The 114,182-nt window shown below is 33.5% G+C and overlaps 2 protein-coding genes across 2 annotated transcripts; one reads left to right on the top strand and one right to left on the bottom strand.

Annotated features, from left to right (window-relative positions):
- Positions 1 to 763: 763 nt before the first annotated feature.
- Prp8 (pre-mRNA processing factor 8) lies at positions 764 to 45,997 on the top strand. The gene is made up of 35 exons (XM_088236911.1): positions 764 to 904; positions 3,495 to 3,736; positions 4,146 to 5,034; positions 7,518 to 7,771; positions 8,239 to 8,401; positions 11,282 to 11,499; positions 13,977 to 14,203; positions 16,443 to 16,587; positions 17,196 to 17,377; positions 17,915 to 18,121; positions 19,284 to 19,574; positions 21,270 to 21,462; positions 23,293 to 23,480; positions 23,745 to 23,983; positions 25,246 to 25,392; positions 26,198 to 26,348; positions 28,385 to 28,592; positions 28,954 to 29,159; positions 29,811 to 30,001; positions 31,520 to 31,655; positions 32,887 to 33,056; positions 33,403 to 33,550; positions 34,461 to 34,589; positions 34,697 to 34,857; positions 34,935 to 35,126; positions 36,497 to 36,691; positions 37,116 to 37,287; positions 37,708 to 37,821; positions 37,932 to 38,105; positions 38,881 to 39,074; positions 41,119 to 41,334; positions 42,247 to 42,412; positions 42,918 to 43,121; positions 43,538 to 43,817; positions 45,057 to 45,997. The coding sequence occupies exons 2-35, from the start codon at positions 3,502 to 3,504 to the stop codon at positions 45,209 to 45,211; spliced, it is 7,140 nt and encodes a 2,379-aa protein (XP_088093037.1). The 5' UTR covers positions 764 to 904; positions 3,495 to 3,501; the 3' UTR covers positions 45,212 to 45,997.
- Positions 45,998 to 55,191: 9,194 nt separating this feature from the next.
- Positions 55,192 to 107,545, bottom strand: LOC148274591 (uncharacterized). Its single transcript, XM_088236913.1, has 14 exons — positions 107,497 to 107,545; positions 92,956 to 93,146; positions 88,816 to 88,913; positions 86,402 to 86,536; positions 69,897 to 70,022; positions 68,732 to 68,956; positions 67,647 to 67,775; positions 65,214 to 65,343; positions 63,578 to 63,700; positions 62,627 to 62,716; positions 61,313 to 61,436; positions 58,903 to 59,121; positions 58,147 to 58,238; positions 55,192 to 55,522 (listed from the first exon to the last, which is right to left on the bottom strand). The coding sequence occupies exons 2-14, from the start codon at positions 93,097 to 93,099 to the stop codon at positions 55,373 to 55,375; spliced, it is 1,785 nt and encodes a 594-aa protein (XP_088093039.1). The 5' UTR covers positions 93,100 to 93,146; positions 107,497 to 107,545; the 3' UTR covers positions 55,192 to 55,372.
- Between the last annotated feature and the right edge of the window lie 6,637 nt (positions 107,546 to 114,182).

Here is a 114,182-nt window from a genome sequence, read left to right as displayed (position 1 = left end):
GTCAAATTAATGTCACGCTTTATTTGACTCTAAACATCGCAGCGTTTATATTCTAGGTGCGGAGAAGAAGAATAAGTAAATTGAATTTGAATACAATTTTTTATTAGATTAAATTTATTAATAGTAATAGGAATTTATATGATGGAATTTTTTCTATATTGTAAAATCGAGACAGGAATACTTTTGTATACAGGAAAAAAGTCACTTTCATAACATCAAGAATAAAAGTAAATTGAAAGTTTTATTGGCGAAACAATCATTAACACAAAGAAGGCCCATATGTAAAGCAGAAAAAAATACAATAAGCTTCCCAAAAAAATAAGGAAATAAATTGTATTTAAAAAAAATTGCGTGGTTGTTAAAAGTCTGTCTAATAAATTAATGTTTCTGTACTATAAATGAATATTTGTAAAATACAATTGTGCAACAGACACTATAATCTAATGTAATGTTTTTGTTTTTTAAACTTTTAATTTATTTTTATTTTTATAACTGTATTTTTTATTTAGTTTTGGTAAGACTGTAATAAATTGCAAATGGCAATAAGTCCGCCATTTAACCATGCATACCTTTGTTTTATATTTGTTTTTATCACATTGTACATTATGGTTAGTAAAGATTTATTATTATTATACCTAATCAAGTACCAACATGTATCTTTCTGCCAACACCAACCATCTTCAAAACTTCAAACCATAAACAAAAAATGAAAATAAATTTGCAAATGGCTGCTCGTCAATATCTTTGATCTTTGTCTCGAAACTTTTATCTGTGTTCCGATTTAGCTGTGTTTTGTCTTGTGTTGTGCTGAAACTAAAAACCAGAAAACGTTTTGTGTGCGATGCTTCTTTTTAAACAACTATCGTGAATTAATAGTTAATTAAATAAGCGAAGGATCAAAGCGGTGAGTTAGCCACTTACTTATGAAACCGTACATCGAGTAGTGAGTTATTATTTTCTCTTTTAACCACTATTGGATGTTTTCGCTCGGTTCGCCGCATAATGAAGTCTTCTAAATTGTTTCCTTCGCCTAATATTCACATATTCATATTGTTGTACGGTTCATTGGGCGCGTTTATGCAAAAATGTGCATGATTCTAATTGCAATTTTATAGTTTACGCGTAATTGTACAATGCATTTGAGCCGGTCCGTAGACTGCTTGATTGGGTACCATATTACAAATCACATGTCAAAGTATTTGATCTGATTCTAGTTTATGTACCATTTCAAGAGTTAGTTATTATCCACTCTAAAATATTCATTCACCCTCTTTATTTCTTAATCCAGTAAATTAATAGTTTACTTTGAATGAAAACAAATACACATTTTATCAGAAATAGGTTAGGTATTTTTTCTCATTTCAATCCTAGGGTTGGTTTGCAGAAATCACCCTTCCAGAAATCGTCCTTCTCCATTCTATATGGCTCTATGATTGGCCATATGATGAACAGTTCGTATCTCTGATTAGCAAATTGCATCTGAGAGGGACAACATTTTTACATTTTACATTTTTTTAACATTTTTTTTTTGCACCACAACAGGCCAGGAGGCCTAATTACAGTGGTGAATTACATCACAGAGCACCCAGGCTTGAGAAAAATCATATTTTATTTTTTTGTGTTCTCACAGGGAGTCGAACCCGGAACCTTCCGTGCGTGAGTCAAGCGTCTTGACCACTACGCCACGGAGGCCGCCTTAAAGAAATGAAACGAAATAATGAAGTTTGGCATTTACGGGGTTTATGACATGTTATTGGCTGGTTTAAGGCTACTTTACACACTGTAACATTCCCGCTTATGTCTATGTTTGAACATCCATATTTCTTCTATAGGGAAATATCACATACTACGAATACCGATAAAAATATGTGAAATGGATTTTTTTTTTGTACATAATGTTATTTGTATTGGGGCGTGGACAATGGAATGGCGGTTTTTGCGGGAATTCAAAATTACAAATTAAAAAATATTTTTAATGCTATAATAATTGGCAATTTTTTTTTTGTTTTACTGGACAGTATTTCATAGACCTTTATTTCTTTCAAAATGTAGAAAAATGGTGATATTTTTCTATTCTTCCATCTGTTTTATTTTAGTTAAGTTAAAGAGCTGAAGCCTTAATTCGGTTATCGCTGACTGTTACAGTTATAATATTATAAAAGATAATGGAAATATATCTACAGAGTGTCATTGTCATATTTTGAATAAACTTTTGTACAAGTGTTGTTAAAAAATAATGTAGAATTGTCAGCCTCATGGTGTTGTGGTCAGCGCGTTTGCCTGCCACGCAAAAGGTCTCATGTTTGATTCCCGACATGGTTGACATGAAATATTTATTTAAAAAGGTATTTTTACACTAAAATGTTTCATAGTCTCCTGGACTGGCATCTGAAGCGCAAGGCTGATCATTTTGCCTTAATGTAACAAAAATGATCAAGATACGCCGCGATTGGTGCACCAATGCAGTGCCCCATGCACCATTAAGTGCGGAAAGGGAATGACGATGATGAGAATGTTGCTACATAAATTGCGAAGTCAATAGTAATTGTTCTTTAAGTTTATTTATGGACTATTGGTATCTTCCGTTGTCAACAGCTAAAGCAGAGATATTGTATCAACAGAGCCACATAAAAAACTCGGGGTTAAAAGCAAAAATGCCACTCTCCACGATCACTGTTTTTGGGAAAACCAATAGCAAAAAGACTATTTTTTAAAAGTTCGATGTGCACATTCAACTTAAAATGAATAGTCTTTTCACTACCTGTTATACTGTGCACAAGTTGTACATAGAACATTGTACAAAGAAATTATCCTTTCACTACTGGTTTTGTTGATCTTCCCAAAAACAGTGATCATGGACTGTCGCATTTTTGGTCTTAACCCCCTCATCATTTATATAAGATTAATTATTAAAGTAATTCTAAAGAAACCATCAACATTCAATATGGAAAGTTTATTTAAAATATTTAAGGTTCATACAGTAGACACTCTTTATAAAATAAATTATTTAATACAAATATATAAAAAAGAAAAATAAAAGATTTTTAGATGAATAAGTCACTCAGATACCAACATAATATTAAAATCCCTAAATTCATGGTCTAAATGCTTTGTCTTCAAAGGTGTAAAAAATTATAATAATCTTCCCAATGAACTAAAAACTATTAAAAATAATATATCAACAAATAAATTTAAAGTTAATCTAAAGAAATTTTTTGAACATGTGTAAAAACTACATTAAATTTTAATTAGTATGAATGTATTATTGTTTTTTCTTTATATATCCTGTTTTTATTTTTTTCTCATGTACTCGTATTAAAAATTATATAAACTCTTATAATAAACAATAAACAACTACAACAGTGTAAGTCACTCTCCAAGCACAAGAGTTTATTTATGAAGGTTTTTTGTAGCTTACCTATAAATATAACACCGTTTGCAACTGCTAGGCGGCCATGCGTCGATGTAAATAAAATAACGTGGACTTTTTCCAGATCCAGGATGTCGCTGCCCCCGTATCTGCTGGGCGGGAACGCGGCGTGGGCCGCTATGGTGGCGCAGCAGCAGCAGCAGCTGGCCGTGCAGCACCAGCTGCAGCAGCAGCAGCACCTGCAGCAGCTGCAGCACCACCTGCTGCACGCGCAGCACCAGCTGCAGCCGCCGCCGCCCGCAGCCCCGCCTCCACACCCGCACCCGCATCCGCACCTCGTCACCGAGGAGAAGCTGCAGGAGAAGGGTAACAACTTGCTTTTCTCTTACAGGCCGTTTGTCTAAAAAGCTTCTCTGCAATCATGAATTGTAAAATTAAACCTCCATTGCCGTCTTCAAAAAGAATGATTTTTTAAAATACATGATAAATCTTATATTCGTATCCTATTCAGGCTATAATCGTGTTGAAATTATTTTAACAAAATTTCGTGTTTTAAAGTAATTTTTTTTCCACTCCTTGGTTCTCGTGTACATATTACATTTAGATGACACCAATTCCTCATCACATTCAGTTTTTATTATTTCATCTTCTCCTACCAACAAGAGTAATGGCACTATGAAATCAATAACCATTATAAATTTTGATTCAATTAGCGAACAAATGTTTATCCTATTCGATGACTTTAGGAAATCCAAATGAATTTTGTTATTTTCAGCTCAAAAATGGCAGCAGTTGCAAACGAAACGCTTTTCAGAGAAAAGGAAGTTCGGGTTTGTGGATGCGCAGAAGGAAGACATGCCACCCGAACATATTAGGAAGATTATCAGAGACCACGGTGATATGACCAGCAGGAAGTATCGCCACGACAAAAGAGTTTATCTCGGAGCCCTCAAATACATGCCCCACGCTGTGATGAAACTTCTGGAAAACATGCCCATGCCGTGGGAACAAATCAGAGACGTTAAAGTTTTATACCACATTACCGGAGCCATCACCTTTGTGAACGAAATCCCGTGGGTAATAGAACCCGTGTACATAGCCCAATGGGGAACCATGTGGATTATGATGAGGAGAGAGAAAAGAGATCGTAGACATTTCAAAAGAATGAGGTTCCCTCCATTTGATGATGAAGAACCCCCTCTCGACTACGCCGACAACGTCTTGGATGTTGAACCTCTGGAGCCGATACAAATCGAACTAGACTCTGACGAAGACGCCAGCGTCGCATCTTGGTTTTACGACCACAAACCTTTGATCGGCACTAAATTTGTAAATGGATCCACTTATAGAAAATGGTACCTCTCTCTTCCGCAGATGGCAACTCTTTACCGATTGGCTAATCAACTCCTGACAGATTTGGTCGACGATAATTATTTCTATCTTTTCGATTCTAAGAGTTTCTTCACGGCGAAAGCGTTAAACATGGCGATACCGGGAGGTCCCAAGTTCGAGCCCCTCGTTAAAGACAACAGCGCTGGAGACGAAGACTGGAATGAGTTCAACGACATCAACAAGATTATTATAAGGCAGCCGATCAGGACGGAATACAGAATAGCCTTTCCATATTTGTACAACAACCTGCCGCATCACGTGCAACTGTCTTGGTGAGTAGAACCATCACCGAGCTTCTCTTTCCATGCCCACAATACACAATGTATCACATGCCAGCCTGAGTGTAGATACGTTATTTGAAATGTGGAATAGTAAAAACAACATGCTGTGAATTATTGATATTTCCCGCCTTTTATAGTAATGGAGGTGGGTGCTGCTATTTACATACATTAAATTTTACTATTTATTTTATATTACATGGTAGTATTTATTTATTTGTTCTTTTACAATTCATGTGTTACTTTTTAAAAATATAATAACAGTATCAAATTACTAAAGTGAACAACACACTTTTTCTTTAATTAATTCAAAATTTTTTTCACATATTTTTTTTGAATTACTACAACTAGGTAACTTTGAAATCAGCATTTGTGAGTTACCCAGTTAAAACACATTTTTTTTATCATTCAATGTTTAGACCTTTTATGAGCAGATTTCTATAGATATTTTAATTTTGTATTTGGCCTACTAGAGTATTCTGATGGTGTCTTTATCGGATATGCACGTGGATATTTAGTACTAACATTTTTTTGTATTTGTATTTTAGTTTTGAAGCTGTAGAGATGTACTTTTATCTAATTATTATTTTTAGACTCTTGTGTAATGAATAAGAAAGCTCTTAAATATTTAGATTTGCTGTGCGGTAATATTTCTTTTAAAGTTTTGGAAATATGCCGTTATTTTAGGCAACTTTAATTTTTAACTGGCGCGTCCTGGCGCCAGCCATTTGATTCATAACAAACTAATTGTTCTCCAATATAAAAGGGAAACACTTTGAAATTTTGGTTACATTAATCAGACAGTCAAACGGTCAGTTAGAGCAGTGGAGTGTTACTCGCAAAGGATAGAATGCCGTATCACTCTGTTTTTGCATACGGACCTCGCTTCTTCTACTTTCATACGTCTTATCTTCGCACTTCACTTGTAATGACATTATTCTAGACACCTCCGCCTTGTTTGTTACGTTCACCTGAAGAAATTACTATTGTACATCTGAATCTATCAAAAAAATAAAGTAAATTTTAGTCAAATGAGTTTTCTTTTTAAAACAAGTCAATTGTTTTTTCTGATTTTCAACTTACACTACTGCCAAGTTCCAGAGCCAAAAAGACGAAACATCCATGAATGCTATTAAAATACAAGTCACGCATTGAAATCATCCGATATAATTGAATGAATCACAACTTGCCTATTTGTAGTACTCACGAAGGAAGATACAAATATTTGTTTTTAGTGGGTAACTCAAAAATGCTGAATTTAGAGTTGCCTAGTTGTTGTAATTACCCACCAATATTAAACCACACAGATATAATACAGTCGAACTTGGTTATTACGAAGAAGATGGGACCGATTGTCAAATAAACGTTACTCGTTATACCAGTGAAATGTTTTTTTTATACAATCGCTATTGCACATTGTCACTGAGTAAACAAGTAAATATGGTACATTGATGGAAAATCCTGCGTTTCTTCGGGTACAAAACCATTGGAGCAATGCGTCATCGACATTAGTACGATCGCACTTTTTAAATTTTTTGTGACCGTGATATTATTTTCAAATGCAGACAAATAAATATCCTTATTTTTCCAAATGTTGACAATGTGGATGAAGATAGAAAAAACTTTGTACACAGTTCCACATTTTTCGCGCCACGTTCGATTTCACGAATTTGAGAGATACTTCCTCTTGTTAGTAGACATGTTTATAATTCACGGGTTAAGTTTTAAATAATCTGGTCTAGAACTCATTTGACATCACCCACTTGTAATGTTTTTTGTGTATTGAAATAAACATAGAACATTAAAAACCTGTAAAAACCTAAACAAGAAGAGGTCATTCATAAACTACAAAAAGCAGTTGTAAATTGTGCAATGATGCAATGTGCCGAACCGGCACTTACTAAGTTCACAAAGCTTGGATTTTTTAAAAACCATGTGTGTTCATTTTTCAATATTGTCGGCGAAAAATCCAATTAGGTACTTAGACACTTACATAGCTATCGTAAACATAATCCGATCCCAACGCCCGGCAGTATTTATCCTTTACGTTAGCCGACCGTTTGGATTTTATCACTTAGGTTTTTACTTCGAGAATGATGTTTTTCACAATTGAAGATTTTTCATGTAATTTTTGACTGTATTTATGTTTGGTATATCCGAGAAGTAGCCCGTTATAACAGTGAATAATTGTATGGAGAAAACCATAAACTAAAATGTCAACTAATGTTTCCTCGTTACATCCCAGATCTCGCTATTTCCGTGATCGTTATAACCGAGTTCGACTGTAAAAGTTATTGTCTTCTATTTAAATTTTCTCTTGTGAATGGAAGAATTGCAAATTGTCTGTACAGAAGTGATGCGCGTCACTGTCTCTTCAATAGTAAATCAATTAAGGACATTCACTTATGGAAGCAGCGAGGTATCATTCATTAATTTGTAAATCATTCTCAAGTTTAAATGTTCCGTTTCCATTTCAGGTACCATACTCCAAATGTCGTGTTCATCAAGACAGAAGATCCCGATCTTCCTGCATTTTACTTTGACCCGTTGATTAATCCCATATCACATCGCCATGCCGTGAAATCGCTAGAGCCTACCATCGATGATGACACGGATTTCGTTCTTCCCGAGGGAGTGGTACCTTTCCTTCAGGAGACAGCTCTTTACACAGATAACACAGCCAACGGTATTTCACTCCTTTGGGCACCGAGACCTTTCAATATGAGATCTGGTGAGTTAAATTAATTTCAAAAAAACATAAAATACTATGCTATAAATATTAATAATTCGCTCTTATTTTCTATTTGAAATGAAAAAAAAAACAACATCATTGTAAGAAAAACAGACAGTGGAAGCGGGTAGAAACTACATAGATGCAACTCTACTTAATCCACATTGAGATTTTTTGAATTTGTGAGTAGGTACATCTTGTTCATTTAACTTAACCTTTTTGATTCTAGCCTATTTGCTAAGACTGCACAAAAAATCCCAAGAATTTTTTAACAAAAAAATAGCTACTATTTCATTTATCTTAGATAGTACGTATTCAGTTTGGGGAAATGAGTTAGATTAGTAAAAGAATCACTGAAAATTTCATTGAAATTCTCATAATTATAAAATAATATTGATTATTGTTTAAAATTAATATGTCATTTTTTCACCTTATTTAGTTTTGAAAGAAAATAATATGATTTTTAGGTCGATGCCGCCGCGCCATCGATGTCCCCATAGTAAAGACATGGTACAAGGAGCATTGTCCACCAGGACAACCCGTTAAGGTGCGAGTGTCCTACCAGAAGCTTCTCAAATACTATGTCCTCAATTCTCTCAAACACCGGGCGCCCAAGCCACAGAAAAAAAGGTAACATTTTTTACTTAAATTGCATGTTTAAGTATTTGTAAAACCATTCACGAAAAATGTTAACAATGATATAATATTATCTTAGTCCTAAAACCAATCATCTTACCTTTATGTTACAAATAATTAAGATACATTGCAATTATTGATGTACCACTGCAGTGCCTTTTTTCACTATTTGCTTGTGGTCCAAGAGATTTTCCTGACTCAGCATTATTGATAAAATTAAGAAAGGCGTTGGTTTGGACTTGTGGAGCGAATGGATGGCGAAAGAACATCTAAAAAGATTTACGGTGCAAATGTTGATGGATGCAGAAAACAAGGAAGACCGAGAAAGACATGGCATGATCAAATCCAACAAATATTTAAATAGAGACATGTCAAACCCTGGATAATTGGCACGCTTGAGAAGGAGAAGTCTGTAAGCAAAGACTGAGTGATATTTATTTATTAGTTTATTTGGTCTAATAACAATGAAATATAATATATGATACAGGTAAACGTCATTTTGTGTCAGTTCGATTTACGCCGATTTACAATTACGCCAGTTGGAGCCGGTGTGGGATTCCCCGGTTCGGCCGACACCAGACGACAGTAGGCGCCGCAATTCTAATAGCAGACATACCTTTACACATTGTTTTATTTTCTTACCGTGTACGCGAGCAGCCTATTGTGTGTGTGAAATTGTTTCCGAGTTAGTTTTTAAGAAAAGTAAAAAGGTATTATATGTTTTATTTTATTATTATTAAAATTAAAGGAATGTTAAAATATTTGTAGTTTATGCTATGATTCCGCAAGAAAGGAAGCAAAATCAAAGCAAATGAAATTGGATGCTTTTTTAAAAAAGTGTGAGAATTAAATTTAGTATGTACCGACAAACTGGTGAGTTAGTATTTATTATAAAAAATCATTATTTATATCAAGAGATTATTATTTATTTTGTAAACGAATTAAAACTGTATTTATTAAATACATTATACTTTATTTTGAATATATATTACATAGGATTTGTTAGATTGTTCTTAGAATTTTGACAAGGAACCTAATCTTTTATCTTCCATTATATTTGTGTTCATTTTACGCCGATGTCTCTCGGATCGGAACCCCAGTGTCAAAAGACATTTACCTGTAATATTGAAATGAAAAAATGCTACTACTAAAAAACACTTCTTTATGACTTTCTATCCTCTACCTACTTCTACGAAGAAACAGCATGATGTTTTTTTCAACAATGTTTGATTATGTCCAAATGCTTGCAGACTGGCTGGATTTCCTCCCTAGGGAGTTGTTCATATTTAAATTTATTTCAACAGAGAGGGAAAAATTTCTGAGAAGGGAATATGGAAGTCTAGGCATTTACAGGGCTTATGACCTGTCATTGGCTGGTTTAAGTGGCCACTTTACACACTGTGTAACATTCACCATTCTGCCCAAGTTTGAACATCCACATTTCCTCAACTCTTCCATCTGTTGACTTTTGTGAAGTAAAAGAGCTGAAACCTTTATCACGTGGGTGAGATTCATCCGGCTGAATCAAACATTGTTGAATTACTACCTGGTAAAAGAAGAAGTATAAAAATTGAAAAATTGTTTTCAGGCGTTGCCTAGTAGGTGATTTGGTTCAGCCGGATGAATCTCACCCACGTGATAAAGGTTTCAGCTCTTTTACTTCACAAAAGTCAACAGATGGAAGAGTTGAGGAAATGTGGATGTTCAAACTTGGGCAGAATGGTGAATGTTACACAGTGTGTAAAGTGGCCACTTAAACCAGCCAATGACAGGTCATAAGCCCTGTAAATGCCTAGACTTCCATATTCCCTTCTCAAAATGATGTTTTTTTCTTTAATGTTTCTTTTGATATTTATTTATTAATTTTGACTTTTTATAAAATAAAAAAAAGTGTTGTACCCTCACTTGGGTAACTCGGGCCGAGGACACTGAACATTTTTTATTAATTCATACACATGAGAATACAGATAAAAAAACTTTACAGACAGAAAATGTATAAAAGGTCAAAACAATATTTTATTTATTTAACTTTTTGTACATAATGTTATTTGTACATTGGCGGGCTTATTGCCAAATGCCAATTTCTTCCAACCAACCAATATTACCCGCTGTTTTAAAATAAAATGTTAATTTAAAAGTGCACAGCGATATTTCAGTCACTGGACTGGTACCGGAACTGCAAGACTGATCATTTTACCTTCAGTATATTGCTACATAATGAGTAGATAAAAGAATGATGATAATGAGGTGTTCTGTGGTATAATTATGAATGACTAGACAGGTGCCACCGTTTTGTAGCAACTATTCACGGACAGTGTATACTTGTAATGCAGTATTAAATATACTTCATGAACTCTGCAATAGTTATTCCCACGTATCTGATATATTTAGTGTAGGGTATTGTTCCTATAGAACAAACCTTTTGAACTTTTTCAAAGATGTAGAATGGTAATTATATTTATTTATTCATGCATCTCATATACAATTTTTTGTTCACTTTGCCTAGCTGTGTGAAACAGTACTTATGATTTTCTTGTTGTTTTACTGTAGAATGTTTTATGATTTAAACTTTCTACTGAATATGCTTTATAATTTTTAGGTTATTTTTTTAAATAGAAATCTTGTATAATTTTTGGTGTGAGTTTTTTTTATTTTTATAAATCTTGTTTTTAATATTCATGCTTTTGAAAAAAAAAATATATATTAAGCCAAATATGTTAATATTATAAATATTTGTAAAAGGCAGATTTGCCGTTTATGTTAATAAAATAAAATAAATAAATAAATTCACTACTAACTACTATGACAAGGCCCTCTCGCCTGTTGTGGTGCATATAAAAAAGGCAAATATTCAAACATGTTTTTGAATTCCAGGTATCTATTCCGATCCTTCAAGTCCACCAAGTTCTTCCAGACTACAACCCTGGACTGGGTGGAAGCCGGTCTGCAGGTGTGTCGCCAGGGCTACAATATGCTGAACCTGCTCATCCACCGCAAGAACCTCAATTACCTCCACCTTGACTACAACTTCAACCTCAAGCCCGTCAAGACACTCACCACCAAGGAAAGGAAGAAGTCTCGATTCGGAAATGGTGAGAGATTTTATTATTTTTACTGTACTTAATTCTCCCCTCCCGGTGATGTGTAGCTAGTACACATTGCATCTTATAACTTAATATCTCCATAAATATAATAAATTATGGGTTGAGATTTTCGGTATTCCTCTTATTGCGTATCAGTTAAAATATTTTTAAAAATAAATAATGAATGCTTATTGAGAACAGAAAAATAATTTCATCAAAAATTGGAGATAAATTACCAATACAATAGAAAGTTTCCCAATGTGTCAGATGTTGCGTAAAAATAGTAATCCTAGAAGTATATTCGGGAGCGAGAGAGACAATTTTATGTGTCACACGCGCGAATAGCAACGTTTCTAGTACTTCTCCCAGACGCCTGTTAGTAGCAGTATATGTAATCTGTGGTTAGTAGCTACCCGACTTTCGTTAGGGGTTGTTCTTTTACACGTGCTGATAGCATGAGCTAATGTTTTTAGCAGTTAGATTTAAAATATTATTACATTTGACTTCAAATATAAATAATTGAAGCAATTGCCTATGAATATTACATTTTTTCAATTTAAAATCTCATTTTTGCACGTGTAATGTCTACACAGAAACCGTAACGAGCGGATGTTTTTAGGACAGTAATGGAAAGGTTAATAAATGATTTTTTTACTGTGTATGGGCAGATGAAAACAGTTGTTGTGTGTGAAATGTTTCCAGGACCCTGGAAGATGGTCTTATGAACCAAAAAACACATGTTTTGATGGCTCTATTCCTGTTTTACCCAAATCTTTTGTAATTTCATAAGGCAAGGCATATTATCTGTAACGTGAAACAGTTACAACGCGAAATAAAAAATTGTAATTGTGAACTCATAGAATTTGTGGAGGAGTATAAGTATTTGGGTATTTTTATTGATCATAATTTTAAATGGGATCGTCATATATTTAAACTTTGTGATCGATTGCGGACTCTTGTGAGTACTTTTTATAAGTTATCTTTTATTTTGCCTAAAATCACTCTTAAAATTATTTATTTTTCTTTAGTAGAATCAATAATAAGATATAGTATAAAGTCGTGGGGACATTCGACTAAAACTAATATTAAAATGATCCAGGGTCTACAGTATTCTATAGTTAAGCGAATTGTACCTGCAGAGATTTACGAACAAAGAAGTAATAATGATCTCCTGTACAAAACAATCAAAACTCTACCTGTTCGAGGACTACTGTGGCTTTGCATCATTTTGGAACAATTTCATAGTAATTCATTCAAGTTTCCTCTCAAACATAACCATAATACACGCTTCACGTCTAATGATGGCTTGGTAGTACCAAAAGTATGTAATAAATATGGAAATAGAACTCTCAAATATTTAGTACCTAGAATTTTTAATTTATTACCAAAATAACTTAAATTTAACTCACATTGTAACAAGAGCAAAATAAGAGAGTAGCTACTCGATCAAGAGTTTATATATGAATAGTAGCTTAGGTGTAAATATTTTATTTTTTCATATATTTTCTTGTATTTAAAAAATAAATTTATATATTATTATTTGTATAAACATGTTTATTCTGATCTTTCCGGCTGTTAATTTTTATATGTTATTCATTGTTTTTATAAATGTAAATAATATTATTAAGTCAGTATAAATATAATCTTCACCAACAAGCTACAAAAAGTGGCTTGGTGGGATTTTAGTTTTAGTAAAAATATAACAAGTGAAATTTTTTTCAATTGTAAAAATGTATAATTATGCTATTAAATCAAATAATAAAAAAAAATTAACCATAACATGTTTTTTAAAATGTAAACAAATTAATATTTCTTGTCATGTATTTTATTAAATAACTTTAATAAAATACAATGTTTTTGTTTTTATGCAGTAAAACCGACTGGTCGAAGAACTTAAAGAATTGGAAAATTATTTTCAGGCGTTGCCTAGTATGTGAAATAATTCGATTCGATGAATCTCTTCCCAACAATAAAGATTTCAGCTCTTTAACTTCACTAAAGCCAACAGATGGAAGAATTGAAGAAGCATGGATTTTGTAACATAGGCAAAATGTGAATGTTACACAGTGTGTAAAGTGGCCACTTAAACCAGCCTATGACAGGTCATAAGCTCTGTAAATGCCTAGACTTTCATATCACCTACTCTTAAATGTTCTCCATCCCCGTTGTAATTTGTTTATGTTTTTGTGTTATTAATGTTTATTATATTTAAATATCACAAATATGGTTTCGGAAGAGCACTCCTTCCAAATTTAATATTAAAAATCAGGATACTATTCACGATGTAACAGTAGTCTAAACAAATAAAGCAGTAATGGAAACTAAGTTTGAATAATACGCCGGTGGGATAGTATTCTGTATTTATAATATCAGTTTTGTATCAGACCTCTTGATGGGCGGAGTGCTCTCCTGAAATTATAGTTAATTATTTTGTACAAAGTTACGAATTGAATGTCGATTCGATCAGTAAAATACAATGTTTTCAGCGTTTCATCTTTGCCGCGAGATACTTCGCCTCACCAAGCTGATCATCGACTCTCACGTCCAGTACCGCCTCAACAATGTGGACTCGTTCCAACTGTCTGACGGGCTGCAGTACGTATTTTCTCACGTAGGACAGCTAACGGGAATGTACAGATACAAGTACAAGCTCATGAGACAGATTCGCATGTGCAAGGATCTCAAACATCTCATTTACTACAGATTCAACACGGTGAGTTAATCATTATTCAGTTACGGCATCTCAAAATAATTTCAGTTTCATTTATATACCTGGTAATATTATTTATTTTTCAATGTGTCATCATTTCTTCCTAAGTGTCAGAAAGTCAAATGATCAAAATAATCTGTAACTAAATCTGTAAGTAAATTTTCTAATCTTTACTGCTAGATGGTGTCACTGCTGCCTTCATTGTCAAATTTAATCTTCGCTCAATGTGAAATTGAAATTGACTTTTTTTTTCATATTTCAAATTGACTTCTGTACAAAAAGTTGCCGCATCTAAATAATTTAAAATTAGAATAAATCACAAATAAAGCAACAAGTGCTCGCTGGAAGATGTTTTTTTTGTCTCTTCCAATGCATATATATGTGTACTGGGGGGTACGGGTGTCCTCGATAGGTATCGATGTACCCCAAAACTCGAAGATACGCTCGGGAGAATTTATCTTCGACTATACCATTACGCATCTTCCAATTGTAATCGCCCCCTTGAACTAAGACGAAGTACCTATATTATATATTATTAAGTAAAAAAATATTTCCAAACGTTGCCTAGTAACAAAGATTTTAGATCTTTAACTTTACAAAAATTAACCAATGGAAGAATTGAAGAAACATGTGTAAACAGTATGTAAAGTGGCTACTTAAACCAGCCAATGACAGGTCACTTAAGCCCTGTAAATGTTTAGACCATTCTCTCCTGTAAAATGTTCCCCATCTGTGTTGTTGTAAATATGTTCATTTCGTGAACTCCTTGGGGGATGAAAAAAGTATTTAAAAATGAAACAATCTATGGTGAAATGTACAATACCATAAGTAATACGATTTTTTTCATTTCTCCCCTGGCTAATTTGTCTTAAATTATAGATTGAAAAGCAAAAATCATTAGATACGAAATTTTTTATAAACCATGTACAACACTTTAAAATTTTTTTTTTTTTTTTAAATATCTGCAGTCGAACTTGGTTATTACGAGGAAGACGGGATCAACCGAATTTGCTTGTTATAAGTATTACTCGTTATACCAGAGGAAGGTTTTTTAAATCCAATCGCCATCGGATATTGTCACTATTGAAAATTATAATAATTGCTTACAAACATATCTAAAAAAGCAATTTGTTAATTTCTCTAAAATTTTAATGTGCATGCGGAAATATTGATTGACACAACAGAGTAGATAAGTAAAGGGTCATTTAATAAGAGTAATTGAATCAATGAACTTTAAACTTAAAATATAAAACAAATTTTATTTTACATAAAATGGATATTTTTATATCATGTTAAATATTTGATATTTTAAAGATAATGTCGGTCAAATGTCCACGATAGAGTTGTTTAATCCGAGATCCAATTTTCATTAGTTCTCTCATCAGATCAGCAAAGTAGGGTAAAAAAAAATTACTACCCTGGCAACACTAACGAAATTTCCATTTTGTTTCTTCAACAATCTGACAAAAATAATTCAATTTTTAAGTAATGCATTTGTTACATACACATTCATTTGCTAATTACACATGAAATGTGATTGCATCCTGTTTCTTTAAGATCCTAGAAGTATTTCTACACTTTAAAAGGACACAACACGGCATAGTTGAATTCAAATCAGGAGTTGCGTACTGAGCAACGTCTACAAAGAAACTAATTGGTCAAAACGTAAACCTACTCATTTATGAGTAGTTTAGTCGCCTTCTGTTTGATGTGCGTATGCGGTTTCTGGACTATTCTTAATTCTATGGTATTTCCTTTAAAAAATATATCTTCCTCGATGCTCATGCTGAATGTTATAATCACCAAAATAAATAAGTGCATACATGCTGTTTTTTATAAAAAAATGATATTTTATGATCAAATATTTTAACAGGTCGATTTAATGAAACATGACATAAAATTGCATTAATATTTCATTTTCAGATAATTAGTCTTTTACAGCAATTCAAATTGTTGTGTTTTCGTTTGACGAGGAAAAATTTTCAATGTTTTTGATTGCATATTAATAATGTAGTTAATAAAACCGTTAATTCAATTTTCAATGATGAATAGCGCAGGAGTCCTGAAACCAGCAGGTGGTGTGTGCTGGTGGGTATTGCAGATTCCTATTCTGTCCATGGGACACTTAGCTATCTCGTAAACACCCAGATAAATTGCTTTCTGAACATGGTAAATAAATGATTCACAGTTTAACCGGCTATGTTGTATTTTCTGACCGTGATTTTTGTTTGTTTGTGTACAGGGTCCAGTATCAAAGGGTCCCGGATGTGGTATCTGGGCGCCCGGTTGGAGAGTGTGGCTCTTCTTCATGAGAGGAATTACACCATTATTGGAGAGGTGGCTTGGAAATCTTCTGTCCAGGCAATTTGAAGGACGACATTCTAAAGGTACCATTAATTTCCGCAGTCAATAAACATTTTCTTATAAAAATATAGTTAGTTGAACTGAGTTTTAAAATGAAAACAGTTGATTTATAGTAACATCATTTATTGAAAACAGTAGATCGACATTATTAGTTTTGTCGTTTAAAAATAAGAATTTTCCTGATAGTCCTCTAACTATCGCTATGCAAAAAATACGACAATTCGTTTATCTATGGCTATGTAGCATCGTTATTCTGTTTTAATATAAATTCATTTTTCCATTAAGAATTTTCGCAAGGGAGTGAGATGTTTTTCAGAATAAAAAATAACATGTAATATTTGTCAGCTCTCAGGCCAGCCCTTTGCAAAAAAATCACATTGATAGGTTGTTCTGTTGCGACGTTAAAGAAACACTAACAGGCAATCTCACTTTCGCATTTATGATAGATTGATTGTTGTTTGAAAAAATACAAAATGGCAGTTTATTTACCTTTAATCCAGAATTTTTTTGAATGTATTAATGTTTTTTTTAAAATACATTTTTCACTTCCTCAAGCATTTTCCCCAGTGTTGCTCTTATTCTTGTATGTTGAAATATCCGTCAACTGAACATTTTTATATAAATCTTTCAGGAGTGGCAAAGACTGTGACGAAGCAGCGTGTGGAGTCCCACTTTGACTTGGAGTTGAGGGCGTCGGTTATGCATGATATAGTGGACATGATGCCTGAGGGAATCAAGCAGAACAAGGCCAGAACTATCCTGCAGCACTTGTCGGAAGCATGGCGTTGCTGGAAGGCCAATATTCCATGGAAGGTAAATAAGATATATATATTCACTATAGATCAAACACCCCATCTAATGGTGCATAGGGCACTCAGGTGTACAATGCGACACTATCGAGACATTGGTGCATGCAAGCCATAGTTTGTGCTGTGCTGATAAAGGAACAGCACATATTATCTATTATAGTAGTAGTCATAAAGTTTAAAACACAAGGAAGTATTCTGCTTCTATTTCACACTCTGAACAGTATTCTTTATCTGCCTTGTTGTGGACAGTGATAAATATGAATGGTTTTTTTTTTTAGAAAAATAAATATTTGCCTTTTATATGGTTTACCCAAATATTTAATTTTAAGGGTCATTTTCAACAAGTTGTAAATAACTCACTATTAGAAAATGGGAATCAAGTTGGGGTAGAGTGGGATTTGAACCACGGACCTTTGAGCCGTGAGTCCGAGACACTAGCCCGATTCTCGTTGTTTTTTGTTTTCTTTTTAATATCTCACAATCATGGGACTCTGTTATTTTTTAAATAATAATTCCACTAACCGAAGAACCTCTTCTCCAGGTACCGGGTTTGCCGACCCCCATAGAGAACATGATCCTACGCTACGTGAAGATGAAGGCCGACTGGTGGACCAACACAGCTCACTACAACAGGGAGAGGATCCGCAGAGGAGCGACAGTGGACAAGACAGTTTGCAAGAAGAACCTCGGACGCCTAACCAGACTCTACCTCAAGGCTGAGCAGGAGAGGCAACACAACTACCTCAAGGTTTGTTAGTTTCATTAAATCTTTCTGTTCTTTTCGCTACTTGTCTCTAGTTGAAGAACTTCTTTTCAAACTGGAATAATTCTGTGGCATATAGGTTAAGAAATACGAGTCACTATTAGCTGATTATGTACGGGAGCCATTTAAAATTTCTCACTGATTTATTTCTTTAACATGCAATCTTGGTTGCTGTTTCAGAATACACTTTAAATGCATAAACTTAAGAATGAAATACGTGAAGCGGTGTAAATCATATTGAGTTTCTTGTCATGTTTGATTTTTCTATGTTGTTGAATGCAATTTTCAAACAAGTTACATGTACTTTTTTACATAATAGTACTTTCGAATTATACGACATTAACCAATTTAATTATCGTAATATTGGAATGAATAATTTTTTCCTAACTTGTATCTCCTTACCCCCCCCAACCATCCATAGACCTTATAGAGTGGAACTGCATACTTAGCTCATTTTCTGTTTACCTAAATGCCACAGAATTGTCCATTCCACTTCGATTATGCAGACAGGGTATAGTCTAAGGTTGAACTAAAATGTCGGATTCTCCTGAATATGTCTGATCGTACCAAGTGTTAAGTAATGGGGAAGTTCAGTGCTACTGGAAATTAGATATAAAAAACGTTTTCTTACACATGGTAAAATTTAGAGCATTTATGTAATTGCACAGTGAAGTTTCTCAAAAATGTATGAAAAAATTAGTCAAAAAGCACAGGTTTATGTGACCACATGTTTGAAATAGCCGATAAATAGTTGTAATGTTGTAGCAACCATAGGCGATCATGATTGCAACCGGCAACGGATTTCCGGTTTCCAGGGTAATTATGTTTTTCGACGCTTTGTTTGAGGTACAAATTATAATTGTATGGGGTTCAACTTTTAAATGTCAGAAACAAAAATAAACTATCATGTCAAACTATGCTGTAGAATGCCTGCGGGCCAGCGGTTTGTACAATAAATGTCAGCTAAACCCATATTTTCTTCGCTTCTTGTCAGTTATATTTCACCGTTCAGATGTGTGTTTTGATCACTCATCGACCAGAACACTGTTAATCTAACACAGTTATATACGACGAAAAGGAAATGGCCTTAAAATTTAAATCTCACATTTTTTTTTTTTTAAATCTGCAACTAGCTGTTTCATTACAGGATGGTCCTTACATATCTCCCGAAGAAGCCGTCGCCATCTACACCACGAGTGTCCACTGGCTGGAGTCCCGCAGGTTCGCCCCCATCCCGTTCCCCCCCCTGTCCTACAAGCACGACACCAAGCTGCTGATCCTGGCGCTGGAGAGGCTCAAGGAGGCCTACAGCGTCAAGTCACGCCTCAACCAGAGCCAGAGAGAGGAGCTGGGCCTGATAGAACAGGCCTACGACAACCCTCACGAGGCACTCTCCAGGATCAAGAGACATTTGCTAACTCAGAGAGCATTCAAAGAGGTAGGAAATAAAATAATTATAATATTATTTTAGTTTTCGATGGTTATAACAAGGACATAATTGGTTATAACAGGTGATTGCTCCTATGGATTACTTCAATTGCGTTATTCATTATTCTTTAGTCTTTATTTGTTCATCAAATTATGGGTAAAATTTTCTCTTGTGTCCCTTATAATACAAAATGCGTGTGTATGACAAAAATACTTAAATCTAAAAATGTATTTGATTAATTAAAATAATAAGTTGTAGATAGTATTCATAGAAAAGTACAAATATAAATACAAGTTTTTAAAAAATGTGTCTGTATATCCTATATGTTTAAAATAAATAAAAAAAAAAATTATTTTTCACTTAGTGGCCAAATATTTCAATATTTTATATAAATTATAACTACCATCAGTAAGATATACAGTAAAACCCCAAAATTACGTCTGCGCAATTTGCTTTTTCCTGCAATTTACATATAGTTATTGAAGTCCCATTCTGTTTTGTATTTTTTTTAGCACATTTAAACCCAGTTTTACAGTTTTTTTCTCGCAGTTAACGTTGGTAATTTTTAAGACAGTTTATTGTATTTTACGGACATTTGTTGCCACCAATTTCTTGTTTTTGACAGCTCAAGAGTCTGAAGTCAATTTTTAATTTTTTTTTTTTTATAAAAGGAATAACCCGCTAAGCCTCTATTTTGAGGCTTGTCAGCAGGTGGGATAGAGAGGAAATGGAAGGAGTTAATAAAAAATACACCACAACACCCAGACCAATTGATAAAAAAAATCTTTCTTGGATTGTTTTCTTGCGACTGGCGGGAATCAAACCCGCGACGCCAGTTTCACAGTTGGCCGTCTAACCAACTGCCCCACGGTGCCTGTCAGTTGCTAGTCTTTATTATTATACAAATTTGATAAACCGAGAAATTGGCAATCCGCACTAAAACTTCATAGCGCAAGAGTCTGAAGTTAGTCTCTAGTCTCTATTATTATACCAACTTGATGGTAAGCTGAATCAATAGACAAAATCTAGAAATCATCAAATAGTTTATTGTATTTTGCGGACATTTATTGCCGCCATTTTCGTGCATTTTTGTTGGAATTTTAAAGACAGTTATTGTGTTTTACAGACATTTATTATTTATGGAAATAATATTAAAAAATGGTTCAATCATCGCTCCATAATTTTTTTAATAAAAAAATAATTCACTGAATTTTTTTATTCACTACCCTCCATTTACATATTTTTGTCGATCTCTTTAAAAACGTAATTTAGGGGTTTTACTCTAATATTATTTTCCGAATGTTTGAGTTTACTGTTTTCCATATTGATGTGCCACATATGTTTTCTTGAATTATTTTTTGTGTTTCTAATCCTAATCCTATGTGTCCTGTGTCAACTAATTGCTTGTCCCATCTCAACACAGGACTTTTATTCCCACAGAGTTGGGACTTATGTCTCAAGTAATGTGTAATAAACTGCATGTATATAAATAAATATACTTTTTGTGCCACAATAAGCCAGGAGGTTTAATTACGGTGGTGAATTATAGCACGCAACGCCTAGGCTTGAAAAAATTACATGTAATTTTTGTGATCTCACCGGAATCAAACCTGGAACCCTCCAAGGCAAACAATATAATACATGCATTTTTCATTTATTAAGATAAATATTTTTTTGTTATAATTTTTTTAAAATATTTTATAGACTGGTATAGAATTCATGGATCTGTATTCGCACTTGGTTCCCGTTTACGATGTTGAACCTCTTGAGAAGATAACCGACGCCTACCTCGACCAGTACTTGTGGTACGAGGCGGACAAGAGAAGACTGTTCCCTCCGTGGGTAAAGCCCGCTGACACTGAACCACCTCCGCTGCTCGTCTACAAATGGTGCCAAGGTAAACGATTTTCAAACTATGTTTCGAGTATCTTTTACATTTTTTTTTTATGGATATTGAATGAAGACGTCGTCTCCGTGTAGTAGAGCGTGGTTGGCTTAAACTAGTCATTTAAGTTCGATTAAAAATTTATTGGAATTTTAAAAATTATTATGTATACTAGCAGAATTAAGCTGATGCGTGTGAATATAATAACTGTGTTTTAAATATATCAAATATTAATATAGCAAGAAAACAATACATGTATAAAACATTTATAATACAATAGGAAACATTATAATTTTATTTGTTTATCAGTCGGTTTTTGAACGCACCAATCACTTTCCTGGGAAGGATATTCCATTGCTCCACAATGCAGTTTGTCAGGTAGTTCTTTCTGGTATTGGACGTGATGGAGGTAGTGTTCAATTTTAATAAATGACCTCTGAGATGGCGGTTATAATTCATATCGAACATTGATTTCAACTTTGGGAAAGTAGATTGCGTAAGATAGGTGTGTAGGGGTTTGTTGTTACCCTACTGAATAGAATAGTACTTATTAAAATCGCACAGTGTAGTTGTATAGATATATGTTGCACTTTATTGGACAGAGATTTAACGATTTGTGGATGTGGACAATAAGGACGCGGAGAGACGAGGCGAAGTACCTGAAACTGAAGACTGAACTACATGTTGTAACCGACTGACTTACATACATACTATTGTCCATATCTTATCTTAACTTCCTAGTGGGGAGTTGAGGTCATCTGCTATTTCCCTGGCTGTCAGCATTTTGTTATCCATGCTTGTCAGCGAATTCGATGTTTTCATATGGAAATGCACAGCTCACCTTTAGCACTGTCTTCCGGGATGGTTGTAGGTTAGACGACAGTGAGTATTGTTTCGAAGGGTGAACTTTAAGTCATCAGCTTAAGAGCTGCTAGTGTATAAAATAAAAACAATAATTATATTGCTTTGTCAAAATTTTAAATGTCTCAATCAAGTACCACTCCACCTCTACTCTTCCAATGTACTCGAACCAAGCTCCCCTTTGTGGTCGTCCTTAAAGAAACTACCATCTTAGTGGCCCTAATAGGGACTCACATATGAATGGACGAACACACATTTTATAAAGTTTAAGGAACAAATTATGGTGCTCAAGTTTTGTATACAAATTGTATGGAGCAGTGATGATCACCAAACACGGAATGGGTGGAATACGTTTCTGTCGTGTGCGTTGTGGCAATGGAGATGTGTCTATACTATCCCCTTGTTACAAACCTCACGCCAGCGGCATATTTATATCATCGGTATCATGATATTAGTGGTAAGTTTTATGTTTTCCATTCATTTTTTTTTTAACTTGACAATCTTTGATATTTGTCTGTTTAACAATATATTTATTTATGCTTTATTAAGTTAGTTCATAACATCTTAAGAACTAATATAAAGTTTTAATAACATCACATTTTATATCAAAGTTTATCAAGAACATATTTTTTCAAATTGATTTTTAATGTTTCAAGGCTTTCAATTTCTTTTATTTCTTTAGGTAACTCATTGTAGAATTTCAAACCCCTGTACTGTTTTTCTCCTCATTGGTAATATTATCTTTTTTTTATCTCTAGTTTCATATATTTGGCATTGTTAGTTAAGATTTTTTTATATTTTTTTATTTGATTTAACCCCTTAATTATTTTATTAATGAAAATTGCAACATTGTATCTTATTTGTAACTTTAATGTAAGATTGCCGATTTCCTTATGCATCCTTTCTACATATAAATGTATATTTATTTTGAATAGTGAATGTGTTGATGCATTAAATTGTGTTTTTTTTGTCTGGTTTCAGGTATTAACAATTTGCAAGATGTGTGGGAAGTTGGTGATGGAGAATGTAATGTCCTCCTGGAGTCTCGATTTGAAAAGTTATATGAGAAGATCGATCTTACCCTGCTAAACAGATTGCTCCGTCTTATTGTGGACCATAATATTGCTGATTACATGACGGCCAAGAACAATGTAGTCATTAACTACAAGGTGAGTGAACACTTACCATTGCTGACATTCACTGGGTATGCTTTCCATTTTTTCATCATTTTAATCTATTCAGTTTTATTTTTAAGAAATAATTTAATTTAGGATACAGTAAAAGTCAGTTAATCCGAACTCTAGTCATCGGATTGCCAAATATCCGGATCATCGCCAGAAAATAAAATTTTAAAAGCAGTAAAATGTGATCTCAGAGTTAGTTTTGCATTTTCATATTGATTAGTTGGCGAGTAACCAATCTGTATTCCTCAGGACATGAACCACACCAACAGCTATGGCATAATCCGCGGCCTCCAGTTCGCCTCCTTCGTGGTGCAGTACTACGGTCTGGTGTTGGATCTCTTGGTACTCGGGCTGCAGAGGGCCAGCGAGATGGCCGGCCCGCCGCAGCTGCCCAACGACTTCCTCACCTTCCAGGACGCCCCCACGGAGGTGGCCCACCCCATCCGCCTTTATTGCCGATACGTGGACAGGATACACATCTACTTCCGGTCAGTTGTTTGTTTATTTGCACCAAGCAAAGAGGCCCATTTTATGGTGGTCATTTTGTAATGAGGAAGTTCAGTGCTTTTAGAATGTTTTTTTTTTTGTTAATGGACTATCAAACTATATCAAAATATGTATTTTTATGTATCGTCATCAGCACTATGATTTTTAAAAATTTTGTGAGTTTTAAATTACTCCGCCCGTGATATCTTAAGTTCTCTACAGTGAGTTGTTCTGATTGGTGGGTTGGCTTCCTGCTAACCGAAAACGTCAATACACTCTGTCATTGGTTGATTTTAGAAAACTAGTGGTGTCATTCAAAGTAGTTTATTTTTATCAAAATCATTTTCATACATTTTTTGAAACTTCGCCCTACAATTAAATGCTCTTATTTTTACTGCACGTAAGAAATCATTTTTTATATTCAATTTCCCGTTGCACTGAACTTCCTCATTAGAGTATTTTTTCAAAAATGATTACAATACAAAACGCTAACAATTTAAGACTAGTTAGAAATGAAAAATTTTTAATGACTGCAGTGAACGATCATTACCAGTTCTTATCCCCAGAATCGCCAATGAGAACTTAAGCCCTATGGGGAATTTAATTCAAAAATGATTTTTTGCATGCTATAAAAATTAATACATTAAATTGTATGGCAAAGTTTCTTGAAAATGTATGAAAAAAAAAAAAAATATTTGAATAAAAACCGACTACTTCGAACGACGTCACTAATTCACATGAATCAACCAATGATAAGGGAGTTGTGAAAAAAAAAATATTTTTGCCTAGTTTAATAGTCATCAACAATTTTTTTTTTTCATTCTGTACCTAGGGAGCTTACTAGCATTGGTAAAATAGCTGTGTTAAAAAAGGCCAGTCAAATCAATTCAATCAAACACTGGTTTGAGTCTATTATTGTATTTATTTTTTGAAACAAAATAAATAGAATTATTAGATGACAGGTGGACACCTATAATGTTGAGACCATGGGCAAACAAAAGAGGTGTTGGAAGGTCACAAAAAAGATGGGCTGACGACATTGCCTCGATAGTCGGTAGAACATGGATGAAAAAAGCAGGGAATAGAAAAGAGTGGAAACATTTGGAAGTGGCCTTCCATCCGGCAGCGGAGAACAAGGCCAAATAAGAAGAAGTAGACTCGAATAAGTGTTTGATTTAAATTCTAATTATTTTTTTTGTATACCTTTTGACGAGTATGTAATTTGTGTTATAGCTCTTTTATTGACATTTGTATATTTTTGCAGGTTCACGGCTGAAGAGGCTCGCGACCTGATACAAAGATACCTCACGGAACATCCCGACCCTAACAATGAAAACATAGTTGGCTACAACAACAAGAAATGCTGGCCCCGTGACGCCAGAATGAGGTTGATGAAGCACGATGTCAACCTGTAAGTGATTTCTGTTGTATAACATGAATTATTACACTATAATTCCTCCTTAGTTTCTAATTCTTGTAGCGTCCATGCGACTCGACTCCGGAATCGTCTGTCAGAAATCAGTGCATAATAATTAAAAATTAATTGCCACCAGTTTTGTATTTTTGACAACTCAAGAGTCTAAAGTTTCTAATCATCACACCAATTGTTTGTTGCAAATGGCGTGCTGGTAGTATTAGTAGTATACGCTTGACTCACGCACAAAAGGTCCCGGGTTCGATTCCCGGTGAGAACATAAAAATTAAATGTGATTTTTCTCAAGCCTGGGTGTTTTGTGATGTAATTCACCACTGTACTTGGGCCTCCTGGCCTGTTGTGGTGCAAAAATAAATAAATAAATAAAAAATCTTGTAATTTTTTTAATGGTTTTATTTTATTGATTATTGCTTTTTTTGTACAAACATATTCAGACAACAGAATTTTTTTTTAAATTTTATTAGTTTACTGTTCATCTTAAGCTAGGGTTTCCTAGGACAGCGGTGCCCGTATTTTAACGGCCGTAGTGAACGGTGATGCGGTAGACAGCACTCGTAACGGTGACTAGAGAGTGGTTTCCTAGGAAAACGGTGTTAAATGGTGTTGATAACACTTTCTAGTCACCGTTACGACGGCTGTCCACCGCATCACCGTTCACTACGGCCATAAGATACAGGCACCGCTGTCCTAGGAAATCCTAGCTTAAGTAGCAGAGAAACTTTAACTGATATGATAACTTATTAATTATTTTTCTGATAAAGATGTGATGGATTATTTCCAGTGGCCGAGCCGTGTTTTGGGACATTAAGAACAGACTGCCGAGATCTACCACCACTGTCCAGTGGGAAGGAAGCTTTGTTTCCGTTTACTCTAAAGACAATCCCAACTTGCTCTTCAATATGGGAGGCTTCGAGTGCAGAATCTTACCAAAGGTAGACAGACTGAACAAATTATTTTTCACTGATTCAGAATGGAACCCGACTCTAATTTTATGAGGTGTTTTATAATTTTCACGTTTCATTATCGTTCTAATCTGTTTGACGAATATTCAATATTGATAAATTAATACCCGTATGCTGAGACAAAACTTAAGGTGAGGAAAGTACATTCTAATTTCAAATGCAGAGAATAACCTGAAGGTGAAGACAATAGAATGTACTCTCCTCACCTTAAGGTTTGTCTCTGCATACGGGTATAAGTGTTTTGGACCTTATGCAAGGTAGCCAAATGTAATGAACAATCACGAGGCAGGTGGGGATGATGTGAAAGGGTTTATAATTTATCTACATTCTCATGTTATTAATTTAAAAAAAAAAAAAAACACTTGTCTGAAGAGACAATTTTAATTCCAATATAAAATTATCATCACCTTTTCTCGTTTTATTTCATTAAAAATCTATTTTACTTTTTATGAATCTATAGTACTTTAAATAGTATGATAAAACTATGAATTAACTTTGTGTAAAATTTATTATATAAATAAAACACGAGTGATACTTTAATCCACAAATTTGGAATATCCAGTGACCGGTTTCATCGCTTTCGCGACATCTTCGAGACTGGTATCTTTATTAAAGAGTTTATTTTATTTATTTTATTTTATTAGGGAAATCAACAGTTCTACATACATATTTTTAGTAAACAAACAGATATAGTGTATAAACTCAGAACTAATAACAGATTTCCACATAGTATACAAAGTTAGTAAAGAAAATATATATTACATATCAAATAAATACATACAATTTATACATATAAAAATGTTATTTTCAAGTACTCAATAATCAAAGATTTTTTAAATATTAATTTTAAGAACATTAAGTTACTGTAAATTGGGCGGGATAAGGACAAAAATGCCTGAAGAGAGGATAAGGAGGGGGGGGGGGGGAGATGTACATATTTATTATTATAATGTCTACTAAGTTGCATAATACATTTTTAGTGTAAATTTTAAGTCTGACAGAGTGATGTTTGTATAATCTATATTTTTAAATGTATTTATACAGAACAGAGGTAAGGATAGATAATTCAAAGTTATATGTAAGTAAATTAAATAAAGTTATTTTTATCTTAAGGATCATTATCAACAAATTTTCTTTGGGTTAACTAATGAATTGATATAATGCTATTTTAATGAGTTTAAGTATTTTATTTTATTGTGTAAAATCACTAAATTTAATTTAATTTGCCTACCGGTTTCAGAGCATGCATGTACCTTTGCAAAGGCTTAAAAATAAACACACACTTTTTTAAGCCTTGACAGAGGAGCAGTCATGTTCTGAAACCGTTCGGCATATTATTTAGTATTAAAAATATTTTATATACATTTATTGAGCACAGAGACACAGCACATAGTGACACAGCCAGGAACGACTAAAAATTTGATTTGGTGATTTTACTAAGTAAATATTATGTAGTTATATTATTTACCATGGGATACATAATGTTAGTGCTTCATATATATATTTTTTCTTTTTATCTCTTTCACTAGGCATGCCTGCATAGACAAATTGACTTAATAAATAATTTATACAACATTTTTCTTAACACTCAGTTGGCGGAATTTGTAAACTTTAACAGTCTTGACAGAGGATTTCCCAGTCTCCCATCAAACCACCCAATATTTCAATTATGTCTGTATATTTTTCTCTAATATTATTCCAAGATGATGATGTGGTGTCTAGAAGATGTCTATGGTCACTTCTGAAGAATTGGGAATGTGAAGCTGAGAAATCCTCTCTCGAGACTGTTTAAGTTTTACAAATTCCACTAATTGAGTGTTAAGAAAAATGTATAAATTATTTATTGAGTAAATTTGTCTCATTCTACGCAAGCGTGCCCAGTGAAAGAGGCAAATAGAAAAAAGGGAAATGCAATTAGTTCAGATTGAATAATAAATACGTTGTGTAATAATGTTTTGTAACTTGCAATTTGATGAATACAAAAGTAATATTTGGATATATTGCAGTGCCGAACCAGCCATGAGGAGTTCACGCACCGCGACGGAGTGTGGAACCTCCAGAACGAGGTGACCAAGGAACGCACGGCGCAGTGCTTCCTCCGGGTGGACGATGAGAGCCTCAACAGGTTCCACAACCGAGTTAGGCAGATCCTCATGGCATCCGGTTCTACTACCTTCACCAAGATCGTCAACAAGTGGAACACTGCTCTGATTGGTAATAACCATAATAGTAAAAATATTACTAACAGCATTTTTAGATGAATTTCAAATGGCCACTAACTATTTGGCACAACTACCGATCCCAACCTCTGCCTTTTGTCAATGAAGAATCTTGAATCAGCTATTACCTACTTTGGCGTCTTTGTGCCTCTTAGTTTTAGTAAATATATATTATGTAGAGTAGAGGGCCAAGTATTGATCCTTGTGGGACGCCTTACTCGACAGTTCATTAGTTGTTTGGTGTGTTTTTTGACACTGTCTATTGCTCTCTGTCATTGAAATAGCTACATACATTTTTAGATCTGATTTTGTGACTGCTTCTAAAATGTGTGTTCCTCATCATGACCTTGTTGTAGGTTTGATGACATACTTCCGGGAGGCAGTGGTGAACACCCAGGAACTGCTGGACTTGCTGGTGAAGTGCGAGAACAAGATCCAGACCCGTATCAAGATCGGCCTCAACTCCAAGATGCCCTCCCGCTTCCCCCCTGTTGTGTTCTATACTCCAAAGGAGCTGGGCGGTCTGGGCATGCTGTCCATGGGGCATGTCCTCATTCCTCAGGTACAGAAGATGAGAGACCTAGCTCTTCTCCGAATTCATAGTATAATTCAATATCTTAATAAAACTGAAAATATTTTGCCACGATATGGACTCTACCTCCTATACAGAGCTGAAGAGGATCGCTGAAGACTAAGCGGAGTGAAGGAAGATATGCATAGATTTGTTACCAACCAACTCCCAGGATTGAAACTGAAGATGAAGAACTTTGTTAGAATATGGGAAACAAGTTATGATAGAGCGGGGTTCTAACCTCAGGTCCTCTGATTGGAAGTTCGTGAGATTATCACGGGGCCACAATCTGTCTCCTGCCAGTTGAAAAAATTGCCATTGTTTTATTTTTTATTTTCATTAGGTCTTAAAATAGTACAAACATTATAATATATAAATGTCCTAATATAATAATTTATTTATGCTGTTTCTTGTGTCTTGCAGTTTCTTAACCTCTTCCCTGTGTATTGCATTTATAAATACCATGCTATATGAAACAACAAATGTTTTACTGTTTTTGGGAAGATCAACAAAACCAGTAGCAAAAAGACTTGAACAATGTGCAATTTGCGCGTGGTATAACAAGTAGCTAAAAAACTATTCATTTCAAGTTCAATGTGTACATTGTTTGGGAAGATTTACAAATATTGAGTTTATTTTCAGTCTGATTTGCGGTGGTCCAAACAAACAGATGTCGGCATCACTCATTTCCGCTCCGGTATGTCTCATGATGAGGATCAACTCATTCCCAATCTGTATCGGTACGTGCAGCCTTGGGAGTCTGAGTTCATCGACTCTCAGAGAGTTTGGGCCGAGTACGCACTCAAGAGGCAGGAGGCCAATGCTCAAAACAGGTATGCACAATGCGCTGAAAAATTAATTATGTCTGGCAAATATAAATTCTGTGTCCAGGCAGATGGAAGAAAAACCATTCTGTATGTGAAATAAAACTAGAGCCCAAAGTATTTAAGTAGAATAGTAGGTGTATTGATTTGGCATTAAAAAATGCCTTAAATCATTGCAAAGTTTTAAAATAAACTACAGTAAAACCTCTGTTTTACGTTTCTCAAGGGAGCAGCAAAAAAACGCTAAATTGAGGAAATGAAAAACTGCAGAAAAATGGTAAAAACAGTCATAATTGGGGATAATTCAAATTTACCTATGATTTCATTTTAAAAAAAAATATTTTTTCAATCAATGTTTTTTTTGATTGAATGAAAAAATACATGCTTAAGTAATTTTATGTAGGTACTTAACCTTAAAAATAAGAAAATATAAATTTGAATTTGCATTAAATGCATACAATGATTTTTTCCCTAAATATTGGGAAATTTGATTTATATGGTATTATTTTTTTTAGTATTGCACTACAGAATTTCAACTGTCATTTACATCGCGGCAAAACTGATTCACACTTTTATGATAACTGTTTAAACAATCTTATTTCCAAATTATGTTTGTATCTTATAATTTTTAAGCTTTCTGCATCGTAATTTATTGATGTAAAGACTTTATTCTTCATGCGTCAATCGCATGTCACAATTTAGTAAAATTAGACACTAAACAAAATGATCAATTACACTGAACCTACTTTGAATTTATTTTGAGACAACAATTTACACATTTTGGGCAAACGCGGCGGCGCGGGGCTCGGTGTCTTTTGACAGGTTGACTGAGTTTTAAAAAATTTTCATCGTAAAACCGGGACTATGAAAAATGTAAAAAACGTTAATTGGGGGATATTTTAATGAGAATGTATGGAAAAAATGGGACCTAAACATTTCAGCTTAAAAAGCGGGGAAAGCATAAAATTGAGGAACGTAAAAACGAGGTTGTACCGTAATTATCAAATAATTTCTTTAAATAAAAAAATATGTTACAACAGAGTTGGAGAACATTTTTGCGAAGGGAATATGCAAGTCTAGGCGTTTACAGGGCATGTGAACTGTCATCGGGTGATAGACTCCTTGGAATAACACGGTTTGAACTAACAATTTGAGTTTATTGTAGTTTCCGAGTGAAGACACCTCCATTTGCAATAGTCTTTATTCCTTTGTACACTCTAACACCATCTTCTGGATATTGAAGGAAGTTTTAAAAGTTTAAACTGCATCCAGTTATTTAATACAATTTGTAAACCTTTTTTCACAATAAAGTATCAGTGTCAGATGGAAGCTTGTTATTCCAAGAGGTCGTGGTTCAAGTGCTTCTAAATTGATCATTAATTTCATTATATATTTTTTTAAAGATTTATTTTGACCACTCTCTTATCACTAAAAAGAAAAATATGCTTTACTGTAAATCAGGTTTCTCTAGGGTTTCAAGAGAGGTGATTGATTCAATAAAATAATACTTTCATTTTTCATTAACAGACGCTTGACGTTAGAAGATCTGGAGGACTCTTGGGACCGCGGTATCCCCAGGATTAATACTCTGTTCCAGAAGGATCGGCACACGCTCGCCTACGACAAGGGTTGGAGGATCAGGACTGAATTCAAGCAATATCAAGTATGGACGAGTTTGAATCTATTTTCCTATCCACTGTACCTAATACATCATTATATCATCGGGCCAATGCAAAATCTCAAATCTACTTTTCAGACACAAACTTGAAATCTCAAAATTATGTTTTTGGGGACTTGAGAATTTGATATTGATTAAATTATATTGTTTAATTATTGCCATTTTGATTTTGCCTACATACGCATCATTTGACTTTCAAATAAAAAAGAAATAGTACATACCATTTGGCAATACAGTAAACCCCCCTATAACATTGAGATGGGTACCACGTTATCGGGGGGGAACGTTATAGGGGGGATTTGACTCGCGTGGGATGACGCAATCTTCCCAAAACTTGCAGGCAGAGTAGTTCAATGTGACAGTTCAACATTTTTTTTTGTTGTAAATAAGTATTATCTGCATCGTGAGATAATACGTATGACATCTACCGCGCGAACGTTGAACCGGGTCTGGATGCCTCAGTGTAATGTTATATGTAAAGTAAAAAGTACGTATTTACCTTACGTACTTGAAAGTGAGTAAGGTTGACCACACCCCAAAACTGTCATAGTGCAGCCCTAGGATCATAATCAGGCAGTTGATTTTTCTTGGCAAAAATATGCATTATTTTATATCATAGTTTACAACCACTTCAAGAAGATGATACCTAGTTGTTGCCAAATACCACTAATAATAATAATAGCTCGCTCGTCAAACAAAGTGATGGAGAAAAAAAAAATGTCAAACAATGGCACACACTGTTAATAAATTATAGAAAACATTTTTACATGTTTAGTTTTAGTAAAAAAAAAAGTGTGCATCGCTTTACTTGATCATAATTTATTCCAAGTAGAACATATTTACTTACTGTATCATGTGAATATCCGTGGGACAGAGCAGCGATGTGCTGATGAGTCATCAATGTTAGTTCCGCTGAATGTGTTTATCAAGGTCAACCTACTACGTTATACGGGGGACCACCCTTATAGGAAAAAACTGCCGCAAACGTTATAGGAAAAAACCTTATACGAGTGTACGTTATACGAGTGTACGTTATACGGGGGGTTTACTGTAGTAAAATCATTATGAATTTTTGGTTATCAATTTTTTTCTTAATTTATTATTAAATTCTTGACAATAAAGTTAAACAACACAGCACATCAACCCTAAAAAACATTATTAGTATCCAAAAAAACATGAAATCCATGAACTTTAATGTGTTTTGGAATGTTAATAGGTTCTGAAGCAAAACCCCTTCTGGTGGACCCACCAACGCCACGACGGCAAGTTGTGGAACTTGAACAACTACAGAACTGACATGATCCAGGCTCTGGGAGGTGTGGAGGGTATTCTGGAGCACACCCTCTTCAAGGGAACTTACTTCCCTACCTGGGAAGGTCTCTTCTGGTCAGTCTCCGGCTCCAAATCTCACTATCATTACATTTTATAATTTACATAATAAAATATGAGGCCATCAAATAAGAAACATCTTAGAATTATAAATAGTTCAGTGAATTTAAAGTGTTCCAATTGCCAAAAATAAGTTTCATGTGATGATGAATAGCGCAGGAGTCCTGAAACCAGCAGGTGGTGTGTGCTGGTGGGTATTGCAGGTTCCTATTCTGTCCACGGGACACTTAGACATCCTGCAAACACCCAGATAAATTGCATTCTGAACAAACACATCAAAACTTCATTCACTGCATTCATTTTAATGGTATTTTTTGTAATGTGTTTTTTAAATGACTTTTAGGGAGAAGGCGTCCGGTTTCGAAGAGTCCATGAAATACAAGAAGCTAACCAACGCCCAGAGATCTGGTTTGAATCAGATTCCTAACAGAAGATTTACATTATGGTGGTCTCCGACTATTAACAGGGCTAATGTTTACGTTGGTTTCCAGGTACTAAAAATTCGTTCATCTCTTAGTGCGGAGATTTGCTTGCATGATTTATTAGACAAAATATACTTAAAAATGACTAAACAGATTTAATAAGATAGACATTTCACTGATGATAAATTACAATTATCAAAACTAAGTCATTGCACCGGAGAGGAGGTGATTTTATAGATGTAATCCGTAGAATCAATACAGCACAAACGAGATATTTAACCCTCCAAGTACGAGTGTGGCCATATGGTAAAAGTGGACACTATCATCCTCCTGTTTTTAAGTAAATATGATTGCGTTTACTATATTTTAACCCCGAACGATAGGTTCTTACTCTAGTATGTAGTGTGTCGCAATGAAACAAACAGTGTGTGCAATTAATGGCAATTTTTTTAGTGAAAAAAAAACATGGTGTTCTTTAAACCCTGTCACATCCACGATGATCAGTATGGGCAAGAAGACATATTGGCATATTAAAAAAAATATTGAGAACAAAGAATTTAAAAAAAATAAAATATTTAAAAAAAACAAATGGTTGCTTACTTCTGCAGGGGAGAAGTGAGGGGAGCGCAACACAGTATCAGACTCCCCCCTCCTCGTTTCTCCCCTGCAGAAGTAAGCAACCATTTGCATTTTTTGATATTTTATGTTTTAAAATTTTATTTGTTCTGAAAAACTATTTTAATGTGCCAATATGTCTTCTTGCTCATACTGGTCCTCGTGGTTTCGGATGTGACAGGGTTTAATGAACATCCTGTATAAGACACAACTCCTTACAAAGGTTGACAAATTTTCTTTCACTTTTATCTTAATCTTCAAAATAAAAAATATTTTATCAAAATTCATGTTTGAGTGACGTTCTGCTTAAGTTTCATAGACTTTCTAGCGTAATAAGTACATTTTTACACATTTTCTTTTCTAGGTACAACTCGATTTGACTGGAATATTCATGCACGGTAAAATCCCGACATTGAAGATCTCCCTCATCCAAATATTTAGGGCTCATTTGTGGCAGAAGGTTCACGAGTCAATTGTCATGGACTTGTGTCAGGTAATTCCTTCATTCGTATCGTTTCAATTACCACACGACATCAAAATATACCCTTAATTCTAGAACTATTTTTTTTATCATGTTTATAGCTTGTCTTTCTTTATTAGGTGTTTGATCAAGAGTTAGACGCCCTAGAAATTGAGACGGTACAAAAAGAGACGATCCATCCTAGGAAATCGTACAAAATGAATTCGTCTTGCGCTGATATTCTTCTTTTCTCCGCTTACAAATGGAATGTATCGCGTCCATCTTTGCTAGCGGACACCAAGTGAGTGTAACACAAATAAATGACAATAATAACATTACTTTTAACAATGGGTGTTTCATTAAGGTTTTTTTTCCCAGGGACACGATGGATAATACAACTACGCAGAAGTACTGGATGGACATACAACTGCGTTGGGGTGATTATGATTCTCATGACGTAGAAAGATACGCTCGTGCTAAGTTCTTGGATTACACCACTGATAATATGTCCATTTATCCTTCACCGACTGGACTGCTCATCGCTATAGACTTAGCATACAATCTTCACAGGTAATTTTGAAATCATGACTATCTTATGAGTTCTTATTGTATAATTAGGTAATAGCTTATATTTTCACAGGAGTTATAAATTACGGTATATTTCCATAAATTTATTTGACCAATTAGCGCTTTCACCGGCTGGAGTCTGAACAAGTAGAGGAATTTGTGTATCTGGGAAGTATGTTTACCAGGGAATGATATTGAAAGGAGGGTGAGTGCCGGGAACAGAGTAAATGGTGCACTTAAATCGACTTTGGCAAATAAATGTTTGTCGCAAGAGGCAAAATTAGCAGTTCGTAATTTTTATTTGTTTTGTTATATATAAAAGATAATTATAGCTGTTGGTTATCCAAATAAATAAAATAAAAAATAAAAAAATGGAGTCCTGGTCCCGACCCTGATGTATGGGAGTGAAGTATGGACTTGGAAAAATCAGGGATGAAAGCGGGCTGAATGCTCTCAAAATGCGATCTCTCAGGCGAATGTGTTGTAAAACTATGTACGATAGATGCGCAAATATTGAGATCCGTACATTATGTAGGGCTGAGATAAACATTATCGACAAAATCAAGAAAGGAGCTCTGCGCTGGTTTGGACATCCTGTAGAGGGAATGGACAGCGATAGAACGGCTAAAAATATTATACAATGCGAATGTTGATGGATGCAGTAATAGAGAAAGACATGGCATGACCAAATCCAACAATAAAAAAGATGGACATGTCAAATGTCAAAATAATCGGCGCGCTTGCATGAGAAGATATATGAATGTAGAGGAAGCAAGATCTGTATGCAAAGATAAAGTCATATGACAGTCTATCCTCTCTGCTTACCCTTACTATGTTTGTTTTGTTTGTTTGTGTGAGTCTGAAGATGTTCGTTAGAGCGCGAATGTGCCAATTGGTCAAATAAATTAGTGGAAGAGTGTATCAAGTATTTTTATTTAAAACTTATATGAAAATATAAGTTATTGCCCAATTACAATGGAATTCTATCAGGAATTGTTGATAAGTAATAAAAGAGGATGAGATGGGATGTAGTAAAAATGGAAACTTTTGCTACACCTAAAAGACATAAATAAACACAAAAAAGCCATGTATAATTGTGTAAATAATAAATTATCATTTTCATTTCCTATTATTTTTTCTAATTTGTTTTTAAGTTTAATCAACCTAATTCTAGCATAAAGTTTCACATTTCGATAATGGCTTCATATTCCAAAAAAAATCTTCAATCAAAATTTCAGTAAAACTTTGTAAAGCAGTAAAAACTCTGTAAAATCTGTAGAAATCTGTATCTGAATTGAAAATAAATTGGAGCAGAGACAAAAATTGCTTAACCACGATAAAGTTACGCTGTCAACTTGCTTAAATTATTTCAGTGCGTATGGAAACTGGTTCCCCGGCTGCAAACCCCTGATCCAACAAGCAATGGCCAAGATCCTCAAAGCCAATCCTGCCCTGTATGTGCTGAGGGAACGCATCCGCAAGGCTTTGCAATTATACAGCAGTGAACCTACTGAGCCGTACCTCTCCAGCCAGAACTACGGAGAGCTGTTCTCCAATCAGATCATTTGGTAATCATAATTTTACTATAGAGTAGATTTGAAAAAAAATCTTTTATGCATACTGTGTATTTACAGTTCTGTGTGTGAAATAGAACCAGAATCCTGGGCGAGTGTTTTCCACTCGATGGTTACTCTCAGGTAAAAAACGAGTGGAGAAAAGTCCGCCTCGTAGTGTAGTGGTTGGCGTGTTCACCTGCCATGCTTGGGTCCTGGGTTCAACTTGAAATATTTATTTATAATGTCGTTTTACACTGTTTAAACTGTTCCTAGATTGGCATCCGATACGTAAGACAGATCACCTCACCTTCCTGAAACAGATACTCTTCATATACTTTTCCAGTACTTTGCCCTATGGGCCATCATATGCGGGTTAGGGTCTGATGATTATGATTGACTTTATATAAATATAAATACTATTCGTTTTCCTCGATAGGTTTGTGGACGACACAAATGTGTACAGAGTCACCATCCACAAGACGTTCGAGGGTAACTTGACCACCAAACCCATCAACGGTGCCATCTTTATCTTCAACCCTCGCACGGGACAGCTGTTCCTCAAGATTATTCACACTTCAGTGTGGGCAGGACAGAAACGTCTCGGACAGGTAAGATGTTTGGCAAATAATTAACGACTTACACAAATCTCTTAATACCTAATATGAAAATATTTCGAATTCCTTATTTATTTCTCGAGTCAGTGGCTGCTTTAAAGTAATAATCCCTAAAAAGGTAATCCGGCATCATAGTGTAGTGGTTTTTGCGTTTGTCTACTATGCTTGAGATCCCAGGTTCTATTCTTGGCAAGGTCGACATGAAATATAAGTTTTAAGCAATATTTCATTGTCCCAGCATAAGACTGATCACCTCACTTTCATATGACAGATGATCGAGATATGCTGCATTTGATTTGATGTATCTATACAGTGGCCTATACGCCACCACCCTATATTTCTAGTAGTTATTTTTATGCTAATTTTTAAGAACACCTGTCATGATAAAATATTGAATTTTAATGTAAATTTCAGTTGGCTAAGTGGAAGACCGCAGAAGAAGTTGCTGCCCTGATCAGATCTTTACCAGTAGAAGAACAACCTAAACAAATTATCGTTACCAGAAAGGGAATGTTGGATCCACTCGAGGTAATCTTGAAATTGAATTTAAAATTGAATCCATGCATTTGTCATTAATACCAAACATAATGTTTTGTTTTGCAAAGGTAATGTTAATCAACCTAATTATTTGTTTGTAGGTGCATCTTTTGGACTTCCCTAATATTGTGATCAAGGGATCAGAGTTACAGTTGCCGTTCCAGGCTTGTCTGAAGGTGGAGAAGTTTGGTGATCTTATTCTAAAGGCAACGGAACCTCAGATGGTGCTCTTTAATCTCTACGATGACTGGCTTAAGACTATTTCGTCTTACACTGTGAGTAGAAAAATACTATTTACATAATTGATTGAATTAATTGGTAGATTTTTCAATGTATTTTTATTTAAAATATACCCCTTTTTACTGTTTATACGTTATTTATATGATTATATATTATGTTATGTGTTGCATTTTATTATAACATGAATATGAATCATATTACACTAAAACACATAACTTTCATTACTTTATAACATCCTTCACATGCTTTGAGCACCAAGATATCTTGCTGTGAACTTCATTTACCTTTCTGATCATGGTCTTCTTCAACATATCGAATCAGTCTTCAGCCATTCCTTTTCTGTTCAAGTGCCAGACTCTGGAAACCCTTCTTTTCTTCTTTGGGCAACTTTATGGAATGCCTGAAATATTATTAAATTTTTAATTATAAGTCCTAAGTCAAAATTTATGAATTTCAAAGTAAGAATTGTTACCACAATTAAAAGCTGCATAACCAGCAAGAAAATGTGTTAACTAAATCCGCTTAATGCTTTAAAGTTTTAATGGTTTCCTCAAAATGTCCTTAATTTTTTTTATTTGAATGTTGATGATGGCAAATTACCAAAGTGCATTTAAGTGATCTGATTGCATGACTCGAGTCTAAAATCACTTTGACATGTCAAATAAAAAAATCACTTGCTTTGATAAAAACTGTCAAAAACTGTTTTTCTCTAAATGATCATTTTTGTCTTAGGCCACTCTAAAACAATAATTCTTTAATTATAAAAAGCAATGCTAATACAATTATGTAATTGGTGAATTTGGTTATCAGGCCTTTTCCCGTCTGATCCTCATCCTCCGAGCTCTGCACGTGAACACGGAGAGAACCAAGGTGCTGCTGAAGCCCGACAAGACGACCATCACGGAGCCGCATCACATCTGGCCATCATTGTCCGACGAGGAGTGGATCAAGGTGGAAGTCCAGCTCAAGGATCTTATTCTTGCTGACTACGGAAAGAAAAATAAGTAAGTGAATGATCAACTTTACTTCAAATGCAATACCAGGACTCGCTTCAGGAAAATCTTCCCACTGTAATTACTTAGCGGGCATAGTAAAGTTTTTGGTTTCACCATGGTCAACCAATTTAAAAATCCACTCGGATGATACGACCAATATCTCAGCCGAGATTAAAGAATTATTGAGGTATGTGGAAATTAAGACATTTACTGGGCTTGTGACTTGTCATTGACTGGTTTAAGTGATCAATTTACAAACTAGGTAATATTCAGCATTCTGTTTAATGTTTGTGATTTACATCACCTCAATTTCCAGAAAAGCAGTAGTGCTTTCACATTATTTGATATTTCCTCATAGGCGACATCTGGTGACATTTTTATATTAATATCTGTGTCCTGGGGGATTAAGAATACAGTTCTGTTTGTGAAAAAGAACCAGAATCCTGGGCGAGTGCTTTCAATTCAATGACTACTCTCAGGTAACAATACTGTGAGGAAATCGAGTGGAGATAAGTCCACCTCGTAAGGTAGTGGTTGGCGCATCCGCCTACCATGCTTGAGGTCTTGATTTGAAATAATTGTTTGAAAATTGATTTTACACTGCTGTATATCATTGTCCCTGGACTGGCACCTGAGGTGTAAGACTGATGATCGATATACGCTGCATTTGGCATGCCAATGCAGCGCCCTGTGCTTCATGTGTCCTATCAGGCATCCCCTAAAGGCCTCTTTGTCTTGCACACTTCATTCCAGCCCGGTCTCTTATATTGCGCAGCTAAGACCTTTGCCTTCTGCCAGGTCCGTGTTGTCCCCCAATCTTGCCTATTAATATAAGTTGGAGGATTTCATACTCGTCTCCATGCAGGATGTGATCCAAATAGGAAATCTTTCTAATTTTTATACATTTTATCGATTCCCTTTTGCAATTCACCTCGAGACCTTTAAACTGCTGTCATACAAAGAAAGGTTGTAAATACATCGAAGGTAATTCTGAGGAAATTAGCATTTTTGTAAAAGTGAAGATTTAAGCTTGTCATAGTTTTTTTGGATAAAGATACTTATTTCGTAATACTTAGGATTTGATGTTTGAGGATGCATGGGAACTCCTACCCAGTTGGAGGTTAACAGAATACAATGATGTGTTTCGAAGGGTGTTTATTACATGTTGTATAAACGGATTAACAGATAGAGTAACTGCGTCAATGTTTTACATTAGTAACTAAGCACTTTGGCTACATGCTGAAACTAACTGTAACTAAGGGCATCACTATTTATAGATTGTCCAGTGTGCACTTTACTTCCCAGTGGGAACTTGCATTCGCGTACTAATCCCGCGGCTGTCATTGCTGTGATATCCGATCGTGTCAGCACTGTCATTAGCTATTTGAATGTTTTGATAATCAATTCTTTACACATAGGAAATGTATGATTTAATTTCTGCTTTTTCATATGACAGTAAGCATTAGTCTCCGGGTGATTCCTACATAAATAGATTTTACTGATCCAGGTTTTCCCTATCATAGTTGTAAAAAATATGGAATCAGTTAAATTGCAGAATATATTCAGTGAAATTGCGCCTTTTTATCTAAATATATTTTTATAAAATAAACGATTTGGACTGAGTTACACATTGTCAGTGATACTGCAATACCGTATAACCTGTTTTTTTTTTCAAATGAAAATGTTTACTGCAATAAATTAACTATGAGTGCCATTAGTTTTTAATATATTGCTATTTTTACTTTAAATAATGAAAGTTTTTCTGATACTCCAGTGGTATTTTTGGTTCATTAAAATCTAATAAGTAATATATTAATCAAATGGTTTTTAGGTTCTCTTGCCAAAAAAAAATAATAGTTCCACAGTTTTGCAGTATCACCAATGATATATACAAATGTTCAACTTTTCTTGCTGTTTATGGCCTTATGGCCTTTCTCCGTATAATAACAGCACATTGCTGAAATTCAGCAATCTTCTGTGAAGCTACATCTCCAATGCTTCCGACCTAGTATAGTGATGATAATAAATTAATTGAGCTTTTGTTTTATAACAGCGTGAATGTTGCGTCGCTGACCCAGTCCGAGATCCGCGACATAATTCTGGGTATGGAGATATCGGCACCGTCCGCCCAGCGCCAGCAAATAGCGGAGATAGAGAAGCAGAGCAAGGAGCAGAGTCAGCTCACGGCTACCACCACTAGGACAGTCAACAAGCATGGAGACGAGATCATCACCAGCACGACCAGCAACTACGAGAGCCAGACCTTCAGGTTGCTTATTTATTTATTCATTTACGTTAACACTGCTTCACAAACATATTTTGTATTTAACTCTTAGAACTCCTTTGGCGGGAGCCACTCGCCCGAAATAAAAATACGCTGCAATTCCTGTGGCAGGAGTCACCTGCCCATCATGTAAAAATAAAAAGGGAAGAAAAAATGATACAGCGTGGTTTTGCAAAAGATATTCACGAAAACCTGGTCTGTATCCAAGATTGTGTTTAAAAAAACCACACAAAAATCGTAGTCCTAAAATTACTAGGTAATTTTTCTTTTTGTCAATCAATCTTCTTTTTTTACCCTTTCACAAGAATTAAATTCAGAGCTAGCTTAAACAGTGAGTGTAAAATTAGTAGGGTTAAGCAAAATAAATTTCTCTAGGCAACTTCTTGAGAAATGTCCCCATATATTTATTTTAATATCTTTTATGGAACTCTATCAATTAACCACCAATACAATAATTATAATAATGATATTATCAACTATAAATCTGTTTCGAAGTTTGAGAAATTTGTCCATTGTTAATTGGTCCTTTTTCATTCCGTATGAAGTTGCTGAAATTTATCCTTAGATGATTGGTCTATTTGCATTTAAATTAATTTATTTGTTTCGAAACTATTATATTCTGTTTACTAGTTGGTGCAATTAGTTAATTATCTTCATTTGCAATTACAATTATTTTTTTCTGAATGAATTTCAGCATGTGGAATTTTATTCAAATTATTAGGATAATTTTATATATTGTACTCATGGAGTTTTAACTTTTTGTTATTCACGATGATAGACAATTTAGTAATCTATATTTGAATCTGCCAACTAGTGACAAATATGAAGTAAATTACAGTATAATATTCAAGACCAAGGGACTAACATGTTTGGTAATATTTTGTGTATGATTTGCAGTTCTAAGACTGAATGGAGAGTGAGAGCTATATCAGCCACCAACCTTCACCTGCGCACGAACCACATCTACGTCAGTTCTGACGACATCAAGGAAACGGGTTACACCTATATTCTACCTAAGAATTTGCTCAAGAAGTTCGTGACTATCTCTGATTTAAGAGCACAGGTATGGCAACTTTAATTTATTATTGTAAATGGTACTCAGTAATATATCGAGCGTGTTGAAGACAAAGGCTTCGAACCACAATTTCAGTCTTAAGATGTTTTTATTAGTTTTAATGTGTTTTTTACCAATTACTTTGATCTTATGGATATTCTGGCTAATCGATTGCACCAATGGGTTTCCATGATTTAAGTACTATTTGTTATGTGTATAATATGTAGAAGACCTTCGTAATTAGTTATAAACACATTTAAAATAACGAAACTGCTTTTCCCAAAATTGTGGTATGAAGCCTATGTCCTGAACACAGTCGATATGCAGATGGAGATAATATCTCTCCTAATCCACGAAAAAATATGGTCACTATTTTTAAAGTAAATAAAATAAAAAACTGTAACCAATAATGGTAATAAAATAAGAATAATACTAATATGGAAATGATATACATTTTTGTAAATTAGCTTCAGCCGTAAATAAACCCACAATAATTGTGTGTGTTTATTTCCAGATTGCTTGCTACTTGTACGGGCGCAGTCCAGCTGATAACCCTCAGGTCTGGGAGGTGCGCGCGGCCGTAGTGCCCCCACAGTGGGGGACCCACCAGGCTGTGCACCTCCCCCGCGCCGTACCGCAGCACCCCCACCTGGCCGACCTCGAGCCCCTTGGCTGGATGCACACACAGCCCAACGAGCTGCCCCAACTCACGCCGCAGGTAACCTACAGTTTTATAACATATGACTATATTTTGAGTAGGATCGTCCAGTTGAGTAGTCTGATATCTTAAAGTTATATGTTTAGAGATTGAGGAGGCGATTGTAGCTGCTATGGAAATGTCGGGTTTTACTCATTCATTTTTTCATCATTTAGTTTGTTTTCTAACGATTCCAATATATCTTGGCATAAAAGAAATAATAATTTCACAAACTTACTCGTAACGCGCGTCTACATGTGAACTATGGTCAAATTGTTGTATTGTCCTGTCCTGGGTAATCGAGGCGGTTTACAGAGCTGGGGCAGGACAATATTGTATTTTCGTCAAGTGCACCCAGGATTTTACGTATGAATAGTGGAAAACCCAAATTCGGGAACATCATTTGCGGGTTTCACTTATTCAATTCCTAATTTCAGGACATTACAACACATGCCAAAATAATGTCGGACAACCCGTCGTGGGACGGTGAGAAGACCATCATCATCACATGCTCCTTCACTCCGGGTTCGTGCTCCCTGACAGCGTACAAATTGACCCCGTCTGGATTCGAGTGGGGTTCCCGCAACACGGACAAGGGGAACAACCCTAAGGGCTACCTGCCGAGCCACTACGAGAAGGTGCAGATGCTGCTTTCGGATCGCTTCCTGGGCTACTTTATGGTGCCGTCACAGGGCAGCTGGAATTACAACTTTATGGGTGAGTGCAACTACAGATTATGAGTGAACTTACCGAGTCAATATTCATCGAGCGTGAATGGAGATGTTTTGATTTTGTTTATTAAATCACTTGCTGACTGATTTTAATCCAACTTAACTTATGATTTTTTATAATTTATTTAAAAAATATTTACTAATATTTTGTTGATAGAAAATAAGTTTTAAATGATGAATTTCGGACTTTTGTTGTAATGATTGAACAATGAATATTTCACTTTTGTGAACTAATATTTGGGATTTAATTATTTTTTATTGATTTTAAATGTTAGTTAACAAATTTTATTTCCTAATTACTTTCTATCCATCTATACCTTTTTATGAGTATTTTTGTTCAGTTTCATTTATTTTTTAATTTTCACATATTTTTTCAGTTTTTTATACTTTGACAGTTTTGATTTTTTTAGTTCCATAATTTTTGTAAGATTATAATATCTGTACATAATATTCAATTTTGTATTAATTATTTTTAGACATCTCTAATAAAAAATATGCTGTATTTTATAATTAAAAAAAAAGAAAATGCTGTCTACCTCAGAACAGGTATTGACTTATACCTAGTGAGAATAGACAGTGCCTAATATGTTTGCTCACACACGTAGAACTAGAACAAATGGGCCATATTATTGCCACCTTTCTCAAACCAACTTCTTCCTTGTCACTCATTTATACCGCTTATACACAGACTAGGGAATGAATATTCATATTAATAGTTTTAACTTTAGTTTATGTGAATTCAAATCATCTCCATATAAATATTTTACAATGTACTATACTAAAGATTTCCCTTTCCCTTCTTCCCTGGGGAGCCGTTAATATTAACATATTACAACAGAGATGAAGAACATTTTAAAGAAGGTAATATAAAATTCTCGGTATCTACAGGGCTTATGATCTGTCATTGGCTGTCACTTTACACACTGTGTAACATTCACCATTCTGCCCATATTTGAACATCTATATTCCTTCAATTCTTTCATCTGTTGATGTTTGTGAAGTTAAAGAGCTGAAACCTTTATTTATTATTGAATTAGTTCACCTACATACTAGGCAACGCCTGAAAATTTTATTTTTTCAATTTCTATACTTCTTCGTGGACCAGGTGGATTTATCAACAATGTTTTTTTTATGTTGATTTTTACTAACTGTTATATTGTTAAAGGCACTTGTGCCGTATAATAAATACATGGAATCAATAAATATCTTCTTTTATATATTTCAGGGGTTCGTCACGATCCAAACATGAAGTATTCTGTACAGCTGGGGAATCCCCGAGAGTTCTACCACGAAGTCCATCGTCCCGCTCACTTCATGAACTTTGCTTCTATGGAAGAGGGAGGCACTCAACTTGCAGACAGAGAAGACATGTTTGCATAAATTGCAATGCGTAACTTGCATTCGTATAGCTAGAGAATATATTGCATTTAAAGAGACTCGTGTGCCCATCAAAAGTGACGTTGCGTATTATCGGCCAAGTTTTTTATAAATGTCTTTTTTTTACATCGTAAAATGCTTTTACGCGTGCCCAATGTTAAGTAATTTGATTGATTCCACCTTTAAATTAAATTTATGGCCATAATTTTTTTAATATAAAAACAGATTTACTATTTTTACAAAATGGACATATTTTTAAATCAACAGGTATGTTTTTTTTTTCATTATTTTTAATGCGTTGCTTTCTATCAGTATTTCTAGAGTTTTTGAAGGAAAAACAGTTCCTGATCATTATTAAAGTTGAGTATCATTGATATTTTTACTTTTTACTTCGCCCTAGTTGATATGTAAAAACATCTTTCTTATTTTTATTTATTCACTTAAAATACCCTTTTCTGACATTAAATTAATATTTCCTGAAGTCAAATAATTTTTCAAATATTTTAAATGACATTGATGTGTCAATTTTTCTCTTAATAAAAATTTTTGGTGTATAATTTGCAACTACACGTTATCTTAAAAAGCTACCCTCGTAAGAACAAAGATTCTTTCAAGATTGAAATATTTTTGTGAATAGCAATACACTTACGATCCTTTTATAAATATTCTAGCTCTGAAACTTGAGAGTCTCGTTATTTAGAAATGAGAAAAATATTATTTTGTGATGTTATACTACTAAGAATACTTTTGTAAATATTTTCAGATTAAAATAAATAATTTTAAAACACACTTTTTGATTTTCAATTTTGTTTCATTCTCATTTTCATTTCAAATTTTAGTTTGTATCAAATTTGTATATAGCTATTAAATGAAACTGAAACAGAAGCCTTCACCGTATTTTTGGACAATTTATTTCTTAAACTTTTTGAATGTTGTTACTAATAAAATATCTCCCCCCGAAATAATAAGATAAAAGGGGTTGTAATTGTTTATTTCTTATTTGTAATAATTAAATATTAAACACGTTACAAACAACATTAATCTAGTTTACGTAGATAAACTTCCAAAACTAGATATAATATATAATGCGTACTTTGAATTTTTATATGAAAAGATCTCCAAAATCACAGTGGCTCGTGAAAACTTTATGAGCTTGTATTTTTCAGTTATTGGGGAGAAATGTGGCATGCTCCAGTCATTCAGCAATTTATTGCCTCAACCCTCCTACGAAGCACTAAATATAAATAAATTATCACAAGCTGTCATCTAAAAATGTGAGGTTTTCAACCTTAATCAGTAATAATCAGTTGAATATTACTCTCAAATAACGTAAATATTATGTAAATGGACATATTTTGCAAATAATTTTTCTTAAAAAACATGAAAATATAATATTTTGGTAAAAAGATAACTTGTTGAAATATGCATTTGATCTGAAAATACTCCACAGATTTGTGTTAAATTTCAATACTAAAAAATTATATTGAACTCTTGCACATTATTATTGCAGATATATCTCACGAAACACGAAACGTTCAGAATTTACAACTACAGGAAAAAATTAAATTTTTCAGAAAAGGCTAAATGACTGATGCACCATAAAGTGAATTACATATGCAGGAGTAAATTAAAGATCTTTTAAATAAAAAATATGCGTATTTTTTATTATTTTGAATAAATTTCAAAAAGATATAGGTAAGACAGGATGTGTTATGTAAAACTATTTGGGGTATCTAGAATAAATACCAAAAAGCCAATTTAAATGTAAACCCAAACGACAATTTTGTAAACTTAAGTCCAATTTTGTGTGATATGAATCCATTGATTTTATGAAAGTCATTCAAAAGGATTTTTTATGTTTAAGGCCAAAGTTTACGTCTGATATATGGGTGTCAGCTCATACAATGGACCTTAAAATTCTGAGAAAAGTGGTATATATATATATATTTATAAATATAGTAGTAACTTCATTTTGGGTATAGTGGTTCATCAATCACTTGGCCCTTTTACTGTTGATAAGTATAAAATTAGGTGGTAGAAAATTAAGAGAAGCCCTAAAAATATTACTTTATAAATGTTTTAAAGAGGAAAAAGTACCCGATGATTGGCAAAATGCAAAAATCAAATTATTATTTTAAAAAAGCCAATACCGGCAATCTCACACCTTTATCAATTGTTAACAAAATTTGAACAAACCGATTAACAAAAAAACTTGATTCCTTCCAACCTGTAGAACAAGCGGAGTTTCGCAAAGGCTTCGGGACTACATACCATGTCCAATCAATTTGACTACTCGTAGAAAAGTCAACTGAATACAACATAACACTTAAGCTTTTAAAGACTATAGAAAAATGTTTGACTCTGTTGAAAAATGGTCTGTTATTGAGAGTTGATTCTAGATACATAAGATTGATAAAATTCATTTATGACAACGCTACTATGGATGTGAGGGTTGATGAGGACACAAAAACTTATAAAATCAAAATAGAGAAAGGTGTCTAGGCATGTTGACACAATATTGCCAAAGCTTTTACCTTATTCTCTGAGGATGTATTTAAAACCCCGAATTGGGAAAATAAGGGTGTAAAGATCGATGGCATGTATTTGACTCACCTCAGATTCGCAGATGACACAGTGGTCATAAGTAAAGACATGGATGAATGAGGAGAAATTATTATTAGACTACACGAAGCTTCAAAAAGGATTGGTTTGGAAATGAATATTCATAAAACAAATATTCCGAGTCCAACAAGGAAGGACATTTTCATATACAATAAAATCGAGGTGGTTGTTGAATATATCTAGGACCCAAAGTCAAACTTGGTAAAGATAACTAGACAGCGGAGGTGCCAAGAAGAATAGGGCTAAGTTGGGCTGCTTCCGGTGAGGTAAAGAATATTTTTGAAAATAAACAAGTTCCAGTATGCTTAAAAAGACAAGCCTATGAATCGTGTATATTGGATTTATGAATCGTGTACACCGGGGACGACATGCGGACTAGAAACCATATCTGTGACATAGAAAAGTAGCCAGAAACTAAAATGCACACAATGATCCATGGAAAGACTGATACTCGGTGTATGTCTAAGAGACAGAATAAGAAATGAAGAAATAAGGAGCCGAATCGAAGTCTTAAATATCTTGGATCGTGTAGCAAAATTAAAATGGCCGTGGGCAGGACACTTGGCGAAGCAAAATGATGGCAGGTGGACACCCAGAATAATAAAGTGGATACCATGGGCAAACAAAAAAAGTGTTGGAAGGCCACAAAAAATGAGTCAATGCCATTGCTCTATAGCCGGTAAAACATGGATGATAAAAGCGGGTGATAGAGAGGAATGGAGACGTCAGGGAGAGGCCCTTATCCAGCTAGCAGCGGAGAGAATAATGCTGATGACGAAGAAGTGTAATATGTATTGTTTAAGAGGTAAAAATAACACAAATTGCAAGTTATAAATGAAATTTTTTGTTGAATTTTGGACGCCATTGGAATATTTATTAAATATGTTTTTATAAATCGTACTTTAAGGGGATATAAATTGTTTGTATGTATATTTATAGCTCGTTTTGGGTATTTATTCTGATTTCACATCCAAATCACACCACTAATTACATTAAACACATTTTAAATACATACATATATGTATTTGATGTATAAAAATATCATCATTCCTTTAGCTGCTATTAGATGATGTAATAAATGGAACCATAACTTGTACCATTTATTGTACAATTTTTTAAAATTTAAAATGAGGAAGTTCAATAGTTTTTTGAAGATTTTAATTTTACTATTAAACTACGCCAAAATTAAAAAAAAAAACTTTTATGTTTCTATCGTATTATCAGTGCTATGATTTTTTAAAGTTTTGTAATTATTTTGTGTGTGACGTCACAAGTTCTCTTCGGTGAGTTTAATTATTTATTTTATTTATTTATCAGTGTGTACACAGCACAAATGCCTTTTATAAACGTAAACATAAATACATTTAACATAAAAGTGTTCTATTACAAAATTATGAAATAATATAATAACAATATATCTATACATACTCATATTACAGTTGTTTTATACATTATTCTATATAATAACTTTGGGATTTTAATAATTCACATACTTAGGTAAAAAAATAATAAAAAAAAATTACAATGATAAAAATAAAGATAACGCAGTATATTCGAAATAGCAAAAATCATAAATCATTGATTTGTTGGGATTGCTGCAATGTATATTGAATGCCCTAGGGATAATACTAACTGTCTCCTGATAAGAGCTCGGGAGTTCTCAACTGCTTGTTGGTGAGTTGGCTTCACGTAAACTGGAAATCTATCACAACACTATCATTGGTTGATTCTGAAGAACTAGTGGCGTCGTTCAAAGTAGTTCGTTTTTATTAAAATCATTTATTATATTTTTTTATACATTTTCAAAAAACTTCGCAATACAATTTATTGCTCTAATTTTTACCATGTGTTAACGAAAAGGGGGACTGTAAATAAAAATCAAATTTCATTCAGTTTTGTGATTTGGAAATATTTGAGAAAGGATAGGAACATGGAATGAATACCTACCTTTAATATAATCTGAATGTTCTTTAATTTCTGGCACTGGATCACAAAATGAACTCTAAAATATAACAATGTTTTCCACGACGGGCGACGATTCCAACCACTTCTTTATCCGATTTTATGTGAAGTCAAAAATGTTGTTTGGTTTTGGTTCTAAATCCGAATCTTCTAATTTTGAATATCTTCTATCTTGATGTTAGGTAGGTACCATAAGGATGGGTCAAAGGAAGGATGGGAACGAAAGGTAATCGGCCAGGAATAGTATCGATAAATGCTGTTATTTACTTAACACCTCGTGTAAGAAAATATTTTTCGTATCCAATTTCCCGTAGCACTGAACTTCCTCATTATGTGTAGGCATGCACGTTACGTTGTGTACTTTATTTTCAATGTCATTTTGCTAATGTGTATATTCCCGTCCCTTTTCAGTAGGTGACAGGGTGCTAGATCCTGTTAGATCCGGCTCTGACAGTAGGGTGATTATTATTCCTCCCCTATTATGTATTTATTTATAATTTTTTAAATACTGTTTTCCAACTCCGCAAGACTTTGTCGTGTGATGAGTTGGGACATTTACAATTGAACGTAGTTATGCAGAAAGCAGCCAGTCCACAATTTCGGAAAAATGAGATATTGATGTTATCAGGTGCAGTAAGGTCGATTCTATGTTCTGCTAAAAACAGCCAGACCGCTTTCATATAAAAAAACTGTATTATCTATATATCCATACATATATTCTCTGGAAAAAGGTGTCGATCACAAAAACGGCATTTCTCAATTTGCAGAAAACACCCACAAAACTAGAAAAATCTTATGGTAGGTACTTTAAAAATCTTTTAAACTGGTTAAATACACAATAAGATTCTTGTTTGTAATACATGAAAAAACTTATGTATTCATTGTTTATCGTTTGTTAAAGTCAAAAACATTCAAACTATTGTGTATATTTTATAATTCAGTTTTTTCACAAAATGGCTATTATCTCAGTTTCACTTTTCTATAGCTGGCTGCTTTCTGTATAACTACTACTACTACTACTACTACTACCATCACGCCATTTCCCCGTAGGGGTAGGCAGAGAGAATGGACCGCCACACACGTCTATCCTGGCATACACTCCTAGCCTCTTCCACATTCATACATCTTGTCATACATGCCCTTCGGTTCTGTCTGCTTTTGACATGACCAGACTTAAGATTTTGGTTTATCTGATCATGCCACGTCTTCCTTGGTCGTCCTCGTCTAACGTTGCCGTTCATTTTTGCCATATATACTTGTTTTACCATTCTCTCGTCGTCCATTCGTTCTACGTGACCAAACCATCTCAGAGACCCTTTCTTAATCTTATCAATTATACTTGTCTCAGATTTACACTCTCGCCTGATTTCATCATTCGTAACCCTGTCATACATTGATTTCCCACACATTCGTCTAAGAGATCGCATTTCAACCGCGTTCACTCGGCTTTCATCCTTCCTCTGCCAGTTCCATGTTTCACTTCCATACATAAGTGTTGGGACTAAAACTCCGTTGTGCACTGCCAGTTTAGCTTCGATTGACATATTTTTATTAGAAATTACTGTACTTAGTGCTCCGTTCATTTTGTTGCCCGCATTCACTCTTCTTTCAACATCTTTTTCTACTCTTCCATCTCTTGAAAACATGCTTCCCAGGTACACAAATTCTTCTACTTGCTCGAGACATTCGTTGTTTACATTTATTATGCAGTCAGTAACCTCACTATCCCTTTCAAATACCATCACTTTTGACTTACTTTCGTTCATCGCCAATTCGCTCTCCAGGCATACATCATACATTCTAGAGACTATTTGCTGCAAATCAGCCTTGCTGCTTGCTAACAGAACTGCATCGTCAGCATACAACAAGCAGCTTACTGAAAAATTATCCATTTTTGCTCCAATACCCATACATTCTATCTCTTTCATACAGTTGTCCATGTATAGATTAAACAACCATGGTGACATTACACATCCCTGTTTCACGCCTTTTGAGATCGCAAACCAAGATGTAAATCCCCCATTAACTCTTATACACGCTGAACTCTCCTCATAGAGAGACGATACTGCACGTATAAGTTTATTGTTTACTCCATACTTTTCCAACACGCCCCACACACATGTTGACTGCAATATGAGACATTCACAATTCGTACTAAACAAATTTACGGTGAATTGAAAATTGCTATGTAATAACAAAAAACTCACCAAGTAAATTGTACAATTTTTTTCAATAAATAAAGTTATATTTGTCGCAGAAGCTAGCTAGCTAACTAGTAAAAAAGATCAAAATGAGTGAAGGCGATCAGTGGCTCAATCACAAATAACTATCGACGTGCTTAAAAACATGCTAAGCATTTGAGCGATCACAATGAACAATAATGAACGTGCTTAAGTTATCGCAGTCATAAGTCAACGCGTGTGTAATCTCTGAGTCAACGCTCGTGTCGGTTTGTTTTTTGTTTTCCTCGTAAATAAATACAGTTCATTGGCGAAAAATCAGCGTTTACTATAAAAAAAGAATACAATATATTGTATTTGCGATTGCTTTTCTTGACATTTGGCTTGTCAACCGCCGGCTAAATGCAATAAATAGCGTTGCGGAAGGTGTTGACATCGCTCTTTCATAAAATTGGTGGTAGGGAATCTGAAAGGTTGATGCGTGCCGCGGATTGGAGATTCTTACTGGATGTCGAAAATACAATATCAAAACAAAGAATAATTTTAAAAAATGAAAATACAAATGGCACTGGTTTCGCATTATAAATAAATTGTCTATGTTTTATGAACGCATGTATGTATATGCACATGGGAGGGTGTACATGTGCGTGTATGTATGTATATATGTGTGTATATACAGGGTGTTCTTTAAACCCTGTCACATCCGAAACCACGATGATCAGTATGACCAAGAAGACATATTGGCACACAAAAATACATTTTTAGAACAAATAAAACTTAAAATAAAAAATAAAAAAAAATGGTCGATTACTTCTGCAACGGAGAAGCAGGCGGCCTCCGTGGTGTAGTGGTCAAGACGCTTGACTCACAGACGGAAGGTTCCGGGTTCGATTCCCGGTGAGAACACAAAAATTAAGTGTGATTTTTCTCAAGCCTGGGTGTTCTGTGATGTAATTCACCGCTGTAATTGGGCCTCCTGGCCTGTTGTGGTGCTAAAAAAAAAAAAAAAAAAAATATATAAATATATAAAATAGATTCCCCCGAATTGGTTAATCGCATTCATCTTAAGGTACCACAGAGACAAACGCGTTATACACAACTTTTCCACATACCTAAATGCAGAACAAATTCGTCAAAAAACGGTACGATTAACCGTATTATGGATACGTATAACAGGAAATTTAACGAAATAGATATATTTACCAAAAATATTAAATTTATCAAAACTGCCATAGGTAATAAATTGTCTTTGTCCGCATCCTCCTCTCCGTTGCTCTCTATCCCTGAACATATATAAGTTTTATAGTGAGAAGATCTTTTAATATAATTATGTATCCCCGTACTGCGGGCCAACTGTTTGTGACACCTGATTTTTATAATCCGAATCATTTCTATTAAACTCATATGTTATTCTTATTTATATATTATGTAGGTGCATATAATATGCATTTGTGTGTTCGTTTTGAATCAACGTTCGCGTATTGTCAATCCTTATTTTATTGTTGTCATTATTTCGTATTTACTGCATTTTGTGATTACCTACTGTATTGTATAGGACTCGTCGCACATTATTCATTCGATGTGTATCAGTTAAATTTAAAAAAGACTACGGTTCTTCAGAATACGGTTTTGAAATTTAACATACTAAAAAAAAAAAAAAAACAATTTATATCATTTCGTCATTTGAATTTTAACAAAAAGGTTTCTAACTTTTTACTAAGCTCTTTATTGTACCATTTTTAATACAATTTACAAGTTTTAAGCAAATATATTATTTTCATACTTACGCACCCATACAAACGCACCCTCTCCCTCTTTCATTCCCACACGCACATGTATCCTCTCCCTCATTCATTCACGCATACACACATTCACATACACATGAATACAAACGTCACACAAATAAAATTACTAAACTTCTTTTCTTATATATTATGTGTCATTATATTTACAGTGGATTTTTTTAATTGGCTTTAGTATTGTTAAGATTTTTCTAATTATTTTGTTTATGTAATAGCTGTAAAAATCCCAAATAAAATGAAATAAAATAAAATAAAATAAAATTTTCATACAAATATACACACTTTCGTACGTAAATATCGATATTAGTTTATACCGTCTCAAAACATACCGATGAAGATAGCCGTTCATAATCGCGGCCCTGGAATGGTGTTTACTAGGGAGTAAGGAGCGCAACGCACTCCCAATAATTTCAGAAATAATGTAATCTAATAGTAGAATAAAAAAAAATTGCGCTTAGTTGTTTATCACCATGTAAGCAATAATAACAATGTCAAATAAACATTACTCCAAGATGTGAAGAATTCACATCTTCCCTACTCTTATAACCTGTAAATCATATTATATAGCAAAACGAGTTGAGTGACGTCTTGTGGTTTGCGAAGGAATATGTCACGTATAAACAATGCAATAAACCATAGAACTATATATAGCGTAGAACTATATTTGAATACATCGGTCTGCGTCCAAAACTTCCCCCACTTTGCCCCACTTTCACCGCGCGCATTCGTGAAGTCGCCACGTAATGTTGCTAGATGGGAAAAAATATAATCATAACACAAATATAAGGTAAAAAAAGCAATTTCTCTAAATTTGATTGTGCACGCGGAAAAATTGATTGACACAACATAGTAGATAAGTTAAGGGTCATTTAATAAGAGTAATTGAATGAATTAACTTAGAACTTAAAAATTTAATTTTATATAAAACGGGTATTTTTATATCAGGATAAATAATATTTGAGGTTTAAAAAAAATTTCGGTAAAATGTCCACCACGGCCTTGTTCAATCCGAGGTTCAATTTTCATTAGATGAGCAAAGTAAGGTAAAAAATTTACTACCACACTAACAAAATGTCCATTTTGATTTCTTCGATAATCTGAAAGATGGAAAAATAATTAAATTTTTAAGTAATGCATTTGCTACTTACACATTAATTTGCCAATTACACATGAAATGTGATCCCATCCTGTTTCTTTAAGATCCCAGCAGTATTTCTACACTTTAAAACGACACAACATGGCATAGTTGAATTCAAATCGGGAGTTGCGTCAGTCGCTCAGTAGCGACGTCTACAGTGAAACAAATGGGTCAAAATGTAAAACTACTATTTTAAGAGTAGTTTAGTCGCTTTCTGTTTGATGCGTGTATGCGGTTTCTGGACTATTCTTAATTCTATGTAATAAACATTCAGAATAATTTGTTCAATGTATTTTCTTTCAATGAGGTTCGGGTCAAGTCGTGACGTTTGTTTGATAGTTAATATTTGAACATTTTCTGTATTCTTTAAATATGTCGAAACGAAACACAAATATTATTGTCAAATTTACGTGGACCTTTGTGGGGTAATAAAGGTATTAGCAATTTAAGACATATGTAATTAAGATGGCTTATTGGATTTGGCCTTTCTGGAGTGTAGTCTCTTTAAGTAAATAGGTTCTTCATCTTTAGGGCTCCACTGTGACGAGGACCCCCGAGAGACTCCGCCCTCTCGCTGTGTCAGCCAGTACGTGGTCATGGGACCCTTGCCCTGGAAATAATATTTATTTTTATTTAATTATTCTTTTACAATTTATGTTTTTATGTTTAAACAAAAATAATGTTTCCGTACTGTGCCGAGGGAAATATTTTTCATTGTTCAAACCAAACATACTTTCATGAGGTTAAAGGAGTCTTAATGAAAAAAAAACGAATGAATTATTAAACTGTGTATTTTGAGACTCGTTGTTCTAGTAATCGATAAGTATGTCTAAACGTTTGTAGACAAGGCTAGATTTCACTGTCTAGGGAGTTATTAAGATTGAAATTCATTGCAACAGAGATGGAAAACACCTTTGAGAAGTGGATATGTAAGTCTAGACATTTACAGGGCTTATGACCTGTCATTGGTTGGTTTAAGTGGCCACTTTACACACTATAACATTCACCATTCTGATATGTTTAAACATCCAAATTTCCTCAACTCTTCCATCCGTTGACTTTTGTGACCATGGTTAGTTTTGGGATCACTATATTTTTTTCAACCAAATTTAAAAAAATATTTTATATCTTTTTCCAAGTCGGTCCTTAAATGCTGAGGATCGTGATCACCATGAACACTTCTAATTAGTCTGTTCCAGTCCAGTCTGTCCTCAGCCCGACGTACTGACTCATCAAATTTTAGCCCCGTAGCCACCTTTATTTGGTCAGTCCATCTATATGGGATTCTACCCCGGCTTCTCCTACCTTCAACTCGGCCAGACATTATTGCTTTTTCTAGATTGTCTGGCTCACGTCTAGCAATATGTCCAAAGAAAGACAGTATCCTTCTCAAACACACCACTGATAGACGAGTTGTAATTTGGAGCTCTTCCAGTATCGATGCATTCGTCCTTCTGTCTGTCCAAGGCACTCGCATCGGCCTTTTCCAACACCACATCTCGAATGCATCGATCCTCTTCCTCTCGTAGGCACGCATTGTCCACGTTTCAGCCCCGTTTTTCTATATTTTATTTAAAGTTTCGTATTATCATCGTTACAATTGTTTAATTATGTGATGTCACTAGTTCTCTTCAGTGAGTTGTCCTGATAAGTGGGTTGGCTTCTCGGAAACCAGCAACCTACCGCAACACTGTCATTGGTTGATTTAGAATAACTTGTGACATCATTTTAAGTAGTTCATTTTGATTAAAATAATTTTCATCAATGTTTTCATACATTTTCGAGAAACTTGGCCGTACAATTAATTGTATTTTATCTCTATTTTTTACTTTAAAAAAACATGTTTAATATCCAATTTCCTGTAGCATTGAACTTCCTCATTGTAATAAATACATAAAAGACTTTTACCTTAAAAGGCTAAACAAGCGAAAAATATGTAAATTTGTCCCCTTCGTAACTTATTTTTTCCCTTACCTCCAGAGACTTTATCAAAATAAAATAACATAAAATAATAATGATAACCGGGTTGTGGTCCCGAGGTAGTATTGTGGACTCACGGACCAAATGTCCCAGGTTCAAATCACACTCTACCACAACGCGGTTTTCATTTTTTCAGCACAAGTTATTTACGACTTTTAGGAAATGGTCATCAAATTTAAATATTTTAGTAAATAATAATAAATAAATACACAGTAATAAAATAAATATAGAACTCTTGGGCAAAAAAACAAAATGTGAAAAAACCCCGAAACGCATTAAAATGCAGAGCACAGATATTGTTAATAATTTAATGTTTACTAACAAAATTATCCTTTTGAAAACATTGAAAAAAATACGGTTCCATAAAAAAAAGTTTCAACTAAAACGTGTGATTTAAAATAGTGTTTGAATTTCTTTTCGAAAATAAAAAAATGGTATGGGGAACAGGAAATCAAAATGACATAAATGACTACAAAGACAGCAAAATAAAATAATAAAATCAGTGTATGATATCCCTTATCTCTCAGCAACTAAAAAGCCCTTTAAACAAAGTAAACAATTAAATATAATGCAACACTTTTTACTAGAATCCTTAAATTTTATTCACCATTAGCCAGTAATGTAATTGAGTACAAAAAACTAAATCTAAAAAAAAAATTGTAGTAAACGTGGACACAATACGAGAACATCAGAACAATATCATATATATGTACAACATTCTAAAACGAGACAAGGACATTCGAGATTAATGAACCAGGGACAGAAATTATACAATAAACTACCAGACAAAACAAAACAAAAGACTCAAACAACCTTTACAAAAGACGTCAAAAATATTATCATTAAGAATAGAATATGAATTTAAAAAATAAAAACTATTTTGTTACATGAACGTAATCCGTAAATGTAAATGTAGGGTTTATAAATAAATAAATTTTTCAATGTATTATATTTAAGTAATTAATACTTGGTCTTTATATGAGAATCGATGTACCTAAGTTCAGCCTAAATTTTAAAAGGCGTAATCGGCGGGTCGAAAAGTAAATATATTTTAGTTACATAGAACTATTAAGTATATTTTTTAACAGAAATATATTTAAAAATAATTGTTTTAATCTAATGCATGTTTGTTTATTTTTTTAATTGTGCGATTTTGATAAAACATCGTTTTAAAATGGCAAAATTATACGATTTCATATTTTCCGTGCGTTTTACTAGACGACAGCCTTAAGCATAACTCTTGATAATTCTCACCTTGACATGAACGAGCCCCCTTCGTTCCATGCGGAAACCGCCAGCCGCTTCTAGGGCTAACTTCATATCTTCGCTTATGTGAATCCGGAGTGCTGGAAAAAATATTTAAATAAATACTTCTAAGCTTTCTGATTTTTTGAAGGGCAAATGAATCGGTTCACCAATAAACTATTATTGAATACATATTTATCAACGATATTTTGAGTTTGTACAAATTTCTACCTTGTCCATGAAGAAGTATGGAAATTGAAAAAAAATAATTTTCAGGCAGTGCCTAGTATGTAGGTGAAATAATTCAATGAGATGAATCTTACCCGCATAAATAAAGTTTCAGCACTTTAACTTTACAAACGTCAACAGATGAAATAATTGAAGGAATATAGATGTTCAAATATGGGCAGAATGGTGAATGTTACAGTGAGTAAAGTGGCCACTTAAACCAGCCAATGACAGGTCATACGCCCTGTAGATACCGAGACTTCTATATTACCTTCTTTAAAGTGTTCTTCATCTCTGTTATAGTATGTTAAAATTAACAGCTCCCCAGGGAGTTAAATTCAGTCCTTGTTTACAAAAATTTGGACAAATTCAAAATATTGTTGTTCAATTATTGTTTAAATAATTTAGACATTCCATTTTTGTACAGTGTTACTTCGAAACTGTGCAAAAAGAGGTTCCAGCGTATAATTCCTTCTCTAAAAATTGTCTGTGGGATATCTAACATCGATAGATATTTGTACGTGTTCATCGGCTCACCTTCTCCCGTGGACTCCATGCGGCTGGCGGTGTTGACCGTGTCCCCGAAGAGGCAGTAGCGCGGCATCTTGGAGCCCACCACCCCCGCCACGCAGGGGCCCGTGTGCAGCCCGCAGCGCATGCGCAAGGGCTCCCCTGGACGGTGTGGGGCTCGGCAGCGGGCCCCTGCCTCCAGGAGCTCCAAGGCCATGCAAGCTATTTCTGTTGCGTGCTTATCACCTGAGAAAAAAATCTATCAATACACGCCCTGTCGTTGTCCACAATGACGATACGTATTCCAAAGTTATACATTATGGTAATAATAATAATGAATGTTTTTTTATATTTTTATTTATTTATTGGGGATATCAACAGTAATATATACAGAGAATAAAACCAATGACAGATATCCACAGAAATACATTAAATACACGTACAATACATACTAGTGTGTTTGTGTGAGAGTTAGTGTGTGAGAGGGTGGGTGAGTGGGTGTTATATTGGAGTGGGGATGGACATGTGTGTAAATATTATTGCCCAAGTGTTGAAAATATAAATATATACAAAATATTAAGAATTAGAGATAAAATAAAATAAAATAAAATAAGATAAAATAAAATAAGACTTTATTGAAACTAAGTATAAGACAAAAAAAATATGTTTTAAGACGCGCATTTTAAATGTTATTTTTTTACAATCAAATAGATAGTTTAAGATCGCCTATCATTCCCTGAGTTCAATTCCTGGCAGAATTGACGTAAAATATACATTTTAAAGGTAGTTTAAACTGCAATATTTCTTTGATGCTGGACTGGCACTTGAAGCGTATTGTTGATCACTACCTTCATGTAACAGTCGATCGAAATACGGTGCATTTGGTTTAAACATGCAGTGCCCTATGCATCACTAGGTCCGGAAAGTGGAGTGATGATGATGACACCACTTATAAGCAATGATGTTCTAATGGCGGTCTAAACATTTATTTAAAAAAATAATTTTTATTTAATTACACGCCTTGTAGGCTTTTACATGTTTTACATATATTTATATTTAAAGAACAGACATGTATTTTACACAAAAGTACCAAAAAATTTAAATGAAGTAATAATAATAAGAAAATAAAAATATATAAAAACTAATCTTACATATGGTAAATACATACATATATTCCAGTAGAGAGAACAGAAGTTCGTTTTTTCCTATCGGTTATATTAATAGAATCTTAAAATTAGAAGAATGTAGAAAAATAATAATTAAGAATACAGATATAAGTTAATAAAAGGTAAACAATATAAAACAACATAGTTTTATTTAAGTATTTAAATTTGGAGATAGTAAATTGATACACCGCCTTTTAAAATTCAAAAGTGTTGTATTAAATATATCTATCATTTGTATATTAATTTGCAAACACATGCATTCTCCTTATAGGCGAGTGTGCACTGTAGTTTGCTGTATATACATTTATACGTAAGAGTTTATCAAATCTAATAATCCGGACGGGCACTCGCAAGTAAATTAGTTTTAACAGTTCGGAACAGTCAAATTTTAAATCAAAATAACAAATCATTTAATTTTCTTCTAGTTTCTAATGTGTGTAAATTTAAATATTTAAGTATGTATAGTTAATATGTTCAACTGGAATACCTAATTTAAAATTAACGTAACGTAAAAAATTATGTTGAATTCTTTAGATATTATTTATATGCACTTTATAATATGATGACCATATAACCGAGTTGTATTCAAGTTGGCTACGTACTAAAGCAACATATAAAATTTTCATTACATAGACTGAGTCTCAAACTTTTCGCAACAGAAGTCTCAAACTATTCGCAACAGAATTCCGAGAGTTTTAATGCTTTTATTAGTTATGCTCTGTATATGTTTAATGAAGTTTAATTTTTCATAAAATATAATACCAATATCAGTCATTTCGGTAACTCGCTTTAAATTTATAAAGTAGTTGAAAGCAATTGGGTTCTTTTTTCGGCAAAAAGTCAAAACTTTGCATTTGTCAACATTAAGGAATATTTTTTTCTTTTCCCACCACACATTCAAACACTTTAAGTTAGATTGCAGATTTTAGCAATGACCTATGTTGTACGCAATGCGTGAACGGAGGTAAGTGGATCCACCCTGCGGTGGCGTAGGAAGGGTATTATTGATTGCCCTAGGCTCCAGGCTCTTTGGCGAAGTAGGGTAGCTTTATAATACAATAATTTTCTAAATTTTTTATTCTTTTCGTTCTATATCTTTTTCATTTTGGCAAATAATCTTGAAGAAGTATCTTCTTAAGAAGTTAACGTACAACAATGTAATTTTTTTTTTTTTACTTGCTTCGTGTTGAAATGGTATTATTTTACGCGATTGCCTGGAAACTGGACTAGTCAAATTCTAGACTACAGCCTTAAGAAGTATCATTGCTAACCGTTCTTTACTGGAAGTCCTGATGCTACCATATAAGAATCTCCAATGGTTTCCACTTTGTACACATCGTAGCACTCAATTTTGGCATCAAACAGACGGTAAATGGAGTTCAGAAACATGACAACCTAGAAATTAAAGTTAAAACATAATTCACAGTGCAATTAATAACCGACTAAAGGCAGATGCATAAAAAAAAGTTTAAATAGAACCAACTTTAAATAATAGTCACGTTTTCATTTCAAAAGTAATATTACATTTTCTTCAAAATGGTAGCTTAATTTTTGTTCATTCAATATTTCTTCTTAAAAATTGAATATTCATTTTCATTTCATTTTCTTAAAATTAAATTAATTTATAACATCAATCAATTAATTATTTAATAATGTTAACGTTTTATTCAAATTAAAAGTTTCATTTTCGCGTCATAAATTAATAATATTATATAATAGTTAATAGTTAATCAACAAAACGGAATAAAAATTTTCATTCAAAGAATAATTGCGACGTTTTCATTGAAGTATTTTTTTTGTAAAAAAAAACATTTCTGATCTTATGATTTACCCGAATATTTCAATTTCGGTGATTATTTTCGACGAGTTGTAAATAATTCACTAATTGAAAATGGGAATCAATTTGTGGCAGTGCGGGGTGCGAACCTCGGGCCTTTGACTGTGAGTTTACGACACTAGCCACAAGACTATTCAATTATATTTTCTTTCCATAAATAAAAGTTTTTCAACAATATTTTGTGTTTGTCCAAATGTTTGTAGACAAGAACTGGAATCAACTCCTTGCGGATCTGTTAATATTAACATATTACAACAGAGATGAAGAACATTTTAGTGATTTCAATATAAAAGTCTAGGCATCTACAGGGCTTATGACCTGTCATTGACTGGTTTAAGTGGCCACTTTACACACTGTATCACAAACATCAACTTCACAAACGTCAACAGATGAAATAATTGAAGGAATACAGATGTTCAAATATGGGCAGAATGGTGAATGTTACACAGTGTCTAAAGTGGCCACTTAAACCAGTCAATGACAGGTCATAAGCCCTTGTAGATGCCTAGACTTCTATATTACCTTCTCTAAAATGTTCTTCACCTCTGTTGTAATATGTTGATAGTTTTTGCTTGAAAGGGTAGTTATATTTTCTTTCCAATAATAATAGTTACGTAATTGTCAAAATAGTAGCTTTAGCTCACTTTTTTATGCCATTCATTTTGTCCGTTTTGACCAAAACGTATTATTTAAAATTTAGCTTTATAACGCCACTTTATTATATGAAAATAGGACTTAAAGGTCTAACCTGAAGAGGAGTAGTCCCGGCAGCTATTTCTGTGAAGCCCTCAATATCGCTGAAGTAGATACTTACGGCCGAGAAGAACTCTGCTGGCACCTGTTAACCGATAATATAATGAAACTACCCTATTAAAAAAATATTTTTCGCCAATTCATAATATCATCTGAATGCTGATAAAACCCTCTATTGAGAAAAATAAAACCATTTTTCAATCCTGTACTGAGAAAAATCCATTTTGCACATAAAACTAAAGTATTGTGAAATGTCTTTCTCTGTGAGGAAAACATTGTTTTTTTATTTATTTAAGTTTTTTACTAAAAAGAAAACACGTCAAAAAACTCTCGAAACAATTAAAAAAAAAATCATTTAAATTTTATAAATAAAGGTTTTCTCAGAAATCCCGTACACTTTTGTTTAAAATGACATGTTAACTTTGAAACGAAACCTCAGGGGATTTAAAGTGAAATAAAAAAATTACATAACTGCATTTTTAATAAGTTTCCTCCATTTTTGTCATTTAGGGGGTTTTATTATACCGAAGCTATGTAACATTAATTTTATTTATAAAACTTGAAGTACAAAAATATAATGCACTTTTGCGGGGTTATTGCTAAAAGCAGCCAACCAAAAAACGGCGCATGAATATTATTATAAAGTTATATGAATAGTGTCGTCATAAAATCATTTATGATGATTTTGCTTGAATATGTATGAGACCAACGTAAATGGTTTAAAATAATGAAACAGCTTTTTACATAACTGTAGTTTAAAGCCTTTGTGCTGAACACAGTTGATATAATATTATTTACCCTAAGCATTATAATTACGAAAAAGGAAACTTTCATTTATAATAAAAGAATACTATTTTCATTACTTAACAAGTTCTGTAATGGTATGCCATTTGTCATGACAAAACATGATTAGATATGAAAATAAATAATATAAAATAAAAAGAACCTGCTGTTCCCTTTTGAGCCTCATAGCAACACTCGGTGGTAGCATCTGGCAAAGAAGTGAATCCGACAGCTGTTTTTCTCTCTTCAGCTCTTGAGCCTTGTCCGACAAATGTGTAGCATACATCTGGAAGTTTAAAATACATATAAAGTGGCTGTTCAGTATGGCAAAAATCTGCCCACTCCAAACAGGTGGACAAAGCAGTCAATGAATTGGCACGAACAGTAGCAGGATCCTCGAGCCAACACCGATTGATGAAATATACCAAATCATCGGAATCTCCACCGCACATTCGAAGAAGGACAGCCGCAGAAACAGACAAATAGCCGTTCAAACAAACCCACGATCCCAGACATCCCCTACACCACCACCAACCAACGACCGTGCGTCTGAGATCTAGAAACACTTTATAAAAGCCACCTCTTCTATTGAATCCTCACAACAACGGAGAAAGGAACCATGGCAAAAGGATCTTGGAGCAAGACCGTGGATATATCCACGTGAGGGTATCCGAGAAGGTGAACAGCTACCCTTCTCCATATGGATCACCCTCAACAGACTACGGGTGGGTGTTACACCATGTAAAAAAAATCTCTAAAGGTGGGTATCTCTCTGGTGCTGATATATTGTGTGACCATGGACGACAGCCATCTACTGACATGCCCGCTCATGGGAGAAGGCTGAACTCCCGGAGACCGGATTGTGGGAAATGACAAGGTGATATCCGTCGCCGCATATTGGAGTGGCAGGATATGATCCAACCGGACACGTAAAGTAACTTATAAGTTATACAATTTAGTCAAAACTGATTTTGAATACAGTCAATGAATTTTGAATTTAGACCATTGGACTATTTTGTAGATTATTTACTATTTTTGGGACCTTCCCTTACATGCACATATCCGGTAGATGTAGAAAAGTCTGTAAGGTGTTATATACAAATATTTAATAACATTTAGTAAAATGTTTGACCACAAAGTAAATGCTTTAAATATGAATATTACATTTTTTTTATTAATTTGAAATCGAATGAATTTTGTATGAAAATATTAATGAAATTTGTTACATAATATTTAGAATATTTATGTTGGTATTTCGCGCATCTCCGTAGTTCATAGATTAAAAAAAATATATTTATACGTCCTCAGCGGGTTTCACATTTTTTATAATTAAGGGTATTATAAGCCAACTTAGAAATCTCCACAAAAACAGAAAATCAGCTAAATAAACTACACATAAAAACCAAACTACTTAAATAATAGCGTAATTCAAAACCATCTCTAAATCTTGTCACCGCAAACTTAGCATTGTCCATTGAGTTAGTGAAGCGTAATTCTCACAGTTTTTTTTAAAAAGTTTATCGCAAATATCTCAGTAACTTCTTCAATTGAGATTCCTAAGTTTGCTTCTGATACCTTCAATTATTGCATTAGTAGCTTTCATCATCATTATCAATGGTGCATAGGGCACTGCATTGGTACACCTACCGCGGTGTATCTTGATCATTGTTGTTACATGAAGATGAAGGTAAGATGATCAGTCTAGTAGCTTTACATATTTATAAACTTCGAAGTGATATTTACGAAATACACAGTTACTAATATGATGAAGAAGATAAGTTGAAAAGACAATTAATTACCTGTATTGTGTTTACAGCACTTCTTACAAGAGCAATAATGACTGGAGACAGAGCCAGGACCAGGACTAATATTGCAAATCCTAACATTTCGGATTGACGAGCCTCGCTTATGGTTTTTTCAACATTGTCTCTAAAAACCAAATATCATAGTAAAATTTAACATGTATTCAGTAAAATAGCATTTCAGTTGATTTTATCAGTTTTTACTGAGCTTTTGCTAAGCTTTTGCTAGCTTTTGCTAAGGGAAATAATAAGCTATAAGCTCTTAAATTGCATACGTTTTTTTTATATATATATTTTTTACAATATACATAAGAGGTAAAACAGAGTATTAAAAAAATAAAGGATAATTATATGGCAATGAAATACATATTAATAGTAAAAATAGTAAACGAAAATCCCACAAAGGCATGGCCTGTTCGTGGGTATACAGGAAATGTTTATGAATTTTAGCTCCAATAATAAATATAAAGGTATAAAATTTTTGTGTAATATAAGAAAGAAAAAATAAAATATTCTGTAAAAGATTATAAGGTACTTTGTTATTTTGTAGTTATTAAAAAAGGAAATAAAAAATACTAAAAAAACATAAAAATATTCCTTATTATTATTAAGGGCAACAAAATATATACAAAATATAAAAATAGTTAATATCTTTAGTTTGAGTCTATGTATTTAAAGGAAGGAAAATTTTGAAAGTTTGGGATTATATTATACACATATTATTTATATTTTTATGTATTTCATTGCTTTATATTTGTTTTTTATTAAATATTATGCTATATTATTTATTACTATTTGAATTCTTGGCACATATATGTACTTTATATTTTTATAATAACGATTTTTAATTTCTTACATTTAGTTAGCTAGGCATTTATAATTAAGAAGTTTGAGTTTTTTTATGTTATTGTTTTATTAGTATGACTACTTATGCTCTAAAAAAAAAAAAATCTCCATCTTAGAACAGGCCGAGCCATGTTAGATGGAGACTATCATAAACAGAGAACACCCCGTTTTCATTTTATATTAATTAATTTTATATAGATTCCCTGTTATTTAATATGTAGACTAATTTTATGCAATAAATATATAAAATAAAATAAAATAAAATAAAATAAAATAAAATAAAATAAAATAAAATAAAATAAAATAAAATAAAATAAAATAAAATAAAATAAAATAAAATAAAATAAAATAAAATAAAATAAAATAAAATAAAATAAAATAAAATAAAATAAAATAAAATAAAATAAAATAAAATAAAATAAAATAAAATAAAATAAAATAAAATAAAATAAAATAAAATAAAATAAAATAAAATAAAATAAAATAAAATAAAATAAAATAAAATAAAATAAAATAAAATAAAATAAAATAAAATAAAATAAAATAAAATAAAATAAAATAAAATAAACTAAAATAAAATATTATGAAAAAAATTTTGGCCTATAAAATATGCATGTCTCTGTGCTAGCCTCGTTTTACAATGTGGTATTTCTAACACACGATTCCTTCTTTGACTTGATCTATTTGAATTACTTGTAAATACATTTTAGTTCTTAAATATATATTGAGATGACAGTTTCGTACAAATCAGAGGAAAATAAGCTGGGATATGGCAGCATACCAGGGTACGTATTCTAATGGAAAGGTAAAATTTATCTTTAATTTCATTTACTAAGTAAAATTATGTTTTCTGTATTAAAAAATAAAATATATTTACTTTTTTTTTTCTAAGCATGTTCAATTACCAGTTACGGACGAAGATAATTTGAATTTTCATACAAAAATATAAACTTTCGCACATCAATATCGGTGTTAATTTATACCGTCTCGATATGTACCGATGAAGATAGCGTTCATAATCGCGGCCCCAGGCCCCGATTACAATGGGAAGTTAACAACGTTATCTTCAATTGTCGATCAAGTAAAATCAAAATTTCTTAACGAAAATGTGTATATTTGTATAAAATTTTTACGTACCTTTGTCGGTAACATGTCATTAAACATGTTTCAAAAACAATTTTATGTAAATATTTTACTGTTCCTTCAGAAAATTCGATTTTACTTTGTAGACAATTAAAGATAACTCTGTTATTAATTCCCATTGTAATACAGCCAGAGCAAATAGTATAATATGAAATAAACAGACTTATCTTCAACTGCTTATGTGTAAATTTATAAAAGTAAAGTTAGTGCTACAAAGAAAGAATGAATATAATTATGGATAAATACGAGTATGTATAAGTATATTGTTATTATATTATTTCATAATTTTGTAATAGAACACTGTTATGTTAAATGTATTTATGTTTTTGTTTATATTTATAAAAGGCATTTGTGCCGTGTACACTCTAATGAATAAATAAATAAATATGTTCCGTTAAATTAAATAAAAAAATAAAAAATATTTGTTAGACGTGTTCTTACTTAATATACCCGCGCAATTCTCTCTGCAGTTCTCGCAGCTGGTCAACATATGTGGCTGTCGCGTCATAGTAATCCTTAGCCTCCTCCACACTTCCAGTTCTTTCCTTATTCCTCACAATTAGCTCACTCCTGTAAGAAAGGGTGGGGTTAAATAAATTCCTCATTCATGATTCATTCCCACCTATCTTATCTATCATGTATATGGTGTTTTGCCAGCAATAATCAGATCTCGGAAATACAAGTTCTTCAGAACAGAGCTCTGAGAAACATTCTTGGACTGAAATGGGATTTCCATGTCAAGGATATCTACCGACAAACAAAGATACTTCCTTTCAAGGTAATGGCACTGCATGGCATAACCAATACTATTTTAAATATCATAAACTTTTCTGCTCACACAAATTTAAAATACACATTTGGTCATGATATTCACAATTACAATACGCGTTACTCAGGGAATATTCATGTGTCTAAGTTTCGGTAAATAAAGTTCGGCAGTAGGTCTTTGGAAAATATTGGCCATTGCGAATATAATAAACTGCCCGATGTGCTAAAACACGAAAAATTGAATAAAAAATCCAGAAGTGTTACAATAAAAAAATATTAATTAAATCTTTTTGATAGTGATAGTTATTAATGTATTATTTATAGATGGTGTAAAGTATTGTGTTTTATGTTTCTTATACAATAATGTTTTTTTACTATTTCGGATGTATTAACTATGTATGATATTATGTATTGTCTCAAAAATGTTTTTTTTTATGTATGGTCCTAAATGAGTTTCTTTAATTACTCCTGGGAGCATATGTACTTTTTGTATTATATATTTTATTAATAATAAAAAATAAGTTTAAAAAAAATCTCCAACAAGGCAATGCCTAACAACATTTTTCTATGGTTTATTTTGTTTAAGTATTTATTGTATTTTTATTATTAATATCGTTATTGTGTCTTATGTTATTAAAAATTTCAATTTTCAATTTTTTTCTTTTTTAATTATTTTGATTTTACACATAAACAGTCTAAAAAGCCACATAAAGCTTGTGATTATGTAAACTGTAAAATAATTTGAAATGAATTTTCACCTCTTTTTGACGACAGCGCCCTGAGTCAGGTTAGCCGTGGCTCTCAAGCCAGGGACGTAGTTCAGGACGGTATCCAACAAGTCCTGGCCGAGGATGTAGTTGGCTACGTAGTCCAGGTGCTTCTCCGGGCTCAGGCGGCCTCTTCCGTAGTAGCTGATGCCCAGCATGGACGTCACGCCCACACTCTCTATACTGCGGAGAAGGTTCTTGAAGCCCACCAAGTATCTGGAATATTCATGTCGTGAGTGCAAAATATGAAGATATCTGGATAGACGAAGGGATTATCAGCCAGACAGATGGATATGTACAAAGAGGGACGCGAGCGAAGGGATTAATATAGATGGATGCAGGGAATGATATATAGAAATCAGAATACCCAAATAAACTATAGGATTATTGGGTAAACAGACATATTTATATAGACGAAGTAATTATTAGATAGAAATGAGAATATCTAGATAGACAAAGTTTTTAATAAAAATTTTGCTTTTACTAAAACCAATACGCCACAATATTGCTTTTAATATATAATATGCCTTGCTGTATTTTGGAATAGTGGTAAATTTTGAAAGTTCACGTTGCTACAACTTACCATTAGTGAACTTCATTTTATGCCGAAGAAGCCCGAAAAAAAATACTTTAAAAATAACACCTTGATTGTGTTAATTATTGATCTAAAAATAGCACCCTAAATGTGTTGTTGTATCTAAGTTTTACATTTTGTGTCGCTACGACCGTAAGTTTGATTATTATTAATTTATTTTTGTTATTTATTTAATTTTACATACGCCCAAGGGGCATTTATACAAATTATATAATTAAGTTCAAACATAGAAAGTAACAATTTTAAAAATAAACAACGTGTTTTTTTGTATACATGTAGAAACAGAAAAAGCATGCTGCAATGCAAAATCTAAAGTGAAAAAAGCGAAAAATATGGATATAAGAAAAATGTTATAATTAAAAAGCAAATTGTAAATAAATAATAAAAAGTTTAAACAAAAAAGAAGGCCGAGAAAAATTAAAATTGCGTCTAGAATGGAGTACCCAAATTTTACGTTACCCAACTTCCGTTTTGGAAGAGTTCTTGTGACGGACAAACACACACGTGTGTTTTCATTTTTGCAATACGGATTTACTAACATTAGTTGATTATATATATTACCTCCAAATGGTGCTACTGTCAGCTTCCTTGATGTGATTGGTAAGGTGTTCCAGCAGTGCTGCATTCACAGCGGTATACCATTGCATAACTTCTGAGATGGAGCTTTCTTCAGAGCTGATCTTCTTCCTGGAATGACCAATATACTCTACTTGAGACCACCGCATAGGGAATAGAGTTCTTTTATATCTAATCTATATTTGAGACTTAAAGTTGAATGTGAACTGTGTTGTGTATAGTCTAGTCTAGTATATATACGGTATCTACTATTTTATTAAATAGGTGATCTCTTGTGGCCATTTTCAATGTAGCTTTGTTTTTTTATTATTATTTTGTTTTATATGTTTGGACCCCTGTATTGAGTAACCTAACGTGTCATGTACAAGGTACTCGGAAAAATTCGTTATAGTTTAGATAAACTATAACGAATTGATAACGATAAACTATATAGAAAGATTGGAAATGGAATTTTCGATCACTGATTTTGGTTTATTACCTTTATGAGTCCAATCACCATTGTTGTAAAGTCTAAAAACAATGGCGCGTGATAACTACTTTTAACGATCCTGCATTTTGCTTCAAGATTGTGGGCACTGAAATCAACTATAAAATGGGCACTGAAATATAAATGTTCGATACTCTGTGAAGAAATATCATCACATGGACAATAGTCATCATTCTTTAATTTAAACCTATATAAGTAACTTCTCATAGCTCCATGTCCGGTAAAGATTTGGGTAGTTTCGAAAGTACTTTGGTGATTTGCTGCATCAGCCAGAGTAGGGAAAACCATTTTAGTGATTTTTGAATAGCTGTTACCAATCAATGCTAATTAAATCCCTGGGTAGAGAATATAATAATTTGAAGACAGCAACTGGTAAAGATAATCTTTTCATCTTCTTTATTTGCTTTTCGCACCTAATGGTGCATAGGGCACTGAATTGGTACACCAATCGCAGCGTATCTTGATTATTTTTTGTGACATGAAGGAAAAATGATCAGTCATATTATCATAGTCATATTCATGAATGAATTATTTCTTAAATTATTTATTACTATGGTAGATGATCAGTCGGCCTCGTGGTGTAATGGTCAGGGCGTTTGTCCACCATGCAAGAGGTCTCGGGTTCGATTCCCGACATGGTTGATATGTAATATTTATTTAAAAGGGAGATTTTACAGTAAAATATTTAACTGTCCCTGGACTGGTACCTGAAGCGTGAGACTGATCATCTTACCTTCATTTAAAAAGATCAAGATACGCTGCAATTGGTGTACCAATGCAGTGTTCTATGCACCATTAGGTGCGGGAAAGTAATGATCATGATAAAACAAACATTTCAGTTTTACCCTTCAGGCGAGTCAGGGAACTGCGAACTATTGCAGTGAATAATATTTTAAAAAACCTATCAGAGTGTGGATATTATTTTTGGCTCTTCCCAACTTTTTACTGGGGATGCTAGGCTATCAGTCATGATGGAGGAGGAAGGACGTTCATTTGGGTGTTCACTTTTTCCAGGTGATCGGTGGTCGCATACATAACTCTAATAAATTCTGAAGATGTTGGTCTGTTCGTTACTGATAACTATCTTTGACAAAGACAGCATCGATTGTTTTACCTACCACTTTGCAGAACTAGCCTGCCAATGGTTATGCCGGTTGGTAGAGCAATCTTGCCACTTAATCGCATCACCTCGGATGTCGACATATTTCACGATAGGGGGCCTTTCCTTAGGAAAGCACTTTCGAACTTTTAATTTTTAATTTTCCCTATGCACCATTAGGTGCGGAAAGGGAATGATGTTGACGGTAATGTTTTTGGTTGGCTAGAAGACATTGCTTTTAGCAATAAGACCGCTAAAGTACATATATTTTCGAACTTGAAAATTGAATAAAAAAATAACATATGTCGCCTTTGAAGTCCGCACATTGGCCCGTACCGACAGATATTAAACGATTCGCTAACATGTGGGCAGTGTAGATATATACGCGCGCCAGCGTACTGGCCAACGCATTGGCCGAACATATTGAAACGTGGCATTCTGACCATGCGTACACGAGTGCAGTAATTATCAGAAATGCAATAATAGTCCTCAGCGTACACTTCAACGTGATCCCGGAAATAATATCTTTCTTTTAATCAACTAAGAAGAAGGGGTTAAAGAATGGGCTAGTCTAGACATTTATTTACCTATTTTACAGAAACAAACAGTCGACAATGATCTAATAACATAAAAAAGATACGGTTTAAAGACAGACCAGCGAAGTTTCTAAATAAAAATTATACATATTAAATTGTGGTAAAAGAAAAGGGCGTGTTTGTGTGTATTTGTATGAGAGTAAGAGTAGAGGTGTGTTTGTGTGTATTCGTGTGGAATTAAATGTTTAGATGTGTGTAAGTTTAATCATCATTAAATAGCAAGTGGGATCGTATCGCAGCCAGAAATAATGAGTCATAATTTATTTTTAAATAAATTAACATAAAAAAAACCGACAAAACTTATGTTGAAACCTGATACAATAAAACACAGATTTTTTTATTTTTATTTCCAGTAGCAATAAACTTTATCATTAGTTGTAGACGTATGTGTATTTAAATTTATTTCAACAGAGAGGGAAAACATTTTTGAGAAGGGAATATGGAGGTCTAGGCATTTGCAGGGCTAATGACCTGTCATTGGCTGGTTTAAGTGGCCACCTTACACACGGTGTAACATTTACCATTCTGCCCATGTTTTTTTTTTTTTTTTAAAGAAATATTTGCGTTCTTATGATTTACCCAAATATTTAATTTTAAGGGCCATTTTTAACGAGTTGTAAATAACTCACTATTAGAAAATGGAATCAAGTTGGGGTAGAGTGGGATTCGAACCACAAACCTTTGGTCCGTGAGTCCGAGACACTAGCCACAAGACCACAACCGGAAATGCCGTTTGATCATCCACATTTCCTCAACTCTTCCATCTGTTGACTTTTGTGAAGTAAAAGAGCTGAAACCTTTATCACGTGGGTGAGATTCATCCGGCTGAACCAAATCATCTACTAGGCAACGCTTGAAAATAATTTTCCAATTTTCATGCTTCTTCTTTTACCAGGTAGTTAATTTAACAATGTTTGAGTATGTCCAAATGCTTGCAGACTGGCTGGATTTCCTCCCTAGAGAGTTATTCATATTGAAATTTATTTCAACAGAGAGGGAAGATATTTTTGAGAATGTAGTATGGAATTCTAGGCATTTATAGGGTTTATGACCTGTCATTGGCTGGTTTAAGTCAGTAATCCAGCCAGTCTACAATCATTTGGACATACTAAAATATTGTTGTATTGACAGGCGCCGTGGCGCAGTTGGTTAGACGGCCAACTGTGAAACTGGCGTCGCGGGTTCGATTCCCGCCAGTTGCAAGAAAAAAATTCAAGTAATATTTTTTTCTCAATTGGTCTGGGTGTTGTGGTGTATTTTTAATTAATCATCCTCTCTATCCCACCTGCTGACAAGCCTCAAAATAGAGGCTTAGCGGGTTATTCCTTTAAAAAAAAAAGAAGTATTTTATTGTAAAAAGGAAAAAAATTCTATAAAAATAACGTTTGCACGGTTAGTTGGTGTGATAAGTAATTTAAACTTTAAATTAAAAATGACATCCACAGTGCAATAAAACTAAAGTACCTCTTTACACTGAAATGTTTTGAAAATGAAATACAGGGTTACGAAGCAATTTCGAAAGGTGATTATACATTTGTGGCCGGGCACAAAATAACCGAAATTAAATTCTAAGCGTACCCCAGTTGAAGAATCGCATTAAATATGTAAATCTTAATTTTATGGGGCGCCTTGAGACTTTAATGGGCTCCTGGGGAATTTGTGGACTGAAAATCGCGGAAAACTCAGTAAGATTACAACTGTGTACCTATTCTATTTAAGGTTTAGACGTCCGAGACTCGAGTTTAGTCTTCTTCATTTTAGAGAAAAATCAGTTTAAAATCAATGACGTGTAACAAATAGACACGTTATTTCTATAATAGCTACCAACGGAGTTTTAGTCCCAAAACTTATGTATGGAAGTGAAACATGAAACTTGCAGAGGAAGGATGAAAGCCGAGTGAACGCGGTTGAAATGCGATCTCTTAGACGAATGTGTGGGAAATCAATGTATGACAGGGTAATGAATTATGAAATCAGGCGAGAGTGTAAATATTTAGAACATTACAGAAAGAAGACCCAATTCATTCTAAATACAATAATAGATCACAAATTATAGTAGATAGTTATGTTATTAAAATATTAATCTGACTTTCGTAAACTATACATTAATCGTCAATGTTTCTAATCTTTACACACTTAAAAATGTGGTTAAGAAAAATATTAATAAAAAATAAAATTATAATAACCAGAAGATATTATGAAATCAGGCGAGAGTGTAAATCTATGTCAAGTATAATCGATAAGATTAAGAAAGGGTCTCTGAGATGGTTTGGTCACGTAGAACAAATGGACGACGAAAGAATGGTAAAACAAGTATATAAGGTGAAAATGAACGGTAACGTGAGACGAGGACGACCAAGGAAGACGTGGCATGATCAGATAAACCAAAATCTTAAATCTGGTCTTGTCAAAAGCAGACAGAACCGAGGGGCATGTATGACAAGATGTATGAATGTGGAAGAAGCAAGGAATGTATGCCAGGATAGACGTGTGTGGCGGTCCATTCTCTCTGCGTACCCCTACGGGGAAATGGCGTGATGGTAGTAGTAGTAGTAGTAGGAGCTACAAGTGACCGACCGAAGTTTCGGTCAGTAAAACGAGTTTCGGCCGCAGTATGGGTTTTGGCCAAAAATTGTCCGAAACCTGCGGCCAGGATGTGTCAGATTACGTTCGGTTATACTCGGATGAAAAACTAGCACTATAGGGAAATAGCACATACTACGAATACCGATAAAAATATATGGAATGGATTAAGAATAATTAATTGTATTTTTAAAATCAATATGGATATTGTGGAGAAATGTTAGAAATTTCATAAAAATATTTTGCTAGAAAAACGCGACGTGTTTTTGGCCTTGGTTGTCTTGTTGTAGGCCTGTTGTATGGGTGACGTCAATATTCGAAATAATGTTCTGAAAAAAAATTAATGGCCATGAACAAATAAACATGAATCGTGACGTATTAAAGCGGTGGTCAATGGAATTACCGTTTTTGCAGGAATTCAAAATTACAAATTTCAAAACATTTTTTATGCTACTAATAGTAACCAAACATAAATATTTTTACTACACAGTATTTAATTGACCTTTATTACTTTAAAAATGTAAATAGAAAAAGTGATATTTCCCTATTAGAGATTCTAAATTGTCAATTTAATAATTAATTATTGTATTGCCATTATCTAACATGAAAAATAAAAACTAGACTGATTTATGATATGTTAACTGTAGCAGTGGCGAGCCGTGATTTATTTAATAGGTAATCTAATAAAAACGTTCATTAATTTGTGCCTTCATTTAACATGTACATAATGTATGAGTAATATAATTAAAAATGACTATTTTTTCTGTGGTTCTGTAAAAATCAACTCAAAAAACAATTATTATTAACCACGCGATAAACGTAGCTTTATTCTACACTATTTCCATTAAAAACTTGTACAAAAGTTTATTAAAAAATATCATAATGAAATTCAGTAGATTAAATCCATTATAACTGAAATGTTAACACTGAGCACTGGCCAATCGGCATCCCTTTTAAAATTCATAGTGAAAGTTTGAGAAATAAATTTACGTACATTTTAATTTTTCTGTCTGTTGATTTTCGCGAAGTAGACTGGCATACGTGGGGCATACTGAATTGGGGATTTTGGTATAATTTAGGTTATTATAACAGGTTTTGGAGCTTAAAACGGGGAAATAAATGTCAGGTTAAATTTAACAAATTTAATTTATCAAACCATTCATTTCACTAGAACCAATCATCACCCAAGATTGACCCACTCTTTACCCCTGTTTACATAATCCATAAAGTGCGGATTGCGGTCTTTTTTTGAGCGTATTTCTCGGTAATTTGTAGGTAGTAGCAGCAGTCAGTAAAGGCATTTCATTAATTTTTATTGCTTCTACTGCTTTCGTCTTATAAATATTCCACCCCAAGGACATCGTTCAGAATATTTTGGCCAATTACGTACAATGGCTCCTAAAAATGAACTTGGTTTGGATGCTTACATAAATAAAAATATTGTCCGTTTTCCCCGGGAGGTAATATATTTTTGATTATGGTATGAAAGATGTTACTAGCTGGAGCCTTATGGTGGAAAGATCAGACATTTTGCCACCCAATCAACAATAGTCGATTAGGCATCTCGATTGCTGTCATAATGCTATTCTTGAAAACCCTCCGACAATTCAATTGCAAAGACGAATGAGAAAGTGGCAACACTAACAAATTCGTATTTATCTATGGCTCTCCTGTCACACGTAAACTTTTATTGTTTCTTGTCAGACATCTGCCGTTGAATATTTTGTGTATAGAATTAAGAATAGTTCTTAATTCTATAAAACTTCCTTTGCATTAATGAAAGGGATTTGAAAAACATATTGTATAATATATATTTCAAATACGTATTTTGACATTGACGAGCGATAAAATAATTTTACATCATGTTTCTAGTGAAACTTAATTTAATAATGGATTAAAAATAAGTACAGTTATATTTGTTGCACATTTGTTGATACGCCATCATGATAACATTGGTCAGTGTTGTAAATTTTAAGTTAAAGTATTTTTTCATTAGTTATCAATAAAAAAATAGAAAAAAAACTCCATCAAAAGGTAGGTACATTGTTAAACTGATCTCTTTCATTAAAAAAAAATAATTAACAGTTATTGCCGGCGCAATATTATGGGTAACTCATACAGTGTTATTTTTATAACGAAATCCCTCAAGGGCGCTTAACGAATACATGGATATTGATTTTAATTTGTATTATATTTAACTTATATAGAGCATCCGAGATCCTAATTAACCGAGGCCCGAAAAGCAAATCAACTGAGTCCCGTAGGGCCAATTGAATAAGACCAAAAAGACAAATGATTCATTAACACCTGTAACGCCGATTTCATAAAGTCTCAAGGACATGCATTTGAGGACAGAATTATTAAGACCCAAACGGGCTACAATAGCCAAAAGCTGACTGTTATTATTTAAAATGACAGAACTTGTACTAATCAATTTTAATATATTAATAATCCAACGTTTTGCCTATATATTTAATACGTTTGTTTAATTTGTGCAGTTTTGATAGCATTATTTAGAGTGACGAATTATTTTTTATTACCCACATGAAGATTTTTTATTTAAAAAAGAAATATTTGCGTTCTTATGATTTACCCAAATATTTAATTTTAAGGGCCATTTTCAACGAGTTGTAAATAACTCACTATTAGAAAATGGAAATCAAGTTGGGGTAGAGTAGGATTCGAACCACGGACCTTTGGTCCGTGAGTCCGAGACACTAGCCACAGGACCACAACCCGATCACTTCGAACAACAAAAAAATGATTGTGAGGCCTAGAGGGGTGACGTTGTGATGCCCGAGATCTTAAATAAACGAGGCCCGAAGCGCCGACAAATCGAGACCCGCAGGGCCGATGATAACATGAGGGCCACGTTTGCACGCAACAATTTTCTGCTTGTAAACTAATAATTGAATAAAATAAATCACGACTTTAATAAAAATACAGGAGTTAAATTCTTACATATAAATAATAAAAGGTTAAAGTAAATAATATGGAAATATTTCAATAAAAAAACAACCTTTCAATATAGTCCGTTTTACGATGTTGCACTGTAATGCTTACCCTTAACCTATTAAGCTCACCCCCTCTCTCCACCTTCTCTACGTTTTTCAACTATTTCTTAAACAACATGGAATATTTTCATAATTTAATCAGTGAATGTTTGTACTAATCAGTGCATGTGCTTATTAAAATGTATGTCATGTGGGTTTTATATTTTTGTGCAATAACTATGGTGAAGGTATAGTGGGTTTTGCATGTTGGTTTAATCGGTGAGAAGAGACGGGTACGTCTCGAAACCGGTAGACATAGAAAAGTCGGGAAGTGGTTATATACAAATATTTAATAACATTTAGTAATAATTTGTGCAATAGGTATTATAATATGTTGGTAAAAACCACAACGTCGGCGTTGATTGGTTACCTTCATTTGGTGACCATAGCAATGTGTATTTGTTTACAGAAAAATGCGGTGACCATGTTTGGAGCCAAATATTGGAAACGGAAAATTGCATTATTTGATGATCTCACCGAAAAATCGTTTTATTTTTTGACGTGTCTGATAGCGAAAGTAATGACACACCTGATGTGATGTGACATTTTATTTATTTTACTTTATTTTCCATAATAAAAAATGTTATATAAAATTATTTTGTTTTAATGTTCCTTTGCAATGAATCAAAATTGATGACCAACATAATATAAAGAGGTTCGAGGATATAACGCCGATTCACTGATAAAACCCCCTAAATAAGAAAATTTTATATTACAAGTTGAAAATTGAGTTTTATGTCATTTATTTATATTCATCAACTGTTAAAATTTCATAAATCCTCTGACACTTAGTTTCAATTTGAATAAAAAGTACTTTTTTAAAAGTGTTTTCTGATGAAACCCTATAATTTATATTACCAAGTTATTACAGTAAATTATTATTTAAAATTTTACTTGACACTTTATATACATAAGTATACAATATATACACATAAGGGCGGGCATATTGCCATGGCAATTTTTTCCTACCTACCCAAACCGTTCAGTTTGAGAAAATTATAAATACATGGACATATTGAATCTTACAATTTTATACAAAAATTGAAAACAAAGATTAACAAAATAAGAATATATAAAAAAAAACTACACTATACAATGAAGAGAGGAGGGGGGGATAAATTTGAAATTAATGACAATAAAATAGGAGTCAATTCTTAAATTATGTGTAATGAATACATAAAAATCTGCATATGTCTCTACAATTATTTCATTAATTCGTTTTTAGTACTGTAATCGGTTAAATCAATACTTTTTTATACTTAGTCGTCTGCGTAATTATATTAAACGCATTTCTTAAACGTGCCATTAAAAAAAATTAATTATGTCATTAAAAAAAAAAAAATTCACTGCTCGTCTAGTCCGCTTAGTAGTCAGCGTCGGTCAGCGCGTTTGTCTACCATACAATAGGTCTCGGATTCGATTCCCGACGTGGTTGCCATGATATATTCAATTTATAAAGATGTTTTGCACCAAAATATTTCAAAGTTCCAGGATTGGCACCTAAGCGTAAGACTGACCATTTTACCTTCACCTAACACAAATGATGGAGATACGCTGTAGTTCGCTTAAAAACGCAGTGCCGTACCTTTAGGTGCAAAAAGGAATAATGAAAAAATGAAAAAATATATGGAGTAGAGATTTCAAAATTTGTAAAATAATGTATTGTTCGTTTGAAAAATTTTACTCTTAAAGCCCGCTGCCTCAAAAAAACACGGGCGTGGCGGTGTTAGATCATATTAGACCCAGTTTTAAAAGTCATCTTTTTTGCCTTTTTGTAAGTTTTATAATATATAAAATCATGAAAATATGCTCTGAATCGTGGAACAGTAGACACCCTTTTTAAAATAAAAATAAAAATTGCAAATAAATCCTGTTTTCATAATATCGGCATATTTTAATTACAATATTTGAGTTTGTCCAAATTTTTGTAGACAAAAGACTGGATTGCACCCTCTCGGGAGTCATTAAGATAAACAAATTACAACAGGGATGGAGAATACCTTAAATAAGGGAATATCGAAGTCTAGGCATTTACAGGGCTTACGACCGGTCATTGGCTGGTTTTTATTCATCATTCATTTGTATTCATGGTCAGATAAATCTCTTCACAACAATAAAGGTTTCAGCTCTTAAACTTCACCAAAAAAAACGGAAGAATTGAAGAAATATGGATATTCAAACATAGGCAAAATGGTAAGTGTTACACAGTGTGTAAAGTGGCCACTTAAACCTGCTAATGATGGTCATAAGCCCTGTAAATGCCTAGACTTCCATATTCCCTTATTTAAGGTATTCTCCGTCCCCGTTGTAATTTATTAGGCATATGTTTTTTTTTCTTTTATTTTCTTTTCATGGTCATGTCATACCATATTTATATGCTATACACTTACTAATAATTAAAAAAAGAATGGCCCACGCTCAGACGCTGAAGTCTTTGTGGGCATTTTTTCCAATATATGTTATAGCTTAATTTTAAGATGTGTTCTTGTAATTAAAATTCTAAGTAAATATATGTATGGAAAAATAAACAAATAAAAGAAAATAAAAAAAAAGTTTTGTGCATAATTTTTGTGATTTAATTAAGAAAAAAAAAACGTACTTTTAAAAATCACTATTTACATAATCGATAGTTCACAACACTACTAGTCAAATCGGACCCATCTCTGGTATGCATTAGTTAATAACAATAAACAAATCTGAACCTTAAATAATTTGTACAAAGTTTTAACAAAAGACACATTGAATGTAATTTACTCATTGATTAAGGTCGTATATACTGATTTACCTTTATCGAGATTGAGAATGATGTGGTCTCGCCATTGTGCGCATATAGAGTCGCTTCTCTCATAAAGAGAAGCATTCCATACAAGACAAGGCAGGAATACAAACTGCCACTTGGTACTTCGGTTTCCTTATATTGAATTCCGACCAAGAACCCCCTTGCACACTGTAAACCTCCCTAAATCCCGTATTGTGCGGATCAGAAAACTGTTCAGATTTTTACTAAATAAATACCGTCCAAACCTTCGTGCTCATTTTACAGTTGAACATATTAAGTATGCCCAAAAAAGTTTTGATGATGCAGTAGTAACCTCGAAATCAATAGTTTATACAAAAAAAATTCCCTCAAATTCTGCGCACAAATACGAGTTCGAGGTATGTTCAGAAAATAAGTGTATTGTGACCATAACGGGCTGAGGTTTTCATATTTTTAAGGGTTAGCAACACTGCGTGGTAGAGGGAAATCTCCTGACAGATCGAGCATCGCAGGATCACGGTAGTACGTAAACTCATGTTGTAGTGTCCAGTTGCGTGAGTCGGTAAGAAATCCTGCCAAGTGCGAGCCACGTGGTGTGATCCGCTTCCTACGCGCGAATATCACCCACAGAACTTTTTTCGCGAACCAAAACCCTTTTCGGCGAAGGTGTTATGAACAGAACGAGTGTTAGTATGCACATGCAGCCGTATTCGAGGACTTAAATAGGTTTAACGAGCCAGAATCCGAGGACTAACATGAATCCGAGGACTTCTTTAAAATCCTCGTTTTATGGTTAAACATTTGTTAGTAACAGAGTACCGGAGTGTTAACTCCAGGCGGCGCCACTTGCACGAGTGTTTGTGTGAAATTTTGCGTACACCCTGAACCGAGGACCTGAGGAGAGTAAATATTATAAAAGAATGAGGGTGTTTTGTAGGGAGTTTAGTGGAGGCAGAGCAAATGAGGTGGTGCAAAAAATTGAGGAAACTGTTTGTGAAAACCGCCGATTAACAGTGGATGAGAGTTCTGCAATATTTCTACAACTCTCCAGAAATCTATTATACGAGATACTTACAGCAACGCTGGGATACCGGAAACTGTGCGCAAGATGGTACCTAAAACAACTGACAGAGAAACAAAATAAAAATCCGGTCAATAGTGCCAGCGAGTTTCCTGAGTGACTTGAATTGGAAGGTGAAGATTTTCTGAGGTCTATTGTGACTATAGATGAAACATGGGTAGCTCATTATACGCCTGAGTCAAAAAGACAGTCGTCACAGTGACGTTACACAAATTTTGTCAAAAAAGAATCATGGCCTTAGTGTTCTGGGATCAAAAAGGCATCACTTTGGTCAAATTTCTGGCTCAGAGGGAGACCATCAATATGCAACGATATTGTGAGAGAAAAGGTCTGTGTTGCCTAGCTCTTAAGTAGTTGCTCGGTACGTATAATTTTATACCCTCCGAAATGTTGGTAATATAAATTAACCCGAACAGATGTTTAAAAGCCACCATAAGCATGGCAATGCTCCTTCTGACCTGCAAACTCGCGATACCAAATATACCTAAAAGAAACAATGATGGGTACTGCAATGCGTAGTATCCATACTCTTTCATGTAAAGGCAACGAAGAAACTTCATCTGTTTTTTCTCTACCAATAGTAAGTGGCTTCTTCGGGCATCCACACCACCGCACCAGTCTCCAGAATGCTACGCACTTAGATTGTATAAAAAATTTGATGGTTTTTATTTCTGCGAAGAATTATGAATTACAAATCCCAACTTCTTAAAAGCAGAACGACTCACATTGACAATGTGACTATGAAACCTTAATGAGGTATCAAAGGTCACTCCGAAGGTCAGGTAATGCAGCAAGCGGGGAGACCATGGAGAAGATAGACTGATGGCATCGTCAAACTCGTGGAATATGGGTGGAACAGAGTGCCCACTACAGACAGACATGGAAACATTTAGAAGAAGCCTACAGAAGTATACAGCAAGTAAAAAAATGCCAATTATAACATTAGATTTTTGGTTTTCTGATCCGTGTTATACGACCATAGCTCTCGATGTATCCTAATGCTACAAAGTGAACAATGATTCTTTCTTCGGACTTGTGTGTTTAAAGCATTATTTTCTAAGTATAAAGGGGCATAGAATCAAAACTCTCAGACATAGAACAAAAAAAAGAGTTTAGAAAAAACTACCCGTTTTCAAGAGAGAAAAATTGATTCCACATTCCCCAAGTGACATGAAATGGTATAACTTCTCAGAGACAGGTGCAAAACTAATTACATAAATCATACCCGTATTCGCGCTCGATGGTGTATAGGGAACTTCATTGGAACACCAAATGCAACGTACCTCGATCATTTGTCAAATGAAGGTAAGGTGATCAGTTTTACGCTTTAGGTACCAGTCCAGGGACAGTGGAATACTTTAGTCTTATACTACGATTAAAACGAATATTCCACGTCGACCCTGCCAGGAATCGAACACGGGACCTCAAGCATGACGCCATTATTTAATGTCGAACTACCATGACGATGGATCAAACAAAATATAAAAACAAATTGTAATGAGGAAGTTCAGTGGTTTTTTCACGTTTTTTTATTTGTTTATAGTTAACTTAACTAAGCCAAAATTAAAAAGAAATTGTGTCGTTTTATCAACGCTATAATTTTTAAAAGCTTTGTATTTCTGAAATTACTCCGCGTGTGACGTCTCAAGTTCTCTTCCGCTTCTTCTCGGTCAGTTCTGCCGATTGACCCATTGACGGTAAGTAAACCGGACATCTTCCACAACTCTCTTATCATTGGTTGATTCATATGAACTACTGACGTCGTTCAAAGTAGTCAATTTTTATTTAAATATTTTAAAATATTTATTCGTTCATTTTCAAGAAATTTTTTTGTATAATTCAATGCTCTAATTTTTACCGCGCGTAAGAAAAAAAAATTCGTAACCAATTTCCGGCAGGGCTGAAATTTCGCGTTGGCCAGGAACAGCATCGAAAAACTTTGTTTTGTACATATTATTGAGTATAGGTTGTTTTTATGGACGTTAGTATTATAATGACTGTTGAGGAGTGGACGAGGTGTGAAAAATACCTTGTCCTGGAGGAAGAATTTAGTAAGTGGACTGTATTGTAAGGGAAGGAAGGTTGCGCAACTCCACTAACCTGCTGATGGATGAAGCGTGATGAGTGCTGGAACCCTGGTGAAGCTGGCGGTTGAAAAACGCTCTCACAGCTTGTCTGGATAGATTTGGCGGTCTAAAATGACGCAGGCACAGCTCGCTTGTAGAAATATTAGTAAAGCACTTCACTCGTGCATGTTAGATTTTGTCCTGATTTTTAACGTTGTAACCGGCACTCACACGTAGTATTATTGTTACATGGAGTGCGCTAGGAAATGGCAAGGACGGGTAGGTAGGTATAGATTTGGTCCGAACAATGATACTTGTCAAAAAATTTTAGAACGCAAGAAGCATAGAATTAAGACTAGTCCAGAAACCGCATACGCACATCAAACAGAAGGCGACTAAGCTACTAATAAATGAGTAGGTTTACGTTTTGACCTATTAGTTTCTTTGTAGACGTCGCTCAGTACGCAACTCCTGATTTGAATTCAACTATGCCATGTTGTGTCCTTTTAAATGTGTAGAAATACTGCTAGGATCTTAAAGAAACAGCATAGTATCACATTTCACGTGTAATTGGCAAACGAATGTTTAAGTAGCAAATGAATTACTTCAAAATTGAATTATTTTTCCATCTGTCAGATTGTCGAAGAAACAAAATGGAAATTTCGTTAGTGTTGTAAATATGCTGATGGGAAGATAAATGCCTCCAGAAATCTAGTTCTCTTTAACAAACGAATGTAGATAAATTAATGGTTAATTAATTAATTAATTAATTTTATTTGATTAACAAAAACGGCAAATCTGCCTTTTACAAAAAATTATAATACTAACATATTTGGCTTAGTATTGTATTTTTTTTAAAACATAAATTTCCTTATGCCCAAGATTAATAAAAAAAAAATTAAACCTAACAATTTTACAAGATTTATGTTTAAAAAAATAACCTAAAAATTATACAGCATATTCAGTAGAAAGTTTAAATAATTCAAGAATAAATATAAAACAAACTAAATTAAATAATAAAACATTCTAGAGTAATACAACAAGAAAATCATAAGTACTGTTTCATACAGCTGGACAAAGTGATATAAAACTGTATATATTATGAAATGCATGAATAAATAAATATAATTACCATTTTAATTAAATATATATTTATTAATTTAAAAACTCCTTAAAAAAAAGTTTCAATACAGAATATCACCTTATACATTCAAAGTTTGAATGAGGTATCATTCAATATTTGAACTGGCTGTTTTCTGCAAAATTCAAATTTAGGGTTGTGTGGTCAGCTAGACTTAAAAAATCACCAAAATTCCTTTAGCGCATAATTAAGCTATTATAACAAATTGATTAAGTGATTATTTAAAATTATGTACCCCAATTTAAACATAAAATAATACGTAAACGACATAATGACACAACATACATTAGTTTTACTGGGGAAGGCTGTTTTCTGCAAAATGCACATATTAGGCGGACATGTGATTAAAACTGGTCAAATATTTAATTAAAATATTTTTTGTAATATAAAAAAAATATGTATGCATTATTTATCATCTGTCGTTGTAAAAAACGCTCTAACTATTGGAAAGCAATCTATTGAATGTGGGATCGTCTCCTGTGCTTGAGGTCCCTAGTTCGATTCCTGTTTGAAATGAAATATTTATTAAAAATGTGGTTTTACAATGCAATGTTTCGTCGTTCCTGGACTTCTGAAGCGTCAGACTGACAACACCTGACCTTGCAAGTTATTTATTTATTTTTTAAACTTTTGTACGTAATGTTATTTGTACATTGGCGGGCTTATTGCCAAATGGCAATTTCTTCCAACCAACCAATAAAATAAAACTTTTATTTTTATAATTCAAACATATTCAATAAAAAACAAAGATAAAAAGAAAGCTAAAGATATATTAAAATGGAAATAAATGTATTTGTGTATAAATTACTTTAAATCAATGATTGTACTCAATGGGAAAAAGGAAAAAAGAGGAAAAAGGAAAGGAGGAGAGATTAAGGAAGAGAAAGGAGATGTTTCTTCAAACGTGATTTAAACAGAGATACTGTAGTAACATCTTTGATGGTGGATGGGAGATGATTCTACAGTCGAGCTGCATGGACACTATATGAGTTAGAGAAGAAAAAGGAATTGTGGATGAGTACTAAGAAAGTGCTTTGAGAATTAGAACGAAGAGGTAAACCATGAACTGATAAGCGTTGAAATTTTTCACGCAGGTATATAGGAGCGTTAGGACTATGAAGTACATCGAACAGAAGTAAAAGGGAGTGATATTCTCTCCGCTGTCTAATTTTGAGCCATTTCAGTTTCAAAATCAGAAATATGGTCATATTTCCTAAGACCAAAAATACTCGTATACCTTATGCATGTATTTTGAAGTCCTTTAAGTTTATCGAGTTGCTTACAGCTTAAATCAGTCATGGAAACATTAGCGTAATCTAGTAGTAATGCTTGTACGGAAGTGCATTTAGTATTATTGGGTAAGAATTTTTGCAACCTTCTAAGTGAGTAGACTATACAATATTTTGCGGCTATTAATAAATTATTATTAGTATGAGCTCGCCAGCATAGATGTTCATCCATTAGTACTCCTAGATTTTTTTTACGAATTTCCTGTATTTTGCAATGATCCAAATCACTATGTGTTTACATTGTGTGCCTATAAAATTTGTTTCGCAATGTTGTGTTGTTACTGCAGTGGAGTACTTAACTTCACGTTGGGAGTTAGTTTAAAGACAGTTTTCTTACCTCAGTAAAGATAGCCGTAAACGGAATGCCGGTTCCGGTAAAGGGGTGGACTCGGGCGGGAGGGTGATGGGCGGCCAGGCGGCCAACTGCTCGAGGGCTGCATCTGTCACGGCGAATCTTTGCGTGAGGTTTGTCCTGAAACGGTTTAAATTGACAAAGTAATTTCACAGGGCTTGCTTTGAAACGGTTTCAACTGTTATAATATTTGAAACATGTCAAGCCATAATCGGCAGAACACTTTTGGCGAATTGAGTTTTTTTAAGGAAAAGTGTTCCTTATTGCCCCTTGCACAAGTGTTAAAAAGATCATAGCTCTTTAAAATTCACGTGCCACATTAATGGATATGTATTTTATTTATTGAAAGAACACAACAGCCATAACTTAGAATCAGTCATGAATTTTTTAATTACGATTTTTTACTAAAAACATTATTTTTTTTAAAACTTAACGATATAAGGAAAAATGAACGTAGTTATGCAGAAAACAGCCAGTCCACAATTTTGAAAAAATGAGATATTGATGTTATCGGGTGCAAAAAAGTAAATTCTATGTTCTGCTAAAAACAGCCAGACCGTTTTCATACAAAAATTTGTTTTAATCACCTTTTGAAAATGGTATCAATCACAAAAACGGCATTTCTCAATTTGCAGAAAACACCCACAACACTATAAAATCTTAACGAATTCAAAAATCATTATAACTGGTCCAAAACATAATTAAATTCTTGTTTGTAATGTAAAAATAAAACTAATATATTCCTTGTTTATCATTTGTTAAAGTCAAAAACATTCCAAATGTTGTGGAGATTTGTTTATTCACTCTTTTCACAAAGGTGCTACTATCTCAGTTCCACTTTTCTATGGCTGGCTGCTTTCTGCATAACTACGTTAAATTATAGACCTTTTCAATTTATTCAAAATTGTAAATTCAATATGAGATTGCCTTGAACTATCATCTCTCATAAACTTCAGGGCACCTGGAAGAATGACTAGACAGGTGCCACCGTTTTGTAGCAACAATTCACGGACAGTGTATACTTGTAATACCATATTAAACAGACTTCATGAACTCGGCAATAGTTATTCCCACGTATCTGATATATTTTGTGTAAGGTATTGTTCCTATAGAACAAACCTTTTGAACCTTTTGAAGATGGTAAATGGTTTATATTGATTTATTCATGCATTTCATAATATATACAGTTTTTTGTTCATTTTGCCCAGCTGTATGAAACAGTACTTATTATTTTCTTGTTGTATTTCTGTAGAATGTTTTATTATTTAATTTTGTTTTTTACATTTATTCTTAAATTGTTTAATCTTTCTACTAAATATGCTGTATAATTTTTAGGTTAATTTTTTGGTATAAATCTTTTATAATTCTTAGGTTTATTTTTTTTTATCAATCTTGGGTATAAGGAAATTTATGTTTTTTAAAAAAAAAAAAATATTAAGCCAAATATGTTAGTGTTATAATTTTTTGTAAAAGGCAGATTTGTCGTTTATGTTGATAAAATCAAATAAAATAACAACAAAAAAAATAATATTTACATATAAATCAAAATTATAGGCCAATTATAATAGTTCTTTTTATATTACTCCGCACCATTCCTTTCTGAAATATTTTTTTTGAGCTAAGCAAAACAACGTAACCGACGACAGTGTAGGTGGTTACGCTAGCTCGCAACCAAAAAATAAACCTGTCAGAGTTACTGGCAAAACAGCGTTACCGCCACTATCTAAAAAGCGGAAGGTATTTAAACAATTTGGCTATCATTTCAGGATTGGCAGTAGCCAACCATTATAAATCCTATTATCGAATTATTAAAAAAAATATAAATGGAACAAAAATTTGAAAAAAGCTTCTCCTGCACAATTCACTATTTGTCGCTTACGCTGTTCTGCCGATTATGGCTCGATGTCCTGAAACGGTTTCAGCTGTCAAAAACTTTGCTCGAGACATATCCTGAAACGATTAAATTTTCAGATTCTTTATTTGAAGTTTGTCCTAAAATGGTTTTATTGTCAGAATCTTCGCGTGAGACTTTTTCTGAAATGGTTTTCAGAAAATGTTTTTATGGTTCCTTAATATTTACATAAGGATTGTCTTGAAACCGCTCAACTGTCAAAGAATGGGAATCGTAAAGTTTGTATTTAAATTTATAAGGTGAGGAAAGTACATTCTAATTTCAAATGCAGAAAATATCCCGAAGGTGAAGACAATAGAATGTACTTTTCTCACCTTAAGGTTTGTCTCTGCATACGGGTATTAGAGTTAAGTTTGTTTTTGGCCTGAAATAGTTTCAAAAGTCAAATATTTGTCTGCAACGGTTTCAATTATCAGACAATCTCTGTGCTGGGTTTGTTCTGAAACAATGATTTAGAAATTGCTATAATAAACTATTTTGTACAAACCTAAGGTTACTTCCGTTGGTGAATATGTAGAAAGCAACTTCAGACCTTTCCAATTGCAGTCTGGTCACCAGTTTACCGAGTTCAGTTGCTCTGCTGACCTAAGAATTGATTAAAATTAATAAATAAATAATTACATTATAACTTAAGTCAGAAGATCAAAAGACAATTATGTATACAATCAGAGGAATAATACCCCATTTATGTAAAATAAATGAAATGTTTTACCAGTTAAGGGTATTTTATGGAGCAAAATTATTATCCAACAGATGTTCAGCTCGATATATAAAAATAAATTAGAACACAGCTATCTAACAAGATTTACATCTGTTGATGGCCTAGTAGTACCAAAATTTAAAAATAAATATGGACAACGAACGTTGGATTATATTGTTCCAAAAGTATTTAATTTGTTGCCACTTGACATGAAAACATGTCATAGTAAAAATAAAATTAAGTTTCTATTACGTAAGTGGTTAGTAGATAAAACGTTCCTATATTGATTTATTATTTATGTAATAAATTTTTTAATTTATTTTTTATTTATTATTATTTTTTTATATATTTTTTTATCCCTCATTGAATACATTTTTGTTATTTTCTAGGGTTATCCTTTTCTTTTCTTTTATTACTTTCTTACTTTCTTATTTCATTTACATTTTTTAGATCATAATTTTAAGATGTACTTTTAATTTTCTTATTATTTTTTTTTCTGTAGATATGAATTGAAATTCTCGATTTACTTTACTTTGTTTAATTTATTTTTTATCTTGTTTTGATTACATTTATGAGCACACACTATTTATACATGTGTCTATTTTTTTTCTCTTATATTTAAAATATATTTAAGTAAATTACTATTCTTTAATTTTAATTGTATTATTTTACTCTATTTTCTTACTTAAAAAAAAAAAAAAACTTTAAACTATTTTTATGTTTATTATTTTATACGTATACAGTATTATGTCTGTACTCTTCTTATTTGATTATTAATTAAAACTAATGTCTGAGCACCCGATGACAAACTATTATTGAATAGTTTATCGGGACAAAATATAGCTTAATACTTTGTTTTCTTTATAATATATTAATATTGTAATAATATGTATATTTTATTGAATAAAGACTCTATAAAAAAATTAAAAAAACAAAAGTCGGTGGTTTAAACCGCACCCTACCCCAACTTGATTCCCGTTTCCTAAAAGTGAGTTACGTATACACATTTCAATCCAAATGGCCACAAAATCAATTAAAAAATTATCTAAAATTTTAAAACGATACAATTTATTTTTAAAAATGGCCGTCTCTTGGTACTGAAATCGTTATTTAAACAATCATCATTCTACCTCCTGTACTCTCTACATCCCCTCCTTCACAACTCCCTACCAATTCATCACTATGAGTTTTTTTTTCAAATTAAGCTAATTGCATGTTAGAACATAGTGGTGTTCGCATCTCTATAAATCTGCATGTGATTGATGTATTTTCGGAAATACTTTAAATATACTACAGTAATGGTGAAGGTGGGGGTGTATTTTTTAGTATTTGCATGTTGGTGTGGTAAATATCCTGATGAAGAGACGGGTACGTCTCGAAACCAGTAGACTAAAAAAGTCGGTATGTGGTTACATACTAATATTCACTTACATTAATCATCATTCCTTTTCTGCACCTAATGGTGCATAGGCCAATGCATCGCTAAACCAACCGTGTTACGTTTTATGGATTTTTTTTAAGATTAGAAGAAAATTTTGGTTGTAAATATGTAATTTTCAGCGCATGTATTTAGCAAAATTTTAATGTCGCACAATGGCTGATATTAATGTTTAAAATAAATAACCCCTTGTAAACACGGGGCGGAAAATTTCGGAAGTAACTCGTATGTCGTATCACGACTGGGCTTCCGGTTCCGTGTTAATTGAGTTACGTCCCATTTATAAGGCTGTCGCTCAAATGGAGGTTGTTTATGAAGTCCCAGGAAACTTAATACACAAATTTAATATGGTTTTTCTCCCATCCTCCCCCAGGGTGACGTAGCCACATAAATCCATGTCTCGGTTCGCGGTGATAAGCCATTAAGGGTCGCCGCCAGAAAATTATTCCCCCTGACACATGACTCCACGAGTCACGTCACACTTTATTTGGCACTCAATGACCGGTTTCATACGATCGTAAAAATCCACTTGGGACGATAAATAACGTAGGATGGTGGGATTTTTTTTATTGTAATATAATTATTTTTGATTAATTTTAATTTATTTATGTATGTTTTTACATATTTTAACCTCCCCTGGGGTGGTATTCCAAAAGCTCTCGCGGCCGTATTATCTCGCGTATTTACATCCAAAATGAAAAAAAAAAAACGGTTTTCTCGTGCCGCGAGAGCGGTTCAGAATAACACCCCTGGATTTCTTTTTGCAGAATTTCCGAGAGTAGACACTAAATAAATAACCACAAATAAAACGCCATATCACTCTGTATTTGCACACAGACCTCGCTTCTTTTACATTCATACATCTTCTCATGCACGCACTTCGATTATTTCTACTCTCGACATGTCCATCTTCAAGTATTTGATGGACTTGATCGTGCCATGTCTTTCACGGTCTTTCTCATTTTCTGCCTCTATCAACATTCGCATCGTAGATCCTTTTAGCCGTTCTTTCGCTGTCCATTCGCACTACATGTCCAAACCACTACATGTCCAGCACCCCTTTCTTGATTCTGTCGATAATGCAAGTCTCAGTCTTACACAGTTCACGGATCTCAACATTTGGGCACCTATCATACATAGTTTTACAACACATTCGCCTAAAGGATCGCATTTCGACAGCATTTATCCTACTCTCATCATTATTTTTTCAATTCATAAACATTTGTTTGCCAAAGTAGATTTCAGTGCACCGTTCACCCTGTTCCCGGTACTCACCTTCCTTTCAATATCTTTTTCAGGCTTTCCATCTCTAGGAAACATACTTCCCAGATACACAAATTCTTTTACCTGATTCAGAATATCTTCGTTCACACTGATCTCACATTTGGTTATATTTTCATCCCTTTCGAAAGATATAACTTTGGATTTATCAACATTCATCAGCAAATTGCCTTTCTCGCATACACCGTAGACTTTTGTTACCAAGAATTGCAGGTCTTCTTTGCTAGAAGCACGACATCATCAGCGAATACATAAATCCACCTTAATAAGAGTCTCGTGTGGATTTAGACAATGCGCATAAAATTGGCCATTGGTCCCTACTGCACTGGTATTTCACTCACAGCGTACGTCAATCTTTTTTTTAAGGCAAGATGATCAGCCTTACGTCAAGGAGCCGCCAGTCCAGGGACTATAAAGTACTGTAAAGTCACTCTTGTATGTTGCAACTTGACATGAAAACATGTCATGGTAAAAATAAAATTATGTTTATATTTCGTAAGTGTTGAGTAGACAGAACGTTCCTATATTGATTTATTATTTATGTAAAACATTTTTATATCTCTTATTGAATGCATTTTTGTTTTTTTTTTTAGGTTAACCTTATCTTTTATTTCTTTCAATTTTATTTACATTTTTTAAATCTTAATTTTGATAGGGTACTTTTAATTTTCTGATAATTTTTATTTTTTCTGTAGATACAAATTGAAATTTTCGATTTACTTTGTTTTATTTTTTTATCTTCTTTTGATAACATTTATGATTACACACTATTTATATATGTGTTTATTTTTTTTCTTATATTTAAAATATATTCTAGTAAATTGCTTTTCTTAAATTTCAATTGTATTATTTTACTCCATTTTCTTACTTTAAATAAATATTATTTCTATAAACTATTTTTTTTTGTTCACTATTTTGTTTTACTTGATGTTCATTATTTTATACGTATTCAGTACTATATCTGTACTCTTTTTATTTGATTATTAATTAAAATTAATGTCTGAGCACCCGATGACAAACTATTATTGAATAATTTATCGGGACAAAATATATTTTAGAACTTCGTTTTTTTTTTATAATGTATTAATATTGTAAAAATGTGTATATTTTATTGAATAAAGACTCTATGAAAAAAAAAATCGTTAGACCACGAGGCGAACAACTTTCAATTTATTATGTCCATAAACAAAAAATTTTTTTTTACGTACTTGTTCTTCGACTTCTGTGACGATGGATCTATAGACCAGGCTGTCCCTAAGAGCCAAGGTCGTCTGGACGATCAGCGCCATGATGGGGATGAAGGGGAGGATCAGGAGACGGAGTAGTTGGGCTCGTCTCCTGCCGCGCCCCATGTGCCGTCCGATCTCTTCGTCTTCATCCGAGTCTTCTTCCACTGCATCTGTAAATGGAATGTGGTCGATTTTCAATGTCACTTCAAAGGCATAAAAAAAGTGTCACTCTAAAGTGTCACTCTAAAGTGTCACTCTAAAGTGTCACTCTAAAGTGTCACTCCAAAGTGTCACTCTAAAGTGTCACTCTAAAGTGGTACGAAAAAATGTGTCACTCCAAAAGTGTACCAAAAATGAGTTATTATGAAGGAGTGCAAAAAAATGAGTCATTTCGAAAGGTGTACGAAAAATGTGTCACTACAAAAGTCTATGAAATACTATGTATGTACACACTAGATTTTCTTTAACTTTACGTGAGAGCGGTTTAAATTATTATTTTGACACTTTATGTCACAATTTGGTAAGTATACATCCTTTGATACTTGGGTTGGTTATGTATATATTGTTTCCCCAAACCTGTAAAAAAGCCTTAATATAACTTTTTCAAGATTAAATATAAATAAAAGTGGTCTACGACTCGGACGAAATACAGAAATATCGGTGTTTTTAATATCGCGTTTTTAGTCCGATATTCCGTTTTTTTGTTGTTGTTACATATTGAAAACGTGTTTTGAAATTAAATATCTATCTAAGTAATTTCCGAGATACTTTATTTTGTCAACAGAATTAATATTTGAATTAACAATATTAATATTGTATCCTTGGGGTATATTTTTTCTCCCAACATTATTATGTTTTTTTTTTATAATCCATTTAAACTTTTTACTATTTTGATAATCGTAATTAAACTTATTTATCAAAGTTTTGAGTATGTCCAAATGCTTGCAGACTGGCTGGATTTTCTCCCTAGGGAGTTGTACATATTTAAATTTGTTGCAATAGAGAGGGAAAACATTTTTGAGAAGAGAATGTGGGAGTCTAGGCATTTACAGGGCTTATGACCTGTAATTGGCTGGTTTAAGTGGCCACTCTGCCATTTGCAATTGGAAATTCTGCCCACGTTTGAGCATCCACATTTTCTTAACTATTCCATGTGTTGGATTTTGTGAAGTAAAAGAGCTGAAACCTTTATCACGCGGGTGAGATTCATCCTATAATAAATATGAATAACTCCCTAGTGAGAAATCCAGCCAGTCTGCAAGCATTTGGACATACTCAAACATTGTTGAATTAACAACCTGGTAAAAGAGTATATAAAGATTGGATTTTTTTAAAAAGCGTTGCCTAGTAGGTGATTTGGTTCAGCTGGATGAATCTCACCCACGTGATAAAGGTTTCAGCTCTTTTACTTCACAAAAGTCAACAGATAGAAGAGTTGAGGGAATGTGGATGCTCAAACATAGGCAGAATGGTGAATGTTACACAGTGTATAAAGTGACCACTTAAACCAGCCAATGACATGTCATAAGCCCTGTAAATGCCTAGACTTCCATATTCCCTTCTCAAAAATGTTTTCCCTCTCTGTTGCAACAGATTTAAATCTTATTTTTCACTATATCATGTTTATCTTCTGATATGTAGTAACTAGTGTACTATCTGCAAAAAGTTGGATTTTAGAATATTTTAGAGATTCATTATGGCGGTCCCAGGGTGCTGTTTAGAAGGCGGGGTAGAATGTATTACGTATTACGTGGGGTAGTTTAATAAGGTTGTATCTGTAGTCAATGTGATGCATTTCTATACGGTGATATAGAGATGCACGTGCAGTAGATAAAACGGTTCAAAAGAAATCAGTCGTAGCAAATAGGGCAATAAATAATCACGAAGCGTGCAGAAGGAAAAGTAGGGCCAGTGAATGTCAAAGAAAAGACAAGTTTCAATGAAACAAGTTGCTACATTTTCAAGTCGATACGAGACAATAAATATACAGGCAAATAAGGCACTTTTCTTGCTTGTATGGGCAGAAAAATGACCTTTTTATTTGTATGTTTACATTGTGTCCATTTTCGTGCATTACAAACTATAATCAACGTCATCCATTCCTTTCCGCATCTAATGGTGCAAAAAGCACTGCATTGCAGCCTATCTTGATTGATTGATTGGCGGCCTCCGTGGTGTAGAGGTCAAGACCCTTGACTCACGCACGGAAGGTTCTGGGTTCGATTTCCGGTGAGAACACAAAAATTAAAATGTGATTTTTCTCAAGCCTGGTTGTTCTGTAATGTAATTAGGCCTCTTGGCCTGTTGTGGTACAAAAAAAAAATTGTGCCGTGAACTCTCTTGTTAGAATGAAATGGACGGTTTGACTAACCGTAGTTTCGTAGTAAGGTTGCGTGAAATTAAATGAAAGATTAACTTACATTGTTCTGAGGTTTAATAGCTAATAGATGAACACAAGATTATAAAAAAAGGGGTTAGATTAAGTATTATGAATTATGTGGGTAATTCGAAAGTCTTAGAGAGAGCAAAACGCTAACGAACTGAAGTCAACGAGGGTTACGGAGATTCTGGCGAGCCTCGATCATGCCGGCGTCAAGCAGTTCCGGTGTACCTTGCGCGGTGTTGTTAGCGGTTGAAATGATAATTATTTAAGTAATGTGAAGGTAAGATGATCAGTCTTACGCTTTAGTTACCAGTCCAGAGACTGTGAAATATTCTAGTGTAAAAACATCTTTTGAAACCAATTTTTTATATTAACAAAATTCTTTCACAGTAGTAACTGTTCGATTATGGAATAATCTACCCACTAATGTCAGAGACGCCCCTTCTTTATTTACATTAAAATCACGTATGTAATTTCACTTCCTGAATATTTCAGTTTTTCTTTTCTTCTCCCTCCTTCTTTCCCTCTTTACCCCCTCCTCTCTTCATAGTCTAGTTTAGGTATTTAGTCAAATTTAATTTATTAAAAAAAATATTTATCAATATTTCGTTCTATAATGAAATTATTATAATATACCATTAATATGATTTTCTCAAATTGGGTGGGTTAAGTAGGTAGGAAGAAATTACCTTAAGGCAATATGCCCGCCCTTATGCATATGTATGTAAACTGTCGAACGGAATCGAACTCGTGACCTCTTGCATGGTAGCAAATGCGCTGACCCTTACACCACGGGTTCGACTGATATATCCGATATAGGCCCTGTATATGAAACTAAAAAAATATTCAAGAGTAATTCGTTTATTTAGAGAAAAAAACAGTGCTTTTAAACATAAGCGAAACCGCTAGAAAGACCCACGGTCTTTATAGCTGGTTCGGAGTGTTTTCCCTGCAATATTTCACTAGCGTAAGACTGATCTATTTAAAAATAATAATATGTGGACCCCTGTATTTTGTAGCCTTGCGTATCATGTACAAGGCTAAGGTACTCGAAAATATCGTTATTGATTTTCCTGGAAATGGGATGTTTGATCACTGATATTAGTTTATTACCTTTACGAGAGTAATCGCCATTGTAGCAAAGGCTAAGAACAATGGCGCGTGATAACTACTTTTAATGACAATGTGAATATTCACATATAATATATTAACATATTTATGTTGAGGACATTCTGCTTTAAGAAACATATTTTCAATACTCTGTGAAGGAATATCATTGCATGCATGGATAATAGTCACCATTCCTCAATTTAAACCTATATGGGTTACATCTCATAGCTCCTTGTCCGGTAAAAGTTTAGGTCGTTTTGAAACTACTTTGGTGATGACGACGGAAGTTTGCTGCATCAGCCAGCGTTGGGAAAATATTTTAGTGATTTTACCTGTAGAAGAAGCGCGGTAATGATCATCCTAACGCTGCTGCGTATTTTGTTTTATACAGCGCTTGGCAAAGCTAAGGGGAAATTCTGAGAAGAAGGTGCCGTTCATTTACAAGTTGCGGCACTTGCTCGTTCACCTGCTCTCTCATTTCCTACGATACCAGCATGTTCTCTTATCCAGCATATTTTAATAATCATCCCTTTGGTTTTAAGATGCTTAATTTTACTCCGAATATCCACAATAAATAGATTTATTAACCGAGTATCAGTTATAGCTTAAATGCCCGAATGACAATCTGATAATATTTTTGCAATAACCCACCTCTCTGGTGGTTTTTTAAATAACCATTCGTATTGCGAGTAGTTCAGCCTGAAAAACTGAGCAGAAATTGTCTAATTTAAATGTTCTACCTAGTAATTCTTTATCACCCTCAAAAGAAACGAATGCCGCTCCCAATTTGCCGTCGAGCAGGCTACCATCCGTAAAGATTCTTATTTCATTGGGAGCACAAGGAGGTATATCTTTGTCGAGTGAAATAATATTTTCGGGAATTTTTTCACACGGGTGAGGTAAATCGAAATAGTTTGCAGTTCCTTGATTTCTGCGATCATCTGGAATGGAATAGAGCTTACCAAATTTCTTGACATTATAAATGTATTTTCTTTCTCTAATCTCAAGGTCTAACGGTGTAAATCCTGCGTAAGACTGCTCACCATACCTATGTAATAAAATTTATTCAGATACGCTGCAATTGGAGTATTTTACAGCGCCCTATGCACCACTGGGCGCATATAAGAAAATAATGATGAAATAACTCGCTCTTCCTAAACATTTTCCCTAATACCAACTTATAGTTTTTTATTTTCCGAAGTGCATATTTTGCGTCACAGTTTTAGATTCCTCTAAAAATGTGCAAGTAGCATCTTATATTGATAGTAGCTGTGAAGTAAACAAATATATCAGATATTTACTTAATCCGACGGACGCCACTCTAGCCCCGTGGCGACGGAAAGGGTAAACAGCAATAATAAGAATAAAAATTATATTAAAATGTAATAATACGCATAAGAAGTAATTGATTTTAAATATTCTTTCAATTACTATACAAATGTTTAAAGGGCGCCAAAATTACGTAATACGAAAATATCACTTTTTTTTACAATTTTATCGAATCACTGTCGGGTAAGAAAAAATATTTTTTAGTACTTATTAGTAGCTTAAAAAATATTTTTGAATTTTTATTTTTAGATTCCCTCGAAAACGGTCCGTTGCATTGGCCACGCCCCTAGTACGTCACGATTCGGGTAAAATTTGAATTTTGCTTGAGACCGTTTAAATTTGAATAGAACATCGTCACGAATCTTGTAGTCACAATTATCAAGGCAAAACATGCCGCGTTTTTTAATATTTTATTTTATTTTTAAAGTTATTTTTGAAAAAAATTCTCCACAATATCCATATTGATTTTGAAAATACAATTAATTTTTCTAAATCTTCTCGTATATTTTTATCGGTATTCGTAGTATGTGATTTATCATTTTTTTCAAAATAATAATAATAATAAACTTTGCTGGTCTGTCTTTAAACTGTATTTTTTTAATGTCCTTTATCATTGTCGACTGTTGGTTTCTTTAAAATAAATAAATAAATTCAGTTCATCAAATTCTATCCATCATGATATTGACAATGATAAATGACAAAAAAAATACAGTTTAAAGACAGACCAGCAAAGTTTCTAAATAAGAATCATACATATTATTAAATTGTGTTATTACAAGAGGGTGTATTTATGTGTATTTGTATGAAAGTAAGTGTAGATGTATGTTTATGTGCAATAGTGTAGGAGTAAGTGTTCAGGTGTGTGTAAGTGTGAGCATCATTAAATAGTAAGTGGGATCGTATTGCAGCCAGAAATAATGAGTCTTAATTTATTTTGAAATAAATTAAGGAGCATGTATTTATACAAGTATACACAGTTTTTGCTACGATTCGTGTGAAGAGGAAGTTTTTTTTTTTACTTTTTCGTCATCATCATCATTTTTTCTACATATCACATATTTAACCCTGAAAATTACTCCTCCAGCGGTAGCAGAAACGTCGGAACGAATCCGACTAATACGGGATCACGGCAGATTTAGATTGAGTCAAACTGATTTACTTTAGTTACTGATTTCAAACACAATGCAAGTCAGTGCTGACTCGGTACTGCTATCGTATATATTGATTTCAAGTCAGTACAGCGCTGTCGCGTCAGTGCTGACTTCAATATTCCCACTGTTTAATTTGTAGTCAGCTCTGACTTGCTTTATGTTTGAAGATAGAAACCGACTCAATGTAAATCTGGCTTCTAAAAAAACACGATACGTGTGGAGTGAACTTCACCTATTTTTTGAGTTAAATCGAATTGTTTATATGAAATGTGATGTGCATAGAATTTTTTTTGAAACATGTTCAATTACAGGTTATCGACAATGTTACTTTAAACAGTCGAAGATAACTCCGTTAACCGTTTGTCCTCTGACGGTATAAATTTGTCTAAATTATGTGTGAAATAATGCATTTATCTTTTAAATGAGAATGCATTTGATGTAACTAATCAATGTCGGTACATATTTGAACATTTGTAAGTAGTTTCTAATTAATTTTTAAAAAATGACTCCTAACAATGAAAAGTTAACATTTATTTTCTATTTTATCTACAGAGTAAAATTAAGTTTTCTGTATGAAAAGCAGAATAAGCATACAATTTTTCCTTCTAAACATGTTTAATTATAGGTTACGGACGAAAATACTTTAAATTAACATATTACAACAGAGGTGAAGAACATTTTAGTGAAGGTAATGTAAAAGTCTTCCAACTGTTGTGTAGATTTGATTATTCATTATTTTCACAAATACTATTATCTCAATATTTTTAGTTTTTCCTAATTCAACTTCCCGGGGAGCTGTTATAATTAACATGTTACAACAGAGATGAAGAATCTTTTATAGAAAGTAATATAGAAGTCTAGGCATCTACAGGGCTTATGACCTATCATTGGCTGGTTTAAGTGGCCACTTTACACTTTGTGTTACATTCACCATTCTACTCATATTTAAATATCTATATTCCTTCAATCCTTTCATTTGTTGATGTTTGTGAAGTTAAAGAACTGAAACCTTAATTTATGCGGGTGAGATTAGATTTATCAAAATACGTTCAAATGTAGGCAGAATGGTAAATGTTACAGCCAATGACAGGTCATAAGCCCTGTAGAGGCCTAAACTTCTATATTACGTTCTCTAAAATGTTCTTTATCTCTGTTTTAATATGTTTATGTTAACAGCTTCCCAGGGAGTTGAATCCAGTCCTTGTTGACACTTTACGTTCAGGAAAATATACTCATTTTTGTACACAAATATCGGTTTATCTTTATAGACAGCCGAAGATAACTCTGTTATCTTCCCTTTGTAAGCGGGGCCCTGGGGATCAGTACTCCGTGGAGCTTTCAACCAGTTGGTTGTGAAAAATTACTGCTCCTTTACAAACCTCAATATTATAATGAGGAAGCTCAGTGTCTTCAGACTATTAAACTAAGCCTATTTTTTCATTTTTTTTTTACTTATCGTATTATCAGCGCTAAGATTTTTTAATGTTTTGTATTTCTGAAACAACTCCGCGTGTGACGTCAGCGGTTGTTCCCTGTTAGTTCTTCCCATTGGTTCATTTACGGTAAACCATCCTTCCCAAGTCTCGCATCGTTGGTTGGTTCATATGAATCAGTGACGTCAATCAAAGTAGTGCGTTTTTATTAAAATATTTTTTATAATTTTTTTCGTACATTTTCAAGAAATTTTACTGTATAATTTAATGCTCTAATTTTTACCGCGCGCAAGAAAACATTTTTTGTATCCAATTTCCGATAGGGCCGAAGTTCCTAATTACGATAGCAAATATTTTGATGGCTCGATTATAATGCGAATTTTTATTTTTATTTTTGTATATATATTTACTTATTTATACTTTTTCATTGTTTTTTTATTTTTTTTGTACAGAATAATGTTCTCTCACTAGGGTGTCCCGTGCCAAGGGGAACATTTTACAAAAATGTGAAACATGCCTTAGATTAGCTATTCAATAAAGTTAACATAATAATAACAATAAAAAAAACGTAATTAATCAAATAAACCTAATTATCATTAACATAATAAACAATAAAATACTAAAATAATCATAAAGAACATAACCAATATATATAGGCCAATAGAACAAATTTCATAAACAGTACACACATTTTACCTATTTGGCTTGATCCACTCATCGATTCGTGTGCAACCCACCTCCACTATCCATTTCTTAATAGCAATTTTATATTGTGAGAATTTACTAATTGTCCTTATATGGATAATGGAAGTAGATTGTACACTTTAACCGAGTAGTAGGCCAATCCTCTTTGACCGAAGGTTGTATTTATTTTTTTATTTTTTTGAAGCGTCGGGGTGGAGTATCTAGTAAAGCTAGGGTTTCCTAGGACAGCGGTGCCCGTATCTTAACGGCCGTAGTGAACGGCGATGCAGTGGACAGCCGTCGTAACGGTGACTAGAGAGTGGTTTCCTAGGAAAACGGTGTTAATAAATGTTATCAAAACCGTTTTCCTAGGAAACCACTCTCTAGTCACTGTTACGACGGCTGTCCACCGCATCACCGTTCACTACGACCGTTAAGATACGGGCACCGCTGTCCTAGGAAACCATAGCTTAACTCTTGTATTTGTAACGGAAGGTAGAGAATAATGTTTACGTGTGTATAGTAACAAAGCTTTTACATAAAGTTGTTTTATAGATTTTACATTAAGATTTTCAAGTATACCAAGGGAGCTAGCTCTGATTAGGACTCTTAAGATAATTTTTATTAAAGCTTTCTGTGCAATTATTATTTGCTTGATCAGTGTGTCATTTGCACATCCCCATCCAATTTTCCCATATTCCAAAACTGATTGAGTTATTGCGTTATATATTTTTATAAGTTCTTTTGGGCTAATAATAATTCTTATAATTTAAAAAAAGTGATTTTTCAATTTATTTTTAATATGTTCAATTTAATTAGTCCGTCTTAAATAACCATCTAGATAAATTCCTAAATATTTAATTGAATCTACTGTGTCCAACGATTTAAAAATACATTCAATATTCGGAAATTGGTTGTTGTAATTACAGATGTGAATAGTTAAGGAAAATTTGGATTACATATTCTTTTATTATTAATTTTAAATGTTATGTATTTTGTTTTTGAGTGATTGAGTGTTAGATAATTTGAGTCTAACCATTTTTTTACTAAGTTTAAATACAATATCCCATGAGCTTCCTTGAGATAGTAGCACAGTTTCATCAGCAAAGCTAATTATATAGCTTTTTATAGATAAATTATAAAGATCATTTAAATAGATAAAAAACAAAATTGGTCCAAGTATGCTTCCTTGAGGGACGCCAAATGAAATTTCGGCTTCGTCGCTAGATTTATTATTAATCTTTACTATTTGATTTCTGTTTTATTGTATTGGAAAAACAAAAACTTTTTATATAGCAATGCCCTGACATTGAACATTTCTGCTACATTTAAACATACATATGTGCAAAATCGTGTTCAAACTATAAATAGCATAATTCAAAAATAAAAAGCTCAATACTCTACTAAATTTATGTTCACATAACAAACCGTTAACTTTTCTTTGTAATTGAAGCCAGTTGTTGGTTTACTGTCTTTAATGCACAAAACTACATTTCTTGTTGAAAATTGAATCGCGTAAACAACTCAAAGACAAATAAATGAAAATACTTTTATGAGAGATTTGTTCAACGTCCCTGCTTGAAGTAAAACATAAAATTTATGGTTTTCCTGACAAATATGTTATCGAAACATCATGAAAATGTAGTGTCAACATAGTAATGTAAAGGTAGATTATTTAGAAATTGGAAATGGTGCGTTCGCCAACCACACTTAAGGTCTCGGGTTCAATTCCTAGCCTCATCGACTATTCGATGAGGAATATTTATTTTCACAATGTTTGAGTATGTTCAAATGCTTGCAGATTGGCTGGATTTCCTCCCTAGGGCGAAGGAAACATTTTTTAGAAGGGAATATGAAAGTCTAGGCATTTACAGGGCTTGGTGAAAGTTACACGGTGTGTAAAGTGGCCACTTAAACCAGCCAATGGCAGGTCATAAGCCCTGTAAATGTTCCCTTCTCAAAAATGTTTTCCCTCTCTGTTGAAATAGATTTAAATATTTATTTTATTCATTTATTTATTAAGAACATTACAGAAAGAAGAACCAATGCATTCTAAATAAAATAATATATCACAAATTATAGTAAATAGTTATGTTATTAAAATAATGTAAAAAGAAAAATTAAAAGTTCGAAAGTGCTTTCCTAAGGGAAGGCCCACTGTCATAAAATATGTCGACATCCGAGGAGATGCGATTAAGAAGCAAGATTGCTCTACCAACCATTGGCAGGTTGGTTCTGCATCGTGACAGGTAAAACAATCGATGCTGTCTTTGTCGAAGATAGTTATCAGGTACGAACAGACCTAAATCTTCAGAATATCTGAGTTATGTATGCGACCACCAATCACCTAGAAAAAGTGAACACCCAAATGAACGTCCCTCCTCCTCCATAATGATTGATAGCCTAGCATCCCCAGTAAAAAGTCGGTCGGGAAGAGCCAAGGATAATATCTACACTCTTTAAGGTTTGTATAAAAAGTTATTCACTGCAAAAGTTCGCAGTTCCCTGACTCGCCTGAAGGGTAAAACTGAAATAAAAATTTGATCATCATAATTCCTTTTTCGCACCTAATGGTGCATAGGGCACTGCATTGGTACGCCAATCGCAGAATATTTTGATCATTTTTGTTACATGAAGGTAATATGATCAGTCTCACGCTTCAGGTAACTAGTCCAGGAACTATAAAATATTCTAGTGTAAAAACACCTTTTTAAATAAATATTTCGTGTCAACCATGTCGGGAATCGATCCCAAGACCTCTTGCGTCGTAGGGCGATGCGCTGACCACTACACCAAGAGGCCGATATTTTTATCTTTTTTAAAATGTTTTATTTGTTCTTAAAAAAGTACAAGCATTATTTAAAATAGAACAAACAATGCAAACATTAAACCTAACATAAACATTAATCTGACTTTCGCAAACTATACATTAATCCTCAATGTTTCTAATATTTACACACTTGAAAATGCGGTTAAGAAAAATATTAATATAAAATAAAATTACAATAACCAGAAGATTCATGAAATCAGGCGAGAGTGTAAATCTGTGTAAAGTATAATTGATAAGATTCAGAAAGAGACTCTGAGATGGTTTGGTCATGTAGAACAAATGGACGACAAAAGAATGGTTAAACAAGTATATATGGCAAAAACGAACGGTAACGTGAGACGAGGATGACCAAGAAAGACGTGGCATGATCAGATAAACAAAAATATTAAGTCTGGTCATGTCAAAAGCTGACAGAACCAAAGGGTATGTATGACAAGATGTATGAATGTGAAAGAAGCTAGTAATGTGCTAATAACGGCCCATTCTCTCTGCTCACCCCTACGGGGAAATGACGTGATGGTAGTAGTAGTAGTAGTAGTAGTAGTAGCAGAAGATTTAATAATTTGCAAATCTTCTTTCTTTCGATGCAACAAAAATGATTTGAATACGTTGCACTTGGAATATTTATTTATTAATATTCGTGGCACGCAGTGCCTTTTACCTTTAAAAGATACACATTAAAAATAATATAAACATTTCAATATAATGTGAAAAACTTAAAAATTAAATATGAAAGTATTATTTTACATAAATACTATATATATGTAACACAGCAGTTTTGTATAAAAAACATATTTAGACATAAAAAATAATTAAACAATGTCTGCAAATAAAATTAAAAAAAATAATTCATTTATACATTTTTTTAAAAGGTACAAAATATAAGTATATTAAAAACAATAAAGTTATTTTGTCTCAAATAAAAAAAATATTAAAAAATAGTAATAATAATGACAATTAAAGTAATTTAAACAATAAGTATACACGAAAATATGGTACACCCATACAAAAGTAAACATAGAAAGCACTATAATCTAAAAAATGTAATTATTATGCAGTGCCCTATGCATTAGGCGGTGCGTCAGGGCATCAATAGTGATGATTCAAATATCTATCAATCTCGATAAACTCCTTAAAGTGTTAAATTCATTACTTTACTACATAGTCCCAGTTAAAATGGACACTTTCAGGGGATTATTCGGTTTTCGCAATTTTACTCATAACTTTATGGGGAACATAAAAATGGTGTCATTTTACTAAAGCTGCTCGCATCGTTAAATAATATCATAAATTAAGTATTGGGGGTGAAACCTCTGACGAATTTTCTCCTACAATTTATTATTTTAGGTATGAATGCTAGAGCATTGACAGTAAGGTGCCATTTGGTTATAATCCCGCTAACGTGCAAAAATCTTGAACAGAGAGATAAATGTACGATTTTGGTTTGCTCTTTGCCCTTTGTATCGCTGTGAATTGTACCTAACTTCATGGTTGATAATCATAGAATGGTTTTCGTCCGTATGGGCGACTCTAATAGCCAGTGGCGTATTATTACTCTAAGGTTTGGGGCGTTCACCCACCATGCATAAGGACCCGGGTCGGATTCTGGCAGGGGGTTGTGAAATATTGAATTTTAACGTGGTTCTGCACTACGATATTTCGTTGTCTGTAAGGTTACCTTATCTTCTGTGTAATAATATTAAATCTGATGCGCTGAAATTGAGAACTTATTAATTCAGACAGTTTCCGTTTTTTTCCCAATAAAAAAAATAAATATGTGAACGTGCGTAAATAAAAGAAATAAAAGTCAATCTGACATGTTATTTTATAGATGTACCGAAAATATTAGCTATTGGTTCATATTGCTTAGTTTTTAAAATACTGTGGTAAATAATCCCTTTGCGCGCAGTATTGTAACATCGTGTTACCACCAATAAAAAACGGAATATTCTAAAGTTCAGACGTTTTAAAAATAAAATGGAAACATGTTTAATTACAAATACGCCGCTCATGTTACGCGCGTGCGTCCTCCATCACTGTCATCAACCGACTGAAGACCGAATCTGTTTAAGACGACACCCGCCGCAGAACAGCGTCTCTGTCTTTCTTGCTGTGACTTCTATCTTCGTGCTCTCTCTTGTATAAGTGTGTCGCGGAATTAGCGGATATTCATTCTTCGCGTAGCAAGGATAAATATTTTTGTATTACCATTTAGCATGGTTATACGAATTTTACTTTCAAAATCGGGTGTGAAAATGTCAAATTAAAGATTACAAAAAATACGAATTCATCATTAAAAATAATAAGAGAGATATATCAAATCTTGTGTCCTAAGTCGACTAGTTTGACATCAGAACCACACAAAAGTTAAATATAATTTTTTTTTGGAAAAAGGTTTAAAAAATTGTAATTTTATTGAAAAATATAAGACAACGTGGGACTGTGTAAGTTTTGATTGTGTGTTGACATAAATTGTGTACGTTTTTTTAAAATTCAAAAATCAGCTCTAAAAGTAAACCGGTAAAGTTTATTTATTCATTTGAAATAATTTTTTTTGCTCTACTTTGTCAAGGAGACGAATGTGAGCATTTTCGACACCTCGTTTCTGTTCGCGTTCAATCGAGAAAACAAATACGAAGAATACATTATTGAAAATCTGATGTAAAATCATCATTACCTTTCCGCACCTTATGGTGCATAGGGCACTGCATTGAAACACCAACCGCAGCGTACCTTGATCATTTTTGTTACATGAAGGTAAGATGATCAGTCTCACGCTTCAGGTTCAGTCCAGGGACTATTTTTATGTGTTTTTTAAAATATATTTTTTTGCTCCACAACAGGCCAAGAGGCCCAACACAGAACGCTCAGGCTTAAAAAAAATCATATTTAAAAAATAAAAAGTGTTCTCACCGGGAATCGAACCCGGAACCTTCCGTGCTTAAGTCAAGTATCTTAACCACTACATTACGGAGGCCGCCATGTAAAATAATGAAGAAGAATTATCGGGGTCGGTTTTCAATAAGAATGCCTTTTTCGGAAACTGCCATGAATGTTCCATTATCAAACTTTTACCTTAAGTATGGATGTTAACATAAGTTGTGTCTGATTTTATCCAACTTAAGAGACCAAGAGGACAAATTAGAACAAATGAGTAAATAACGTATTCTTCTTCATTACTTTACATCAAAAAAGTTAATGACGTATAATAAATCTCTTTATGTTTTCTCCTTTATTCCCTCGATTGAATGCGAAGAGAAGGAGGTGTTGAAAATGCTCACTTTCGTCTATTTGACATTCCGTTTTAAAGGTTTGTAATTAAATAAAATAATAAGTGTAACGTAAAAGTGAACACAATATCTGGTAGAACACAATTTCTAAATGACAAATAACCTTTACAATTTTGTTTCACTTTAGGTGCTCATTTTCAAATTTGAAAAAAAGACCGACACAACTAAGTTAATACTAAATACATAAAATACACATTGTTGGCAGCCAGCTAGTTTGTGTCTTAGCCCTTAACAATTAAATGAAAATGATAACGTTATTAATTGCTGAGAATATTAAAAAAATGTTTGAATAATTTTAAATGTAACTTACCCTCGTTCACTACGTTTAGCACGGAAATTTTCGCTAAAGAGGTGTCTACGCGCCGACGGACGGAACGGCACTGCCTCTAGGGGTGCTTTATGCGCTCTATCTACCCCTAAAACCTCCCTTAATTGGAACGGTTTAGTATCGAATACCATCAAGACGCCGATGTGACGTCTTTTGCCACCAAATTATATCGTAATATTGCGCCAATAGCGGGTTAAATGGAATTAATAATGAAAATTACGCTGATTTTTACTACTGCTACCATCACGCCATTTCCCCGTAGGGGTAGGCAGAGAGAATGGATCGCTACACACGTCTATCCTGGCATATATTTATACATACATTCCTTGACATATATTCCTGGCTTCTTCCTCATTCATACATCTTGTCATACATGCCCCTCGGTTCTGTCTGCTTTTGACATGACCAAACTTGAGATTTTGATTTATCTGATCATGCCACGTCTTCCTTGGTCGTCCTCGTCTCACGTTACTGTTCATTTTCACCATACATACTTGTTTTATCATTTTTCGTCGTCTATTCGTTCTACGTGACCAAACCATCTCAGAGACCCATTCTTAATCTTATCAATTATACTTGTCTCAGATTTACACTCTCGCCTGTTTCCATCATTCGTAACCCTGTCATACATTGACTTCTCACACATTCTTCTCGAGAGATCGCATTTCAACCGCGTTCACTCGGCTTTTGTCCTTCCTCTGCCAGTTTCTGATAATTGAAAAAGTTTCAAAATATTATTTGATTTTGTTAACGTTTTGCCAATTAACAAACAGTGTCAGTATAAGATAATGACAGATCATTTCCTCGATTGCAATTTTAAATCCAAAATAAACCACCAGATCATGACCCGACAAGTATCGGCACAGCAGCTGATGGTATCACGACAGAAAAACTACTATGGCGACAGATCAATGGGTAGTGTAGTACCAAAACTGTACAATTTATTACCAGCTAAAAATCATGAAGAAAAAAACCTAATTTCATTAAAAAAAATAGTCAAAAAATTATTAAACAGCAAGTGAAACTTAAGTGTATAAATATATTTTATTCTTCAATTATTAATAAACTATGTACTTACTTAAAAATGTAAAAAAAAATGTAATGTAACCCGCAGACAAGCTTCGGCTTTGCGGGAGCAAAAATATAATAATGTATGTTACTTATTTGTTAAAATGAATAAAACTTTAAAAAAAAAAAAAAAAAACCAGCCAATGATCGGCCATAAGCCCTGTAAAAGCCTATACTTCCATATTCCCTTCTCAGAAAGGTTTTCCCTCTCTGTTTCAACGATTTTAGATCACTATATTAAAATTCATGTTTATTTTATAGGACTTAAAAATAAAATAAAAATCTCATTAGGTCTTTTGATATGAGGGTTAGGTATTGTTGTGACTCTCAAGGGCTTTATTAGTTCTATCGCGATATTGCTTTTAAGACAAACAACGAAAATGTAGATTGTTTGCTCGAATACCGACTATCTCGGTAGAACTTCACATATTAGGTGAAGTGAGGCAGATTGATGCATAAAAATTCAATATTATATTTTATGTAACAAAAATAAAAATAACACATTTATTTTTAACCTCATGCGTGGGAAAACTAAGCGTTATTATAATGACAATCAAAAGAAACATTAAAATCTGAAAATAATGAAAATTTATGATTTTGGAAAAAAACGGTTTTGTATCATTCTGCCCCACTTACGGGGCACTTTGATACATTATTTAATTATTTATTACTTTTTGTACATTGGCAAGCTTATTGCCAAATGGCAATTTCTTCCTACCCACCAATAAAATTGTAGTTTTATTTTTATAATTCAAGTTACATAACATATTGAATAGAAAATAAAGATTAAAAAGCTAAAGATTTATAAAAATAGAAATAAACGTATTTGTTTATACGTTTAAACGTTTTATTTGTTTAAACGTATTTTATTTACCTTTAATCAACACTATTACTCAATGGGAAAAAGAAAAAAAAAAGAAAGGAAAGGAAGAGAGATTAAGGAAGAGAAAGGAGATGTTTCTTCAGACGTGATTTAAACAGAGATAATGTAGTAACAGCTTTGATGGTGGATGGGAGATGATGCCACAGTCGAGCCGCATGGACACTATATGAGTTAGAGAAGAAAGAGGAATTGTGGATGGGTATTAAGATAGTCCCTATAGAATTAGAACGAAGAGGTAAACTATGAACTGATAAGAGCGTTAGGACTATAAAGTAGACGGAACATAAGTGAGAGGGAGTGATGGTCTCTCCGCTGTCTAATTTTGAGCCATTTCAGTTGCCCACGAAATCAGAAATGTGGTCATATTTCCCAAGACCAAAATATACCTTATGCATGTATTCTGAAGTCGTTCAAGTTTATCGAGTTGCTCACTTATGACCGCGATAACTTAAGCATGTTCATTATTGTTCATTGTGATCGCTCAAATTCTTAGCATGTTTTTAAGCACTTCGATAGTGATTTGTGATTGAGTAGTATTGTAGTTCAAATGCAGACAGTTCAACTCCTCATTGCAGCTACGCTCGCGCCACACAATCAAGTGCTGTATCTTATTTGTCATGCAATAAATACACTTTGGAACCTCAACACCGTCTCTCCTGTCAATCTTTAACTGCGGTAGGAGCTCCAACAACAACCTCAATCCTTTACGGATATCCTGTATTGAATATTGGTACCACTGACATTAAGATGATTAAGTGAAGATACGTCCAGTTTACTAAGCAATCTTTGACTTCCCGCAAACATAATTTATGTTTTATATGGTTTTATAAGTAAACGATACTCTTTTGTTCATGTTGACACGCAATTTAGTGTATTAGACATCGATTCTATTGCTTCGCTGGTGTTTTCAGGATTGCATTAGATGGAACACTTTGAGACGTTGGATGATACACCGCGTAAATTGTGTGAAAAAGGTTATAATTTAAAAAAAACTATTTTAGAGATCATAATCAGCGTTATAATTGAACGTATTTATCCAGAATGCAGCCAACTATAAAAAAGTTAAACTGCGATAACAGCACCTTTAAAAAATGAGTGAATAATCAAATCTACACAACAATTGAAATGTTTTTGACTTTGACAAATAATGATAAATAACAAATACATTACCATCGGCAGGTTGGTTCTGCAGGCAGGACAATAAAACAGCTTAAGCTGCCAATGTCTAAGGTAGTCATTAGGAATATAAAGAAAAATACTCTTTATTACATTACACCCATGTTGATCGAATACCACAGATTAATCGGAAAAAATACATAAGCAAGTACGCATTTTATCTTTTCTCCAAACTATTACATCCAAGCACGGATAGTAATCGCACTCCCTTATACCTCAGAAATTTATTCTGAACAAGAGAGTTCTTCGATTCGTGGGGCACCCAGATCAGAGATCCACGCTGAAGTGTGTTTCGCTCCAATAAGTTATAAAGAAGCGTAAGAAAACGAGTATTCAAGAACACATTAGCTGCTCGGAGAACAAATCCCAACATTTTGCACACACACAGACAGTGCCTATGTGAGTGTAAAATTTCAGTCGAGCAGCAAACATAACTCCCAGATCTTTGACAGTGGCAATTAGCTTAAGTGAACACACTCCCATACAGTAGCGTATAAAAATAGTTTTTAATGCCTTTGTACATGACAAAACATAAAATTTAGAAACATTAACATTTAGTTAGTTCGCAGTTCCCGAATTAAATATATTATTTAAATCAGACTAGAGAACGCGGCAATTATCCAAGGTGGAAATCTCCACAAACAATTTTAGATCATCTGTCAACAACAGAACTTTTGAATGCGATACCACGCTAGTAATGTCATTTATAAAAATGGAGAGTAAAAATGGACCTAAATTAGAGCCCTGTGGGACTCCTGAAAATGTAAGAAAGAATTTAGAAGTAAAAAGTTCATAAGTGACAAATTAACTCCTGTTTTAAAAATTATTTGCAAAAAATATTTATAGTTTACTACTAAAACTAATATAATTTAATTTGTTCAGCAACTCATCGTGATTCACCCTGTCAAAAACCTTGGCAAAATCATTAGATGAATCTCTTTACAACAATATAGGTTTCTGCTCTTTTGCGTCAATAAAATCTTTTGCTTAAAATCAACAGATGGAAGAATTATGAATATCCAAACATAATTCACAGTGTAAATGAAGTGGCCGCTTTAGCACTCCAACGACAGCCTGTAAAATGCCTAGAATTCCATTTTTCCTTCTCTAAAATGTTCTCTATGTCTGTCGTTATTTGTTAATTACCTTACTGTTTTCTTTCCTTCTCTTCGATGTTACTTCAAATATAGCGTCTTTACGTCATGCTCATCAATACGTCCTCTATTAGTCTTACATTTATAAGTTTGCACAATTTTCTTCAAAAAACAACTAGTCTAGTTTATTAAGGCACTATCCATAAGGGGCACATTGATGCGTATTAATGTGCCCAGTGTCTTAATGTATCAATGTGCCCCAGCGGATATTTTTGGAAAAAAAATGCAATTATTAAAAACCACTGAAGTTATTTCAAAATCACGTGTAATCCAGATTAAAACATAAAACAACTAATCTTTTATATTTACAAAACTTAACTAAGCGACGTAAATCAGCACTGGAACATTTATATAATTGTTTTACGTTACCACGTTTATATAAACCCACTCTCGTTCAATAACAAAAGCCACCTAACGGCTGATATGGTGACTGACGGCTGACATGCGTGGATATCAGCCATATTGCTGACAGCCAAGGAAGTAGTTCGTGAAATCAAGTTTACACTACCAAACAAAGTGAACACTGAACAACAAGTAAATGATAACATCCTTAGTTACAATATGCAGAGTCCAGTTACATGCTCAGTGACTCAACGTAAAATCTATCCACATTTACCTTTTTTTTTTTTAAATAAATATAAATTCACCCAGATTTTTAATGTTGAGGGCCATTTTCAACGAGTTGTAAATAACTCACTATTAGAAAATGGGAATCAATTTGGGGTAGAGTGGGATTCGAACCACATACCTTTTTGCCGTGAGTCCGAGACACAAGCCACGGGACCACAACCTGATTCCCGTTGTTCTTTTGTTTCATAATGTAATAAATACACTGTAACATCCAACATCATTCCGTTCTATCAACCACCCACAGTGCATCTACACCAATAATTCCTACATTGGTGACCCCGACGTGATTCATGCTATCCACATGCTTTCAAATCCTACAAATCTACTGTTTTTCTAAAAAATACTGAATGAGACCACATTTCAGTTAATGAACAGAATTTGTGTTTAAAATGTCAAATATTTGCTCAAATAAATTACCTTGCCTATGTATTCTAGATATAACCCTGTATATATGGCTCTTTGTGCGGTAAGAGGTTAACTATCAACGCGTATCTGTTGTTGTTTGTGTCACTTTTTTATCACCAGTCTTTTTAATTTGTTTAACTGTAATTTTTACTTTCACGTTCACCTTTTTTTGAAGGTATTTTTTAAAAGAAAAAAATACAATTTTCCAAAAAGTTCATTAGGATATTTTTAAAAGTACATCATAAAAAATGTTTCTCTGAAGTTTCGCGGTATGGCACTGAAACACGCGTATATTATATTTGGTGTCTACGCATTTCGAGGCCCGGCCAGTGAGAAATATGATATTTCGTATTTATCAAGCATCCGAATCTTAAAATATATCTACCGAAATAATAGAGATATTGTATTCTGAACGCTATTTGTACAAAATACCACTTAGACAGGTCTTAATGTAGGTATCAGTTTCTAGTATTGTTTATGGGAAACCAACATATTTTGAAATAGTATAGTATTTCAACGATGATCATCATCATTATTTATAAAGCATCCTTTTTTTCTGCTGATATGCATATATGTTTATGTACTTGTGGGGGGTATAGTGAGCGGTGATAGCGGGGTGGTCCGCGGTCGTTCCGGTGAATATATTGTTGTCTTTATATATCTACTGTCTTTTCTGTGCTATGCTAATTTTGACTATTTTGACGCCAATACGGAACTCACAGATCGTCTGGAGCGTTTGCAGAATCGAAAAATCCGCTTTATTTTCGTTTTTATAAGCGCATAAACTTTCAATCTCTCTCACTTCTTTATACTATTCTTTACAACCCTTGCGCTGTAAAATATACTTGGCAGTGCACTGCACTTATGTACATACTAAGAAACCACCTCTGACACACACATAAATGTATGCATAGATGTACACATACAAATGTAAATAAATAGTAAAATCAATAATAATAATTTAAAAAAAAACAGAATAGTAGTTATACAATTCACACAGGTACTGCGCAGATATTGAGCCGGAAGCATGCATGTCAAACTAAAAACTAGAGAGTAAGAGAAAAAAGAGGAATGGAAAAAATGTGGATGAGTATTAAGAGAGTGCCTTGAGAATTAGAACGAAGAGGTAAAACCATGAACTGAAAAGCGTTGAAATTTTTCACGCAGATATATAGGAGCGTTAAGACTATGAAGTACATTAAACAGAAGTGAGAGGGAAGTGATAGTCTCTCCGCTGTCATTTTGAGCCATTTCAGTTGCCTACGATAATCAGAAATGTGGTCATATTTTCCAAGACCAAAAATGTACCTTATGCATGTATTCTGAAGTCGTTCAAGTTTATCGAGTTGCTC

This window comes from Micrasema longulum, unplaced genomic scaffold, assembly GCF_059751315.1.
Source record: "Micrasema longulum isolate JH-2025_06_02 unplaced genomic scaffold, ASM5975131v1 h1tg001618l, whole genome shotgun sequence".
NCBI classification, from domain to species: domain Eukaryota; kingdom Metazoa; phylum Arthropoda; class Insecta; order Trichoptera; family Brachycentridae; genus Micrasema; species Micrasema longulum.
Note: the sequence above shows the minus strand (reverse complement) of the source record. Positions and strands in the feature narration are given on the sequence as shown.

Coding starts and splice junctions, on each gene's coding strand:
- Prp8 (XM_088236911.1), top strand. CDS start 3,502: ATGTCGCTGCCCCCGTATCTGCTGGGCGGGAACGCGGCGTGGGCCGCT. Junction 25,393..26,197: donor ATGAAGCACGATGTCAACCT/GTAAGTGATTTC, acceptor GATTATTTCCAG/TGGCCGAGCCGTGTTTTGGG. Junction 43,818..45,056: donor CTGGAATTACAACTTTATGG/GTGAGTGCAACT, acceptor TATATATTTCAG/GGGTTCGTCACGATCCAAAC.
- LOC148274591 (XM_088236913.1), bottom strand. CDS start 93,099: ATGGGGCGCGGCAGGAGACGAGCCCAACTACTCCGTCTCCTGATCCTC. Junction 86,537..88,815: donor ACCAACGGAAGTAACCTTAG/GTTTGTACAAAA, acceptor AAACCGTTTCAG/GACAAACCTCACGCAAAGAT. Junction 65,344..67,646: donor GAATTGCGCGGGTATATTAA/GTAAGAACACGT, acceptor TTTGGTTTTTAG/AGACAATGTTGAAAAAACCA.